This window comes from Rhamphochromis sp. 'chilingali', assembly GCF_963969265.1.
Source record: "Rhamphochromis sp. 'chilingali' genome assembly, chromosome: 16".
NCBI classification, from domain to species: domain Eukaryota; kingdom Metazoa; phylum Chordata; class Actinopteri; order Cichliformes; family Cichlidae; genus Rhamphochromis; species Rhamphochromis sp. 'chilingali'.
The window spans coordinates 11,676,923-11,801,762 of record NC_137943.1 but is presented as its reverse complement, the minus strand read 5'-3'; the positions used below and the strand labels follow the sequence as shown (position 1 = coordinate 11,801,762).

The 124,840-nt window shown below is 41.5% G+C and overlaps 8 protein-coding genes and 1 long non-coding RNA gene across 12 annotated transcripts; 6 read left to right on the top strand and 3 right to left on the bottom strand.

Annotated features, from left to right (window-relative positions):
- Positions 1-3,939: 3,939 nt before the first annotated feature.
- grk7a (G protein-coupled receptor kinase 7a) lies at positions 3,940-9,187 on the top strand (the record flags this gene model as incomplete). The annotated part of the gene is made up of 4 exons (XM_080861152.1): positions 3,940-4,536; positions 5,472-5,927; positions 8,172-8,452; positions 8,607-9,187. 4 exons carry the CDS (start codon positions 3,940-3,942, stop codon positions 8,944-8,946), a joined length of 1,674 nt encoding a protein of 557 aa, XP_080717278.1. The 3' UTR covers positions 8,947-9,187.
- A 3,523-nt stretch (positions 9,188-12,710) lies between these two features.
- On the bottom strand, positions 12,711-23,202 carry atp1b3a (ATPase Na+/K+ transporting subunit beta 3a). Of its 2 annotated transcripts, none has more exons than XM_080861915.1 (8): positions 23,150-23,202; positions 18,900-19,069; positions 17,545-17,673; positions 15,610-15,708; positions 15,261-15,451; positions 15,034-15,084; positions 14,404-14,490; positions 12,711-14,313 (listed from the first exon to the last, which is right to left on the bottom strand). In XM_080861915.1, the coding sequence occupies exons 1-8, from the start codon at positions 23,185-23,187 to the stop codon at positions 14,146-14,148; spliced, it is 933 nt and encodes a 310-aa protein (XP_080718041.1). In that variant the 5' UTR covers positions 23,188-23,202; the 3' UTR covers positions 12,711-14,145. The 2 variants fall into 2 exon arrangements, with proteins under 2 accessions (XP_080718041.1, XP_080718042.1); XM_080861916.1 differs by lacking the exon at positions 23,150-23,202 and adding an exon at positions 22,961-23,070.
- Positions 23,203-24,126: 924 nt separating this feature from the next.
- Positions 24,127-26,323, top strand: LOC308412956. Its single transcript, XR_013974646.1, has 3 exons — positions 24,127-24,484; positions 25,975-26,106; positions 26,224-26,323. It is a non-coding gene; the product is annotated as an uncharacterized lncRNA (long non-coding RNA).
- A 4,762-nt stretch (positions 26,324-31,085) lies between these two features.
- gk5 (glycerol kinase 5) lies at positions 31,086-42,431 on the bottom strand. The gene is made up of 17 exons (XM_080907925.1): positions 42,393-42,431; positions 41,764-42,061; positions 41,578-41,671; positions 40,985-41,060; positions 40,784-40,877; positions 40,458-40,589; positions 38,451-38,526; positions 37,995-38,056; positions 37,831-37,904; positions 36,743-36,803; positions 36,384-36,510; positions 36,209-36,313; positions 35,957-36,051; positions 35,479-35,582; positions 33,976-34,035; positions 33,548-33,681; positions 31,086-32,955 (listed from the first exon to the last, which is right to left on the bottom strand). The coding sequence occupies exons 2-17, from the start codon at positions 41,887-41,889 to the stop codon at positions 32,783-32,785; spliced, it is 1,593 nt and encodes a 530-aa protein (XP_080764051.1). The 5' UTR covers positions 41,890-42,061; positions 42,393-42,431; the 3' UTR covers positions 31,086-32,782.
- An 8-nt stretch (positions 42,432-42,439) lies between these two features.
- LOC308413120 (nucleolin-like) lies at positions 42,440-51,637 on the top strand. Its single transcript, XM_080907926.1, has 14 exons — positions 42,440-42,570; positions 42,976-43,033; positions 45,405-45,557; positions 46,228-46,290; positions 46,378-46,501; positions 47,215-47,372; positions 48,868-48,939; positions 49,026-49,149; positions 49,255-49,412; positions 49,716-49,842; positions 50,360-50,520; positions 50,603-50,692; positions 50,810-50,933; positions 51,028-51,637. The coding sequence occupies exons 1-14, from the start codon at positions 42,556-42,558 to the stop codon at positions 51,161-51,163; spliced, it is 1,563 nt and encodes a 520-aa protein (XP_080764052.1). The 5' UTR covers positions 42,440-42,555; the 3' UTR covers positions 51,164-51,637.
- Positions 51,638-53,727: 2,090 nt separating this feature from the next.
- On the top strand, positions 53,728-92,481 carry LOC308412530 (polyamine-transporting ATPase 13A3-like). 3 transcript variants are annotated; one of them, XM_080906956.1, is made up of 33 exons: positions 53,730-53,946; positions 56,862-56,931; positions 65,020-65,193; positions 65,327-65,506; positions 65,624-65,694; positions 68,069-68,152; positions 68,271-68,340; positions 68,433-68,567; positions 68,664-68,736; positions 68,845-68,976; positions 72,337-72,504; positions 72,620-72,777; positions 72,851-73,039; positions 80,243-80,304; positions 81,648-81,798; positions 81,950-82,072; positions 82,165-82,182; positions 82,424-82,574; positions 82,735-82,855; positions 83,498-83,622; positions 83,717-83,880; positions 86,910-87,038; positions 87,134-87,213; positions 87,290-87,332; positions 87,775-87,884; positions 87,988-88,084; positions 88,420-88,492; positions 88,597-88,774; positions 89,081-89,262; positions 89,433-89,521; positions 89,697-89,777; positions 90,035-90,130; positions 90,746-92,481. In XM_080906956.1, exons 1-33 carry the CDS (start codon positions 53,888-53,890, stop codon positions 90,983-90,985), a joined length of 3,876 nt encoding a protein of 1,291 aa, XP_080763082.1. In that variant the 5' UTR covers positions 53,730-53,887; the 3' UTR covers positions 90,986-92,481. The 3 variants fall into 3 exon arrangements, with proteins under 3 accessions (XP_080763080.1, XP_080763082.1, XP_080763081.1); XM_080906955.1 differs by having other exon boundaries at positions 82,397-82,574; XM_080906954.1 differs by lacking the exon at positions 90,035-90,130 and having other exon boundaries at positions 53,728-53,946; positions 82,397-82,574.
- Positions 92,482-100,637: 8,156 nt separating this feature from the next.
- On the top strand, positions 100,638-102,246 carry LOC308383623 (transcription factor HES-1-B-like). Its single transcript, XM_080861665.1, has 4 exons — positions 100,638-100,946; positions 101,046-101,141; positions 101,237-101,324; positions 101,532-102,246. Exons 1-4 carry the CDS (start codon positions 100,839-100,841, stop codon positions 101,981-101,983), a joined length of 744 nt encoding a protein of 247 aa, XP_080717791.1. The 5' UTR covers positions 100,638-100,838; the 3' UTR covers positions 101,984-102,246.
- Positions 102,247-110,863: 8,617 nt separating this feature from the next.
- Positions 110,864-113,202, bottom strand: LOC308383398 (uncharacterized protein). The gene has a single exon (XM_080861324.1). It carries the CDS (start codon positions 113,112-113,114, stop codon positions 111,555-111,557), a length of 1,560 nt encoding a protein of 519 aa, XP_080717450.1. The 5' UTR covers positions 113,115-113,202; the 3' UTR covers positions 110,864-111,554.
- An 851-nt stretch (positions 113,203-114,053) lies between these two features.
- Positions 114,054-117,483, top strand: cldn1 (claudin 1). Its single transcript, XM_080906795.1, has 4 exons — positions 114,054-114,460; positions 115,701-115,865; positions 116,074-116,158; positions 116,853-117,483. The coding sequence occupies exons 1-4, from the start codon at positions 114,238-114,240 to the stop codon at positions 117,007-117,009; spliced, it is 630 nt and encodes a 209-aa protein (XP_080762921.1). The 5' UTR covers positions 114,054-114,237; the 3' UTR covers positions 117,010-117,483.
- Positions 117,484-124,840: the final 7,357 nt, after the last annotated feature.

Sequence of the window (124,840 nt, the reverse complement as noted above, 5' to 3'; positions counted from 1 at the left end):
TATCCAGCTAGCCAGGAGATGTTTACTTGTTGCTCTCCTATTGGTTGGGGCCTACAACACTGTAAAAGGGAGGAGCTATGAAATCCTTGTCAGGTACTCAAGTATCTGTCCAATCATGCTAGTCCTTTTTTTTCTTTCTTTTTTAATTAAAGGGACACAGGCTGCTAAAGCTAATGGTCCATTCTGGGTTCATTTTGGGCATTGTTCTTCTCTACCTTGTCATGTAAGGTTGACTAGATTAGTCACATGACAAAACAGGACTGTTTCTGCAGCTTTTGGGTCAAGTTGCAAATGAACCAAAAGCAAGAGGGCAATAATTTAGCAACTTTCCCAAATACATCTGTGCAGATGGATGCCTGTAATTGTAACTAAAACTTGAATTGTTTTTGGGCAGGAAACTGTGGGCAGGGATTAGCCAGAAGGAAGTATCAACCACCTGTGCTTCTGACCTGCAATGTGTCTTCTTAAAGGGACACTACTGTGTCTGTTCTCTTGTCTCTGCTGGTGATTTTCCAAGTCTCTGAGTCCTTTTGACTCTGACTTACAGCTTCTAGAAGTCACGTTCATCATCTTATGGGGTTTTTCCAAGTGACTCTACTGTCTGATGGATGCGTGATTACAGAAGGGAATCTATAACTCATTTTGCTACAATCAAGGTTTCAGGTCATAAAAGTTAGAACTCTTATTTAGTAATCTTCCCATTGAGTCTTGAGTTCATGATGTCATTCAGACAGTTTTGTTTTAAAATTCCTCGGTTTGCAGATGAGCGCTCCTCTGATTGTTTTGCTTTCTTTAGTCTTCCTGATAAAATCATGATAAACAATCAGAATCACAAAGTCACCCGTGTGAGCTGACGCGCTGCCAGATGGTAATCTGGTGGTGAACTCATTTCCTCTCTTCACCAGCAAATTCAAACCTTTGGTTCACATGAAGTGAGTGTGCCTGAGTAGGCAAAATTCTTTGTTAGCTGGTGACTGCCAGGGTCTTTGCAGATGTTTGCATGGCTGTCTGTTTTTGTGACTGCACAGACTTGTGTCAGAGACACTCCAATTCAATGCACTAAATATGGATGGTGGGCGCAGACGTTTAATAGGAAAGACACCTCCTCTGTGATTTTTGCACCTGTCTATCTGTGTCTTTGTTCACAACTGATGATGCAGTTTATGCTGCATTTTTGATAGGGTAGTTATTTGTTTCAGTCACACACATATATATCTATATATTTTGACTGGATCACAGTTGATGTTTTCAAATTTCTGTGAAATCAAAAGGCTTAAGCAAACTTCACCACCATCATCCAAAGTCCGTTCCCTCTTCTATAAGAAGTGGTCACTCTTTATAGGGGCTTTCATGTGCCATTACCTCTACATCAGGCTGCCTATAGAGTCTCCATCTAAAGCATCTACACCTCAGCTTTTGGTTTTTGGTCTTGAAGCTTTCTAAGAAGGAACAGAGAGGACAATAGACCATGAAGTCTTAATATTTTAGGGTTTTCTATATACTTCATGTGTAAGCTGTCCCAGAAAACCACATGTAACCACATAATTTCTTTAGGGATTAATAAAGTATTCTGATTCTGAAAATAAATTCCCTCCCCCTGTATAGCATCTTTGTTTTACGGTATTCCAACCTGCTGTTCTGGGAATATTATCTATCCACTTCCTCTTTTTGTGGAGTGGTTTGAAAAGGCGGTAAGAGGATTGAGTCAGACCACGTAAAAACCACATAATGGACCATGTGGGAGACAGGATGAGAATGCTCTGCCTATCTTAACCTTTACTACCTGAGGCCAGGCTAATCATCCTAAGGTTCAAGGAGCAGGCTGCTCAGAGATTAATTATGTAAACCAGAGAATTTCAAAAGTAGAGTAATGAAAATAGTAAAAATTGTATGTTCAATACAATACAAAACATACAAAATAGAAGAATGTATGTTCTTCTGCTTTATTTTTAATCTCACTTGCATACTTGGTTATGGCTGGTGCCATACATATGTTTGTCTAAATGAGTTCATGAACTCCGTGACAGTTGGCTGGATCAGGAGAGCTCGTTTGTAAAGTAAGTGGGAACCTACAGAGTGGCCGTAGATCTTTCAGCTTACCTTACTCTGACTTCTCTGACCTAGTAAAAGATGAAACCTTTGGTCTCTTTTCATCCCCTCAGGAGGCTTAAAGTACTTCAGTGACACTGATCCATTTACAAGATGATTGACTTTTGACTTGCTGAACTTGTCTTCAGCAGGTGGATCCCAATATGATTATTTTTAGTTAGAGTTTAGTGAATTACCAGTGAACAAGATCTAAGTTTAATTAAGGTCTTTCCTCATTGTAACTGCATACAAATTTAGATGGCAAATACAGCAAATTGAAATTTCGCTAAGGAAACTACTGTTTTCGCTGTGAGATTTCCTGCCCTGCCACACTGCTTGCTCTTTTTGAAAAACAAAAGTTTAAAGATTGGAGATTTCAAACACTAAGCAAAGCTCTTGATCTTCTGTGGGGCACTGAGAGCTTGAGGCCATTTGAGAAAGGATTAGCTAATATTATCCAAGGTTTATTGTACTGAATTAGCCTGCATTATCATAGCTGGCTGGTAGGACTCCTGCCAACAGTAACAAAAGGAAAATACAAAACTTTTCTTTAATTTCAAGAAAAAGTTGCAACAATTAAATTAAAATGTTGAATTAATACATTTATTATACCATTTATAACATATGCATATTATTTTATGGTATAAATTATATATTCATCTGTGTTGTATATACATATCTATGTGTGTGCACTGGAATGTACCCTAATATAGCAAATTTATCGCAATTAGAAAAATATCAGTGGTTGGCTAATATACATATTTGGCCTTTCCTTTGTTGTCTCTCTGTTAGGCAGTAGCCAAGTCGCTCACACGATTAAGGTCGTATTTGTCAGGCTTTTATAAAGTGATCACTACCGAGCTACTGGAGCCACACTAATCCAATCCTGTATGTTTCTTTGACACGTGTACACTTCCAAAGATGGGACCACTGCTGATGTATGTTTTTCTCTCTGTTGACTTTTACTCATACAAAAAGTAATTTGCATTTTACATTATATACAGCAAATAATGTACATGCTATAATTTCCAAGATTCAAAACTCTAGCCTTCACATGCAACAGATTAATTTATGATGGTCTGCTCCACATGTCTGTTCAACAGCTCCTCAGATCAGTGAGCTATACAATCGTATTGTGGATAAATGATAACACCCTAAACATGAACTAAGTAAACATTTGGCTGTTGTCTAAGAAAATAGAGTCTTGTGGTAAGCGTTCTCTTGAATGTCCTCAGTAGGTGTCATTGTGACGTGCTGATCAGTGATGAATGAAGTGAATCATGAGAATGAAAGTGTGAGGGCAAAAAAAGAAGCAGACAGATTAGCAGCAAGCTCTCTAATGTATCTGCTCTGTTGAGTCTGGATGAGGGGAAAGAGAAAAAAGTAGGATGCTGATGAACTACATTGCTTGATCGTGACACACTCTTCCCAGAGTACTTTATGCTTATTTCTGATCTTTTACTACCTCAACATTAAATGCATAGTCAACAGAACTCACTGAACTACTCAAAGACTACTGAACACCATGAATAAATATATAGGGCTACAAAGCCTCTTACCACAGAGCCCGCTTACGATTCCCTTTCTGTGCTCAGCATCCTTGAATAGACCACACAAAGATCCTTAAGCCAAAATCCCTCCCTGGTATTTAATTCTAAATGAGTAATTACTGGGTGTGTCAGTGTGTCTTAGGTTTGCAGGTAGACTGGGTAAGGAAGCTCATTTGCACGGTGGCTTTTGAGCAAATTGCGCCATCACACAGACACACATTCTGAAAGTGTCAGGGTATCCATCGGCACCCACTGAAGAACCCAGTTTCTCAGAGGGGACAGACAACATACAGCTGTCAAGATGTGTGACATGGGGGGACTGGATAACCTGGTGGCCAACACGGCCTACCTAAAAGCTCAGGGTGGCGATGACAAGGAGATGAAAAAGCGGCGTCGCAGCTTGTCTCTCCCCAAACCTGAGGCGTGCACGTCAGTACGAGCTACCATTGAAAAGGACTTTACATTGCTTTGTGAAAGGCAGCCTATTGGCAAAAAGTTTTTCCGCGAGTTCCTTGCAAGTAACAATGAGTTTAAGCTTGCCGCAGAGTTCTTGGATGAGTTGTATGACTGGGATCTGGCTGAAGGAGCAACAAAAGACAAGGCACGCCAAAACATCATGACCAAGTATTGTAAGGCTGACTCCAAGAGCTTTCTGACATTTCTTACTGGAGAGGCTGCTGACAAATGCAAATCTGTCACCAATGCCAATTTCGAGGAGGTGATGAAAGGCAAGGTCCAGGACGGTGTAAGAGAATTTCTGAAAGGAAAACCCTTCACAGATTATCAGGCCAGCCCGTTCTTTGACAAATTCCTCCAGTGGAAGGAGTATGAGAAACAGCCCGTCAATGACAAATACTTCTATGAGTTCAGAACTCTAGGAAAAGGAGGCTTTGGAGAGGTAAGCATGCAAATACATCTCAATTAATTTATTTGAGTTGCAAGAGTCATCCCATTATGACCATAGAGTATGGATAAAGCTAAACTAAGCTGTAGAGGTGTGCTCTACACATAATTACACATATAAGTAAATCACATCTTTAAGTTTTAACATGTCTGAGACTGAAGTCATATACCACACAGGCATTACAGCTTAAATTTTGTCTTGCGTTTCACAAGGTATTACTTTGTTTAATTGGTTTAGGGATTGTGTCTTTTCAAAACACCTGAGGATTAAAGAACATATGAAAGCTTTCAACCCAGTAACTGAAAGTGCACTTTAATTTAAAATATTATATTTTTAAAGAAAAAAAACTGCTGTGTAAGCATATTAACTGAGCAGTAATTATATTAGTGGATTAGTGGAGAGCAGTATGAAATTGGCGATAACCTGGTGAAGATTTGCTGTGACTGTTATTGCTTTGTGCTAAATCAGCATACACAGTGGTTGAGAGTTAAGCAATGAGTTCAGTCTTTTCATTTAGCTAGTAAAGTAGAAATCACCTTTGAATTATAAACAATGATAAGTGAAGTGACTTTTCAGATAGTGGGCCTTGACTGCAAGAGAGGTGTCAGATTTGTCAAGGCATCACTGGCAAGGGTCAAGCTAGATTATCATCTTAAACATTAAGTCCTGCACCACTCTCTGGATTAAAAATTATTTATGATCATATTTAGTGTGAAATTCTGAAATAGGAACATTTAAGTTTTAAAGGATAAGTCACATCTATTTTCTTGTGTACATTTTGTTAATACTAAAGTAGAGAGTGGGAGCTATCCGATCAGTCAGTAAGCTACCAAGAGACCAGGCTTTTTTTTTTGTAGTAAAATAAATTAAAATGATTTGATTAACATCTGGAAGCTAACATTCCTAACAAGTAACGTGTTTTCCTCCAGGTATGTGCTATTCAGGTCAAGAACACGGGCCAGATGTATGCCTGCAAGAAGTTGTGTAAAAAGCGTCTGAAGAAGAAGGGAGGTGAGAAGATGGCCCTGTTGGAGAAGAAAATCTTAGAGAAGGTTAACAGCCTGTTCCTGGTCAACTTGGCGTATGCTTATGCCAACAACACCCACCTGTGCCTTGTCATGACCCTGATGAATGGAGGAGACCTCAAGTACCACATTTACAACATAGGCTACGATGGCAAGGGTGTGGACAAGGGCATTGAGATGAAACGCATCATCCACTACACAGCGCAGATCACCACTGGCATTCTACACCTGCACGACATGAATATAATATATCGTGACATGAAACCAGAGAACGTGTTGCTTGATAGCCAAGGCCAGTGCCGACTTTCAGATTTGGGTCTGGCCATAGAACTCATTCCAGAGAAGACTGTCACCCAGATGGTGAGTAGATGTCCCACACGACAGTGATGTTATAAATTTAGATGGCAGGTTTTTCTTTTCCACTTTTAACAAGATGCAGAACAACAAGTACACTGAGTTTCACTCTTAAGCTCTTAGAAATCTGTTAGCTTTAGAGCCACAGCTATATGATGCCAGGACTGATTATAGGATTTCATAGTAGCTCCACAGTGTAGTGGTTTACACATTTCCCTAACAAGCAAAAGACCCCTGGTTTAATTCCAGGAGGATTGCATCAGGAGCAGCATCCGGTGTAAAAACTCAAACATGTGGAACTACCCACTGTGGTGACTCCTTGTGAATGAGTGGGCAGTCAAAGTACGGTAGAAAATATCTACCATAAATGGGCTGTTAGCATAAGGCATATTTTGCTGCTCGCAAAATATCCTGTGCTGACTCACGCTCTTATAGACATATTTTTGTCAACTCATCATAAACCACACATATACATACACAAGCTTTGATTTCCACTACGTCTTTTTAAATTATCCGAAGACAGGTGGAGGTAAGATACTGGGCAGATGTCAGTCCTGGTTTGGCGTTTACTTTAAATCCGGACAGGGATTACTGGATTCCTTAAGGATCTGTGCGATGAGAGTCTCTGAATCGATTATATAAGTCATTTGATCCTTTAGCGGTCAGATTATAGCTGGGCTATTTATAGGCCACCATTTTGTGCTGTGGTTATGTTAGAGATCTTGCAGGTGCAGTGCTTTTAAAAGTACTGCTTGCTAAGTGTAAGAAGGTCTCCCTGAAGAATCTGGTCACAGGGATTTAGTTATTTCTGACACCTTAGCTGTGCTGCACTGTCTTTCAACAGCACATACATAGCATATCAGTCTCTTGCTTTACTCCCAAGAAAAGGAAATAGAGATACAATGTTCTCACTGAGTTCACGATGTCACACCAGTAGTTGCATAATTAATTAAAATGATAATAATAATTGTGATTTCCTGACAAAAACATGTTTTTGACAAACGGTAGGTAATGCTAACACTAAATTATACCCCACTGTACACATCTAAGGACCAGGGTTTCTTTAGGACTTACTTGCTGCAGCAAAGAGTAAGCTCTTGGCTATATGAAAGTCCAGTAAGCTCATTATCATGTACTCTGATGCTCCTCAGCCAGCCAAAGTGACTAGGCTAACCTTTACAGGCAAGGCTGGCTTTGGACCCCTAATCCTCTTAGTGGAATTACACAAGTCTGTCCCAGATTAGATTGACAGATCCAGGTAAAATGTACGCTGAATATGTTTAGATGTGCTAGTTTGCAAACACGTCTGGAATGGTTCTTTAAAAACACTAAAAACACACTAAAACCAGATGAACTTTGATTTCAATTTATGACATGAGTGGTCATATATGTTTTTTTTTTTTTAAGTTGCACAGGGAACAAATTGGAAAATGAATGCACTTTACTAGTTTTGCATGCTTGGTGTCTTGTAATATAAAATACATAAGTAATGTTTAAACAGTATATAGCGTGCCAGTCAGTCACAGGGCCGACATGTAACAGGCAATACTTTAGTTTCCATTCACCTAGTCTTTCTATCTTTGGACTGTAGGTGGAGCACCTGGGTATACGTGGAGGACATCCTAGCTCCACACAGAATACTTTCAGTACATAGTAAATGCATTTTTGGTGTCACTATAGCAGGACAGTGAATCCTGTAGTTCCTACTGTTTGCTTGCAGTAGCTTTTTAAGTTTTATATCAGTTTACTGTATATGTCCATTAGTAATTCATGGCTATGTGCTGTCTGGTATTATTTCTGCTGGTAGCTATAGTATCCAAAAATGGCTGTCCCTTATATAAGAGGCCGGACAGCTCTGTCAGTGCGTAGACATACACAACTCTTGACAGGTAGTAGGCTTAGCAATAGGATTAAGCTCCTGGTCCGAGGCTACATGTGGGGTCATATAGGGAAAGCAAGGATGACATGGGAGCAGAAGGGCAGGAAGAAAGTAGGGAATAGAGTGACAGGTGAAAGTTAGAGACAAGATGTGAAGACTTTATAAAGATTTTTAGCTCTCTTCTTCTGTTGAGGGGTATGGCCACATGCTGTATAATACTATACCTACTTTTTGCTTGGTGTTAAGTGCTTCCTCCTTAAATGGTCTTACAAGTTTCAAGTTTCGTAATAAATATGAAGCACCTTCCATTAGGTCAGAATATCTAATGAAGTGTTTTTTGTATTTGAATCTCATATTCGTCCTTTATCCAGGCTGGTACTGGAGCCTACATGGCCCCTGAGCTCCTGACCAAAACCCCATACAGGACATCAGTGGACTGGTGGGCCCTGGGCTGCAGTATCTATGAGATGGTGGCTGGCTACACACCTTTTAAAGGCCCTGAGAGCAAAAAGGAGAAGGTTGAGAAGGAAGAGGTGCAGAGGCGCATCCAAAATGAGGAGCCAAAGTGGGAGCACAAGTGCTTTGATGCACTAACCAAGGACATCATCCAGCTGTTCCTCAAGAAGAAAATGGATGAGCGTCTGGGCATGAGGTAAGTGGCTCTTTTATCCAAGAAGTTTATTGCCATTTGTGAACTTAATGCTAGTATAATGGATGTCTAAACGCTGCCCTTGAGTTGCCACATGGATCGGACATTGCAATTCACAAACTCTGATGGAGAAGTGTATTTTTTGTCTTTTCATTAGGAACAACATGGAGGATCCCAGGAAACACGAGTGGTTCAAGACCATCAACTTTCCCCGCCTGGAGGCAGGGCTGATTGACCCTCCATGGGTCCCCAAGCCCAACGTTGTCTATGCCAAGGACACTGGTGACATCGCCGAGTTCTCTGAGATCAAGGGCATCGAGTTCGACGCCAATGACGAGAAATTCTTCAAGGAGTTTAGCACAGGCGCTGTACCCATCCCATGGCAGCAGGAGATGATCGACACTGGACTATTTGATGAACTCAATGATCCCAACAGGAAAGAAGGTGGAGGAGGTCTCGATGATGACAAGAAGTCTGGCACGTGTACATTGCTGTGAGCAGCCACATTTGATACGAAACAACCGTGTTAACATTCAGTATTTTGTTTTCTAAACTCGTGTAAAAAAGAAAAAAGGTTTTACGAGAGGCGAACACGAGTGTGTCTCTTGTAAGGATGTCCATGGCATAGGGAAGCAGTAAAGTATGAAGGATTTGACAATGTGTTTCGAGCACTGTCGCTCAGGTTCACAGCTTCTTTTTCTTTTCTAATGTTGTAGCTTTGCAACGACTTTGACCATAAATGACTGCTAGGAGAAAGTGTTACTAAAGTTTTCATTAATGACACACATTAGAGGAGTAAGAGGAGCAAGTTAACGCAATATGTTTGTGCCAGAACTACCTTATAAAGTTCCTGTCTAAGCGGTTCAGTGAGTGTGGTTTTACCAGCTGAAGCAGTGTTGTGTTACAAGCAAACAGGAACAACCACACATGTAGACATTCAACAGAATTGGAGGAGGTTCATTGGTAGCGAACTGTAGAATTTCAGAGCACTTTCCTTGCTGTCATCAGATCACGCTGTTTCTACGACGAAAGTGCTTTTTATCTAACACCATGTGGAGGACATAATTGTGTTTTTTTAGTCACCTGTTGTGATCCTAAATCTGACAATTAGGATTGCATTTACACTGAATGTTTTAGTTTTATAAGATCAACTGTTACAATTGTATGTATTGTATATAAAGAAATATATATATATATATATATCTATGCACAGAGAGAAAGGAAAATATTGTATGTAAGTAATTTATAATATAGAATTAAATGAAAGAGAGTGAAGAATACCAAAAACCTCTTCAGTGAGTCCCTCTGCTGTTGGTGCTGTGAGCCTCTGCTTGTAGTGAGAAATGGAGACTCTTACCTCTGGGATTTTGGGGGAGAGATGAGCGCTGAAAAAGCAGCTCATTGCTGCACATAAAAGATTAAAATTTAGACAGATTGAGCAATAAATTCCTGAACCAGGAATGCACAGGTTGCTTTATACTGGCCCTGAAACGCTAACTCGGGGCTCCTTTCTTAGTTTGAGGTTGTTGGGCTGAGTCTAGAGACTCTAGAGAGTTTTTACATTTCCAGATCTTGCGCAGAGGTCAGTTTATACAGGTAATTTTAATAAGTACACGATGCATGTAAATATAAAATGAGAGGAATTGCTACACTAGATGAAGTACAGCACAGCAGACGTTTCCTTGAATCGTGACTCATTTGAATAAATTAAAATGTCTTTTAAAAAGTGTCTTTCTTCACTCATGAATATTCATGTGTTTGTCATTTGTTGTCACCTTGAAGCCTGAACATTTCCACCACCAGCGTCAGAGAGCGGCCCAAATCGAGTCATGCCGCGCATGTTCTCTGGGCTAAATATAACCACAGGGAAAGTGCTGCGGAGAACTCTGGAGTAAAACCTAAAAATATCAGTCGCATTAATCCCTTTAGGATGCTGACTACATTCAGGCTGTGCTCCAAACTGGCAGGTTTAGCTCATAGCTGATAAGGCGATAACCAGTGTTATCCTTGCGCCTTCTTTGCTCAAATCAGCTTCAAATCCCTTCAAGTTCTGTAGCATCTCAGAACTGTAAAACATTTCACAGCTTCATCACGTTTGGTCTCTCCTTTTTTAGTGAAATATGAATGAAATTAAAAGTCAACCTTTAAATGTATCGGGTGGCTGTGATGGCTAGAAGGGGAAAATATGAAATGATTATGGAAGACACTAACACATGAAACACTCATTTATGTGTGAGTTCTTCATGTCAGAGCGGTTTATTTTACGTTTGCCCACCTCCTTCGTCCATACAGCTGAAGAAGTGTACTTTCTTTTGTCTCCAGTACCAGTTGTTCAGCCCAACTCAAGGACGGTAAGAGCTTAGCAGAACTTAAGGTGGATTCTTGCTGCAGCTAAACCCCGACAGATTATCTCATGTAGCAGGACTTGGGTTCAAACTGCTGTTGACAACGAAAGAACTGAGCTGCTGCAGCCCAGGGGCGCTGCAGGAGCCGGGCAGATGAAGGCGCTGTGAAATTAGAGTGGACAGGTGTGATCCGAATGCCTCTACTGATGTATTCTGACCTCTACAGCCATTTCAGACTCAGTTGCAGGTCTGGCCTTTTGCACAAATACCAGGCTAGACTAGGTTTTTGAGAAATGAGGAAAAGACTGTTGAGGTTATAAAGATGAACAAATCTTTACAGACTAATGATTGTTTAGATTTTATTTAAGCATGTACCTGCTAAGTTCAAATGCCACACCAAGACCTGCTCCCTTGCAGTTCGTCATCCAACAAACAGCACTGTGTTAGTGCCACGCGCACGCCTAAACTATTCTTGCTTCTGGCTCCCTCGTGTGCCAGCAAATATGTGCTGCAACTGCGGTGAGAGTACTTAGAGGCTGAAGATAAACAATCCCAGGCTTCAATAAACAACTGCGGTCCCTCATTAGCTCTCTTTCCAGTCCCAGAGGTATGAAGCAGAATTGGGAATTTAAACAAGTACAATTATGTAATTTTATGATGCATCCAAAAATACAATTAAACATTCCTTTGTTCAGTCACATGATGGGCGAAATCAAGATGTGCCCTAAAAATGAATTGATACATGTATGAAAACATGTTCTTGTTAAAGATTAAATAAGTGTTTCGAGGCCTTTTGGGGGGGTTGTGACCCATTACAACAATGGTGTCTGGGTTTGGCTCTGGGCATCAGGTGTCTGAGTTGTTATCAGTTCCTCCAAACACAGAATCCCCCTCCATCTTTACACATGGCTTCATTTATGTAACTGTCCCTGGACAAAAGAGGTCAGATCATTGTTATTTCACAAGAGGAAGAAAAGCTGCTTCTGTTTTCAAAAATCTCCCGTTTCACTGCATCCCAAAGGTGCTCTGTTGGACTGAGATCTGGTGACTATGGCGGTTTGAGTACAGCGAACTCACTGTCATGTTCAAGAGCCCAGTTTGACATCATTTGTGCTTTGTGACATGGTGCACTATCCTGCTGGGTGCAGTCACAAACACAAACTGTGGTCAGCAACAATGCTCGGGTAGGCTGCGGTGTTTAAACGATACTCAGCTGGTAATTTTGACGATCAAAGTGTGGCATTAAGTGCAGCAAGAAAATGCGGCAGGTGGCTGAACTGTTGATACAAGGAAGGATGGATCCATGATTTCATCTCATTTAAATTCTGGCCCTACCATCTGAATGTGACTCAGCAGATTGGACAGCGTTTATCCAAATCTTCTCTTTCTCCAGTTTTGGTGACTCTGTGCAAATATTAGCTTCCGTCTCCTGTTCTCAGGTCTTCTGCTTCAAGGTTTGACATGTTGCACATTCAGAGATGGTCTTCTGCATACACTGGTTGTAATGAGTTATTTAAATAGCTGTTACCTTCTTATTACCTTTAGGAATCTGACAATTCTCTTCTGTCCTCTGGCATCAAAAAGGCATTTTCTTCCAGAGAACTGCTGTTCTCTTATATTTTCTCTTTTTCAGACTATTCTCTGTAAAGAGATGATTCAGAGTAATCAGCTCAAACGAGCACATCTGCCACCAACAACCATGCCTTTCTTCTCCATTCTGACGCTCCGTAATTAGAACTTCAGCAGGTCATCCTCCATGTCTGCACAGAGTTTACTATATTAGATATTGGTGCAAAAAAGCAAGTTGTTGTAAAGAATCAGAATCAGTGAAGTTTGACTTGGATGCTGACAGACTTTAAGGTAGAATTTGAATGAAGGAAAACAAAACACAACACAGGACTCCATTTTTTCTTCAAAATCACTTATCCCACAATTTATTTCATCAGGTCTTAAGGCACCCTGAAGAGATGTTACAAGTTGTTTGTTCAAATGCGGGTTCCTTTTAAGACTGTGTAAACATAGCTTTGAATAAGATATTTTCCTGTAAATCTTTGTTTAAATTATTTCTTTACAGTGCACAGACATTGTGTTTTTGTGACAAAAATACAGTGTGAATTAAGTAAATATGGTAAGATAGTTTATATATATATACATTGAAGAGTAATAGATCGGCAGACAATCAGATCAACAGGCTGAAGAAGAGAGAAAAACTAACAATCTTTGAGACCCAGATAGATATACAGATCACGTATAGATATACAGTACATAGTTACAGTGAACTTTTGAGTTTTGCAACAACGCTTCTTCCAGCGCCTCTCCGCCTTAAAAGCTAATTTTTACACCGTACCTTCTCGCGAGTGAGTGCGCGCCCGTGTCGCCTTGAACCACAGTCGACACGACGGCACCCCCCGCCCCCTGCCCCGCGAGGTGGTCTCAAGTCCCGGAGGGCTCACCCACGTGTTTGCTATTGCAGTGGAGAGGTGAGTAAACAGGAAGACGGGCAGACAGACAGACGGACATGCAGACAGACGGACACACAGCACAAGACTGGGTTGTGGCTACGCGGACCACAAGACAAAGATCTATCTATAATTCCCCTAAATATGTTATAGCATCACAATGTATTTATAGTAGAAAGGGACTTTGTAATTGGCATTTCATATACAGGGATACAGTGGCTATACTTGATTATCACGGTATGTTTCCATGAAGTCTTTGTGATGTGCGACGAATAATACTCTGGAGATGTTCTACTTTCTCAGTTATACTATACAGCAAGATAAAAATCCTCTCCACACTGATGATAATACTGAATCCATACAGTTTAAGAGATGAAAGCAACACTCTCTTCCCTGGCAGCGGGAAGCTCTAAAAACAAATTTAAACAAAATTGTTTCATCAACAATTACACAACAGCTCCAAATGGCTTGGTTGCAATGGCTATAAGTTATCGAATCACGTCAATACAAATAAAGAAAAAACAAAAACAACAACAAACGTAACTGAGCGGAGGATGAACAGTGCAATAGGTGAATGGGGAAGGGGGGGAAGAGGGGGAAAGGGGAGGGAGGGCGTGTGGATGGACGGACTCACGAGCGGAGCCTGTGCTTTGTTATGAGGGTCTTTGAGGAGGTCAGCGAGGAATCGTTAAGAAAAGAAAAGTCAGAAATGTCATGAAAGCAGCATGTGGTACCACTGTCTCGCTGACTGTGTTGTGCCACATCCCAAAATGCCGCCTTTGTGACGTTTTGACGATTCCTTCTTTTTCTTAAAAAAATAAAATAAAATAAAGATAAATCCTTAGTGGGCAGCTTCAATTAGATTTCCTTTCACAGGCTGTATATTTGCCTTTTACTCCACCACCTTAACCCTGAACGTTACGCGGCCCAGGAATTTATCCCGCTCGTCGTTGTTGCGCAGGTTGGTGCCCTCTACCCTGCACTCCACGGCCAGCTCCTTGTTGTAGTCCTCCTTGGTGAGCAGCAGCTTCACAGCCACCAGGGGCTGCATGTAGTTCTCCTGCATCAGGACCGAGGCGATCATTTATTAGTAACACATCACTTATTGGGCAGGTTAGTGGATACTGTCCGGCTGTAGTTAAATACTTACATGGGCTTTCTTGCCGTAGTAGGGGAAATACATCTTATCAATGCGGCCCTCACTTGGGAAGTAGTGCATTTGGACCGGGTGGTCTTTCTGCAAGGCAGGACACGTCTCAGAGTAAAGATTTTACAATGAAGGAATTCATTTAATGTCGAATTAATGAGACATATTCCGAGACCACATGAAACGGGACGGAACAAGACAGAAAAGTGAGGACTCTCTGCTGTCAGCGAGGAGGTTTAAATGAAGTGGAAAACACGATGCGTTCCGCTCAATCCAAAAAAGTGACATTTCTGGCAGAAAACGTACACCGATTAGATTAAAATAGACTTTAGAATGGCACTAAGACTGGTTTAGAGTCACCTGCATAACGGCATGTTACATAATGAAAATGTGTTAACACCCCTACTGGCCTTATCCTGTAAAATTTACATGTTTATCTTACCCTAAAGCCATCAGTGACAGCATGCAGGAAGATATCAGACACAACACAAACAAAAAGAAGGAAGAAATGAAAGCGAGATCAACAGAAAGAAAACAGTGAAACTGTTATGTTTTTGTATGAAAGAAATAAAAAAGACAAAAAATACACATACAAGCCAGCAGGACAAGTGTAATGTAGAGAAAATGCTTTACTTTGACCGTGCAGTTGATGTAGGGATCCCCAATTGGCTTCAGGCCAATAATCTACGAAAGGAGAGAAACAGGAAGAGAGGTTGAAACTGTGCATGGCTGCTGCTTGCGTGGGTCCAGAATTAGAAATCATTTATTTTTGGGAACAAATAAGTGGAGAATAGAGGCTGTGCGGAAAACAGGAAAAGGACGCGTGTTTCCCTGGATCTGTGAGAAATAGCGAGTGTTACCCTGTTCATCTTCAGCAGCACACAGGGTTTTCCTTCTTGATATCCAAAGTCGGTGTCGGAAAGGCCAGAGCACAAACTCAGGGAGGTCCTCCTGAAGGGACAAACTTTCTTTGTCATCTCACCGCCATCCTGCATGTAATACTCTCCCGGAATGCACTCCTCGTTGTTCTCCTGCATCGAATCGTTGTATCCTGATGCAGAGACAGAGATGGATTGAGGTACAGCGTATTCAGATATTTGGCAAGAGTCAGTGGAAAAAGATCGGAGAGAGGGAGAGTGGTATTCATTTTATTACAGCTCGCTTTCAATCTGTTTAATTTATCTGTGCATTAGAGCAAAGTGCACTTACTTTGCAGGAAGGATTCCAGATGGTTGACATAGTTTTTGTAGTTTTTTGAGTCAGATTTGTTGAAAGTAATGTCCAGTGAATTTGGACGAATCACCAACCCTGTAACGAGACATAAGGTAAACGAAGGAAAGCGGTGAACACATACTCACACACGCCCTGAATGCGTTTCAGGTAGGTGGTGCTGTGGGGATGGCACTGTGACTTGGACAGGCCCTCTCAGCACTTGAGCCAAATAAAAAGCCACTTTCAGCTGCTCCCTTATTCACACGGGGTCGCCACAGCGGGTAGCTCCGCTTATTTGATTTGGCAGATTTTTTTACGCTTGATGCCCTTCCTGACACAACCCCAAAGGGATTTGTGTCCCTCCCGGGATCAAGCTGGGAAGCTTTCACTCGTTAGGCCAATGTGTAAACCACCATACTACGGAGCACTGAAGCCAAAACGACAATAATATTTGCTGCAAAATTGAGATCATTTATGAATGTTTTATAATCTAATATGATTGTGAACTTTTAAATAAAGAATAATGTTGGTCTCTGAAAGCTCTGTTAACTCCTCCAATCCAAGATGAATCACCACAATACAATCAATCATCTAATAAAAATGACTGGAAACACAAACCAGACACAGCCATCAACTCAGAGGAAGCCAGATTTACACATTGAACATCAACACAAAAATCGAAACTATCAACAGCAATCAGCATTGATTACTGTCAGAGATGACACCAAAAACACAGCGCCTGCACCTCAATTTTTATCTTTCAAACACTGTTATGTCCTGCCAAAGCCATCGATGATCTCGTAACAAGTACGCCACATTTTATACAACCACACTGTCCAGCAGCAGGTCTGCATCAGCGGTTATGAATAACAATCACCCTGTTATTAAGTGTCATTTATGCTGACGGTATGTTGGCAGAGCATAAAAAAAAATTGGTTCTGCGTACAGCTGAGAGTTTAAAAAGTACATTTTCAGGATTCGCCCTGAAGCCCTTCATCATGGCATTGATGTCCATCTGGTAATAAATGTTAGCCTTCTGTTTGTCAGCGAAGAAATAGCAAGTAGCATAGTTGGGCTGTCACCATGAGTACTGTAGTAGAACATTGCTGATTCTGATAATCTATTAAAAGGATTCATTTGGAAATCTGAAATTCACTTCTGCATGGCCATCTTCATGCTGCACTCCTGCTTACAGGTGTGGTGACTGCACTGTGGGCAGGCAGATCAACTGAACCCAAGTAACCTTAGATCCATTACATCTGCTGTTAACTCTTTACCCCAAGCCTACCAGGATTAACCTTTAAAGCTCAGAAGTCAGTGAGGGTGGTCTCTTCCTGTCTACCCTTGGAAAAACCTGGAAACTATTCTAATGGTCATCAAACCACGCCTATGCAGAGTTATCAAAACTCGTCATTAAAGGTGGAGGTGAATGATGTCCTAATACGCAGATATAGAAATAATCATGGTGAATTTATGCTACAAGGTTGTGTCTGTTTGGGTTGGTATTCAGTGTGGAACCATGGGTTCCTGCCAAGCAGTCCTCCAAAATCAACAACACCTAGTTCAAAGTAGATGAAGATGCTGATTGGTTGTGGGGGGGAACAGGGCAGGGAGTTCACTGTGAACGAGAAAGGGGGGAAAAACATTGCGACTTTTGGTTATCTTTGATCGTCTGTGGGCTGTAGAACCTCTTTCCCCTCTTTATACGCTCGGAAAGAAAACACTCAGCCAACAGCATCCACTGGTGATATCACACAGGAAGAGTCTTCAAAATAGATCGATGTAAAAAGCAGCTGTTATGCAGCGCTTTATTGTGACAGCACCTTATTGGTGCAGGCATTAATAATGAATGCCTGGATGATTGATGCTGCCAGGAACAGAAAAGGAAAAGTCCAGTTACTCCTGTGTATTTTAATCTTGAGAGATACTAACCTGGCTCTGGAACGCGGTCTCTGTACCTCGGCACATAGTCATCCAGAGTGAGCAGCATCACCCACATGGTCAGAGCGAACATGCCGGCCAAGAAGCAGTAGAAGACCAAGTAGAACAAGAGGATGAGTGCTGGAGGATGTCACGGGAGGAAACACATGAGAGAAAGAGAAAGAAGACGGTGATGAGATAAAAAGGGATTCACTGCGATTAACTGCACATTTTAGCCATAGCCTTACGCTTGATTGCTTTACATTTCCCCTCGTCTTCAGGTCATTTGAATGAACTGTCCCTTCGAGGGAAACCATTTTGAATATGGGAGGAAATTTCACCGGCTGCTAACAAACGTGAGGCCCCATTTCACTTCTTTTCAGCCCAAACGTGATTCAAAGATTGCGGCAGTTTCTCGGGGCATCTGCTGTCTCATTTATATAACTGCGGGGAGAGAAAAAGCTGCATTTATGGGAACATCTGACTCAAAATGGTTCACCATCATCCAGCCTGCACAGCACGGATGCCCTCTAAGTTGCCAAAAACGGGGGGTGGGGGGTGGACCCCTCAGCTTCCCGCTGTACACCCCCCCCCCCTCCCTCATTCCACTCCAACAGTATCCCACAATGCACCTGCCTGGTGCATAAAAGAGAGAGAAAGAGGAGAGAGGGAATCCCATTTGACCTTGACAGGCATGCTAATGTGGGCGGCCATGCAACTGCAATGGAGCATCCCACTGCACAGCAGCACAGGGGCGCAGGCAGCCTGACAATCTGCGCTAGCCTATAGGAGCCGGCTGCTGGAGGGAGGGTACCCCTGTTACTACCTTACTCTGGAAATAACTGGGGGATTATTACATAAAATGTATGGCCTGATCAGATATTGATTGTGCCTGTGGCACATTCCTCAGCTATGATGAGCATCTTTCTCAGCTGGGCTCTGCTGTGTCAGTGCAGGTCCCGGATAACTCTGTTAATGCAGATGCTGATCATTCATTAAATTATATAGATATATATATATATATTTTAAAAATGTACAAGGCTGCTGTGACTGATTATCGCCTGCTTGGCTGTTTTCCCCTATGCAGCAGAGACAGACTGCTGCACACCTCTGATAGCATCATTTATCTTGGCGAGCCTCTTGGTACAGGCTTCTCCTTTAACACCTTCACACAGGCCCGTGATGGCTTCTCAGCCATCTATGTGGCACTCATTTAAATCCATCCACACAAAGACATTTATAGGAGGCTTTATACCGAAGAGACACGTGGCTATAAATGCTTTGAAAATGAATATAAGATTAGGTATAAGCTCCGTGAATGTCAAAGCGCGGCCACTAATTGACTGCTGTGTAACGGGGATCCTTACCCCAGCTGCTGGCAGTACGACCCAACAGCTCCCCGGTTCTCGGGTTGTAGATGGAGTCCTTCCAGCTGGACACGTTCTCCTTGTTGGCCGCTTTATCCTCGGTGCTCGCCATGGTGATGTGTTTTTTCTTTTTCTTTTTTCTTGGTCCCAAAATGTGCCGTTTCTCCTCCCTAAAAAAATGCAGAAAGCGCAGCGGGCGATGTAATGAGGCAAAAGAAGCCGGCGAGGCGGCAGTGAGTGGTCGGATCAATGATTGGGGAAGGAGTGGGCGGTGTAGAAAGAGAGGGAGAGCAGAAGGAGAGAGAGAGAGAGAGAGAGAGAGAGAGAGAGAGAGAGAGAGAGAGATGCTCTGGTGGAACAGGAAAAAAAGGTGAGGAAAGAGGGGAAAAAAATCTGTGACGTCCACACTGGGCCTAACGTGGCAGCTGATGCAGTACGAGCAGATGGATGCAGATTGGCTAATCACGGGGAGACGCACGGAGACGCAGCGTTACGCGCACTAATTATAAATGGAGCACGCGCCATCATGCTTAATCTCTCGTTTTTATTATGCACCTTAATGGCAGTGCCAACTAAAGAAGAGCCTGGGATCTCCATTTATTAAGTGAGAGATCTTTTATTATAATTATTATTATGATTATTATTATTATTATTATAGCTAACACGAGAAAAGCGCAAAAAATGGCGCACTGATTACGGATTGTTGGGCACAAAGTGCGTCTGTGGAAACCCTAAAATCACAGTACTGTTAAAAATAACGTTCATCTTTTGCTTTATTACGAAAGTATTCGGACCTATTATAGATGAATTACCGCTCTTCTGCACACAAGTCGTACGCGGTGAGTCACCAAACCAATAACCAATCGGGATGAGGTGTGTTCGAGCAGCACGGGGCGCGCTGCTAATCACTCAGAAAGCTCTGGACAATCACGCTCGTTCGCATAAATATGTAGGAGCGTGTGAGCGAGTGATCAAAAGACCAGAAGCCGATCGGGATGCGATTTGCGACCAATTCCCCCCTACAGATATTTGCCTCATTTGCTAACCCTTGTTGCTATGGCAAAATAGACTGCGTGTGTGCGTGTATGTGTGAAAAAGCGAAGGAGGAGGACAAGAAGATTCAGAGTGCGTGATTGTAAACAGATGTGCCCTATTTAACAAAGAAACGCTTTTTTCCACCGCAGACTGAGGCAAGGATGCCATCCTATCATAGCTTCAACCATATCTATGGAACGCCAGGACTGCCATAATGAATTAATTAAATACACCATTAAATAATTAATTAAATGTGTCAATAATTAATTAAAATTGGAATTAATTAATTAAATAAATAGTTATGGCACATGTAATTAATTAATTATTGCCACATTTAATTAATTATTTATGTGTTTCACATTTTAATTAATTATTGACACATTTAATTAATTAATTATTGACACATTTAATTAAATATTTATGTATTTCACATTTTAATTAATTATTGACACATTTAATTAATTATTGACACATTTAATTAATTATTTAATGATATATTTATTTATTTCATTTTGGCAGTCCTGGCGCCTGGCTCTCATCATGAAATAATTTTATCTGTCAGCCTCACCCATCAAACTCAGGGGGCGGGGTTAACGCTGATCGAGTCAAAACCATTGCTTTGGCCTGGTGGCCATTGTTTCTAGCACACAACAACCTGCATGTGGAAGCTAACAGAACTGGGGCCCGTTCTTCGTACGTCGCTCACTACATCCAAGATCAAATGACACATCCAAGATCAAACCATCGCGCTAACCGTGAGCTCGCTAATCCGGTTCTCCGAACACACCTTCCGTTGACGATTAGTACAGCTGGACGCAGTAATGTGACATCACTGGGTGTCGTAAAAGGGGCTACGCATCGATAGTAGAAACATTGATCGGCAACCCTCTGATTGGTCGGCGAAAATGTCGAAGGAGTGCGCTCGGCTCGGTATTTTTCGGCAGCAGAGCAAGAACTCCTGAGTGAGGGATTTCAGGAGTTTCAGAGTTTAATCAGAACGCAAGGGAACACTGCAAAGGCTGCAAAAGCAAGGAGAGAGGGCTGGCAGAAAGTTGCTGACAAATTAAACTCGTAAGTAATTTAATAATAATAATAATAATATATTGGATTTATATAGCGCTTTTCAAGGCACCCAAAGCGCTTTACAATGCCACTATTCATTCACTCTCACATTCACACACTGGTGGAGGCAGCTACAGTTGTAGCCACAGCTGCCCTGGGGCAGACTGACAGAAGCGAGGCTGCCATATTGCGCCATCGGCCCCTCTGGCCAACACCAGTAGGCGGTAGGGTAGATTTATTATATTACACTATATTATCCAATATTATATTACATTATATTATATTGTTATATTATATCCTCTTTCACATTAGAGCCACAACAGGACCCACTAGAACATGGGAACAAGTAAAAGTGAAATATAAGAATATTCTATAGAATGGTAATATTTATCACTTATATTGCTTTTAGTCTCTTGGAAAGAGACCCTGAAATAATCTGTTTGTTTGTTTATAACAGCAACCAAGAAAAGGGCAGAGCAAAAAAAGACAGGTGGTGGTCCTGCACCCCCTCATCAACAAGTTGGTTAAGTAAATAATATCCTCACGGGAAAATCGATATCTCTCTATGAGCACACTGTCGCGCTGAGCTAAAGGATCCTGTCTGTCCCGCAATATATGCTGAATTCTGAGGACTCTCCTTATCAATCTTGCACCTTCCGCAATGGGTTGCTCGCGTAAACGGACAGGACATGGCTGCGACAGGCTTCCCAAATCCACCTTGGCTTTTATAGCCGTGGTCTCTCATCTTGATTACACGAAGTAATTTACAATTACTACTCTGAAATATGAATTACATCTGTAATAATCACATACATGTAATAGAATGTTAATAGTATATTTCCCTTTTTTAGGAAATGACCTGTATGTATCTGTGTGACATCAATAAAAGGATCAAGTGCTGCATTATCTTTAGTTACATTGATGTTATTTATTTATCGCTGTTGCTTTCGTATAAATGAAGCGGACATACCTGCGTGGCCGCGATCTAATCCTGTTTACATAAAGTAAACCTGCTCCCGAGCAGGTTTACGCTTACGGCTCTGTTGCTATGACAGCAAGTCCCGGATGAGCTTCGGGGAACCGAACGATCCAAGATCACGCGAAATCGTCAACAATCTAATCCAGCTAACTTACTTAGCGAGGTACGAAGAACAGGCCCCTGAGCTTTGAAAAACCCTGTTTGTGTGTCACCAAATACCGTTTTAATATTTTTTTAGCCGAGAATGTAGTGGTTTAATCTTCATGTGTCTGGTCAGTTTGTCAAGATACAGCCTCTTTGCAAAAGTGCTTCGATGATTTCGGAGATGTCTGCCCAGTCTCACGGCAAAGCGTGGGATAGACCCGCTCGCCTCGCAAGCAATCCCACCGACAAAGCGCAGGCCCCGGTACACAGCTGTAGTAACCCCCGCTGACTTCTTTTACTGGGGTTATATTTATCGGTGTTTTATTTCCTGAAGTTCTTATGTGTCCTACGTGTTTCAGTCGCCAATTCTGAATTATGACTAACATTAAAAACATGTTTAAGGAGGAGAGAGAGCAAAAAAATCTGTTTAACATCTGATCTTTGGGTTTTTGTTCAGTAATCAGCGTGACCTGTGTATAAACGCATAAAAGAGATAACGTTGGTGTTTCCGTCATGTAGTAACTGCTGGCTTTAACTGTACAAAGGTTGTTCGACACTATGAAACACATACAGACTTCATGATGTTCGGCTAATATTTTTATTGTGAATATTAATCATGAGGGTAAACGGCCCTGTACACCACGGAGCGAGGTCAGCATATCCACGATATCCTCAGCTCCATGAGTTAACACAGAGTTTCCCAGCTGACTATCTAACTGCCAACTATTCCAGAGACATGAAAATATACAGCATAAAGAAAAGTGTAAGAGACCCAGCAGCAGATTAGAATAACAGTTATAGATTTAATAAATCACCAAATGAATCCAAGAAACGAGCAAACCTGTTCCGACAATTTGAGTTTGTATTCCCTCAGCTGCAGACTCGCTGCTGTTTAAATGTTTGAAAAGGAAGATTAGATATAAACAAACGTCAAACATAGACTCAGTCTGCCTTCACATTTGATATGAGGCCAGCACGTATAGTGGCTGTGTCCTGTTTTAAGATCATACATGTAAAATTGTTGTCTGACCTCCGTCGATCCAGCCGCTCAGAGTCCGTGGTTACCATGGTTACTGCATAAGCAGCTATAATGTTAACAGCTGGCACTGAGGAAACCTACCGGCAGCATGGGTGTTTATGTTTTTCATTGCAAAAGAACTGTCTGAATGGTTAACTGAAGTTAACTTGGATAAATTATAGTTAAGGAATATCACAGATAACGCCTACACTGTAAAAAAAGTCAGTAAAATATACAGCAAAACACCGTCAAATTCCAACGGTAATGGAGCCTAAAATCAAAAACTTCCTTTTACTGTATTAAATAGATTGAATAACCGTTAATTGTGAGACTGGATAAAACTTTGTTTTTTACTGTAATAAAATGTTGAAATTATAAATATTTTCTGTGAAAACAAATAAATATGCATACATTTTACAATTACATATTGTAATGTTGAAAATGTCTGAAAAACTTAGATTTTACGGTATTATTTGAGTAAAACTACATCTTTTGGGGTTGTGCACATTGGAATTCACAGTATAAAGCTGTAGATTTTTAAGCAAACAAAAACATTCATTTTTACAGAAACAAGATGTTAAAAAATAGGGTCCACCGTAATAATACAACCAGTACATACCATTAAAAAAAAGCAAATATCAGCAGTGAAAGACAATAAAACTGATAGTATTTTTTTATTTTAAAATTCAGATACTGATATACAGATTAAAAGTTAGGCCTGCAGTATATCATTGTTAACCTTCTGATAAAAAAATCAACAGCAAAAGAAGATGTTAAAAATAAAGTTTATGGTTGTGAATAAAATTGATTTCAATAATCTTTTTTAATTATTATTTTAAAACAACTTTATGTTGTTGTGTTTCACGCCATATTATCAGACCACCTTAAGTGGGTCGGCCTTAAATTTTGAATATGTGTGATCGCTGTTGATTGGTAGCTAAACTGCTGGTAAACTGTGTACAGACGTTTTACGTTCGAATTGCAGAGAAAAAAAATCTGGTAGCAACATTGTGCAGTATGAGCGAACCATTTCACCAAAAAAAGGGGAAGCAATGTAAGACGTGGCTGCAGCGGTCTGCAGACGTGACTTCTGATCAAATTCGAACCTCCTAAAGAAACAAAGAGCGACGTTACATTGCGGGATGACGTCACCTGAAAATGACCAATAGCGCGGCGCGCTGCTGAGCTGTGTGCCAACCGCTCTTTTTTTCATGCAGGAGACTCAAGTTGGCTTCGCTAACGGACACAGTTTTGAACTCGTATATTAGCGCCATTTATTGCTGCTTGGACCACAGCATCTTCGGAATTTGTAGACATCCTGGCAGCTTACAATTAGTTCGAGGTGAGGTGAGTACATGCAACTTCAAGTTATCTCTGTTATAAAAATCCACCAGCCCAGCGTTTATAGATAATTTTAGCAGTTCGTTTTTTATGAGTGAGGTTGTGAATTTAGTTAGCATTTGTGAGTTGAGTTAGCATTACTGTTGCGAGGGAAGCATTGCTCTGGATTAGTTTCTGTATATGGCGTGCTTAATTCGCTAGGGAGGAATTACCAAAGTACATGGAGTTATGTTAACGTGTAATTTCTGTGGTAAGGTAGTTCAGTCATCAAGGGGCTGTGCTTCATTGTAAACTGCATCGGAATGAGCCACGTTGTTTCTTTCGGTGTATTGAAGCAGGCTGCAAGCAGACATACACCAGGTGTGGCGCGTTTAAGGCTCATTTTTACCGAAGACACTGCCCCCACCCATGTCACTGGTGTGGTGGTGGTTTCTTCGTTTACATGTGCAATGGCGATGTGTGAACGTCAGTGTCAGAACTCTAAAGAGTTAATAGCTCATCTGAAGAGCCATATTGTGGAAGGACACGTGGTCACTTGTCCAGTAAGAGGATGCACAAATACCTTTAGAGTTAAATCATCTTTTACTGCTCACATGTCACGTAAACACAGAGTTTTCAGACAGCAGCATTGGTGATTTATATAGAGAGTCTGCATGTCAATCATCATCTGTTCCAACCACATCAGATGACTTTGTACCCTTGATTTCCGAGCCTGCTGCACAGTCTATTACAGATGAAGATAACATGGAAATGCCCCCTGAATTCTGTGATCTTTTTCTGAGAAACGTTTCACTATTCTACTTAAAATTGCAGGGTCAGTTTCTACTGCCTGCTTCAACCATACAGAACATTGTAGAGGAAATGCAGAACATGCATGAGTTGGGACAGACATACAGTTTGGGTAAACTTGCATCACTGTTAAAAGATGACACATCATTATCAGAGGAGGACATCAACAAAGTCTGTGAGTCTGTCAAAAGCTATGATCTTTTTTCTGCATGTCATACCGGGCCATTGAGGACAGTGCACTCCAGAGCTCAGATCTTTAAAAAAGCCTTCAACTATGCGGAACCAAAGAAAATATTTTTAGGGAGAGATGAAAACAGAAAAGATAGGTTTGCCTATTATGTGCCTTTAAGAGAGACTTTGAGATGTCTGCTAGAGTCTGATCTGTGGCAGAAATCAGAAGAGCCCTCTACTGAGCCTCCTGCTGATGTTCTGTGTGACATAAGTGATAGTAAGCTGTTTTAAATAAAATGATTTTTTTGGTCAAAACCCATTGACTTAATTGATTTCTATCCATTAACATCTTACATGAAGTATGGGTACCAAATGGTTCCACTGAAACACAGTGTGCTGTCACAATAATGGTGCTGTTAGTTTGGTACTTACGAAACACTGCATAAAAGTGTAGTATCAAGCAAGATCAGCTTCATATTTTAAGACCAAAGGTACCACTTGGTGTAAATTGACCTTTATTCACATTCTTTTATCAGACATCTTGGAAATGGGGGGCAGCATAAGGAGTTCCATTACTAAGGTGCTGCCGGACCTGTCTGCCTCAATCCTTGAAATTGTACTGGAGGCACTACAATCATTAGGAGTGGAGGCATCTGAGAAACAAACCAGTAAGTATTATGATTTCATTGCACAATAGCCATGAAGGACTTTCTGTTTTTTCTATTATGCTTTGGCCAAGGTCCAAAAAGTACAATTAATCTATTGTTTGTGATATTGTTTTACAGCACCAAATATGGAAATTTCAAGCCAGGCCAGCATATCGTCTCCATCTGTTTTAAGGTTTAAGGGTGGTGGCACAGCTAAGACCCAAGAGTCTCTTTCAAGGTTAGTAAAGTAAACAGATTCAAGAAGATATTTTACACATTTCTTTGTCGTCTGTCTCTAAATCTTATTTTGTCTTTATTATGATTAAAAAGGTTTGTTTTGTTCCTTTTGTTACTTTAATTTCTTGTCTCATTATTTTTGTCAGTTATTATTGTTTATGGTGTATGCCCTTCTTGTTTTCCTTCTGAATGCAAAAGGTATCTAGCCAGTCCACAATGAAAGCTTCGTTGCACCCCATGAGTCTTCTGGCAGAAATGATGGCGGCTGTATTCTTTGGTTTCCCTAAACATCACACCCTGCCTGTTTATACGAGGCTCTTCAATTAAGTCTGCACCCAAAGATTCAATAAGAGGTAAGCAGTGGTATTATTCAAGTTTTGCTAAAGAAAGATGGACAGGAGACACTAATCTTAATCAGCCGAGCTCAGGTTCATGTCCAGGTGAGCAGTTTCATACACTATAAAATGTAGATTGAATGATAGGTCTCATCACCATGCATTCAGCCATTAACTTCAAGTTCTATGATAAATCAATACGAAACTTAAATACGTTTTCCAACAAATTATGATTGTGATTAGGGCTGCGTTGTCTATGTATCACTTTTACATAAGTAGATTTAAAGTATAACTATTGCCAAAACGCAACCTGGGCTGTTTTTTTTAATTTTTTTTATTTATTTTTTTTTACTGTATCGATTTTGATGTGCTCAAATTTATGCCCCGGCCCCCTAGTATTCCCATTCACTGGCTATTGACCACAAAACAAAATCACGGTCAATCTCAAAAACGGCTTGTTTGTCGTAATTATGCTTTTAGATATGTTTGTCTCGTTTACAGTAAAAAAAAAAAAAAAAAACTGAAAAAAAACAGCCCAGGTTGCATTTTGACAATAGCTATCCTTTAAGAACTGTATATTTTACACTTAAGAAATCATTTATCATTAGATCTGGTTTTGGCAGCACGTTTTGTTCATTTCTGTGCATTTTGCTCAAGCACTGATCAAACTTTGTCCATTTTTTTTGCTGCAGAGGGGATCCTGCCAGTCCAAAGTGAACTCCTGATGGACATTGAAGTACTCCTGCAGAGCTTGTATCTTCAACACCATGCGCATTAGAAACTCCACCGAGTCCTTTCCTTCACCAAGGCAGGACCCAGTGACTCATTACTGTTGATAGGTCAGGGGCAGGTAATATTTTGTTTCATGTTTATTCATTCCTCCATGGATTACCAGCCATATATATGGACACATGCTGTATTCTCAAGATCTATGCTGTTTTGTAGGAATAGAGAAAATAATATGTTTAGTCTGTTTTCAAATGGTATGTCAAATTTTCTCATTGTTTATCAGTAATATTCTCTACCTTGGTTGTATATGAGCATCTTTAGATTTTTCTATATTTAGCGGTTGCAAATGTAAAATGTACGGTAAACCATTTATGTTCCTCATATTGTACTGTATTTTTAGCGGTAAAATACCGGCAGCTGTGGTTGCCAGGAATTTACCGTAAAATGTATCTGGTCAAAATAAAATGCTGTAATTTGTTATACAATTTCACTGTGTTTTTTACTGTCAAAGGTTTTAATAAGGTTTAACATATTTCTGTTATTTTTACAGTTATTTACAATAATAGGGTCTATCCTATTACTGTTAAATTAACAACAAATTACTGTAAATATTATTATATTATTACTTTTTTTTTTAACTGCAAATATCCGTAAAAAGCTATGGAAAGTTGCATTTTTTTACATTAAATTGCTGTATAATTGACAAATATATTTGGTTTTTTTCTATCATGATTTTGGTAAAATAATACGTTGTCTACCTTAAAAATTAGGGTTACAAAACCAGTATACCGTATTGTCTTTTACAGATTCCACATTTTTTACACGGTATATTCCTGGCAACCACAGCTGCCGGTATTTTACCGTAAATTTGACAGATTTTTTTTTACAGTGTACGTGAGCTGTGCGACTGTTCACCACTACACTGAAATCAGCAGGCTATTACTGAAATACACATGCTATATCATAAACTATGATATAAATAGGGAGGTCCTATTAACATGTTTAGTTTTAAAGGACACCTTCCTGCCTTTAGTCTCATTCATGAGCAGTATTAGTTTTCTTCTAACATCCAGAAGTCTGCACCATGTGTTTCATAGTTTGTAACAAGCCTTTGACAGGTAAACATAACATGACCGAAAAAGCAAAAAAAAAAAAAAAGAGAGAGAGTTGACATAAGAAGAGAAAATGCTCTCAATTATGGAGACAGGCAAATGGTTCATTTATGTTTGATGTGTGTTTATTCCTCCCTAAATATCGTAGGTGAAGTTTGCCATGCACGTCAGATTTTCCTGCGCATTTTTATACCTCTGCCAACAGACAGAAAAAAAATCACATTCTAACAGACAGCTGGTGCTTAGAATACAGTTGAATAACTATTAAAAAACAGATGATATTTAGATGATAGTTCAGTCTAACACATGTGCCAGTGAACCATTAAACGTCTGTGAAACTATGCAGTTATGAAACGTAACTTTAACCTCAGCCAAACCGATTTGCTCAGTTGTAAATAAAACAGCGAAGTAAACGTGACCCGACAGACAGAACCTGAGTGAATGAAGTCCAGCGTTTAACCACTGAGAGCTAAAACTCAGCTGAGGTTTGAAAGCTGTGTGCCGGTGATTGGACATCAGCCGCTGATGAAGCTGGCTCGCCTATAAAGTGCTCTGTAAGGAAACAAGCTCCAGCAGCTCTGCGCTCGGGGAAAACACTATATTTACTTATCTTGTGCAGAAAAATGCGCTGACATTGCGTTATATCGAGCACCGGCTGCCCGGTTAAACTGTGACTATCACCAGGTAACGTAGGCGTGTTTCTTGAATTAGCAGCAGGTGTTAAACAGCTGACAGATGAGGAGGAGGATGCATGCAGGTAAACTGAGGGTCTGTTGAGCTGATCGCTGGTTTCGTGAGAAAAATGTCAGCTCGTTCTTTATGTTACAGAAGCACAGAGACACAAGACCAGGCGGAAAGAGACGATCGTTCGGTGAAAATGAGAATCTGCGAATGCAACATGTGGAACACGGAGAGTGGAATATGTAAACAAACCGGTTAACGTACCCCCTGGGTGCACTCTGCATGCTAATTGTTAGCAGAGCTAGTGAAATCTCTGAAAACATCTGAGCACTTTTGCAAACATGTTCTATGTTGACAACCTGACCAGACATACGGCGCGACATTCGCGGCTAAAACACTGTTAAAAGTGTAGCTGGTGACAGAAAAACGGGGTATTTTAAAACTACACCACCACCATTGCTGCCTGTGATTTGATCTGCATTCGGGGATACCTGGCTGCCCCAAGTCTACACAAGCAATCGATTATCTAGGATCGACCTGTTTTGACTTACTTTGCACTGCAACCAATCAAATGTTAGAGAAGCTGCATGGGCCGCGTTAACCCCGCCCCCTGAGTTTGATGGGTGAGGCTGACAGATAAAATTATTTCATGATGAGAGCCAGGCGCCAGGACTGCCAAAATTAAATAAATAAATATCATTAAATAATTAATTAAATGTGTCAATAATTAATTAAATGTGTCAATAATTAATTAAAATGTGAAATACATAAATAATTAATTTAATGTGTCAACAATTAATTAATTACATGTGTCATAACTATTTAATTAATTAATTCCAATTTTAATTAATTATTGACACATTTAATTAATTATTTAATGGTGTATTTAATTAATTCATTATGGCAGTCCTGGCGTTCCATACTCAACCAGTCTCTGTGTCATTAAAAGGAAAATCCTCGCGCCCTGTGGGAGTCCGTGCTTTGCTAGAAGATGACTGAAAGGAGGTTAGATGCCTGTGCATAAGGGGAGAAGTGGGGCTCAAACAAAAATCCGAAAGCTTAACTTACAGCCCCCCCGACACTCTGCTGAACACTCCCAGTGTGTCACAGGGAGGGAGAGAAAAAGGGAGTTATATAATGACCCTTGATGCAGGGTTCAGTTCACGCGGGGGGAGGGGGACTGGAGTAGTGGTCGCACTACATACAGTTCCTGCTGTCAGCTTGAATTTGTTACAAGGCAAAGGGTGCACCAGGATTTCAGGCACAACACACACACACACACTTTACTGATTAGCGTGAGAGCCACCAGCAGCACTGATTGATGCTAGTCCTCTGTCACACACACACACACATTCGATTGCAAGAAAAGCACAGTGGCAATTAAATTATAAGAATTGAGTGAGAAAGCTGAGCTCGAGTTACAGTAGAAGAAGCATTTGTAGTGCTGTGGTGTTATGCAGACCATGGATCCGCATGATGTACACAAAAACTCACGACTGCTCTTCCTCCTGGCAAACACACACATACACACACAATCCTCCCATTGTTTAGGAAATCCCCCTTGTGCTCACTCAATTAGCACCCCCTTCGCCATACCAGCACCATGAGCACACACACACACACACTCCATTTGTTCTCTCAGTCACTCCATCCCCAAGCTGCCATAGCAACCCTCACAGCGAGGTTGCCCACATCAATGGGACTCAATCCCCAGACTCATCCGGCAGCCTGTGTTTCTGATAAAACCCCCCCCTCCAAATCTCAGGCATGAGGCAGCAGCATTTCCCCAGAGTCCTTGTGGAGGTAAACACTTTCGGGCAGCATCTGCTCACTCACTCACCGTGTGTCACAGACACCTGTGCAGCTTGAGTGCGCAAGGCACCCAAATCACCACGACCACAACAGCTGATAATTCAGGTTTTTAATAGAAGCCCCTCCCCAGCAACAAAAATGCTAGAGCTTCTCATCCAAATCTTTTTACAATTACACACATTGTATTCATCTGCTAGGCCCTAGCATGTTGGAATGACACGTGCCATTCAGAAACTGAATGAAGTACAAGTCATGTCACACACGTGAACTGGTGTTAACTTTAGGGTTAGGCACAGTATTACACTTTGCAAGAGAACAGATCATCACACGGGGGAGCAGAACAAGTCAGGAAAGACATTCACAGTTTAGATCTAGTTAGTCATTTGGGCTTCATCATAATGCGATCAGAATTTTAAACTATGTCATCAGAGTTCATCAAGTCGAGATCAAGACTCGAGTCAAAACATTATCATATGACATCCCCATGGTTGTACTCCACACTAACAAAGAATAATCATGAGACATGGACTGGTTTGAACCCCTTATGACCTCACTCACAGCAACAAAATAACAGATCAAAGCATCAAACAGTACAAAATTAGACATTTTTGTGTTTATTACAGTTAAATCTAATACTTTTTCCAGCTCTTGTTGCCAATCGAGAGGTATATAATCGACTAATTGGAAGCATAGAATTAACATTAAACACTTAACTCCAGTCAAATTCCCACATACAGAAAAACAAACACATACAATTCGTTTTTTGTTCTAGTCATATTTAAATCTCTGAATACAGCCACTGAATATAATTTGTTGATCACACAGTAATTAATTTAAAAATAAAAAATAAAAAAAAGGCATCATGTATGACTTTACGAGGTCAACGTTCAGATTTAAAATTGGGAGGCAGCTGCTGCAAAAGTAAAACATTAAGCTGCACATATCGGATCTGGGCTTCCTTTTGTGCAGTCTGAGGTGTCATGAACAGAGGCTCATGTGTGAATCTGGGATGAACGCTTTTAACTCTATAGCTGCTGATGAACATTTGGCATGCGGTTGCTATGGCGACCTCATGATTTTTAAAAAGCTGTAAAAGGTGGTCGTCAGCACCCCCATGTGGGAAAATGTAAAAATCTTATTTCCGCTGCGGAAAAAAAAAAAAAAATACCGACTGAAATATGAAGCAGCACCAGTGACGTCCATCCTGGAATGAATGAAATGTGCTTGTAAACCAGCTGCTGTGTGCAAGAAGAGGAAATCAAGTCAGGGAACAGCAACTCCTGTTTGTGGACAGCAATTCAAGGCTGTGGCTGGGGAATCCTTTGGCTTGGATCTGACCTGCACTGCTGTGTGAAGTTAGTACAAGCGTGCCTTCAACTGTATTAATCAGTGCTGCAGCATCATGTCAGTGCATTTGTCCTTTAGCTTTACATTAGAGGGGCACTTGGAGAGTGTATCCTATGACAAGATCAATGCCCTGCTGCGGTCCAGAACGGTTTCCTTCCTTAACTGTGCTACACCTCTTCAACAAGTTTCTAAAAACGAAGCTAGGTAGATTATGTGCAAACTTGCAGACAAACAAGTGGCTGTGAAAACAGATCTTGGAAAAATAAAAAAAAATCTGCTGTCATGTTCCCTAGGACGACTAAGTAACTGCTGGCAACGATGTTTTCCTTACATAAAAAAAAAAAAATTAACAAAAATCATCGGTTTACTTTCAAATGTCATCAGATCTGACATCCCCATCCTTCATGGTCACCCCATGGACTCTCCGTGTGTGTGCTTCAAGTGTCAAGGCTTGTTGTACCAATTCATGGAGCGCCGCAGAGCTCTCTCCCAGCTCTGGAGGATGGGGACGTACTCCCCGTTTGGGCTGCCGGTGCACTCCTTGTCTGCACATCGGGGCAAAAACTCATCGTCTGCACTCTGCAGCTTTTTCAGCTCCTCGCGCGTCCTCCAGAAACCTGCGTACAACACCGACACAAATATAAATGCAGAATCTAGCACCGCATAAGGTACGCTGTGGTGCAAAAAGAGCAATAAATGCTGGACAAATGATCTAATTATCTACATCACTGTGGACTGATCCACTTAAAAGCCATGTTCCTCATGATTCATTTTATTTTTCAGTCGTCAGCACCACCTGCTTCTGGCCTGTTATGAAACAGCCACAACAAATCAGCCATATTTTCTGGTTGATTTGATTGAATGCTGACTAATATATAACAATCTAATTACATAATGTGAATAATTAAATGGAAAACAGGTTATGTAACAAACAGCAAGGCTTTTTGCCTCTCCTGCCAGAGTCAGCAGGAATAAAAATAGGACTTTTGATCAAAACTTTTCAAATGGGCCTGTCAGGAGCTGTAATATTTTTAGAGAAAAACCACAGTGAAAGTAAGACCAGAGTGTCAGAGCATGATAGATCACTCCGTTTGTGCTCAACGTCATTTCTAAGACATCTTATCTTCACACGGCCGTGAATCAAATGCTCCTTCAAAACATTCGACTACAGTGCAAATATTTGTTCTGTTTAAATATTTATTTCCATACCGACTTCAAGTCCAGCGACAAAAGCAGCCCCGAGACATGACATCTCATGGTGCTGGGGTCTGGCTATCTTTTTACCAAACAAGTCTGAGGTCAGCTGCATGACAAAGTCATTGGAGGAAACACCACCGTCCACCCTGAGAGAGAAAGGAGCCGAGCACTCAATTAGATTTTCCTTCACTTTACTGTAACAGTATCAGGGAAACATAAAGCCATAATGCAAAGTCAATAAAGAAATGAACTGCATGAGTGGAGGCAGAGAACACAAGAGTCTATTCTGTTACGCCCAGTTTGTTGGCTAAAAGACAAACACTAAAATAAAATATCAAACGGGTGTCTGGTCTCTGTATGAGTTAAATGCCAACACACAGAGTTTTTATTGCATGTACAGTTACTACCTTCAGACTGACGAGTTAAAAGAAGTACTGTACCTTATCTTTGTGATGGGAATACAGGTTTCTCTTAACATTGTCTCATACAGCTGCTTATTTCTGGAACAGAATGTAAATAAGCATGAATGAGAATAAACAGTAAAGCAATAAGGAAACTAGAGTGCTGTGCAATAGTCTTGAGCCACCCTCATTTCACTACGTTGGACTCGAAAACTAGGAAATTGGTGCAATCATACATGAGAATACAGCTCTTAAGGCAAAAGAAGAGTTTGTACAATCCCAGCGTGATTGCAAGTCTGACCACCGTTAATCTTCAACACAATTTTTAATCTCTTTAAACACTCTTCAGGAACAGTTCTCCACAAATAAATAAATGGTAAATGGCCTGTATTTATATAGCACTTTTCTAGTCCCTAAGGACCCCAAAGTGCTTTACATATCCAGTCATTCACCCATTCACACACAGGTGATGGCAAGCTACATTGTAGCCACAGCCACCCTGGGGCGCACTGACAGAGGCGAGGCTGCCGGACGCTGGCGCCACCGAGCCCTCTGACCACCACCAGTAGGCAACGGGTGAAGTGTCTTGCCCAAGGACACAACGACCGAGACTGTCCAAGCCGGGGCTCGAACCGGCAACCTTCCGATTACAAGGCGAACTCCCAAGTGTTAAGGATCATTATCAGGTTAGAAAATGAAGCCACTGAGGCTTTCCAGATTTTTAAAGATCTCTAATTCCACCGTCTGAAATTCAGCCCCAAACCATGACACAGTCTCTCCTGTGTTTTACAGATGGCTGTGGACACTCACCTCTCTCCTGAACTCCTTCATACATTTGGAACCAAAAATGCCAAATTTGCATTCATCACTCCATCGGACCTGTTGTGGCTGATTTTTACTCCAGTACTTGTGTAATTTGGCCTACCTCAGCCTTTCTTCCTTTTTGAAAATACATTTTTTTCTCATGTCTTCAGGACATGACTTTCAGATACACTGTATCTGCTAGATAGTTATTAGGTCGAACATTTCTTATTCTGTCCTCCACTTATCCAGTTTCCTCAACATTTCTAAGGATATACTTGCGCACTCTTCCAAAATATGCCAAGGTTTCAGCTAATAGCTCTTTGGGAGTTATTGTGTGGTGCAAAAATATTTGATGCCAATATAAGAAGTGTGTTATTTAACATTTTCATAGATTCTTCTACAGAAATTGAAAAAGATTACGCGTTTTTGTGACCAGCTGCTACTAACAAAGTTGTCTGCTATGAGTAGACACAACACTGGTTCCTCCCTTGAGTTAGGTGCCTTTTTAATACTTGAATGATTTACAGATCAGTTTTAAGCAGCTTACCAAAAACTCCAAACACGGCTAAAAATGGTCGGGTACAAGGACAGGACTGAGAAGGAGTTAAAAAAAAAACAAAGTTTTTCAATAAAAAAAACTTTGAAACTTGCTCTTTGCTCTTGGAAGCAAAAATATTTACCAAATGAGTGATAGCTCAAGACTTTTGCACAGTATTTAATCTTTTGAAAATACCTCACCTGAAGGCGACTGACTCCAGAATGGCCCGGACCAGGTGGCGTTTAGTAGTAGATGGTTTTAGGCCCATGAAGGAAGCGCATGCTCTTGGATCATTCAGAGGAGCCTTTAATAAAACATTTACACCAACAGTTAATAAACTGCAGTCGTTAAAGAAAGGATGAAAGAAAAAAAAGGTCTCTAAACGGTCTTTGTGTCTTAAAGTCAAGCTCAAAAATTGTTGGTCAGCAGACGTGCTGTTACGCAGCTCCTGCAGGGTTACTGTCGAAAAGTAGCTTTTGCGTGTCTAACTATAAGCATTTAGCATCCAGCATAAACACTTACAAGGGCGAGTTCACAATGGAGGGCAGCAAAAAAAAAAAGAGACACCATGTTACAGAGAGATAAATAAAATAAAGAAATGAATGAGTGTTGAGTTAAAAGAAACTACACGTAATAAGAAACACACGCTTACAGCAGAAAAACAAAAAGTGCACAGACCTGCAGGCCGCTGAAGGAAGGAACAAAACACACTCCATCTGAATCACTGACACTGTAAGCCATGGTGCTGGTCTCTCTGACATCAGAGAAGAGCTCTGAAACAGCACACACACAGGTGTCACACACAATCCCTGGTTCTGTCCGTCACTGCCACGCTCAGTGTTCAGTGTGGAAGAGGAAAACCGACTATGATTTAAAGATGGATGAATTAGTCCTGCGTGGTGTTTTCACACTATACGCCTCACTGCTCACCCAGCTTCTGTGCCCATTTGATGGCGGTCCCTGTGTCGGCTGCATTTCCCTCTGCCAGGTACACCACCTCTGAGCCGATCTTCCACCCCACAAGAGGATACAGACCTGTAAAGAGAGGTCAGAGGTTATGATTAGCCTGAATGGGTGAATATGAATGTATGTGTGGACTCTTTACCTGCTACAGATGTATGTGGTTTGCTCCCAGTGTTTATGTCCATGAAGGTGCCTGTTCCCATGGTGATCTTCACATCACCAACATCAAAGCAGCACTCTCCAAACATGGCTGCCTGTTGGTCTGCCATCTAAGGCACATGGACAGAGGAGATAATTGAAAGTTTTGATGACAATGAATGTTGAAAACTTGCAATTAAGGGAAGTGAAGTAGAGTGCAGGGATGACGTGCAATCAGCTGCTGATTAGCTAACTTTGCAAGACATCTTTGTTACAACATAATGGTGGTGAAATCCCAGGTTTAAGCAGTTAGAGGTTTGCAATGCAGACAAGAGATTGTGTGACGGTCAGATGTTGACTCACCACTGACATGATAGGAATGGGCACGCCAAAGATGGATGGGTCTGTGGAACCAAAGTCATGGCTGTGGTGTCAAGACAAGAAACCGGAGAAATCAGACACAATGCATCACGATGCTTCCTTCTCTCACCCCAAGCGGTCGTGGCTGGGGCCGCCCCTCCCTGAGCCTGGCTCTGCTGGAGGTTTCTTCTCGTTAGAAAGGAGTTTTCCCTTCCCACTGTCTCTAAAATGCTTGCTCATGGGGGGAGGGGTCATATGATTGCTGGGGTTTTCTCTCTATGTACTATTGTAGGGTCTACCTTACAATATAAATCACCCTGAGGTGACTGTTGTTGTGATTTAAATCAAATTGAATTGAATCGTCTCACAGTCTCTTTCAGAGCTTTACTCTAAAGGCAAACTGAAGGCAAAGGACATAACGAGATGCTCCGCTTTATGCTTACTGTATATTGCAAAGGTTGGGTTTAATTGAATCTTTAATTATAACTCTCTAACTAACATATTGAAGTGACTGTTGACAGTGTACATTTTCAGTCAGTGCATTTGAACTTTAATGTATACATTTTTCTTATGCACACACATGTTTGCTTCCACCAGCTGCAAGAAAGCAAACATGTGAGTCACATTAAATGTGATCATGTGGGATTGTGGCACACACTCAGTGTTTCTCAAGAAAAATCTTTTAGAGAAAAAACAGAAACAAAATGAACACAATCTCTTTTCCCCCACTTCCTTGCATATTATAACACTGTGCATGGATAAAAGTTGGGACCCATTGATCTATATATAAATAGGTATAAAAAGAAGGACTCTTGGATTCTCTGCCAAAGTCAGCGTCTCATATGGAACCGCATTAAACATTGATAGGTTCTTCCTTTATTGATACTCACTGTCTCCACAAAGTTTCATTAAATTTAGACAGATAGACTTTGAATCAAACAAAAAGACAAACAATAACAAAAACAAGCATGTCTCAGACTCAGCAGGGACATAAAAAAAACATAGAATACAAAGACAAATGTGATCATGTTTATTAATATGAGCGACTTTTGCTAAAACATGAACAAACTGGAAGCGAATGGTCCACTCACCCTGTATTTTCTACTTTGGGGAAAATAGAGAGCGGCAGGGACACAAGAGAGGAAAGAAACCCACTCCAGCACATCTATGAAGCAAGTCACATTACAGGGATATAAAAAGACAAACTCAAACCAACCACAGAATAAACAGTAAATAATTATGACTGACACCAGACCTGATAAGAGTCGAAAATCCCTGTTGAACTGGCATTAGAGTAATCGGTGGCATGCAGGTGTCCTGAAACAGATTAGGAGATGCATATAATCATTCTCTAAAAGAAAGGTTAATTAACAAAAAACTCGAGCTGCTTGTCACTTTTCCAAATCTCCTCCCCAGGAGTGAGCCGAAACATTCCTGAGGAATTTCAGCCAATCAGTGACTCAGTAGGATTGATAAGACAAAGGACATTCTGTCTGGGGATTATTATCCTGTTAGGAACTGTACAAAAATCACAGTTCACTGCACAAATCTTATATTACTGAACTTGTTTTAGATGTCACTGAGTTCAAGAGACTAAACGAGAATAGCTAGAAAAAAAACTCTCCCCTGAAAGGAAAGAAAAAAAGAAAAAGTGTTTTTAGTCTAGGCTTACTCGATGTCTGGGAAACCAAGCTAAACAATGCAAACCCACCTTTTGTGAGTTTAAACAGGAGCCAGCTGTCTATTGTCCCAAAGCAGCAGTAACCTTCATCTATTGCTTGACAAACCTGAAAGAAGAAAGAAACACGACGAGGCTGAAAACAGAAGAATGCTGTGGGCCATCTAATACTGAGGCTTCTCCTTTCCTTTTTTATTAATCAACTCTTTGGTTCATAAGGGCATCAACACAAGTTTATTTTTACATAAATAAAAACCTCCCTCCTGGGGCGTAGCATGTTTGTGTTTCTTAAGAGGGACAAGCTGGGAGCGAGGGTTCTGCGCAGCATCTCAAGCGTAATTTATGTTCCTGTGAATGTGTCAGTCTGCGTACACGTTTCTGTTCGGACAGCGAGACCTGAAGGCTTTTCTCCCATCACAGCCGTGCTCCCATGCAGTCCTCCAAAATCCTAACTGCATGTCGCTGGATGCTGAATGCTGATTGGTTGATAAGTGGGCCAGAGCAGGAAAGCGGAGTACACCGGGAACGGGAGAAGCATAAAAAAAACAACCAAACGAACAAACACACAAAAAAACGTAAAAAAAATAATAATACAGAAGCTTTGAGAGTGGCTGCAGTGGACTCTTTGTTTGACTTCAGCGCTTTGTATATTTGAACCTTGCTCTTCCCTGCAGGTGGCTGACGGACCACAAACAGCACACAGCAATCAGCCCACAAACCAGTTATACCACATACTTTGTATTCTGCCTCCATTAACAACAGAGTTCTCTGTAGGTAGACGGGCCATCCCCTGATTGGCGGTGGACTGTGAACATGCAAAGCATAAATTCCGCTTTAGCCGAGCTGTCCTCGGACTTTACTCTTCTGGACAGAAATCTCTGATGTGTCCTCAATCTGCTGGAGCCACTCATCCACTTTTAGGGTTATAGCTCCTGATGCTGGTGTTACCACTGGGACCATTTTGAACTGTATCTTCCACATCTGGTCCAGTTGTTCCTTCAGCCACTGGCACTTCTCTGTTTATCTCAGAATCTGGTGCTTAGGGTTTGCTCTTCTGCCACCATTATCAGAGCTTCTGTGCTGTCCTTAAAGCCAACATTTTTCTAGCCCCTGCTGGGATTTCTTGATGTCAGCCACTTCCTCTACCTGTCGATGGTACATCCCAATGCAGGCTTTTGGTCTTTTACAATGCTTCCTCCTCCTTTCCCTCACCATCATCTTTCTTCAACTGCCTGAAGTATTCTTCATCTCAAGTGGAACCATCTTCCTAACCTACTCATGCATCCTCCGTCACCGTCTAATCCTTGCCTCACCTCTTTCCGCTACTTGCACAGCCTCAGGGTGTCAGATTTTGGGTGGAGACCTCCGTCCATTGTGAGCAGGTTTTTTGTGTCTTGACATATCAGTGTATCTCCTCCTGTTTAATATTACAGTTGAGTATTAAATGACTTGTCTTATATCTTCATTGTGGAACCCAAAGGACTGTGGGTACTTGTAGCTGTTCTATGTGCTTGTCATCCTGCATTCTCGAAAACCTTTTGGTGTGGATCACCTTCCCACATTCTGACACCACTGAGTCACACTTATTCAGGCTGAGGATCAATGAGTCAATGTCTCACTCATGCCGGTTGTACAGCTTGATGTTATCCATGCACAGGAGATAGCTGATTATTACTCCACAAATCTACTTTGAATATGTATTAAAAATACATACAGACTAGTGGTTGGAAAATCCTTTACAAATGGTAAATAGTTATTTATTCTCTTATACTGATGGTAACAACTGTAAGAGTCTAACCCTAACCCTTAATAGTAATGAATGATTTGTTATATTCCGTCAAATATGAGGGAACTTCAACTTTTCAGTGCATTCACTGTTCCTGAATTCATCGTTTAGTTGTGATTTTTCACACATAAACGAATTGTTTGATTGCAATTAAACAGTGGCCCACATTGTTCCCAGTTGTTATGCATGCAAATGTGTGCAACTGTGTTACTCTACTTTTGAGCACAAGCCCGTTAGTTAACCCTTCCACGCACCTGTTTGTAATGTGTCAAGACCCAGACGAGGCGAAAAGTGACATGCTGAGTGGAGAAGACGATGAGACTTGCTGCAAGCAACCGTTTTTGCCTGGTAACAAAGTAGAGGACCTTCATTGCACCATGGATTGCCTGAGATTTTTGTAAAAACAAACAAACAAACAAATAAGATGGATAAACAAAAAGCACATCCAGCACTGGTTGAAAAGAATTTTGAGTTTACATGGGAACATCATATTTATTTGAAATTTTTTCCTGCCTTTGCCTTTTAAAGTCCAATCTATTGACTAAAGATCATGAAAGATAGAAATGGGGAGCAGCCTCACTTTCATGGTGCAGGATCTGTTCCAGGACTTCACCAGGTCTGCAGCTCTCTGATCCTGCCAGCTGATGAAGTTGTGGAAAGGAACCCCAGTTCTCCTGTCAAAGCGGAGGAGGAGATGAGAAACAAGCTAGAGGAAAAGCCAGCGTAGGGCATGAATTATTCAAAGATGTGCTAAAGTAGGTATGTGAGCAAAGCTATTCACCTGTCCCATGTTGTGAAGGTACTGCGCTGAGTGGAGATCCCAAGGGCCTCTACCTGGTGCATTTGTATTCCTGCATCTATATGATCAGGACAGCAACACGAGCACAAAACGGTTAGGCAGAGAAAAAGAAGGACAAGGATCGTTTTTCTAAAAAAATTCCAACATAAGACATTCACATTGCAGTAAATGATTAAAAAAAAAGAACAATTAAAAAAAATCTAAAAGCCAAGTGTGCTTAACTGGAATATCAGTATATGATCTTTCGCACGCAATTTTCTCTTTGACAACAAAACTAAATGAACTATGGGAAACTTCGGTAGTGTTTTATCTATTATGCTTGTATTACAACATGCCTAGAAATGGTTACAAAGCCATTTCTAAGGCTTTGGGACTCACTGAACCACAGTGATAGCCATTATCCACGAGATTTCCAAGGTACCCTGACCTAGTGCAACAATGGCAAATAAAAGAGTTTATCTTTAGATTCAAGTGTGACCAATATACAAAAAACCTTAGAAATCAGGAAGGGGACAAACACTTTTTCATGGCACATCTCCGGATTGACATAAAAGTAGGAATTGGAGCAGATGTACCTTGCACGGCTCCTTTAACCACAGAGATAAACCCTTTCCACAGGTCATCTGGGTCCATCTCCACATGTCCTACCTCTGGATAGAGGAGCACAACCTGGGGAAAGATCAAGTTTGTGTGGATGCTGCATTTAATTTACCAAGTAGGTGGTTTATGTGAGGAATTAAAAAGGCAGAACAGATGAATACCTTTGTAGAGCATGATCCTCGGATCTTTGCCTCCTTGTCATAGACGTGGCATCTGATTGACGTTGTGCCCACGTCCACCGACAAAATGTAGCTTTCCTTCTTGAAACCGTTCCTGTGGCTCCCCATTGTGGGAAAGTGTGTCCTATTTTGTCTCAGTGCTGTCCCACGCCATTTGTGATCAACTCATTGTGGTCTTGTGTACAACCTGAATTGCTCGTTTAATCCGATAGTAGCTTATCTGCACCGGGTTTCGTGTTGGGACTGTAACTCCACCTTTGGACTCGGGTTCCAGTTCAGCCTGTTTGAGTCAACAGATTGCTACAGCATGATTTTCCAGCAGAGCAAACATTCGCATCACAAATTTTTGTAGCTAAAAGTGAAAATGGGTCCAAAGTTTGGCTGGAGCCGAAATGCTTTTCACAAGTTCACCAAACTCAAAAGTTAAGCTAGGGCTAACTGGCTAGAAGACATTTAAATAGTAATTAGCTTCCCCAAATCTGTCTAACCGCTTTATTCTAACCTTCTCTGTTTCCGGGATCTACTCCCCTCACCGTGCGGTAGCGCAAACGGTAGTCTAATTATCAGCAAGGAATAACGAAAGTAGTAGTCGTAAAACCGCGTAAACTTACCCGAAAGCGTGTTTCTGTGCGGGCATCCGTAGAGTACATCGTACGCATGCGCAGTACTCAAGTCCGGTAGCATGTGGATGTTTTCATCCTAGCACGCGTGTATGGTTCTGACTGACGCTACAATTGTTTCAGCCTGTGATTTTGTGCTATTTAAAGGTTTAATATGGCAAAAACAGACGTAAGAGTTATACCGCATTTGTGCAACTTACACAAACAGGCTTTGATGTGATAATAATGCATTGTGTTAAGCGTTTATATCACGTTGTTTTTTGGGGTCAGTGCGAACTCAGGAGCTAGCAGTCGGTTAACTTGTGAATTATCATAATTAAAATTGTACAAAACATGAGTCTGATTATAGTCGAGTACTCGGATATAATACCGTTATTACATTAGAAAGGCCAGCTATTTAGGGAAGAGTTAATTTTTCTGTCTTTAATGATAAAAATGCTAAAAGTAACACGAACATCTCTGCTGTTAGCACAGTGTTTTGTCAGACATCGCAAAGGAATTTACAGACTTCAAGTTGGGTTTTTGGTAAACGTAAATGGTAAATCGTTCACTGAAACTGTTGTGTTTGTTTCAGGCTACGAGACGGAGAAAAAAACAGAGCAAAGTTGTACAAGAGGACACAGCTGACACTGGCAAGTAAATCCCTATTAATATGTAGAAATTCACAGTAAACATAACTGTTTGAGCTGAATAATGTTAGTAACTATAAGTCCTTCAATCTTTATGATCTCAGCGGACACTTTATAAGGTACAACTGGCGTATAGTTTTGCCTGCACAACTAACTTACTGTTTTGTGGCACAGATCCAACAAGGCGATAGATACATTGCTCAGAGATTTTAGTCCATATTGATATGACAGCATCACGCAGTTGCTGCAGATTTGTTAGTTGCACAGTTGATGTGAATCTCCTGTTCTACAACATCCCAAAGATGCTCTTTTGGATTGAGATCTGGTGACTGTGGAGGCCATTTGGGGAGTGCAATGAAATTACTGTCATGTTTAAGAAAGCAGTTTGAGATGATTTGAGCTTTGTGACATGGTTTGTTATGCTGCTGACAGCAGCCATCAAAAGATGGATACACTGTGGTCATAAAGAGATGGACATGACCAGAACAATATTCAAGTAGGCTGTGGTGTTTAAACAGTCCTCTGGTACTGGTACCAAAGTGTGCCAAGAAATTATCCCCAACAACATTAAACTACCACCCGCAGCCGGAAATTGTTGATACAAGGGAGGATGGAGCCATGCTTTCATGTTGTTTATGTCAAACTCCGTCCTTTCCACCTAACTGTTGCTGCAGAAATAGAGATTCATCAGACCAGGCAATGTTTTTCTTACTTCTATTTTTCATTTTTGGTGAGCTTGTAGCCTCAGTTTCCTGTTGTTAGCTGACAGGAGTGATACCCAGTGTGGTCTTCTGCTGTTGTAGTCCATCTGCTCCAAGTGTCAAGATGTTGTGCTTTCAGAGGTGCTCGTCGGCATTTTCCTGGTTATAACAACTGACTATTTGTGTTAATGTTGCCATCTTATTATCTTAAATCAGTCTGGCCATTTTCCTCTGACCTCTGACCCCAACAAGGAATTTTGACGCAGAGAACTGCCGCCTACAGATATTTTCTTTTTCAGACCATTTTCTGTAATCATAGTGATGATTATGTGGGAAATTAATAATTAATCAGCAGTTTCCACTCAGATCCACCCATCTGGCATGAGCAATCATGCGACATTCAAAGTCACTTAAACTTCAAGTTAAGATGACTTTACGTTTCCCAATTCTGGTGCTCGGTTTGAATTTGAGGGGCGATCGTGGCTCAAGAGCTGGGAGTTCGCCTTGTAATCGGAAGGTTGCCGGTTTGAGCCCCGGCTTGGACAGTCTCGGTCGTTGTGTCCTTGGGCAAGACACTTCACCCATTGCCTACTGGTGGTGGTCAGAGGGCCCGGTGGCACCAGTGTCCGGCAGCCTCGCCTCTGTCAGTGCGCCCCAGTGTGGCTGTGGCTACAATGTAGCTGCCATCACCAGTGTGTGAATGTGTGTGTGGATGGTTCAAGGTTCAAGGTTCTTTATTTGTCACATGCATAGTTATACAAGTATAACACACAGTGAAATGTAACCGGAGCGGAGCGGTCAGGAAGGCGTCTGGACGTGGCCGCGCCATCTTGTTATCATGGGTGGATGACTGGATATTGTTACGGATTCAATATATTGGGGATGGATACAAGAGGAAAAGCCAAAAGAACAACACTGGTCCAGCCGGGTTGAGTCAAACGATGATTTTAATGATCACACGCGTGGGAGATGGACACCGTACGCAGACAGCATCAGATCTCAAAATGGTGGAGCATTGATCAAACTCTTATAGCCTCTAGTGGCCCCCACCTAATCATAAAAGCCTAAACATTCACATTCTTTCTCTCACACAGCGCCTAAGCTACGACCTTGGCTCCCTGTTTATCTGCTCCTGCTGAGATGGGGCAGAAAACTCCAGTATGTTCTGTTCTCTTCTAATCAGACAAATAAGGCGATGACTTTCTGCGAACAGTATTTCTTATAACTCAGCAGTATAATGCATCATAAAACAATATCATTCATTCACAATAAATCAGCAGTCTAATGTAATGCAAATCAGTTTAACAAATGCAATAGTTATCACCTTCTTCTAATTCAGGAGAATAATGCAAACTAAAACTACATAATAATTCACAATCTTTAATTAGGGGTCTAACATGGCATAAAATAATATTATAATCCCACAATATGTAAAGCGCTTTGGGGTCCTTAGGGACTAGTAAAGCGCTATATAAATACAGGCCATTTACCATTTCAGCAGGACATCTGGATCATGTCCACCTGCCTAAATTCAACAGCGGTGCTGCCATGTAATATTTGATTAGATATTTAGTGGACAGTTGGGCAGGTGTACCCACTGAGGTGGCCGGTGAGTTACTGTCACACAGGGTGTCTGCACTTGAGCTGTGTGAGTAATTAAAATATCTTTTCAGATCGTCAGACGGACACTGTGATAAAAGTTAAAGGAAATGCCCCCACAGTAACTGTATCCTGGAAGAAGAAGAATGAGGAAGGAGAGGATGATGACACACAAACGACACTTGATGCAAGCGATCAGATGACTGCCGAAAAGATGACTGGTTGTGGTAAGGATGTTCACTGGATGTTACTGCTGCATGACCAAAATCTTTCAATATCCTTTCTCCTCTGAAGTGTGCATGTGTAATAATATAAAATAATAAAGTCTATCTGTTGCATTTCATACAAGATTTTTAGAGCGCTGCTTCCGATATGAAACACGAACCCCTTCCACTGATGTCACAAAAGATCCAGTCACAACAGTTAATTTACAGCATCTTTAAATGATGGCAGGTCTGCTTTTACTAGATGAAGAGACCCCAATCGACCCCAGCCTTTGTCAAAGTATTTTCAAAGACATAAATATTATTCTTCAAATGATAAAAGCTATTGCATGCTATAAAATTGTGATAACAGGCGTTTAAGACCAAACCCTCCAGAGACCATGAAGCCTTAGCTGGCAGAAGTAGTTGTGTTTTATTGGCTGTGGCTCAGGAGGTAAAGCGGGTCGTCTGCTAATCATAAAGTTGGCGGTTCACTGCCTGCCTCCTCTGGTTTTCATGTCGGAAGTGTCCTTGGGTTGGATACTGAACCCTAAGTAGCCCACACTGCATCCATTCACCCAGTAACCGTGTGTGTGTTACTGGGTGAATGAGGCTTTTGGTAAAAAATGTTCTTAGAGTGCAGTTAAAGTAGAAAAGTCCATTTAACATCTGTAATACTTTCTGTCCTGTGCAGTAAATGGGAAACAAAAAGCAGTTAAGAATCGCCCATCCAAGAAATCTAAGGTGAACAACGATGGTGAGGACTCATCTTTATCTTGTACATTACCTCGTATTCCTGGAGAGGCTTCGCCTTCACATGTTTCATCCCTTTATTCTTCTTTAGGATTTCGTATTTGTGTTGGCAACCTGAACAAAACTAAAACCTATCAAGAAGTCAACGTGTCACTAGAAAAATACTTCATGTCGCAAAGCCTTCTGTTTCAAGATATTCAATTAGCCCAATCCAGGTGAGTGTTTCTGTTTGTTTCTTTGTTTATGTGATTTGTTTTTTTCATGTTAAGTCCTCTAAAAGGTGTGATGAAAAACCTCTTTGCCTGTGAAAGCAACAAATGTGCCTGATCTGAATTTAACGGTCTTCTCCTGCACTGTGGGACAAATTCCAGTGTTATTTTTAGGTTGCTGTGAAAGTCCTGTGTGACTTCTTGGAAACGTATTTGCATTCTCAAAACTGACCTAAAATTTGCACAATATTCATCTTTTGTGTTAACGTAACTTAACAGTTTTGCTGACGGTCATTGCTCATAAAGGGAGCCGACTTTTTGGTTAAATCACAAAGACAAAAATGTTCAGCATGTAGCTGCTGTGTTAAATCTAAGCTGTAAGTTCATGGATAAGGAGATAGGCGGTTCGTCCTGAGCTGTGTCAAGGAGAGCGGTGATGATCAGTGAGCAGCAGTATGGCTTCATGCTGAGAAAGAGCACTACAGATGTGGTGTTTGCTTTGACAGGCTGACAGTTGAGAGTGCATTATAACTTGTCAGGTTAACAAGTTGCATATTTAACACTTCATAAAAGCCCCCAAAAATTAGCAATGTGGAAAATGAAAGTATGCACAAGAAAAACATCAAAACCTTTTCTTTGCCCCTCCTAAAAAATATTTTCTGTGTTTTGTAAATTTTGCTGCTAGATGAAATAACTGATATGAATGTGTGCTGTTGTAGGAAACATGCTTTTCTAGATTTGGCCACCGAAATGGACTTGACGAAAGCGTTGGCGTTAAATGGAGAGATCCTTCTCGATAAGCCAATGAAAATCACCAAAGTAAAGATCACAAGTGAGGACAAGGCGAAGGTGAACGCACGCTCACTGGACAAAAAAGGTAAAATAGTACTGTTAATTGATATCAGACATGACGTTTCAGACATGAGTTTTTCATGGTTGTTTATTCTTAAATAATCTTCATTTGGTTCTTATTTAGTTTATTTAATTTTTCTTGCAACATTTCCTTAGTTGTTGGTTTAATTTGCTGTTTTTATTAAGAGTTTTATTGTCTCATAATTTCCTCTTTGCCTGACTTCTGCATCTTTCCTTTATGTCAAGTTTACTGTCTTTGTTTTGCTGTTTAGTTACAGTTCTCACTTCCTGTTTCTTTTTGATAGTCACTTCTTTTGTTTAGCATCTACGTCCTTTGAAAAATTCCTGATAATTTGCAGCTGTGTTTAGTTGCCTTCCTGTTCCCCTTTCCCTCATTACTGTCTGTGTTTTTATAGTTTCTCTCTGTCATTATATTAATGCTGCTATCCTGTATATATTGTACATACTATTGTTTGAGTACTTACGATTGTTTTTTTTGTACTTTTTATATTTTACATTTATATTTATTATTGAAACTTGCACCAAGGGAGTGGCACTCCAATTTCGTTGTACTCTGTACAATGACAATAAAGGCTATTCTATTCTATTCTATTCTATTCTATTCTATTCTATTCTATTCTCTCCTCTTGGTTGCTTGTTGTCTCATTGTGCCATATAGCGTTAAATGAGAGGACTCAAATACACTCTCTGCAGACAGACTTAGGCTACGTCCACACGTACCCGGCTATTTTTGAAAACGCAGATTTTTCTATGCGTTTGCGCCTTCTGTCCACATGTAAACGGCGTTTTCGGTCACTGAAAACTGAGATTTTTAAAAACTCCTGCCAGGGTGGATATTTTCGAAACCCAGTTTTTGCATTTACGTGTGGACGAGGTAAATGGAGAAAATGCAGCGTCAAAGGTGTGCGCATTTTTTGACGTCACACTGTGCGTCACGTTATTGTTTCGGTGAAATGAATATATACAATGGCGGACGTAGACAAAATACAGTTAATTTTACTCTCTGCAGTGTTTAAATGCTTACATATGCATACACATTCTGCTTCTATGCGCCATCTTTGTTTACGCTTTCCCACCCAGGCTTATTGACTTCTGATTGGCCAACATTTCTACACGGATAGGAATATAGCGCCACCTGCTGCTTTGGCATGTTCCTAGCAGCGTTTTCCTTCATTTCTGCGTTTACGTGTGGACAGGATTATTTTTTAAAACGAAAACAGAAAATCTCCATTTTCAAAAATACCCGTGTACGTGTGGACGTAGCCTTAGTAAAAAGAAAGCACCGCTGTATTGGTGAGGTGGGTTGTCCAAAGAAAATGACAACATCCTCACAAATTCCATCAAAGAAAAAAGTAAACTTAATCCAAAAATCAGGACTCAAATTACTAAAGGAATAGAAGATGAAAAAATAAATAAACAAGAATACAAAGTCCATAAGCTGAAAAACCTTGACCAAAACCCAGGACGATGGCGGTTACCACATTTTCTATCTCTTGCAGTAAATGGTAAAAGGAAGGCAGAAACCGTCATTGAGGATTCCCCATCAAAGAAAGCAAAGCGCATCAATGATGGTATGAACTCATTACTGCTTGTCTTGTAAGATATCCAGTGATCCTGAAGACGCCTTTACACATCTCGCTGCTTTATTCCTCTTTAGGATTTTGTCTTTTCGTTGGAAACCTCAACAGCTCTAAAAATTCTGAAGAACTGAAAGAGTCACTAGAAAAATATCTCATGTCACAAAATCTTCTGTTCAAAGACATCAGATTGGACCAATCCAGGTGAGTATGTTTTCTTAATTTATGCTTTATTTTTTTTATTTTCATTTTATTTATTTATTTATTGCTGCTACATAAAGTACATAAAGTGATTTTCTGCTGTTACAGGAAACATGCATTTGTAGATTTGCTCTCAGAAATGGACCTGACTAAAGCCTTGACATCAAATGGGGAGGTGCTGCTCGATAAACCAATGAAGATCGCCAAAGCAAAGATCAAAAGTGCAAAAAAAGTGAAGGTGAAATCTCCTGAACTAAAAAAGCAAGGTAAAAATGACCAAATAGATTTGTTTAATGTGCGTTGATTAAATTAATGAACTTCTTATCGAACTTTAAGAATGTGCATTTGTCACATAGTATAAGAGATGGATCTGGCCTCTGGTAGTGAAAAACCAATGTGGAAGTTCCTTGAGCCTTCCAGTCCTATAGGAATCTGTGGCAATGGTCATTAGCAGGAACCTTTGTAAACACTTTCTTAGTGAGTTTAAAATATAAAACATTGTGAGGATCAAAATAGTAATATAAGCTTTATATATTTAAAAAAAGTGGAACTTTCCTGTATTTTTGCAGCCAGAGATGCCAGATGTTTGTTTGTAAAGAACTTGCCTTACAACGTAACGAAGGAAGACATTCTGAAGGTCTTCCACAAGGCCATCGCCATCCGGTTTCCTGGTGGAACTGAAGGCCCAACCCAAGGGTGAGAGTTTTGAACAGGAAGTTGTCAGATGAGGAAGTCATTCATTACTTGTTTATGCTTTGAAAGGGGGACCTATTATGCTTTCATGTTAGAATGGTGGAAGTTTATATTAAAGCTGAGATTCTAATGATGAGGTCATAATGTGTACAAGTAATCCCTGTGAGCTAAAAGTTGAAGCTTGAATCTGCTTTAAACTCGTAGTATGATGACGCCACCAAGAGGGGATATCCTTATATGGTCCTCTTGCAATGGCTATGGCAAAAGCCCCACCCACCTGCTGTTTAATCCTTTTGTTTATGACGAAGAGCCAATCAGAACCAGGTTAGCATAAAGGCTGTTAGTGAATGCGCTAAGGCTTAGTATTAGATCATTAATGGTATTTTTAAAAGGGAATCAGGCAAAGCTTTCTACGAGAGTTCAAAGAGATAACATTAAAGATATTAAGCTGAAAATTAATATAATAGGTGCATTTTTAAAGATTGTTTATAACAAGTGAAATGTCTTTATTTTTCAACAGAATTGCCTTTTTGGAGTTCAAAAACACAAGCATTGCTAGGAAGGTACAGAAGCAAAAACAAGGAGTGACGATCCAAAAGAGGGTTTTGATTTTGAACTGTGTAGGAGAAAAAGGTGCTTGTAGAGTCACTAAAGCTGATGTGGAAAACAAAAGGAAAAAAGGTAAGTGAAATCAGTGAAGCTGTTTGAATATTCTTTTTTAGTAAATTTAATGTGGACTTTGCATGTTCTGACCTCCTTACAGATAAAAAGGCCTTGCAGTCATCCCAAAATATTGAGGCCGGCAAAAAAGAAGCCAAAGAAGAATCGTGTGAAAAGCCAGAGAAAGCAAAGGGTATCATCTCATTATCTTGATGTTTTCAGATTGGCTGCTTGATTACAGAAGTGTGGCGTTTGTGATGTCAGTTTGAGTAAAACAGCGGCGTTAAATTATTAAATGTTTCTTTTCTAGTCCTGTCAAAAACACTGATCGTCATGGGCCTCGCTGAGAAGACGAGTCCAGAGATGCTCAAAAGTGTCTTTGAAGGAGCCGTCAACGCAAGAGTCACTGTAAATAAGAAAGACGTTTCAAAGAGGTCTGTAGTGCGAAGCTGTCTCTTTACTGTGTTAACTGCTTAAACTGAGTTCACGATTCTCACTTGGATGCATTTTACATTTCATTTTCGTCAGGTTCGGCTTTGTGAACTTTGGCAGCGATGAAAGTTGCAAAGCTGCTAAAGAGGCTATGGAGGACTGCGAGCTAGATGGCTGCAAAGTGACTATCGCTTATGCATATCCCAAGGGTAAAAAAAGTCGGCGAGCCTAAGGAGGCTTGGAGGGGGATCCCGATGGAAAGTCTGCAGGTCTGTAAGCTGGCAAAGAAGGAAGAAAGTTGACAGGTGGAAGAGCGAGGACAGGAGGAAAGACGTAACCTACTGCCTCATAAAATGCTCATTATGGAGAGGTCAGCAGACTATAGTGTAGACTGTGTGATCACACACAGAGGGATGAAGTCCCCTTTAGCTTCACTGTAGCGCTTTACTGTCTTTTACTTCATTGTTTTGTTTTTGTTTTGCTTCTTTGCTCAAACCCTGAATTAAATCCACTGTAGTCCACAGAGTTTTTCTTCTTGTTTGTTAGTGAGTACAACTTGATGATGCTATTTTCACTTTGGGTTAGATTTTCTACACCGACATGAAAAGTATGTAAAGAATAATGTACCTAATTCAATTCCAGTACCAAAAAAGTTGGGCCACTGTGTAAAATGTAAGCAAAAAAATAAAATCCAGTGATTTTCAAATCTCGTAAATCTATATTTTATTCAGAGTAGAACAATTCAGTTCATTTTTATTTTTATATATCGCCAAATAACAACACAGAAAAAGAACATAGAAAACCTGTCAAATATTTAAACTGAAGACATTTATCATTTTAAGAAAGAAAAATCTGTTTGAGTTTGACGGCAGCAACGTGACATGCTCGTGTTTACCACTGTGTAGCATCCCGTCTTCTTTAAGCAACAGCGCATAAACATCTGGGAACTGAGGAGACCAGCTGCTGAATTTGGGAGAAGAATGTCGTCCTATTGTTGTCTCGGTGATTGTAGCTGCTCAACAGGCCAGTCCAGATCGTCACTATGGAGCTGCGCTGCTGTAATAGATGCAGCACGCGCTTTAACATTATCCTGCTTAAGTATGCAAGACTTTCCCTGAAAAACACGTCTTCTGGATTGGAGCATATGTTGCTCTAATACCTGTATATAGCTTTCAGCATTGATGGTGCTTTTCCTGATGTGCAATCTGGCAGTTCCAGAGCACTAATGCACCCCCATACCATCAGAGCTGAACTTAGCTGAGAGAAGACGACAGTAGTGCCGCCTGAGGTCCATTCGCAGATGGTGTATTATAGTTTGCACACACACAGATTTCTCCAGATTATTTTGAAGATATTATGTACTGTAGATGATGAGATATTTAAAGAATAGAGAATTTCAGAATGGTGAACCTCTGCCCGTCTTTACGTCTGAGAACTTCTGCCTCTCTAAGATACTCTTTTTAAACCAAATCACGTTACTGACCTGCTGCTGATTAACACAATTCATTTTAAATTGTTCCTCCAGGTGTTTCTTTTTAGTACCGCTTAATCTTTTAGCCTCTTGTTGCCCTGTTCCAACGCTTTTAAAACATAAAACTCCCATAAAATTCAAAATGACATCATTTTGCACTTGGTGCTCACTATGGACCGACTTTGTTTTAGACAATCATTCTGTGCGTCCTTCTGATGATCTGATGACTTTTGCAGGTTTTAACAAGCGCTGTGCTCGCTGCTGGGTTCGGCATTCTGAGGGAAGAATAGAGCAAAGCAGGCAGAGCTTTAGTAGATCTGCAGAGCTTTTTGGAGTAACACTAACAAATTTAAGCTGTTTACACACATTGCTGACCCGCAACAAGCTACATGACTGAGCTGTGCCTAGCTTGCACTTTGCTTGGTGCTGGGACAGACTGCTGTGGCACAGTGAAAAATGACATTGCACAACATGTGCCAGACTACAAATGGAAAGCTTGCAGTACTACAAATCTGCAGAATCATATGTAGATATATTCAAGACAACAGACTAAGACTGTTCAGCTATTATTAAACTAAAACCTGTCCAGATAAGGATTTAATTTGGAGTTTACTTTTTTATCATTTTGTGCTTTGACCTAAATTTTAATTGGCTATTTAGCTTTGATTCAGATCAAATGGAAACTAAGTTAATGTATATGTTTGTTTCAGGAAAAGGACGCAGAGGTGGATCGCAGGATGCTGAACTTTGCATATATGACTTCTTTTCTCTTGATTTAATGTGAAGCCTGTGTGTTTCTGTAAAATGGTCAATACTCGTGCATCTGACAGCTTTAAATTCAGTTGTCATATTTTGCACTTTAAACCGTTCATCTTATAAATATATAAAAACTCATGAAAGAAGCCCGCCTTGTTGGCACTCATGTAACGTCATTTCATGTCAAAACGTCTGTGAAGGTTCTCAGTCATCCAGGTCATCGTAGTCAAAGGAGCTATTTCCAAGCAAAGGAGCTTCTTTCCAAGCTCCTTTGACTTCATGTCAAAACGTTTATTACGATTTGATAAGATGATGAAATAGATTTTTGAAACAAAACCAAGTTTTTTTTGTGTGTGTTTTATTTTTAACATCTGCAATAAAGAGATAAAAGGTTAACTTGGTGAAACTTCTTAGCGGCCTCCGTCCTGAAACAACACCACCCTCACGGCTAAACGTGCCCCAATATCAAACCACGAATAACCAGTCTGAATACTGCGAGTCAGCCTTGCACACGATTCGTTGCAACTTGCAGAAATTCGCCCCAAAAGCGGTGTCCTTCAGTGACCTCACATCCTGTTTTCCCCACTTCCTTGTAAATGGACCGGTTTGGGACGGTCCGGGTCGCCTCGCAGCGTGGATCTCTTGCTGTGTCCACCGCGCGTTTCTCCAGACACTCGCTGCACGATCCGCAGTGTTTGCGGGCTGCAGAGGGCATCCAAGCAAACTTTAATGCAGCAGCTCCACCATGCAGGGGCTGATCTGATCCAGCAGAGAGAGTGGAGGCATCGGTAAGTCGGCAGCTCGCATGAATCCACGCTCGTTTACGCGATGGTTGTAACGTTTTTGGACGCTTTCAGCAAAAAATGCGCCAAAATCTCAGTTTAGCGACAGCTTGCGAAACTTTTTGACGACTTTGAGCCATGTTGGTGAAAGTTAGAGAGACTGGAAAGTGCTTTGCGTCCACTGATCATGCCCGATAGGCTGTGATTAAAACCGTGGAAATCTGTGTTTTTTCTGCTCTTACACTCAAACATCAACAGTTGAAATTTTCGCATTTAAAGCAGCGCGTTTATCGCTTTGGTTGTCGGATTTGTTAAATATGGCTCAAGTGGGGCTGGCATGTGGTGGAGACACCTTTTAGAGGATTCACACACCTGGGTCTGTGTGGGCTGCATGTGCTGAAGGGTTTAAGCTGTCATGTTGCACATGTGTACTTGAACAGCTCGGCTAAATCCCTGCTACACATTCAGGACTGGCTTTGATTTGATTTGGACACTCCAATATATTTAAGATCAAGCTGTTGGGAAGCCATTGCTTACATAGAGTGTCAGATTCTTGCAGAGTGCAGCAGTGTTTCAGTTTTATTTATTTCATATCTGCCCCTACAAGTTTTCCTGGCACAGAGAAGCACCGTGTGTTCACTTTTAGTGACTTTTTAATGGTGATAAAGTGGTTTTATATACAGATAAAGGGAAAGTTAAAGGAAAAGCCAATATAAAGGCTGTTGGTAAGGTGTTTGGACAGAACTGCTTTTATGCACATCTGCTGGTTGTCCACAAGCTCCACTGGAGGAATTAACAACTTTAGCTAAAAGATATTGTCTCATATCAGATCTGATAACTATGAAGGGTGTAGTTTATGATTTCTATCCTTATCAAATCTGGAAGAGACCAATCTCATCTCTTATCGTCTTCATTTATGCACTCTACTTGGTTTCTGCTCCTTTACCATGAATTTGTGCATGTGTGAGTTCAGTCTGTGGCAGTGCTGAGGTGTTACTGAAGCCCAGGTTGCTTTGATAGTGGGCTCCAGCTCCCCTTGTTTTTGGGTTGTCTCACCTTCTTCTATAGATTCTTTGTGGTGTTTGAATCAGGTGAGTTGGCTGGCCAATCAAGCTCTAATAGTAGATGGCTGTGTTGACCTTGAATCTGATAAAAAATAAAGTGGACCAACCACCACCGATGCCAGCAGATCACAGACTGCAGAAACTTTACACTGGATTACAAACACCTCGGGTTCTTTGCCTCTCTGCTCTTCATCCAGACTCTATGCCAAATTTATTTCTGTTTTAAAAGAGGATTTTGGACCGCTGAGCAGTTCGTTTTCTCGTTAGCTCAGGTAAGACATTTCTGAATCCCTGGTTCAGGTGTGGCTTCCTATTATGACTCTCGTCGCTCCTTTCCTGAGGACCTCTGTTCCCGGTGGCTGTAGATGCAGACACCAGTCTAAGTTCACTCCTCTTGAAGCTCTCCCAAGTTCTTGAATTAACTTTTCTTCACAGTCACCTTAAGGCTGAAGGTGCTTGTGCGCCTTTTCCCTTCCAGTCAGCTTTCTGTTGATGTGCTTCTATACCGCACTCTGAGAACAGCCAGCCTTTTCAGCTGTGACCTCCTGTGGTTCACCCTGCTCGTGGAGGATGTCGATGATCATCATCTGGGCAACTGTGAAGTCAGCCGGCTTCCCCATGATTGTGGTTGCGTGTACTGAAGTAGACCAAGAGGTACACAGTATTTACACTGTTTAAATAATAATTCACCCAAACCCCAAATGAAATCTTTGAATACTTTTCATTCAATAATTCTTTGAGCTGTAAACTCTGAGTTATCACATTGCAGTTTCTGTATAGCGAGTCTAGAATACGTAACAATTTCACTTTCTTAAATAACTGAGAGAAAACTTTGAATTTTTCCAAAGATATTGTGAGTTTTTGAGATGCATCTGATCAGAGCTGATCAAAGCTGAGGTCTATTTGTTTTCTTTTTTTTTTTTTTTTTTTTTTTTTTTAATTAAAATTTTCCGTGGAATAAAAAATGCACTTTAATGTTAAACCTTTAAATCAAAATTGCAAAGAGTGCTAAATGAAAAAGTACATTTTAAATATTAAGTACTGTATTACAGACATGGAGCTCTTGATGGGCCAGGTCAGGCGGATGACGCACACAAAACTGCAGCTGTGACTGTTTTTGAACTTAACAATAGTGCAAAGGTTTCTGTGTATATTGCGGCCTATCATGCACTGATTGTTGCTTAATACTATTCTTATATTTATTATAAGTAATTAACAGATGTGTTTGGACTGGGGTCATGCAGAGTGAGTAGGATTATGATGTGCAGATTACACACTGTCTGTTTTTATTACATTCCTGATTATTGATTTGATAGATAAATAAAGCAAGTGTATAAAGTGCTTCGAGTCATACTGAGTGCATCAACAATACTGTTCCGGCAAACTTGAAAATCGGCAACATTAAGAATGAACTGTCAGGACTTAATGAAGGTAGATGTTTGCAGAAGAATCACAAGAGGCTTGGAATACGTTGGAGCATTTTTCAGTTCAGGCGGGTTCGGTGACAGATCTTTCTTCCACACAGACACCTCATCGGTTATCTCACGGATAAGATTTTTGTCCTTGTTGTGATGTTGTTTGACTTGTATCTAACTTTATTTTCATCTCCAATGATGAAAAGCCAAATAGGAAAAAATAAATAAATAATAAATGGCTGACTTCATTATTAGTTTAGGTTGCTATCTCTTGAGAGACTATAAAATGAAGTCATTTTATGCCCTTGACTGCTATTGAAGGACCTTTATCGACTACACAGAGTTGAAGAGATCCTTGATAGCTGAAGAGCTTCCACTAGTGATGACACACCTGCGGGGTATACAGTGGTGACAAGTTATACTTTTTTGCATTTCTTCGTAGTTTCGGGACTTCTGAGAAAATGAAGGCGAACGAGGTGAAGCTCATCAGCCCAGGCCTGGAGGATGAGATGGTGAGTATCATTTCAGTTATTTCACTTTTTGGTTTTCTCATATCATCTACTTTTGGCATGTAAATGCACCAGTGTGTGTAAGTATTGTGTAAAAGAAGAGTGAGTTTCAGTCAGATGGGTACAACTGTTTTTTGTTTTTTGTTGTTGTTGTTGTTCTAAAGGAAGCAGGTTGTGTTTACTACAGATGGACATCAGCCAATGGTCTGTGGACTTGGCGTGTTAAAGCCTCAACTGTGTTACTGTTGGCCCGTTGGTTTACTAGATCCAGAAGTTATAATATTTAGACATGTGGGTGGAGAGCTAAGTTATCACCTAACACTAGGAAGCCATAAACTATGGGCAAAACGCATGGACATGGCTAACTGGCGTTCAGTAACAGACCAATAAATACTTGGATGGTCTGAACCACTAAGCAGACAGTATTATTTGGCAGGCCATTGCATTAATCCAATATACTGATAGTTGTAACTCGCTACAAAGTAACATGTTTTTTGGTAATGCACTAACTGAATGCAATGTGATTACTGTATTAAAGTTGCAATTATGCCGGTACTTAAATTACAAAGGCTCTCCAGTTATCTGCACGTCAGGCAGGTAGAACTAAAACGGCATATTTTGTGTATCATTTTTGTCTGCTGGGCTACAGTCAGCTGATTTCAGTTAATGTGCAGAGAGCAGGAAAACCGGAGTGGTGTACAACATTTAAAGAGTGGAAATTTGGGCATTACCTTTTTTCTTTGCATGAGGGAACAAGAACACGATGCAGAAACAGTCGCATTATACTGACATCATCAGCTCCTTGCAAACATTAGACAGCATGCTAACACAGAGCTAGCTAAGAACCCAGAGTGTTAACGCTGAATGTTTGCCTACGCCAAAACCAGCAGCCGCCTGAACCTCAACAGGTAACAAAAGCAGTGATTATCGCTATTTTTGAAATATAAATGTAGCATCCATTCCTACCTGTACGTGTTTCTGAGGTAGAATCACCATAGTGATCGCTTTCAAGATTCTTTGGGCTGGTTTACATTATTGCTTTGTGTTCAAGGATCGTGTGCGCGTGTGCGCGTGTGTGCGTGTGTGTGTGTGTGTGTGTGTGTGTGACTGGAAACTAGAGATGGCACGATACCACTTTTTTTATGTCCGATACCGATACCGATATCATAAGTTTGGATATCTGCCGATATCGATATGAATCCAATATAGTGTTTTTTAATCAACAAAACTGTTTTTTAAATATCTTGCTGCAAGTTCATACTCAAGTTTAAAACAACAACTACACTAAAGCTATTCTGTTATACCTGTATGCAAAAAAAAAATAATTTCATAGTTCAGCAATACTGATCAATCTAATAAACTTAAACCTGCACCATCCTCCCTATTCTGGTATTTTAAAGAGTACTTAGCATAAATATTAAGCAACCTAACTAATAGGGTTCCAACTCCCAGCAACAACAAAAATAAATAAATAAAAAATAGGGAACCACCCCTCACGCTCCACCTCATGATGCTTAATCGACATAATCAACCTTAATTTGATGCAGTGTGAAAAAAAAATGCACAGAAATCAATTATTTTTCAAGAAATATTAAATAGATTCAACATCTTTCTTCAACAAAATTGCAGACTGCACAGATGGTACCTTCCCAAAGGAAAAAGTACTATAGCTTACTAGGGTATATTAGACTTAACAGTTACTATATACAATAATGGACTTCTATACATTTTACATCAGATTAAAACTTTGGGTGTAAGATTCAGATAAATATTAAATAATTAAAAGCTCGACATTTTAAATGAGAATAAGAAAGAAAAGTATGTCTTTGTGCCCCCTTTTCCCTGTTAATGCCCTATCGGCCCCCCTGGCTAAACTTTGCTAGATGCGCCCCTGCACAGTTACCAGCGTCAGCTACGTAGAAAAAGATCCTCGAGTAGAAAGTAATATTAAATACATTCTAACAACAGCTGATCAAGCTTAAACGTGCTGCTGTTGTTCAGCCGCTGGTTTCCTCTTTCTGGTGCAAAGTGGGCCAAAAGCAAACAAGAGAGACGAACTCGCGACAGAAAAGCCGATCAGCTGATAGTTAAGCAGTTTCATGATTGAAGTAGCAGCGAGAAGAGGCAGTCGCTCCATATATCGCTTGTTAAGCTTAACGCAGGAATGCTTTACAAACATTCAGAGATGGACTTACACACTTGCTTTACTTCTCTCGGGGATAACTTTGTCGGAGATGAAATGCCGGGTTGCTAGCGAAGCTCCAAATGCTATCCAGACCACCGACAGGTCCCGCATGCCACAGCCGCTCTATCACGTGATGCATACTGCTCCGACGTGCTAACGTTCTGAGGTGAGTTACGGCGTGTTGCAAGTTTTGTGAGGTGCTTTCGTGATATTTAATGGATCGGATTACATTTTTTATTTTTCTCCGATATCCGATCCAGTAATTTAGGTCAGTATCGGACCGATACCGATACGTAATATCGGATCGGTCCATCTCTACTGGAAACTAAAGCTTATGTTGTTAACTGGTAATTATGTGAGAGTGCGAGTAATGCAAAAGGAATGTAGTGATTAGCAGAGGTGGCAAAAGTACAGAGATTTTGTATTTAAGTAGAAGTACAGATACTGTTTAAAAATACTCTAGTAAAAGTTGAAGTACTGATTCAACTTCTTTACTCAAGTATAAGTGAAAAAGTACAGGCTCTGAAATGTACTCGGAGTAAGAAAGTAGCTCTTTGAAGAACCTTTCTGCCAGCTGTTTCATGCAAAGTTTTCAGTTTAATTTTTATTTTTTGCCCATTTCTTCCACATTATCAGTGTGGTCACTGATTTTCCTTGCCGGTTTAAGCTGTGTTTTAGCTCAGTGAGATGAGCAGCCGTTCTCAGACTGCGAGGCCCGGGTTCAAATCCCGCTTATGGCAACATTTCTTTCAGTTAACAGTTAAACTTTTTTTTTTAACACTTTTCAGCAGAAATTCTGCTCATTCACCTCTTTTCAGCGCAACGTTCTGCTTCTTTCCATCTTTTCTGCAGAAATTCTGCTCATTAAACTCTTTTCAGCAAAATTTTTAGCCTTTTCACCTCTTATCAGCACAAATCTCAGCAGCTTCTGCTCATTTCAGCAGAATTGTCAGTCTCTCCACCTCTTCTTTGTGAGAATGAGTTTGGCTCAGTGAGCTGAGTAGCTGCCGTGAGACCAGAAGGGCCAGGTTCGAATCCTGCTCACGGCAAAAAAAAAATTTCAACACTTTTCAGAAAAAATTTCTCCGTCTTTACCCCTTTCAGTAGAATTTTTTGATTTTCACCACTTTTCAGCAAAACATTTCTGCTTCTTCACCTGTTTTCAGCAGAATTTTCAGTTTCTTCACCGCCATGCAACTTTTTGCAACTTTTCAACCTTTTCAGCTTTTTTTCAGCATTAAGGCATCCACACAGCATTTTCGCAGGAAATGCAAATTTTTGTAGTTCTAATTGTAGTCAGCCTGAATCTGTTTAATAGAATATGAATTTAACCACAACCACAATAAATTCAAAATACACAACTTTATTCAACCAGATGTCAGCAGATGTTACTGATTTCCATCCTCGATACAGTACACAGTTTATGCTGTCTTTATATTAGACACTATAAAGTTGGTATGAAGGTGAATTCAGTGAATGGATCTCAGCATCATCATCTCTGCCACCCTTCATGTAACCTAACTCTGACCATGAAACCTTAGCCACTGTGCACCGGTCACACACTGTTCTTTACTTTAAACTCATCACAGTGCAGCAAACAAACCTGTTTATCCTGTGCTAACTTGCAGAGGATTTTCGTGTATCCTTTAAATAGCACAGTTAGTCTACCTCAGTTTGTTTTTCATATTGTGCAACCTGCTGCAAAACATCATAATGTGACATGTACAGACCCAGTATCTGATTTAAAAAAGGGGACTTACATGTAAGATTTACATTTCCAGTTAGTCAAACACCAATGAGCCATCCTTACCTTTAAATCTAACCTCTCTTCCTTTCCTGTCTTTGTCATCTTTCTCCATCTCTGAGTGAAGTTGGCTCTCTTTCTTTTCTCTCCTTGTGAAAACCAGCAGCTCGACCTTTAGTTAGCAGATAAACTGCACACAAACTGTTTGTGTGTTTGCTGATAGAAATGCTGTATTTGAAATTAGCTGCCATTTACAAAACATTACTGCCTTTATGCTCGCTCATCTTTCGTGGGGCTAGCTAGATGCTGAAGTACTGCAACTTCTGGACACCTGCAGTCATTCTGGTACTGTACCAAAAAAAAAAAGAAAACACGCCTCACTTTAATCCCTTTAACTTTACCAGGCAGTTTTTTTTACATCTTTAATCTCTTTTTATGGCACATCACTTGCCGAATAGTACTGGAACAGGATGGCCTTTCATGTGTTACTGTTTAGGCTCAAGTCGGTTTGATATCTGAAAGTCATGAAATAATAACTCTCCTCAAATGCCTTAAACCTAAGGTAATGAGTCTGTTTTGAAAATATAAGGATTAGAAAGTACAGATATTTGTTTAAAAACGTAGAGCGTAAAAATAAAAAGTTGTTTAAAAAAAAAAAAAAAAACTCAAGTAAAGTACAGATACCTATGGAAGCCCGTTTCCGCCACTAAACCCCCCCCCCCCCCCCCCCCCCAAAAAAAAAACAAGTATCCATAGGTCAAAATTTCGAGTTATTTTCTCGAAATTTCGTGTTAGCTCTGCCAATCAGTAATCTAGGTGAATGAGGTCACTTTCTTGTTACCTGGAAGCATATGGCGCAGAGTAACGCGCACTATAACCGGATCGCAACAAATTGGCTCTTTCGCGAGTACGTTTGCTGATAGCAACGCCATGTGATTCAGCTAATAACACAAGGATTTCATCATTTTTGAAGCCACGCTGAAAATACTCAGCAATCTGTGGATTCATGACTGGATGTAATACTGGTAGCTTAGCTGTAGCATTTGTAGCTGAAGGTTTCAGCTTCCGGGTAACAAGGAAATGACATCATTCACATAGATTACTGATTGGCAGAGCTAACTTGAAATTTCGAGTTACTTTTCTCAAAATTTTGAGTTAATAAGTTGAAATTTTAAAAAATAACTCAAAATTTCAAGTTATGGATTTATTTATTTATTTATTTATTTATTTATTTTTTTACTTGCGGAAATGGGCTTCCATAGATACCTGAAATTTCTACTTAAGTACACTTAAAAAGTATTTGTACTTCGTTACTTCCCACCCCTATGATTAGTATTAACAATTTCTTTATACTGGGAGCAATTAAGTATGCATCCTTCTTAAAAAAGGTAACTAGTAATGGGGTGGGGGGTAATTGATACAGCATAGCTGCATTTTGTGTTGCGATATTGTATCGATATAGACACCAAAAAATTTTTTTTTTGTTAAATTAATTAAAATACGATGGAAAAACTACAAACTTAAACTCTGATAATTAAATACACTCAACAAAAATATAAACGCAACACCTTTGTTACTGCTCCCATTCCCCATGGGATGGACGTAGAGACCTAAAATTCATTCCAGATACACAATATAACCATCCCTCCCAAACAGTGGTCACAAATCAGTCCAAATGTGTGGTAGTGGGCACATCTGCTATATTGAGATAATCCATCCCACCTCACAGGTGTGCCACATCAGGATGCTGATCTGACATCTGTTGAATTCTCCCAATTCTTTGAATCTTTGGGCTGAAGGAAGGACAATACTCGGTGTATAAATGCTCAATCAACAATCATTTATTTCCATACAATTCAACAATAAGAGCATTACAACGTCCGGACGGGAGAGATGCTACCAGAGGGTCAGGCACATGTCTCAAAATGGTGACGGGTTGCTCAGCTTTTTATAGTCTCTAGTGGCCCCCAGCTAGTCGTAAAAGCCAAAACATCACATTTTTTCTCTGTTACAGCGCCTAAGTTATGACCTCGGCAGTTGTTTCTCTGCTTTCTGTAAGGTGGGGGTGTGGAATGTGGTCTATCTATCTCCCCTGTCTTTAGACACAGAGTCTCCTGCTTACAACCTTCTCTTCATGATTCAACAATTAAGCATGTCAAGAAAACAGTGTAACACATTCCCAGCAGATCAAGGATACAGAGTGATGCACATTTATCTAATGAACTAATATGTGAATATGTTCTGTTAACTCAAAAGTATAATGAGAACTAAACTACATACAGCTCACACACTCTATATTAAAGGGTATAATGTGATCTACAGCAGTATTCTAATTCAACTACTTTGATTACATATATAAGGTAACATATAATAACAGAATAATCTAATACATCATGAGTAGTGCACAGGTGTACCTCAGACTGCCCACAACAAAAGGCCACCCTGGAATGTGCAGTTTTTTTGCGCTATTGGGGGTCTGGGGACCCAGAACCGGTCAGTATCTGGTGTGACCACCATTTGCCTCATGCAGTGCAACACATCGTCGCATGGAGTCTATCAGATTGTCAATTGTGGCCTGTGGACGCCATCGAATGTGAGCATTTGCCCACACAAGTCTGTTACGGCGACGAGCTGGAGTCAGGTCAAGACCCCGATGAGGACGACGGGCATGCAGTTGAGCGTCCCTGAGACGGTTTCTGACAGTTTGTGCAGAAATTGTTTGGTTGTGCAAACCAATTGTTCCAGCAGCTGTCTGGGTGGCTGGTCTCAGACGATCTTGGAGGTGAACCTGCTGGATGTGGAGGTCCTGGGCTGGTGTGGTTACACGAGGTCTGCGGTTGTGAGGCCGGTTGGATGTGCTGCCATATTCTCTGAAACGCCTGTGGAGACGGCTTATGGTTGAGAAATGAACATTCAATGCACGGGCGACAGATCTGGTTGACATTCCTGCTGTCAGCATGCCAATTGCACGCTCCCTCATTGCTTGTGGCATCTGTGGCATTTTGCTGTGAGACAAAACTGCACATTCCAGGGTGGCCTATTGTTGTGGGCAGTCTGAGGTACACCTGTGCACTACTCATGATGTCAGATCAGCATCCTGATGTGGCACACCTGTGAGGTGGGATGGATTATCTCAATATAGCAGATGTGCCCACTACCACACATTTGGACTGATTTGTGACCACTGTTTGGGAGGGATGGTTATATTGTGTATCTGGAATGAATTTTAGGTCTCTACGTCCATCCCATGGGGAATGGGAGCAGTAACAAAGGTGTTGCGTTTATATTTTTGTTGAGTGTATGAATTACTGTTAAATGTGAATTTCTTTTTATGTAGACAGCATTGATGTTCTTTTTTTTTTTTTTTTTTTTCAGTGATTTGTCGCAGTTAATTGGTGTATTATCAGAAACAGATTGCACGTAATTACCATTCATTCACAGACTGATAGCAGACTGTCTTACATTTAAAGCAGGTTTTAAGGACAGTGTTGGTACGCTTGATGATCTCATTTTGCAGCCAAAAAATAACTGACGTGAGATAACTTTATCGTATTGCAACAAAACAGATACTGATAAAGTTTAACTTTGAGGACATAATTTGTAGTTGAACAACATATGTCACTGCAGTGCTCAGCAGGTCACACAATGTTAATAATCACAGTAATTTTGTATTGTGGGTTGTCTACTGAGTCCCACCTCTAACTAGCTGTGCATTAACATATAAGATGTAAATCGGTGTTAGACTCCAGATTAGGATAAGTCACTAATATGTTTTTCCAATTCTCTTAGTATTTATTACACATTGAATATCTTTGATTTCAAATTCAGTTTCAGTTAGATGAAATAATGCAGGTTTTGTCCGTCCATCCCTGGTTTGAGACTGGGGGGAGGCACCAGCTTCGGGGGGGGGGGGGTCACAAGCTAGCGAGCTCCTTGTGCCGGTCCCAATCACAGATAAAAGGGTGGATTGCAAGAAGGATGCCATTCCTGATGCATTCCAGTGCACACCATCCACCTGCTTTGGGAAATACTTACTAGAGAATCACTTGTCTATTAATTAATCTGTGGCTGAAATAAGTCCTTGAATCCAGCATATTACCAGGTGTTTTACAGACAAGAGACAACTACGCAGCCATGTTAACATGTTAGCGTATCTGTGCAGGAGGTGTCGGGTTACAGACCCTGTCTGTGGAAGATGATCCTGGTGGGCGCAGGTGTTATTTGCTCTGGTGGTCTCCTGCTGCTGCTCCTCTACTGGTTACCTGAGTGGGGTGTGAAGAGCACCTGTACTCACAGCACGCTGAAGGACGCACACACAGTGCTGCTCAGGACAACGGTATGTGCTGTAGTTTAATATTGAAATGAAGCATTTTATTTCTGTGGCACACATACTGTTCCATACTGTGTCTGATAAATTTGGTGTGGCCTCACGAACAGGAAAACTGTGCTGCTTTATATTGTTACCTCAGGATGAGTTCAGACAGTGGTTTCGAGCCAAAGTGCATGTGATGTTGGCTCCTGGGAAGAAGCCCTTTGACAGTTTGGCTTCCCAGCCTGAAAGCCAGGTAACAAATGGAGACGGAGACCTTGGTGTCAGCGCTGTACACGAAGACTGCTACGGACAGTTTTCTCACAGGCAGCTGGTTCAGGTACTTTAGTATGAAGCCGTGTCTCCTGTTACCATTTGATAGTTTTCTAACTAACCCATTTTAAACAAATCTGTTTCACAGACTAAGTGTTTGGATTCTCCCCTCTCCCCCTCTCAGGTTCACTATTTCGTCCACCACAGCGCTCGATACTACTGGAATGATGTGATGCAGAACTTTGAATTATACAAGTAAGCATCCCACTGAGTATGTGTGCTGTAGTCTTGTGTTCAGAATATTTGATGTGCTACATGTATTACAGCTTTTTTTTTTTTTTACAAATTCAGTTAAATTATATGAATATATAAATTTATATATATATAAATTATATATGCTATATATATTATATATGCTTTAAACGTAAAAGCGTGAGGAGGTGTAACAGAATAGTTTTTTTGTTGATTGCATAGTTTTTGCCAGGTTCTGCATGATCAGATACACACCGATAAGGCATAACATTATGACCACCTGCCTAATATTGTGTTGGTCCCCCTTTTGCTGCCAAAACAGCCCCCACCAAACAATGGATCCTTTAGGTCATGTAAGTTAGGAGGTGGGGTGTCCATGGATCAGACTTGTTTCTCCTGCACATCCTGCATACATGAAGCAGTGACCCCTGCAGACCGAGAACGCCCCACGATAGCTGCAGCTTTGGAGATGCTCTGACTCAGTTGCCCAGCCATCACAATTTGGCCCTCGTCAGACTCTTAAATCTTCACACTTCCCAGATTTTCCAGCTTGTAACACATCACCTTTGAGGACAAAATGTTCACTTGCTTCCTAATACATCCCACCCACTCACAGCTGCCACGATGAAGAGATAATCAGTGTTATTCACTTCACCTGTCAGTGCTCATAATGTTATGCCCAGTCGGTGTGTGTGTTGCTCTGCTCAGCTGCAGTTGACATCAGAGGTGTGGACTCGAGTCACATGACTTGGACTCGAGTCATTAATTTTATGACTTTAGACTTGACTTGAAAAAATGTTCTCAGACTTGTGACTTGACTTGGACTTTTACACCAATGACTTGGGACTTGAATTGGACTTGAACCTGTTTACTTGAAAAGACTTGATATTTTACCCCAAATATAAAATTTAACATGCATATTATATAGAGATTGAAAATGTGACGTCATTCACGGGTAGAACCGCAAAGGATTCTGGGAACTCGTGGCAAGCGGTACTAGCGCACGCAGGCTTTCAATTAAAATCAGTTATACAGCGATAAAAAGAAAAACAAAAATGTCAAGAAGCTGTTGTATTATTAACTGCAATAGCCGGTCGCATGACAGCCACGGGAAGCCGACGGGTAAAGAGATCGGTTGTTATCGGATTATGTCGTTGAAGAGAAATTGTTCAAGCCATGTTTCCGAAGTAACAAAGACGCGACGGATGGCCTGGATTGCAGCCATTCAAAGACCAAATATAACGTCCCAGAACACTCCAGCTCACAGGTTAGTCTGCTCCAAGCATTTACACGAAGGTCAGTGTTTTTTAGTAGTTAATACCTCATTTTCATAACATAATTAGTGATATAGGTTACAAGCAAGTCTGGCGCTGAACAGAAATGGTCGCGCTATGCTCCTTTATTTATTGTGCATAAATAGTGAATTGTCCTGACACAATATTGCGTTTCGCTTCTGTTATTATGGTACATTGACAAGAACATATACTTTTATTCACAGGATAAAACAGTTGTTTTGTATCACTAATTGCCCAGTACGATTACAGCATACAGTATTATTGTCACTGCTACATTTCTGTGATGGGTACCAGAAATTATTTCCACTACTAATTAATTACCGTTGAGCTCAAAGGTCCTATTAATAAACGGTTAAGGAATGTGTATTTATGATGACGATTTGTGAGACTGGTAAACTTATGATACGTACGATGGTCTTTCGTTCTACACGGTGCATTTCAAGGTCCTGTACCCATCCGTCGGTAAACTGTACCTGGGCTTGTTGCAGTGACCTGAAGTTACTAAACTTCATGAGTGTATGCGCTCACTCCAAGAACCGTATGCATATAAATATGCTAAGATGAGATAGCTGACTTCATCTAACTAGCAAATGTTGTCCAGGCTACGTTGGTGATACAGTTTTTTTAATGTGTATGATATTTTTGTCATGCGATTTTAAAGCCGGTCCTACAACCGCATCCAAGAATAACATGCAGCTTATCTCAGAACTGTCGGTGAAAATTATTCTTGGAGCTAGGTTTAATTGAGCTGCATTTTAAAGAGGTGCAATTTCACAATTTGTGTATATTTTCTAAGTTCACTATTTTGTCATGTGTTGAGAAAAACACAGATTTTAAAATTACATGGTCTAATATTTACATTTAGCATATAACTGCAACATTATTTTTTCGTTTTGTTTTTTTTAAAGACTCGAAAGGACTTGAAATTCAAAGTTTCAGACTTGTGACTTGACTCGGACTTTTACACCAGTGACTTGAGACTCGACTCTGACTTGCCTGACATTACTTGAGACTTACTTGAGACTTGCAAAACAATGACTTGGTCCCACCTCTGGTTGACATGAATTGTATTCATTTTCTAGAGGCCTGGAGGATGTGAATGTGAGCTGTGCAAGCCTTCACTCTGAGCACAGCTCTGGGCTTTCTAAAACATTACAAGACTACAGGTACATGCTGGGCTTTCTTACAGGCTGTTTTCTTAAGTTATTTGCTCATTTAAAAAAAAAAATGAAGAAGCAGCAGATGGATTTTTCATGATGGACAAATTGGATTCTTCTTTATCAGGAGGCTGTTTTTTGGGGAGAATGAGATTGCAGTGAGAGTGCCCTCTCTGTTAAAGCTTCTGGTAAAGGAGGTGAGTTTCAAGCTCTTGCATAACATATTTTCTTACAGCACATCTATCATTTCTTCTAATTCCCCCTGTTTGCATGTTTTTTTTTTTTTCAGGTCTTGAACCCATTTTACATCTTCCAGCTCTTCAGCATTATTCTCTGGAGCTTTGAAGATTATTATTATTATGCCTCGGCCATTGTTTTAATGTCCATCATTTCTATCGCTACCTCACTGTACACCATTAAAAAGGTGGGTCATGCCTGAGACGGCTCTGCTCTCGGTCACCCGTTTTCAACGCAGTTGTGTTCTGGTGCCTTTCAAGAGCTGTTTTTCTTCTCCTTTCAGCAATACGTCATGCTGCACGACATGGTGGCAGCCCACAGCGTGGTTCGTGTTTCTGTGTGCAGAGGGAATAAAGGCATGTTTTCATCTCTGATCATGACACACAGCTAATAGCTGCTTTGCCTTGTGACTGGCTACAGAGACAGTGTGTATCCAAAGTCTTCTTTCATGATCTTGACCACAGATATTGAACAGGCCATGTCAACGGAGCTCGTGCCCGGCGATGTCATCGCCATTCCAGCGAATGGGATGATAATGCCGTGCGACGCAGTGCTCGTCTGCGGAACCTGCATTGTGAACGAGAGCATGCTGACAGGTGAGACTGCTCTTTGCCGCGCTCGCCGTGGAGAAAAGTTACTACCGTTCTTCCAGGAATCAGTGGTTATCTCTCGTCACTTATCTCTTTACACTTTATGACTGTTCGTGAGAGGCAGCTGGTACTTCCGTCACTGCTACAATATATCAAAGATTAAGCTGGCTTTGACTTTTAGCTCGTCTAGCTGAAGGACTGATTAGCTTATGCCACGGCGAGGCGTTCTTTGCCCGTCCACAGTTCAGAAGAACTTAGGTCACATTTGTCATTTTACAGGGAATAACCTGATGAGCTATTATGTCATCATTACATTTTTTTTTTCTTCTTTTTTTTTTTTTGCCCACATTGTCATACATTACTTTATTGTATCATCACTGGTCCTTTAAAACAAGTTCAGCAGGCTCTAACTTATGCAAAGTTCATCTGCTTTCCTTGAATGAATCCATAGATTTGGACATCATATCCTTCTCTGACCTTTTGCTCTCAGTTAGAAAGCTGTTAAGGCACCTCACACTTTGCTCAGTTTAAGATAATTTTACTCTGATTGGCTGGCGTTCACAAACAGGAGGTTTTTAAGAGCATGTGGGCGGGGCTTTGCAGTAGTCACATTAGAACGTAGAAGCTCGTCCTGAAAACATGGACCCAGATGTACCTGGATCCAAGGCAAGCATCTTCTAACATTTGCACATTATTGTTTACCAACTAAAGGAAAACACGCTAATATACTTTGAAATTGGACTTTTTCCACCCCAACCAGTGAGTAAACTAAAAGCATCGTCCAGTCTTTAATTAGCGCTACGATTCATGGTTTGGAAAAATTACAAAAGTTCAAAATGCCTTCCTTCTTCACATTTTCCAAAGCTGTCCAGCGAGGTGACTTGAAGCCAGGTGGACGCTGAAGCCTGCCTATATGTGAATGGGAATGATGCGAGCTCTGAGATGTTTTATTTTCTGCATCTCTAGTGTTCTCATTTTAAAAGTCAAGTCAAGTTTATTTATAGAGCACATTTAAAAACAACCAAGGCTGACCAAAGTGCTGTACAGTAAATACAGATAAAAATACAATAGAACACAATTTCGTAATAACACCTCGCTGATAAAAATAAAATAAAAATATATAAAACAAATAAATTAAACCTTTCTAAAAGCCAATGAAAAGAGGTGAGTTTTAAGAGCGGTTTTAAAAGTTTCTAGGCTTTTGGAGAATCTGACGTGAGGAGGTAAACTGTTCCACAGTCTGGGTGCAGCCACAGCAAACGCCCTCTCTCCCTTTGTCTTTAATTTATACCTGGGAACATCTAAAAGCATCAGGTCGGCTGACCTCAAAGATCTCCTGGGGCGATAAGTTCTAAGGAGTTCTGACAGGTAAGAAGGTGCAGTGCCATTTAAAACCTTAAAAGCCAGCAATAAGATTTTAAAATCAATCCTAAAGGCAACTGGGAGCCAGTGGAGAGAGCAGAGAACCGGAGTGATGTGGTCTCTTTTTTTTGAACCGGTCAACAGGCGAGCGGCAGCGTTCTGCACCAGTTGAAGGCGATGTAGACAGGAACGATCTAGGCCAGCATAGAGGGAATTGCAGTAGTCTAGCCGTGAAGTAATAAAAGCATGGACCACTCTTTCTAGATCGTTCCTGCAAAGGTAAGACTTGACTTTGGCTAAAATCCGCAAATGATAAAAAGATCCCTTAACTACAGAGCTGATTTGTTTATCAAGTTTAAAAGCATTGTCAAAAATAACACCAAGACTCTTAATGGAAGAAGTGCAATCGGAGGTTAGGGGTCCCAAAAAGTCAAGAGAGAAGTTGGGATCTTTAGGAAGCCCAAACACAATGACTTCAGTTTTGCTTTCATTAAGGTGTAAGAAGTTAAGAGTCATCCAAGTCTTAATGTCAGACAAGCAGGAGAGTAGCGGCTGCAAAGAAACATTGCAGTTCAACCTCAGAGGGAGGTAGATCTGAATATCATCGGCAAAGATGTGGAAGGACACATTATGTTTACGGAGCACATCGCCCAGAGGGAGCAAGTACAGAATAAACAACAGGGGGCCTAGTATGGACCCCTGAGGTACGCCACAGGTTAAAGGAGCTCTGGGAGATGACAGTTCACCAAGGTGAACAGAAAAACTCCTATTATTCAAATAGGACTGGAAAAACTTTAAGACAGTGCCCTTTAAACCGACACAATGTTGAAGGCGGGATAGCAGTATGTTGTGATCAACAGTGTCGAAGGCTGCTGTCAGGTCCAGGGTTACTAAGACAGCAGCACAACCAGAGTCAACAGTTAAAAGCAAATCATTAAAAACTCTCAGAAGGGCGGTTTCTGTGCTATGCCGAGCTCTAAAACCAGACTGGAACTTCTCATAGAGATTGTTATTGTCAAGAAATAGCTGGAGCTGCGTGAGGGCAGTCATCTGTTTGCCTATCATCTGATAATAACATTTTTTACATCATAGAATTTTTATATTTGACGTTTGTTCCTTTTATTTATGTCTGCCTCGTTGTATTGCTAGGTGTTGTTTTTGTTTTATGACTATTTGTCATAAGTAAATATCCCATGTAATTAAGTACAGTCATGTGAAGAACGTTTTTCACATGACTGTAAACGGTCCTTTGAAAAACTAAGAATACACTATGATTCATTAGCCTGTAGAACCACTTTTGGCAGCAATAACTTATGTATGACACGTGTGTCTTACATCATTATGGGGGATTTTGGGCCACTTATTTCACAGTGTTTAGCTTTTTAACGTTTTTGGGCATCGAGATATGCACAGTTCTCCTGTTAAAGTCCTGCCGCAGCATTTCAGTAAGTTTGCGGTCTGGACTTTGCCAAGGCATTCGCAACACCCCAATTCTCTTCTTTTTAAGACATCTTGATGCAGATTTGCTGCTGTGTTTGGGATCGTTGTCCTGTTCAATGACTAGTTGTTAGACAGATGACATCACATTTGACTTATCACGAGTTTATGGTCGACTCAATAACTGCAGGGTGCCAGGTCGTGTGGATGTAAAACAAACCCGAATCATCACGCCTCTACCGCCGTGGTTGACAGTTTGTTTGAGCTCTCTGTGCTGATATGCACCAGACAAGGTGAAATGCAGACTTTGTTTTTCACGTGACTGTATGTTGAAAGCTGGATCCTGTCCACATATTGTGATGTCCTGGTAGCCATGGTTTTTGGCACCATTTGTTTTTTCCCCTCCTGTAGGTCACAATATGTGATGCCCTGGTGGTTAATTGAATAAATATTTTGCTGGGATTCTTCTGCAATATTTCAGTAAAAGCCATTCTGGTGTTCTGGTCTTCATTTCTGCATCTGTTCTTTTTGATATTTTCTTTTGATTATAAAAAAAATCTCTTTTAGGAGAGTGTGTGCCAGTCACCAAGACCAGTCTGCCCAGTGCTGGCGAGGAAGGAGCCAGGAGCTACAATATAGATGAGCATAAAAAACACACCCTCTACTGTGGTACCCACGTCATCCAGACCCGCTTCTACACCGGAGAACTGGTGAAAGCTGTTGTGGTGAGAACAGGTAAACTGGAGAGAGACGGACTGGGACCCACTGTGGTGGTTTAGCTTCTGCTTTAGACTGAGCACCCTCAAAAGGAAGAAAATAATCAGAGAGTATTACTTGTGTGTCTCCACAGGCTTTAGCACAGAGAAAGGCCAACTTGTGCGTTCTATTCTTTACCCTAAACCCACTGACTTCAAGCTGTACCACGACGCATACCTGTTCCTGTTGTGTCTTGTTGGGGTGGCAGGCATCGGCTTCATCTATACCATCGTCCTGAGCATCATGAACAAGGTATTACTGCTCTTTAAGAGGCTTATGAAGGTCTTCAGTGAGCTGAATCACAGTTGCTGTCTGTTCTCTCCAGGTCCCAGCTAAAACCATCATTATTGAATCTCTGGACATCGTGACCATTACCGTGCCCCCGGCCTTACCGGCCGCCATGACGGCCGGCATCGTTTACGCACAGCGGCGTCTGAAGCGCGTCGGCATCTTCTGCATCAGTCCACAGAGGATCAACATGTGCGGTCAGCTTAATGTGGTTTGCTTTGACAAGGTGAGTTAGAAAATGTAGAAGCTGAGGATCTGAAGTAGCTCAGAAATCAGTCCTCAGACAAAATGCATGGAAATTGGTTTTCAACACATTCAAACCCACTTCCAGTTCAAGCACAAGTTCTTTTTTTGAGAGTGAGTGCATGATTTAATGACCGTAAATGTCTCGAGGCAGAGCTGTGGTCGTGCAAATATGCTGTTTGTTCATAGCACCGAGCTTTATGCACTCAAAAGAGTGATGCTGTACAAGTTTATAAGGACTTAGACGTATCTAAGCAGGCTGTGCTTGACATGTAATTTTCCTTTTGTTATCACGAGCACCCAGTGAGCACAATGAGAAACGGGTTGTAATGTTGTTAGTTTGAGAAAAGCATTCAAAGTTGATAAATTTGATTCATTATTCAGTGAAGTCTGTTTTTCCAGGCATTTTCCAACATTTTCTAGATTGTATAATTCATTAAGAGAAGGAACAAATTCATCTGATGGGTTTGTAGCATAAACCTATTCGCTGGAACGTTGAAGGCAATATAATTACACCGCAAAGCAAGACACGAAGTAGGCAAGCTTCATGTTACTCGTGCACGGGAGAGAACCGGACAAACGCCGTTCCTTCGCTTGGCCCCAGTTGCTCTCGTCCGTTCTCCCGTATCACTGTCCTTTTATTGAGGTTACATGAATATGCATAGGTTCATTAACATATGACGTCTACATACACAAAGAGTACCGTGTGTGTGTGTGTGTGTGTGTGTGTGTGTGTGTGTGTGTGTGTGTGTGTGTGTGCTACTGCTGATCAAAGGGTCATAAAAGCACACAAGCAAACATCCTTGGTCAGGAAGAGGGTAGACCCCCCCTCATCCTAGATAACACAGTAAGGAAGTCTAGCAGTTCATTTATACACAAAAAGCACTTAAACTAAAACAAATGTAACTACGTTAATCCTACCATAACAATTAAACAAGGTACGAACTTTCCCATGCTCCCAGTGTGGAATGCACACCAGGCCTCTGTAGCCTGTTAAAGATCACACAACTTATCACTACACAATTGATTATACACTTCTAAGCATCTATGGTTAAATATTTCTAAGCATAAATGAGTAAATGTTTCTAAGCATGAATGACAATCAACAATACAAATCTAACATTTCCCCCCTTTTCGACATTTATGCTAGAAAAGTTCCCAGTTATGAATACCTCATGTCTGACAGCTTTAAGGCAAACATTGTTATATTCAGCATATGTCAAATCACCCTAAATTACTGAAAAAAGTACACAGTTTAACAAATGTATTAGCAGTTATCCCATTCCTCATTGATCTCATCTCATGGCAACTGCATCCTATAAGCAACCAAAGAAATTGTTGATTTAATAGTGAAAATAAAAAAGTAACATTTTCAAAAACATCTCAGCTTGGTAATGCTTCCTCCAGGTGTGCAAATCACATGTCTCTCTGCAGAGTTGTTTGAGTTCTGCAAGGCGTCATGAATGTCTCTTCCAGTTGTTTCCATCACTGTCCATAGGACCAGAGTCCAAATGTATGTAGAATAAACATTCAAACATACCAGTTGGTTTTGTTGTTTGTCAACATGGGTCTCAGCTATTTCCAAAGCTGCAGACTTCTCAGCACTCTAGTTTTATGGCCTCCACCAACCCCCATCACCTCATTCAAGCCTTCGTCCTGTGAAGGGGATATTTATGACTCCTTCATTGTCCACGCTCTGCAGAGAAACATCTCTGTGGAAAGGGTGCTGGGTTGTCTTACTGCTGTTATGATCCCAGCAGTTCATAGGAAACTGCTGTCATCACCACCATAGCTTCTGGTTCCTGTGCTTTCACAGAATCATGATGTCATCCTCGAACTCCTTCTGCGCTGTCGATGGAGCTTGGCACGCTCCTCATCCCTCGAGTTTTCATGTTCCAACGCTGCTGAAGGTTTAAGGCAGAGCACGTCGTACACCTTAGTTGTCTTCCTCAGCGTCAATATTGAATCTTTCATTTTATTTAAATCTTGCTGTGGGAAGTCTCCTCTTGATCTCCTGGAAGCTTAGTAGCACAGCTCTCTGTGTCCTGTCTGCTGTGCTGAAGATGATCTCTGATCCTCCTGAAGTCTCTCTCCCATCTTGTGGACGATCCTCTCCTCTATTTTGCAGGCAGTTTCATGGTCCTTGCTGTGGCTCCAAGGTCTGATTTCATGATGGGCCCCAACCAGCTTGATCTTTGACCTCAACCACTGCCTGGGCTATGCCTGGAATGTTTCTGCTTCTCACTGCTGCACCTATATTTCAGAAAGACTTCTATTTGGAGAGCATGTCAACAACCATCAAACCACATTCTTTAGTTCAGTGAACTTATAGACCATCAAAGCCTCATCTGAACATGGATGCACCACTTGCATAGATTTAATACTTGTAAATACAGCTAATCACACAAATCACTCCAACAATAATAGTAAACATTGTTTAATATTAATTCTGGACTCCACCTCTTGACGCATGGACACGCTCATGCGTCAACTCACCAAACCTGGATCCCTGTCTTAAAAACTGGCTCCACCAGGAGCCTGCATACACAAGATCTGGAAATAAAATCAAACTTCACACGTATAAACAATTATATCAAAAGAGTAACAAGCATTCAGCACGGGCAAGACAAGTGTCATGTGCAAGTTTTCTCAAATCATTAAATCACTATTATTACCATAATTCGCCTCAAACATGGATCATCCCATGTGCTCAGTTAACATTAACGTAATCGGTGACTTCTCTTAAGCAAAGTCACTCCACTCACATATTATTATTATGGGCTCAAAGTGGCCAGCAAAGAGCCCACAATAAACTATTCCATAAACACGCAATCTCTTATTTGTTTTACTCATGTCACTTGTCCGTTTCAGCTGAATCTTCCACATGCAGTCCCAGAAAAAACAAACATAAGCAATACACATTGACTGTGGTCAGACGGAGGTCAGACACAGGTCAACAGGTTCCAGAGGTGCCATAAAAACACCATAAAGTCAACCCTAGCTGTGGAAAGAATGTCAGTCACATGTAAACCCAAAAATCCTATAGTAAAAAAAAACATTAACTAATCCTCTTATAAACCACATAATCAAACATATAAAAAACTGTAATGCTGTAGAAAAGAAAATACAAATGTTAGCGCTGCGCAGATGTATACAATTTCTCACAGTGACCTCTGAGCAACACAAAATAGGGAATAGCACCCTTAGTAAATGCACAGACACAGAAAGTGGCATTTCACAGGTTAAATCATCATGCACCCTCGAATGATGCTGTCATCTTACTGCTCCTGTAACAAAAAACACATATAGATTCATCCACCCTTTGTCCTGTCTAGGTGGAGATTAACTTTGAGTCGTGATGAAGTCTTGTCAGCTTTCACCAGTCGGTCAGTCAGTTTGTTTGTTTTTATTTCCATTCATTCATTCACTCATTCATTCTTTCTTTGTTTGTTTCTTTGTTTGCTGATAGTGGAACCTGTCGTCGCATTTTAGTTTCCACTTCCAGCAAAATGACGTCATCTCAAAAAAGAAAAAAGAACTTTAGATAGGATTACATCGCTGAATCCAGTTTTAGGCTGGGACACTTATAAGTGGCCTTCTCCAAAACCCAATTTAATGTGGAGAAGACTCACTTGTCACAATTTTCTCGACGACGTGTAGCACTTTTAATTCCCGACGTGCGGATCTGCTTAAAGAAAAGAAAATAGACAAACAAAATCAGTGCCTGTTTAAAAGATAAAAATGGAAAATAACAAATTATCAAACCAAACTTTCAGTGCACTGTAAAAGTATCAAAATAAAAAGGCCTTGTTAAGTTATGACACAAACTCCTCATCAGCTTCACACAGAAGAAGAATCATCAGCTAGATTCACTCCAAGCCAACCATCAGCTGCACAACACACACATAAGCCTAATGTGTCTTATTAGCTATGAGTTTAATCACCAGGTCTGTGCTCTTCACTCATCTAAATCACAGATCTATTTTATTCAATTTTCCTTTTTCCTTCATCATTTCCTTCATCCTTCACACACAGTGAGGTTGCAGCTGGCTGGAAACGCATCTCCATCCATCCAATCTAGATGGTGGTTCTTCTCTTTCTGATGCCGTTTGCCCACAGTGCTGCTGGACCTCTCTGCTCAGATTGTCTCTTGGACTCCTGTCCACTGTTAAATGTTCATGCTCGTGCTTCTGAAACTGCACTCGGTGTCTTCAGGGAGAGATTCGTTTCCTTGGAGCTTGCTTGTTCAGGATGAGGACGGGAAGCTGCAAAACAATTCAGCCAAAAATTCTGGCTGAGTGTTTCTAATTTTTCTAATGATTTCAACCTATAATTTTCTTACGACTGCTACCCGTGTAGGATTGATCCAGGTCCGTTCCCCACCTGTAAACAACAGACTGAGAGACTTTCATTATTATCATCACTGCTTAATATCACACATCTCTCTCTGTGTGTGTTTGTGTGAACAATCCTTTCTTAAAAGCAGAAAATGACATTGTAGTTGTTTTTCGGCTGATCAACACAAAACCTTTTTCCTATGATTATTTTTCTTCGTCTACAATGTAATTTGTCTCTCTTTCACTCTTTTTTTTTTTTTTTTTTTCTCTTCACAATAGCTTGTGATCCGCAAAATCACCGCTCTCACTCACAATCAGAGGCAATCACTTTTGCACAGTGCACAAAAACACTGTGATGTCAGACACATTCACACTCACTTTTTCATCTGCATAAATAAACCATATGGCTGGAGATATGTGCCATGGTGATCCATAGGCATGATCACACGTTTATTTAATTATTTTTAATCCAACAAAACAAATAAACAAAAACATGATGCTGATGCTACACACACACACGAGTCAAGGTGCAGAAAAACTGCTCATGGAAACGCTGCACACTCTCTGTTTCCCTCTCTTTGAGTAGTTCTCAGACAGCTCTTGATCTGATAATGTGTAGCTTGCTCATCAGCTCAAAAAACAAAACTGCAACGCAACATCACACAGTAGTTGCATGCTCTGCCCACAGTGGCAAAGTCTTACACTTACATATTCAACACAGCTTCTCCATCATGTATTTTTAGATGTTTCATACAGGGTTGAGCATATTAGTTGTTTTCACAGATGTGCTCTATATCTCAACAATGGCTCATAATAAGACGACCGTCTTCCACACAGGTCAAGTGCCTCTATGCACTTCATGAGTTTAAATATTTACCTATATCACTTCACCTCACATGTCATCGTACTGAATCTAAGCAACCACAAGTTTAATGTAGGTTACTTTTAACAACTATCCACCTCAATGGTTTGGCACACAGGCTGTTAACATTTTGTGTCAGGAAGGGGTGGGGGGAAAGCCACCCACCAGAGCACAGCTGCTGATGTGGGCTGGCCTTTTCCACACACTCTTGAAGGCTGGTGTGTTTTCTGAAAACTTCTAACATTTGAATCTCTTCCATTTATAAGCCTGCGATTAACCGCACGGCTCAGGTCCGCGTGAAACCCGCGCGACCGCATTCGCGTGCACCCACGCAGCTGTGGAGCCTTCGCTCTCTCTCTTTTATACATAAATACTTTGTGCTGCCAGGAGCAAAGTCCAGCACAAACGTCTTTCTCCCTCTAACTCACTCTTGGTTGCTTAGAAACCCATAATAACAACAACTGCTGACGTCACACACCACGCGTTCTGCTCCGCACACACTCACACACAACAACAACAACGAGACGACGACGAAAATGACAATAACACAAAATAGGCCTACTCCGGACTCACACCGGACCGCTCGGGACCTTGACCCAGCTGTGGGACGCTCACCCACTCGCGCGACAAAACCCAATGAAGGGACGCTCGGGACACACACCCAGGGCGATTTCAAAACCGGACACACACCGGACGCTTGGGACCCTTGGGCGATTTAACCAAAACTTCTTTTTCGGGACACTAACCCAGTTATCGCTCCACAAAGCAGCGAACTTCTCAACGCCTCACAAAATGGCGGAGACTGCACAACGACACGGTTATAGAGTCGGCCTCTTTAAACTTACTTGGCGTTGCTTAGCGTGTAATATCAGCCTGAATCCCGCCGATCGCCATTCATCGAGGAGAAGGACAGACAGCGAATCCACAGGAACTTCCTGGCTGACGTCAGTCTTTCAGCGTGTCCCTCCTCCCCTCGGTGAATGCGATTCCAGGGCTCCGGCATCGAAGGACCAATTAATGATGGGTTTGTAGCATAAACCTATTCGCTGGAACGTTGAAGGCAATATAATTACACCGCAAAGCAAGACACGAAGTAGGCAAGCTTCATGTTACTCGTGCACGGGAGAGAACCGGACAAACGCCGTTCCTTCGCTTGGCCCCAGTTGCTCTCGTCCGTTCTCCCGTATCACTGTCCTTTTATTGAGGTTACATGAATATGCATAGGTTCATTAACATATGACGTCTACATACACAAAGAGTACCGTGTGTGTGTGTGTGTGTGTGTGCGCTACTGCTGATCAAAGGGTCATAAAAGCACACAAGCAAACATCCTTGGTCAGGAAGAGGGTAGACCCCCCCTCATCCTAGATAACACAGTAAGGAAGTCTAGCAGTTCATTTATACACAAAAAGCACTTAAACTAAAACAAATGTAACTACGTTAATCCTACCATAACAATTAAACAAGGTACGAACTTTCCCATGCTCCCAGTGTGGAATGCACACCAGGCCTCTGTAGCCTGTTAAAGATCACACAACTTATCACTACACAATTGATTATACACTTCTAAGCATCTATGGTTAAATATTTCTAAGCATAAATGAGTAAATGTTTCTAAGCATGAATGACAATCAACAATACAACTCTATCATCATCAGTTCTGAAAATAAAAAGACACAGACTTTATTCATAGTTTGTTTGGTTGTAAAGGAGCTAAAGGTTGTTGTTGTTGGTTTTATTTATTTATTTTTAACACTGACCTCAGTTGGTAGAAAGATTATGTACTAAACAGCTAAATGCTTCCACACAGACATGCTGGGTCACATCTTTGTCCTTGTTTTGTCCTTTGAGGAAGCTGCTTAGTCTTGTTCCGTTCCACTGTCTAGAATTATGGGCTGTTCAGATTGATTTCCTGCTCTTGCTGATGAGATGTACGAGGCCTGAGTTGGTAGCTTCGTAATAATGTGCAGTTTTTGTTTTCCCTCAGACTGGTACTCTGACCGAGGACGGTTTGGACCTGTGGGCCATTCACAGGGCTGAGGATGGCAGGTAGGAAGTGGCAACTTTGGGTTTATTGCCATTCGTGTGCATATTAAGATCAGATCTCCGAGTATAACCAGAAACAAATAGGAACTGCTATAGCTCACCTCTTTGTGCAAGTAGCAAATATGCCAAAGGCAACTGCAGGTGCCTCAGTTCAACTTGCCCCTCAGTCATTTCCTGCATATTGCTCCCCCCCACTCCATCCATGCTTTACTGTCTAGTCTCTGTAAAGTTCTCTCAAAATAAAGACGGCACATACAAAACGGTATTGCATCACTGCATCATAGCTTTAAAATGCTTCATTTAGCGGCTTGTTGATTTATTGAATAACAAAGAATGCATCTGTATTTTACTGCTGTCCGCTAACAGTTTCTCTAATAATTTTGTCCTGACACATCTGAAGGAAAAGTAATTGTGTCTTCTTTGGTCATAGACTGTAAAATGGTAAATGGCCTGTATTTATATAGCGCTTTACTAGTCCCTAAGGACCCCAAAGTGCTTTACACATCCAGTCACCCACCCATTCACACACTGGTGATGGCAAGCTACATTGTAGCCACAGCTGCCCTGGGGCGCACTGACAGAGGCGAGGCTGCCGGACACTGGCGCCACCGGGCCCTCTGACCACCACCAGTAGGCAACGGGTGAAGTGTCTTGCCCAAGGACACAACGACCGAGACTGTCCAAGCCGGGGCTCAAACCGGCAACCTTTCAATTACAAGGCGAACGCCCAACTCTTGAGCCACGATCACCCCAAACTGTACATAGTAGATGGCAAGCAGAGGGCGTATCTGATCGTGAAAGTCTGAGGCTTTCGTACTCACAGTCGTGACAGTCGTACTCACTTTTGATTTTGACCTTGCTAAATCTTTTGTTGATGAGTTTATGGGCAAAGTCAATTATTTTAAATCTTGTTAAATATATAAAAAGTCTGTTTTTTGGTTTTTGGTTTTTTTTTTAGAAAATCTTTCTTTGGAGTAAAGCCGCGTATGCTTTAGGGTGTGGCTAACATGTTGCTACAGTAAACATCCTGAGGACTGTTTCTCGGTTGAATCCACTCGATGCTAATTTCTTCTGATTTCAGAAAACCAACCAAACAACGTCCGCGCTTACATTAGTAGCCTGTGAACCAATAGTTCCATCTTTTATGTACAGTCTTTAACTTTGCCTCTATGAAACACTGGACAGAGAAATTTAGACCTTTACTATCAGGGCTTCTATTAACAGATTTGGAAATGTCACAGAAACTTTGTGTTGTTTTCTCACACAGTTATATAGAGTCACGATTTGCTTCTTTCGCACCTACAAAGAATCGAGTCGTTGAGTCAGACCTTCTCTCTTCACTGCAGCTTTTGTTCACCTGAGTCTGAGGCTGCTAAAGTCAGTCTTGTAAACACTACATTCGTGGCCTGCATGGCAACCTGCCACTCACTGACCAAAATAGAAGGAGAGCTCTCTGGAGACCCTTTGGACCTCAAGATGTTCAGCGCTACAGGCTGGGTAAGCAGAGATTTTGAGTGTTTAGCGTGGTTAGTTACTGATAGCCTGTAAGTGAAATCTCCAGCTCCAAGCTCCAGGAAAAAAAAATACCTTTATTTACAGCAGCCTTGACTCAGTGATTCAAGGCAGAAAGGTGATGTTTTTGTTTTAGATCCTAGAAGAACCCACAGAGGAAGAAACCGCGCTCCACAATCCCATAATGCCCACAGTTGTACGCCCTCCAAAGCACATCGCCCCTGAAGCCCATCAGAGCAATCCACTACCTCAGAGCATGGTACCGTGACCTCCGTATGTTCATTGATGACTATAAATCAATGCCGGATTTTCCTAATATGACACATTTTGTTTTTGTTTTTTCTTTTTCAGGAGCTTTCTGAATTATCTGTAAGTTGCCACTTCATGAAAACATCAATGTTTTTGTATTCACTTTGTTACTCAGTGTTAAATCTTGTAAATCTGACGTAGCTAACTGAAAATTATAGCCTAGCATGAAGCCTGGAAGCAGCTGTCAAACTGTCTTTGAATCACTTGTTATGAAGAGAATAAATCAACACATTTTTAGAATCGGAGCAATTTTTTTTTTTTTTTCCCCCCCCAGTTCAAACATGTGACTTTTGCTCCTCAGGCCTGTGAGATGGGCATTGTGCGTCAGTTCCCCTTCTCCTCGGCGCTGCAGAGGATGAGCGTGGTGGTCAGGAGGCTTGGGGCAAAACACATGGACGCCTTCTTAAAAGGGGCACCGGAGGTGGTGGCCAGCCTCTGCAGACAGCACACAAGTCAGACATGGGATGGTTATTTCCTCCCTTTTAATTTGACTTTGCTGTAAAGAAATACAAATGAATAAAATATGTCCTCCCTGTCCCACAAAATCATTTCTTATCTTGTCTCATGTTATATAATAAGGTCACACCAACATAGCTCTGACCTTCTGTTTAGTCCCACAGACGTTCACAGAGACTCTGGAGGCCTACACCAGGCAGGGCTTCAGGGTTATTGCCCTGGCACATCGTCAGCTAGAGTCCAAACTCTCCTGGCACAAAGTCCAGAGCCTCAGCAGGTACTGTACGCCCGTATCCTCAGATAATACTGCCCACAGTGCATGTGGATACTCCCACCCTGAAGAAAATGCTTGTAATGTGGTTTCTCATCTTGCTGATGACGCTTTTAGAAGCTCGAAGCTGCTCTTAGAGTAACTTAGCTCAAAGTCCTTCTATTGCAGGGCAGAAAATGTCCTTGCTAAGTGAAACATGAGGAGGAAGGCTTGTTTGAGAGCTTTTATATTGGAAGTATTTGAAATGACTAGCAGTTTTGTCATCTGCCACAATGTCGTGCTGCTAAAAGGCACAAAACTGTTTGAGGCGACTGCAATATGAATGATTTATTAAGTGACTCTATGCTCAAAGATGTGCTCGCTGTACAGCAGCATATTAGTGTTTGTTTCCGGGTGTTTGGGGTCAGTGTGATAAAAGTAGGAAATCATTAACTAAACTTAAAAACAGGAAGAATGTTATGTAAGTGAGCTGAGCTCTTAAACTGCTTTGATGCAGCGATAACCTCAGATTTATGATGTCTAAAAGTCAGAAGTCACCGTGTGTCCCAGATTCATCCTGATATCTGTTTTTCTCTAAATGTGACTTTTTGTGGATTCCTTAAAAAATGGCAGCACAATTTATAGAAGTCTATGATTTTTCTCTCATAGGGACGTAATAGAGACCAACATGGAGTTCCTCGGTCTGATCATTATGCAGAACAAAATCAAACCAGAGACTGCTGGTGTTTTATGTGAATTACAGCGAGCCAACATACGCACATTGATGGTCACGGGTAATGCAGCTCAGTCAATTTGTCTTTTATTTGCGACGCAAATTCAAATGTTTGTGCCTCTCATTTCCCTCCTCTCCTCTGTATCTTCTGATAGGCGACAATATGTTGACGGCCATATCGGTGGCTCGAGACTGTGGAATGGTCCGTCCATGCGAGAAGGTCATAATAGCAGATGCTGGGCCTCCCAAAGATTTCCAGCCTGCGAGTATCACGTGGCATTACACTGAAAACCAAGCTCAGGCTGTTAAGGACAACGAGGTAAGAACCACCGAGTAATCCCCGGTTAGTGGACGGTACTGGGAAGAAGGTTTGATCGTGGGCGATCGTGGCTCAAGAGTTGGGAGTTCGCCTTGTAATCGGAAGGTTGCCGGTTCGAGCCCCGGCTTGGACAGTATCGGTTGTTGTGTCCTTGGGCAAGACACTTGACCCGTTTCCTACTGGTGGTGGTCAGAGGGCCCGGTGGCACCAGTGTTCGGCAGCCTCGCCTCTGTCAGTGCGCCCCAGGGTGGCTGTGGCTACAATGTAGCTTGCCATCACCAGTGTGTGTGAATGGGTGGATGACTGGATGTGTAAAGCGCCTTAGGGACTAGTAAAGCGCTATACAAATACAGGCCATTTACCATAAATAGGTATAGAATAATTAAATAAAACCATGCTTTCTTAAATTCCGAATCTTAAACAAGGTATATAATTATCCTTCATCTTCAAACCCCTAAAGGAAAACAAAGGAAGAAGGTTTGAGCCAGCCCTTGTAGTTCTCCAGACTTCTTGAAGGATGTTCCAGAGCTCTTCGTTGGATGTTGACTGCCTTTTGTTCCTTTCTCTGCTTCATTAAAGTTTGAATGATCTCTCCATCAGATATGTTGACACTGATTTTCAGTCCAGTTCTTGTGTAATTTTCATACCTCAGCCTTTTCTCTTTGTTTCCCTTAAGAATGGCTTCTTGACAGTCACCCTTCCACTGAGACCATTTCTGATGAGGCTTCAGTGAACAGTGGATGGATCAACTGAAGGCCCATATTTATCTCTCAGATTCTGTGTCAGCTCTGTGCTGTTGTTTCTCAGACATGACTTTCAGATACTGTTTATTTTTAATGGTCTGCTATTTCTTCTTCTCTTTCCTCAAATCTTAAGGCAGGAATATCAAACTCATTTACATACAGCCCATCTTATGTGGTCTAGACCAGTAAAACTGCCCTTTCTGTCTGTGTAAAGACAGCTGCTTGCAAAAGTATTCGGCCCCCTTGAACTTTTCCACATTTTGTCACATTACAGCCACAAACATGAATCAGTTTTATTGGAATTCCACGTGAAAGACCAACACAAAGTGGTGTACATGTGAGAAGTGGAGCGAAAATCATACATGATACCAAACATTTTTTACAAATAAATAACTGAAAAGTGGGGTGTGCGTAATTATTCAGCCCCCTGAGTCAATACTTTGTAGAACCACCTTTTGCTGCAATTACAGCTGCCAGTCTTCTTTTAGGGTATGTCTCTACCAGCTTTGCACATCTAGAGACTGAAGTCCTTGCCCATTCTTCAGCGTTTGTGAACAGTAGTTTTCAGATCTTGCCACAGATTCTCAATTGGATTTAGACACCAGACAGGTCAGGGATAAAGTTATTGAGAAATTTAAAGCAGGCTTAGGCTACAAAGAGATTTCCCAAGCCTTGAACATCCCACGGAGCACTGTTCAAGCGATCATTCAGAAATGGAAGGAGTATGGCACAACTGTAAACCTACCAAGACAAGGCCGTCCACCTAAACTCACAGGCCGAACAAGGAGAGCGCTGATCAGAAATGCAGCCAAGAGGCCCATGGTGACTCTGGACGAGCTGCAGAGATCTACAGCTCAGGTGGGGGAATCTGTCCATAGGACAACTATTAGCCGTGCACTGCACAAAGTTGGCCTTTATGGAAGATTGGCAAGAAGAAAGCCATTGTTAACAGAAACCCATAAGAAGTCCTGTTTGCAGTTTGCCACAAGCCATGTGGGGGACACAGCAAACATGTGGAAGAAGGTGCTCTGGTCAGATGAGACCAAAATGGAACTTTTTGGCCAAAATGCTATGTGTGGCGGAAAACTAACACTGCACATCACTCTGAACACACCATCCCCACTGTCAAATATGGTGGTGGCAGCATCATGCTCTGGGGGTTCTTCTCTTCAGCAGGGACAGGGAAGTTGATGGGAAGATGGATGGAGCCAAATACAGGGCAATCTTGGAAGAAAACCTCTTGGAGTCTGCAAAAGACTTGAGACTGGGGTGGAGGTTCACCTTCCAGCAGGACAACGACCCTAAACATAAAGTCAGGGCAACAATGGTTTGTTTTAAAACAAAACATATCCATGTGTTAGAATGGCCGAGTCAAAGCTGGTAGAGACCGACCCTAAAAGACAGGCAGCTGTAATTGCAGCAAAAGGTGGTTCTACAAAGCATTGACTCAGGGGGCTGAATAATTACGCACACCCCACTTTTCAGTTATTTATTTGTAAAAAATGTTTGGTATCATGTATGATTTTGGTTCTACTTCTACTTCCAAAGCCTTCCAGAGGGCCGGCTGAAGGCTTTGCTGGGCTGATTCTGGCCCCCAGGCCTTATGTTGACACCCCTGTTTTAGGGACACACTGCACACCATTCTGAGACATTAAAAGCTTTCAGCTATTAGCTCTTTGGCATTCATTTTTGGTTAGTGCAAAAATACAATTTTACACCTGTCAAACTGTGTTTTCGTTGGCATTTTTCATAGATTGAACACAAGAAATGGGAACAAATGTGTTTTTGTGACAGGCTGTTGGTAACAAAGTGCCTCAAGATACGAATATTACAGGAAGGTCTGGCTCCTTGGAAGCAACCATTAAAAGCATTGACGTGTGTGTCGAGACACTTTCATGGTACTGTAATTCAAGGAAAACAACACATGCCTGGACAGATGATTTACCTTCTCTTGTTAAGGCTGGTTTTTAAATACTGTTCCAAATCCTGTTCAACCACTCTGCTGTTTGCAGTAGGTTTGACACCTACATGTTGAGGCATCTCTTTACTTTTACAGTATTTTTGCCTTTGAGTTCATATAGAATGCAAGAACTGAAGCATTTGTCAGTGCAGAGCTCGTTTTATACATTTATATATTTTTCAGTCGTTCAGTTGCATGAATCACTTTAGGTAAAAAAAAAAAAAAAAAAAAGGGGGAGTAAAAAGGTTTGTTTGGCTTAAATCTGATATTTTATTCTCCACATAAAATAGTACCATGGTATGACTGGCTCATCTTTACTCCTTCAGATTGTGGAGATCAAGCTGGATGAAGGGACCTGGGATGGGGAGGTTTCTCAGGAGCAAAGTTATCACTTCGCTGTAAGCGGCAAGGCCTTCGCTGTCATTATTGAATACTTTCCCCAGCTGGTCAAGAAGGTACACGTACTCTTTGTCTGTTACTTGGTCCACGTTAGCTTTGAACATGTGTAAAGCTGTGTAATTCTCCTTTTCCCCTCATGGTGGCACTGCAGCTTGTGCTGAGAGCCACCGTGTTTGCTCGCATGGCTCCAGACCAGAAGACTCAGCTGGTGGAAGTCCTGCAGAGCATGGAGTGAGTCGCTCCTCTGTTTTGTGGTTTTGCGTTTAATCCGTTTCATGTGTCTTCACGTGTTTTATTTATCTTCCAGTTACACCGTTGGGATGTGTGGTGATGGTGCTAATGACTGTGGAGTAAGTCTGAGTCAGCTTTATAATAAAAATGATATTTTTCATCGTCTCTTATGCTTTTTTGCAAAGGAAACTGAAACACTGTAGCCTCTTAAAGCTGAACAAGAGGCTACAGGTGGTATAAAGCAACCTGCATATCACATACTTGGACTAAGTGTAAAGTAAACCACATGTATGCATGCTTTAAAAGCATTCATGTAGGTTTACGTTTTACTTGCAGTCATGGTTCCTTTTGACTTTGTGGTGTTTTTGTTTTTTTTCTCTGTTCCCTCGGTGCCCACAGCTGTAGTTTCCTTAAATATTTTATGTGCTGACACACAGTAATTGATCTATTTGATGTATTGATGAATAAGTTACTCTTATCAAATAGTTTTTTACCTCTGGGTTTGAGTAACGCTGCAAAACCAAAGTGAGTTATATTAATTTAGTCCTCTCTCCCTCTCAGGCGCTGAAGAGAGCTCACAGCGGGATTTCTCTGTCAGAGCTGGAGGCGTCAGTTGCGTCACCCTTCACCTCCTCTACCTCAAACATCTCCTGCGTCCCCAACCTAATCAGGTAAAGGAGTAAATGTATCTCACAGCTTTATTCACACTCCGAGAGCATCTTCAGCTGAGAACAGCTTTGATTTGAACTCTAAATCCTGTGTTTCCTTCTAAAGGGAGGGACGGGCCGCCCTCATAACATCGTTCTGCGTGTTTAAGTTCATGGCTCTCTACAGCATCATCCAGTTCATCAGTGTCATCCTGCTCTACTCGGTGAATAGATATTTGTCCTTCCAAATTTTTTCTCTTTGTCACCTGCTGGGAAAACATTGTGTCATTTGAGACACCATGAATAAAATGGGGGGGAAGGGTCCCAAATAGGAATGTATACCATATCAAACTTTGATACGGTTCCCACAAGTTGCGTCTTTAAAAAGAAGTTTAGGTGAAACAAAGGAACGTGACAGCAAAGTGACGCGCCGCTGCTGGGAAAAGGATGACAATGACACAGTGTGACACAGGAATGTAGGTTAGCTCTAAAGTCAGCGAGTGTCAGCTGAGATTATAGAGCCATTAATTTGTCGCTGTGTGATCTTTTGATATTTTAGGTTCTCAGCAACTTGGGAGACTTCCAGTTTCTCTTCATTGACCTCATCATCATTCTCACCATTGCCTTTACAAGTGAGCAGCGTGGCGACGAGCACCAATTTAAAAAATAAAAATAAAAAATTTCCAGTCGGTGTTTAAAAAAAACAGCTCTCTAATGACTATATCCTCTCTGTCAGTGAGTCTGAACCCAGCCTGGAAGGAGCTGGTGTGGCGTCGCCCGCCGTCCAGTCTGATCTCAGGCCAGCTCCTCTGCTCAGTCCTGACCCAGATCCTCACCTGCCTGGTCTTCCAGGTCCTGGCTTTTCTCCTGGTACGACAGCAGAGCTGGTACGAGACATGGACGCCTGAGTCAGAGTGAGTGATGTAGATTTATTTATTTTTTAACATATCTGTGGTCTGTTAGGATTATTAATGTGGTGAAAAATCTGCCCAATATTTCTTTCAGACACACTAAACATAAACCGATTTCTCTAACAGTTGTTATGTGAAGCTCTTTATTTACTGCTCAAGTTGGCGGCGTGCTGTTTAATATCAGTAAAAGAACAGAGACGTTTGAAACGTTTGCTTTTCACTTGCCTTTATCGTGTTTGATTTTTGCATTCTTTGTTTGTAAAAGGAGACATTTGTCCTCATTTTCTGCATTTTTCTCTTTTCCTGCAGCGCTTGTAATGTTTCCAGGTCCATCTTCTCTCTCAGAGTTAACGTAACTGATCCTCAAAACCATAAAAACATCAGGAACTATGAGAACACGTCCCTCTTCTACATCTCCACCTTCCAGTATTTAGCTGTGGCGATCGTTTTTTCCAAGGGAAAACCCTTCAGACAACCAAGCTACAAGAACTGTAAGGCTAAGACTGTTTTGTCAGCGATGCGTGTTTCAAATTTTAAGGAAACACAAATACACTTTTAAGCTTTAAAAAGACAGAAAAGGAGTGTAAAAACAGTCACAACTTAGGAATTTCCTCGTATCCCACATATAAATTGATAAAGATTGTAACTTTTCTTCCACGAGGGCTGTTCATGCTGACCTGCATCGGTCTGTACACTTTTCTCCTCCTCATCATGCTGCATCCCTTCCCTGCTGTTGACAACTTCCTGCAGGTAAACGTTGTTTCTCTCATTTTCTCCGCGTGTTACTGTCACACCACAGGCTTTAAGTTGCCTCGTGTTGGGACCGAAAAAGAGAAACATCTGCGCAAAAGCGTGAATATCTGAGATGTTGCATTGGCTCAGAGGTGCCGCACTCACCGCTCTCCATCCTCTCCTGCCTCCCCAGATCGTGTGTGTTCCCCATGACTGGCGTGTCACTCTGGTGATCATTATGATCGGGAATGCGGCTGCTTCTTTCTTGTTGGAGGTACGGCTCAGAAACCACCACACCCTGCCTGCTTGCTGTGATTGAGCTCCTTTTAAAATTGCAAACTGTGATTTGCATGCTTTAATTTAGTTTATTTTGCATGTGATTTCTTGCTTTCTTTCTTACCGAGTAAGTGTCGGTGGTGCATCACTGCTAAGTAATGAAATCAGTGAATCATTTTTTTCTCCATTTAAGATGTTTTCGACTTTCTGATTTTCATAATCAGCTGATTCTCAAGTTCCTGAAATCTTCCATAGATTTTGATCCTTGACATCATCTTGTGGAGGCTAGTTTTCAGAGGCAATCACAGGGCAAGTCGCCCCGCAGAGTCCTCCTCTGCTCACACGCCGCAGGTTGGGAAGCTTTTCACTACACTTTCTGTTCTTTCACTGTGTAGACAGTAGCATGTTATCCTTAACCTCGATTCTCCTGCTTTTTTTCTTCTCATTTTACAACAATAACACGGATTACATAGCCAAAAAAAAGTTAACATTTACACCATTGAGCAGGTCATGAATGACCAAGTCTAGCTCATTCTATGAACCCATCAGCTTCAAGCTCTTTTTTTCAGTCACCAATGGTTATAATGTCTTATTGGGGCCATTGTAGGCTTAGATACATAAATATGGGGCTGGGAGTGTTGGTAATATTCAAACAGCCAAAAACAACAATTTTAATCCATGATTAAATCCATAAATTCACAAAAAAGTGACAGAAAATGACGCATTGGAGATGGTGGTGGTCAGAGGGCCCGGTGGCGCCAGTGTCCGGCAGCCTCGCCTCTGTCAGTGTGCCCCAGGGCAGCTGTGGCTACAATGTAGCTTGCCATCACCAGTGTGTGAATGTGTGTGTGAATGGGTGAATGACTGAATGTAGTGTAAAGCGCTTTGGGGTCCTATGGACTAGAAAAGCGCTATACAAATGCAGGCCATTTACCATTTACCATATTTTCCACCTTACATGTTCAGGTGGCCAATGACCGCTGGGCTTCGTCCGTCCTCTCCTGGTTGTTCTGTCGGAGACACAAGGCACCAAGGGCGCTGTATATGCAGCTGGCTCTGGAGCTGCAGGAAGGCAGTGAGTGGCCCCCCCAACCCTCCGCTGTCACCTATGCCAGTGACCTAAAATCCAGCATCTCTGACCTCAATGTGACTGCCAACCAAAACTCAACACAGGCTAAACCTGAAGCTTCCCTAAAGCTTGTATGATGGTTTAATTCACCTCCTCAAAATGGGCAAACACCCTGTACTTCTATCGTAGCCGTACTGTCGTATCTCGCTACTGAAACTTGAGCCAGAGGATTATTAAAGGAAAAGCTTGGCATTATTTGTTTTCTCGGTCAATGTTCAATGTCTCATTAAATTTAGCCTAGCACCAAGCCTGGAAACTGGGGGGAATAGCTACCTTAGCAAACATGCTACCTTGGGCCCCATGAGGGGTTACTGTGGGCAGTCACATGGGCCACAGTGTCTGAGAACCAGTATGAAATGTAGGACGCATCGGGGCCCCGAACTGTAGAGCAGAGTGTGGGCTTACTCACTGCAGGCCTGTAATGGGCCACACAGTTGGTTCCTCTCTGCACATAGTACTGGCTGCCCCACTGGGGCCTAACTGTACCTGACAGTGCAGGTTTAAGCCATGCATTTCGTGTGAGTCCCAAGGTAGGCTGCAAAACTGGGCCCCTATGTGCTCTATCAGATACTGAGATATGATATAATTATAGCTCATTGAGTACATATTTTCCACCTCACATGCATCAAACTGGAGTGAAGAGTGGACCAGAATGTCACTCAAACAAAAAACAACAAACTACTTAGGGGGTCACCACAACAGGCAGCTGCTCATATTTAATTTGGCAGATTTTTACACGACTTTCCTGAAGTCCATTCCATATCAACAACATCCAGCCATTGCAATTTTGCCTTTGAACTACCAGAGTTTTATATGGGCTATGTGTTACCAGAGAAGACCCTTATGGAGACCCAAAAGGGAAAACTGCTATGGGCTGCACTTAGGCTTTCTTTAAGGAAGCTCAAAACATGCATGTGTGGTTTTTCCTGCCCACACAGCACAGTTCACTCAAATCTGCCCACTATGGACTCACATGGTGGCATTTTTTTGTTGGGCATCCTGTCTCTGTGCAAAGCTAGGCTCTAATAGGCATTCCCTCTTGTTGCTACACTTGGTGTTAAGCTAATATTAATTGCTGGTTGCTGTGCAGGCATGGTACTGGTATTGTCTTGTAGTGCCAACCGTTAGTAGCTTAAAAGAAAATCAAGTACTGCTCTGGACACTAGACACTGGGAATGGTCAGATTAATCTTTCCATTGTTTTGAGTTTTTTCATTATGCCCCACTCTTTGAAATATCTGAAAGTCTGACACTGAACAAAAGATCAGCTCTATCACATGGATACACTGCCCTCCTGCTGTTTTTACCATTCAGTTACATTGCTGCTGGTAGAACTTCAAAGCTGTACAAATTCAAAGAAACTTTCAAAGAAACGTGAGAGATTTAACGCCTGTTCATGGGCGTAAATGGTACTTTCCGATTTCTGAGGCAGAAAACATTCCCCTGTTGGATTTTTAGTCTTTTTTTTTTTTTTTTTTTTTTTTTAAGTTGCTTTGCCTGAATTTCTTCCTGTGGAAGTGAAAAGCAGAAAAATATCAGTTGAAATTCTTTTTATTGCGCATTTCACCATTTAACATCACAAAGGTACTGAAGAGTAATAATGTTTTGATTAATTAATCAAACCCAATCATTAAAACACTTGCTGCTATAAAATGTTTTAACAGCTAATTTTAATGTCTAATTTTGTAAACAAATATATATATTTTAAGCAGTTTTAAAATGTAATTTTAAATTATGTGATGAAATGTTCTTTCTTAATGCAAAACAGAACATTTTTAACAGAAACTGTAACATGTTTGTGCTTTCTTTCTTATCTGGATCATGCAAAAAAAAAAAAAATGTTTTGTGTTTGCTCTGCAGAACTTCCATTTCAATTTGCAATAAATCTGTATCTGAAGCCACTCTTGCGTGCTTCGTGGGGGGCTGACCTTGGTCACACTTTTTCAGCCTAGACTTACTGATCAATTATGGGCTTTCCCAGCCTCCTCGCTGCCTGGCATATGGGTGCTTAAAGGCGCCAGAGTGGAGGAGAAAGAGGGGTATCATTTCATGTGGAGATCAGGGCCTATAGGCAGTGAATGGGTGGATTTAGAGGAGACTGTGAATGAGAGAAGGGGGTCCTCGCTTGTACCAAAAAAAAAGAGAAAAGAATCTCCCACAGATCAGGGGAAGAGCCTTTTTGGGAATATTCATGATGAGGATGAGGAGGCATCATGAATTCATGTGTGTCTGTGAATCCCGCGGATCATCTTTTCGGTAAACACGATGTCCACAGAGCCAGGATGTCGTGCTTTCTGTCTGTGTTTGCGATGTAGTTTCGTGGATAGTGTTGCCTCTCCACAAAGCAATATGGGTTTTTGTGTACTCTCTGCTGTATTCCTTTTGTATCAGTAGAGGAACAGATGGAGAGTGGTAGAAGGACATAAAGAAGCTAAAACACACAGTCTTTCTTCCTCACAGCTAGCTACTCGCTGAAAAAGGTTTTCTCAAGCTTGCACTCAGACGTGCGCTATTTCAAGCATTTTAGACTTTTTCTCCCCCCCCCCGCCCACATGTTTTGTTTTGTTTTTTTTTCTTTTTCTTTTGGTGTTGTGTATTTCCAAGACGTGGGCCCGTGGTGCACAGTCTGTCTGCTGATTGTAACAGTGTCTGCTCAGGATATTTTGCATAGTAACGGCCCCCAAAGGCACACTTTTCTCCACCATACGTTGTTCTTTTAGGTGTTACGCATGTTTTTGCACATCACTGTCCTGCAGCTTCTTCAACGTTGTTGGACCCCCCTTAAGACCCTTGATTAATACTCGGGACACAAGGCCAACCTGATGCTCGCTTACTTACGCCTGGCCTCATTTTACAGATGACACAAAGGCTCCCATGTTCGGTAAAAGGTCCGTGACCCACCAGACGGTCACAAAGCCCTTCTCCTCCCTCATGTCACCTAAGCATGGGTTCCCTCACTGGGCCTTGGTGGCGTTCCTGTCCCCCCTTCCTTTATCAGTCCTTCCAGGCCTGAATGGGCTCTGTGGTTGGTCAATAAATTCAGTGATTCAGGGGGTGGACAGTTGCAGCCGTGTTAACGTTTGTTCACAGGCTTGTCGGAGGGAAGGGCCCCGCCCCACGGCCCTTTGTCTCCTGTGGTCTCTCATCAGGTTAGAAGTCAATGGAGGGCCTTGTGCGGAGGTGGCAGGGGCATGGATGGAGCCGCCTCTCACATGGCCTTCACACAGGGGGAGGACCGGTTCGGATCACTGCGACACTTGTTAGAGTGAGGCCGCACAACATTTGCCGGGGTTGCTCTCCCTGAGGGCGCTTTAAACAAACTAATGGTTAGAGGCTGCAGAGTTGCACTGGGGTAAGATGATCTGCACTCGGAGGCCTGCGGTGGCCAAACTGAAAAGGAGCGCACAAGTGTATCTTACAATCTCCATTTACAGATCTGACTGAGAGCAAAAAGAGGTCAGGCCTTCATTTACGGTGACACTATTTAAATTTGGACTAGAATGGAACCAATGCATTTCAGTGGCCCCTGAAGGTGCCACAGTGTTGCTGAGTTATGGCCGTTTTCTCAGGCTCAGCTGGGCCGAAGCATGGGAACAGACACAAACGGGAGAAAAGGGAGACAGAGAGCCATAGATGGAGCAAGACACAAACAGTGGAGGGCTTTAGGAGACAGAAAACAGTGGACAGAAAAAGACGCACTGTGACTGAAGAGGGACTTAGAGGCATGACTGAGGCCTAACTGTCATGAGAAGATGAGAGTTGCCATGGCCACCCAGGAGCCACCCAGCAAGCATGTGAGCAGGGGAGACTCGGGGGCCAGGGGCCTGGGCCTGGGCTGGTGGATCACATGCACTAACCAGGGATTATGTGCATAAGTGATGAGTGCTAAGCCGGCAGGTGAAGAAGGGAGGCCCGGGGACAAGGAGCGGGCCATCCCTCAGGACGGCTCCCTCTGTAAAGAGCAGGGACTTTTTTTTTGCCAAGTGAGGCTGATCTGCTGTGTGAAGGGGACTCAGCCAGAGGTCCTCGAGTGCTGAAAGGGCATCCCCCAGGCTGCTTTCACAGCATAAGTGGCCAAAACGCTGGTCTTGTGAGTCATCTTGAGTGGCAAGAATGGGGCATCTTCACATTCATAAATCCCAACACAAACACACTCATGGATATAGACTAAGCTTGGGTGAGGATAAGCGCCACATGGTGGGACATCATCAGGGCTCTTCTTGAGGGACGCTTTTTGATTGCTGCAAATATTAAAAGAACAGATCACTCAACACACAAACAGAACAAAAAAAGATCCAGTTTAACCCCTAGCTAAGTTTATTTTACGGTATATTTATAGACAAGACGCTCTTTTTCTAGGCAGGATCAGAAAGTTCACAAGTTGCTTTACTGCAGCGAATCAGCGCTCATCATATCAATGGCCTTACAGGAATGTGTTTGAACCATGATGGCACAAAGAAATCACATTCCCAAAGATTCCACGGAGAGAAAACAGTTCACCAATCTACCCCCAGTACCTTTTCAAGACGGTGGTATCCCTGAACATATTAACATGTAAATACACTTAGATACTTTGACAATGCACTGAAATGCATATAATCTACATGCTAACTAGCGCTTTAAAGAGTTTCCACTGCTGAATGTGGTTTAGGCAACACTTTCATGTCTGGGTTTTAAAAATTAAATGTGAGGCCTCTCTTAGAATTTCTCAAAGCGGTTTTCAATTTGATGAGGGATAAGGCGATGACTGGGTTTCCCTTTCAAAGGGGGAGACCCAGATTTCAATAAGACTTCAGTCTCCTTGCCTTTGGCTTCAAGTTGAAGATCTAAATGATGCCTTTTTCTTTTATGAGAAGAAGAAGAAACCCTATGTTAGGTAACAGATGGCAGGTTGTTGTGCTGAAATACCAGTTGCTATGCTCCCCCTTTTCCTCCGCAGCTTCACTTGCCATAGCTAAGCATCCCATCAGAAGCTGGTGTACTGACTTGGAATAAGCTGACTTGAAACTGCTCAGGTTGTTGTTGACAAACATGAGCCTAGATGAGTCTGCTAATCTCCTGGTCCTTTATCTGCTCTTTATTGCCGTATAAACAGGGCTGAATACACCAAAAAAACTAAACCTCTGTTTGCAGCCTTCTCTTATCTCACGCAGGGTTTAATCTGATGCCCTCTCCCTCTTTTTACATCGCTGCCTCTGCTAAATTCAGCCATATTTTTGATTCATCACATCACCATGACAACCGGTTATTTCCCATCCCGGAGAAGCCGCCCCCCACCTCACTCCCATGCTCCTCTTCTCCATTGATACTGCTACCTCCCCCCTACCCCTTCTTTTTTTTGTCCAAATAAAACAAAGCAAAGAGTGAATGCTCTCTGAGGTAGGTAAATGTATTCAGTGACATCAGCCAGGACTAGTCTATTCTGCTGGATTCCTGTACCACTTGTTTCCAGCCTTGTCTGGGGGCTGGACACTCTGTTGGCCCCATTGTCCCACGTGTATTCCTCACAGGCCTGCAATTAATGGAAGCCTTGTCTAAGGCCTCTGGAGCAGAAACTGCTGTTGGGGAGGGGGACAATAGGCGGGCCGAGCTGGGGCTGGGAGTCGCAAAGGGTGGGAGGGCCTCCCCCTCCTTCTTCTTTAAGGGGGAATTCAAAGGCCGAAGACGGGACGGAGAGTAAGCTGAGCACTGGATGAGATGTTTAAGCGATCCCTTCTGTCTGTGCCCTCCCCTCCTGGCTTGAGATGTTTTCATGCCAGTAGTTGAAAGGGAATCTTTGCAGTATTTGATGATGAGGATGGTCATTTCACTGCCCACACAGAGGTGGCGGCTGGGTGGAGGAGGAATCACGGCCGCAGCCTTCAGGTGAAGATGGGAGAGGAGTGTGACTGCTGCCCGCTTTCTAACCTCTACCTACAAAGACATTTCATCCATACGTGACTTTTAATCACTTTTACTGTTGTTATTTTAATGCTTTACATGTGCCGAGAAAAGAATCGCTGCTATGTTTTGTGCTGATCGTGGTATAAATCTCTGGACAGGGAACAGCTTCACATGCCAGAGCTATATCTTTATAGAGAGGTTAAACTGCTGGACTTAAAGCATGTTTGAAATTATGTTGTGAATGAAACAATGTTTTAAGGAAACATGGGAGGGAAAAAATTTGTTTGTGCAGGTAAAGATAACTCTATACTTGTGTCATAGGGTGTAATTAGCTACATCCTCTAATTGAAAAGGAGGCAAATCTTCCTGAAGGCAAAGGCTATTGATCATAAGTAGTATTTCATTATATTCATTCTTCTTGTATGATATGTATTAAGTGTTATATTATCCGCTTTCCAAAGAAATCTCATAAAGTTTGAACATTTCTTAATGTTGAACACTGACCAAACTCCCAAACTCCCCCTTGATAAACACCTGACTGTATGATCGCTGGCATCGACATGCTGTGTGTTTGCAAATGTAAGCCAAATGTGGTCAAAGTATATAAGAATCAAGAATAATTCATACATTTAAGGCCCTGTTTTCCTCAGCTTGTCACTATCTGTCACGCGTTACACCCAGATAGCTCGGACCGCCCCACCCTAGAGTTCCCACACTGATACAGATCAGGATTGTGCTGTAAACCTAATTTCTACATCGCCATCTGCACAACCGGGGCCTGTTTATGTCCCCCAACAGAGCTGGTAGGATGTAATTTAGTGCTGCACCAAGTGTCTCATCTGCTGCATGCAGAACCTCTTTGTAATTTAGCAGCTTTGAAAGCATTCAGCTTCAAGATTAACAGAGCATTTAATGCAAGCAGCCACTGAATCTGATGCTCTGATGTGAGTGTTTGTGTGTCACGGATCAAAAGGTTTTGTGTTTGAGAGCATCTGAACTGTGTGTTGTGGAACAAAAATAATCTTCAATAATGTTTCCATAAGGACAAACATGCAACAGCACTCTGCTGACAGCTTGACAGTGACTTTATTACTGACAATGAAAGACTGGTTCTACTTCAGGTTTCATCCTGTTATAAGGGAGTTTTTCCTTCCCACTGTTGCCAAGTGCTTGCTCGCAGGATTTTGTCTGATTGTTGACATTTTCTCTGTATTATTGTGGTGTTAGGGAGTTTTTATTGTTTTATTTGCTTATGCTGCAAAAGTTGTTACACATATTCCACCAGACACAGTTTTCCGTAGAAACAGGAAGCTGACCCTGTGACACTGGGATTTACCATTAGAGACCAGCACAGAAATACATATCCGCAGAAGTTGACTTGCATTATATTATTCTTAGAAATTGACTTGCAACACACATACTTTGTGACACACACACACACACACACAGCTTGCATGCAGACAGCATCAGGACCTGCGTAACAGAAAATGTGATTATATTTGCATATTGACGATGTAACCTATAAAAATAAACGAATACTGCAGTTCGGTGTGATTTGCTCTGAGCTTTTCACCCGTGCCGCACGTTGTCAATCTTAAGTGTCTCAGTGTTGTTTACTCACCTGACTGTTTGTTAACTGTAAATCTCTGACATGTGGGTTCTTTCAAAAATAATCAATAAATATGAAGCATATTTTATATAGATTTTATATAAATAAAATTGAATTTAACTGAGCGAACTTTCTTTTAATTCTGAGGAATGGGTATAATTAGGTTTATATGAGGTGATCCCAGTCTTGGCTGCAGGTTTGACAATTTCATTTGACTTCACTTGATACCAGCTCGTGTCAGGAAGCCAGTGGTGCTTGAAGTTTGTCTGGCTCACACAGACAGGAAGTCTTGGATGCAAACGATGACCTGCTTCTGGGGTCATTTCACCTCTGAGGACTCTATCTGAAAGGATCGAGCTAACTCCCGATAGAAACCTGGACTAGATGGAGATGTCTCTCAACATATATGTTAATGAAACACGTTACAGATGGCATGTGCACTGACACCAGGAGATGAGTGGTTTATCACAGAGATATTGAGTGTGCTTGCAGGTAAACAATTGCAAATTCAAGACAACAAGCGCTTACAGGTACCAGAAAATTACAGAAGCTACTTAAATGCCACACAAAATGATAACTGATAAAAATCTGCATAAAATCTCTTGTGTTTTTATACGTGCAGAAGTATGATTTATCACAGATATAAGCTTTGAAGGAAAAGATGAGAATATAACATATTTAAAGATGAATAACAGTCAGTAATAGGTATAAATTAGGATTAAGAAAATCAGGACAGAAGGGTAAAAATATCAATTCAGGTGTTTGTTTGTCATAAAACACAAAAGATTGTATTGTTTTTCATCTTCAGAAGGATTTTAAATACGTCTTTACTTTCTGCTTTAAACTCTCTGATAGTAGACACGAGATGTCAGAGGTCAAGCCAGTGAAGACAGCTCAGTGCTTCAGAGATTTTCTTCACTGGACATCAGGCCTGGAGTGTGTCAGAAACTCTTTACTTCAAATTCAGAAGCACTCAGTGAACAACCCCGTCCCACCCCTCCCCAACGAAACTGGGAGTGTGAATGCGAGTGAGATATTCCTCTCAGTACACAAAAACACACAAAAACACATGTACAGTCACGCAAATACACATCAAAGTCCGGAACATTGAAACTCCACTTTCTGTCAGTGTTAGGAAGTTTAACAATAGACTGAATCCCGGAGATATCTTAATATAAGAAAGCAAGTGCCATTTCAACAGCACATGTCAGTTCTTCAGCATGACAAACACACAGACAAACAGATATTTGTATAGTAGACAGTAAATAGGGGCCATCCATAGGAAATGCCGTAAAACCTGAAAATCCAGCTAAAAGTTCAACATTTATGCCATAATATTTTTCACATTTTCCTTTGCTGACTGATTCTGGCTTCTGGGCCTTACGGTTAACACCCCTGATCTAGACACATTTTAAAGTAACTAATTTAAATACAAGACGGGAAAACGTAACCTCCTCTCCAATATTTGTTTTAAATGTCAATAATAATGGACACAATCAACGCTCACCTTCCAAACGAAAAGGTGTAGAGCAAAGACAGTTTAGGCTCAGGAGAAAAGTGCTGACTGATCGCAAATAAATGAAATTAATGATTGCTCTTTTTTTTTTTTATAGTTAAACGCACAGACAAACGCCAAGTAAAGAAACATCTTTGAAACCTTTTCTTTTAAAAAAAAATATGAAGAGAATAATTAACAGGAAGAAAAGTAAGAGACGCTTGACACAGGAGAGGTCTTATATTAATCTTAAAATTATTATTATTAGATTAGTCTAAAGCAAAAAACAAACAAACACTGAATTAATTCGAGGAGAAACGAAATTAAGACAATCAAACTGAAATTTAATGACTACATATTTTAGCTGTAAGTTTTTATCCAGCACAAGAGAGACACAAACAAAGCGGAAAAGCAGCTTTAATTTATGTTTTACAGTCTCGTTTAAAAACAGATAAAACAGCGTGCTGTTTGTTTTACCCCGAGAGCACATCAGTGGCGTCTTTAGTGGAGCGGGACGCCTCATTTGCAGCAGGAGAACTGGTGCTCAGACATTTCTCTCCTCACTCACTCTGCCTTTGTAAAACACTCTTTCAGCATCCTGACAGGTAGCCAATGAGAGCGTCCTGTCGCACGAGCCCGCCGCCTCCCCGGCGCCGTGTCCCGCGCGCTCATTGGACAGACGGCTGAAACCCAGGGAACCCGCACACGAGCCGCTCGCGTGCAGGCCCCAGCTGTATAAAAGAAACCCGAGGAGCCCGTAACAGGAGCGGTCTGGATGTCAGCTTGGCGAGTGGACAGAAGTCGCTTTTGAGCGGTGGTGTTGTCATCGACGAGGATCTCCGAGGTCTGCCAGGAGAAGGCGGGACACACTGAACTGGACTTTTTACTGCTGGGTATTCGCAGACCGCTTCTGCTGGTTTTCTTTTACTGATACTGAACTGAAGATGCCAGCCGGTACTTTAGAGAGAGCATCTCCGTCCGCTGTGGCTGCCACCCCTACAAGTGGCGACTCCACGCCCGAGAAACCCCGGGCTTTGACAGAGAGCAGAAAGGTCGGTTAAATGAGCTCTTTACACCGGTGTTTAATTGTTTGATATTTCTACGAAAAACTGTCTAAACTGCGTTCCCCCCCCCCCCCCCCCTCTTCCAAGTCTTCCAAACCAATCATGGAAAAGCGAAGACGCGCGCGCATCAATGAGAGCCTGGGTCAGCTGAAGACCCTCATCCTGGACGCACTCAAGAAAGACGTAAGGAGACGCACAGGCTAACAATCCAGTTAGATGTAAACATCTGTGAATTAAAAAAGCAAATTTAAAATTTTCAATATTTTTTTTCTATTTAGAGCTCCAGACACTCTAAACTGGAGAAGGCTGACATCCTTGAGATGACTGTGAAGCACCTCAGGAACCTGCAGCGACTTCAGATGACTGGTATGTAACTGCCATTTCTGGATGTTTACTGGAGAGCACTGAGTCTTGGAGGAGTAACTTTAGATGGCACACATGGCCTATCTTTCTCCAAGATTTATTGCCCAACCCGCATGTATGTTTGCCCTGTAGTATTCATTTCACATGCATCTCTCCATCTATCTATTTATCTGTCTGTCTGTATTTATGCATTTTTCTTTTCTTTTCCAGCTGCTGCAAACACAGACCCCTTCGTTCTGGGTAAATACAGAGCCGGATTCAGTGAGTGTGTAGGAGAAGTCACCCGTTTCCTGTCCACGTGCGAAGGGGTGAACACAGAGGTGAGGACTCGCCTCCTCAGCCACCTGGCAGCCTGCGTGGCCCAAATCAATACTCTGAACTTCTATGGACCTCACCTCGGTGCGGTTGGACTCGGACAGACCGGCACACAGATTCCAGTCGCTTCAGTCCCACAGATACCCTGCAAAAGCAATTCGCTCATGCACGCTCCCCCAGAATCGATGAAACTCTATGGAGGCTTCCAAGTGGTGCCCACGCCCGATGGACAGTTTGCGTTTCTCGTGCCCAGTGCAGCCCTCGGACCTCTGACCGCACAGAATGGTCACCACGTGTCACCTGTTGCACCGGCTGTCACCTCAGACTCTGTGTGGAGGCCGTGGTAGGAAGGAGTAGATTTTGAGGAGAAGAGTACTTTCACACTGTAAATCCTATTTTTGTACATTTTGTACATTTTGTTATTACACTGAGGAAACTTTAGACACAGTTATGTTTTTTATATGGACTATAAAAGTTATTCTGGGCCTCTTTTCTTACTGTGGGGTTTCTATTTTTGATACTGCACAGTTTATTTTGCCTCTGGGCTGAGAAGCTCCCGAAAAGCACTGTATTTTCTGAAATAAATAAAATGGTTTTATGTTTACAGCAATACTTGCAGGATTGGTGACTTTTTCTTTTTCTCCAAAAAAATACTTTTACATTACCCATCACACTTGAATGGCTTATGATATCAGTGTTACTGCATTCCCCTAGTTTAGGGTCCAGTTCAGTCTATGTTGCTTACAGAAAATGCTGTTAATTGCTATACTTATAACTATAAACCATCTCAAAGCAGTCCTCTAAAAATAGACCCCCTCCTGTGTGTCGTGTTATCACTTGTCATCCCTTCTGCAGTTAGGAGAAATCTGTTTTCTGCTGGAACTAAATACCTCTCTAAGAAGGTGTGGAACCTGAGAGGCTGTGTTGAATCTAAAAGGCGTGCTGCCAGCCCAGAGAGGAGGGCGTGTTGGCTTCTGCAGACACGCGCAGCCCTGCTTGTGCTGCTGCCAGATGGGAAATCATGTTAAAATAAACTGGAAGACCAGTCATGATAAGATCCCGGTATTACTCAAGGATTAAATGCGGATTAAATTTCGAAAAATTTGATGCTGTTATTTAAACTTTTTGACAAAGCAGGCTGTAAATGTGTCTGAAACAATTTGATGATGTGAGTACGATGATGTAAAACACCCTCTCTGCAGCAGCCCTGCAGAGACGCTCCAACCCCTGTGGTGGACAGTTGAAGGCCTGACTGTCCCAGCGTGTGTCCTGAGCGTGGTGCTCGCACAGCGGGCTGCAAGCAGAGCGTGACCAGAGGTCACAGGTGCCCCTCATTCACACTCCCAACACAACGCAGCTCCATCAGCATGTTGCCTTAAATCTGGCAACCCATCAACTGACCTGGGAGCCTGTCACCAAAAGACGGGGCCTCTCTTTGACAGCGTCACACAGTGGCACCTCTGAAGGCAAACACTCACACCATCCATAGTCATTTGACGGCTTCTGATTTCAAATCCATGGAATTTAAAGGGATTTGATCCTAACAGAGAAGCATTTAGATTAACTAAATTTAAGGAACTGAATTTAAATCTGAATTTCTTACTAAATGAACCAAATTAACACGTCTGCCACCCTGTCAAAAACATTAAACTCAACTTGTGCAAACGACTCAGTCGTGTTAAGTTCACGTCTCTGTTTTGGCAGAGCTGCAAGAAGATCGACGCTAAGGAGGACTAAAAGACAAAAATAGAGCTGCCCCCTCCTATCAGAGCATCCTTTGAGAACACCCTCGGAAAGACAAAAACAAAGACGGGCCCCTCGGTGGCTCAATGGCTCCTCTCTTTGTGACCCTCTCCATCTTCATAAAGGGCCTTTCCCCTTGTTTATCCAGGAAGAGGTTTTATGGCTGGGAGCGGGGGAGGACCATGCTGTCACTTTCACCGTGCTAAAGAAGGCTTATTGTTGGCTGTTCCCAAAGGTCCTGGTTTTAAAGGCTTTCTGACAACTCTTCAGGCAAAGCTGTGCCATTCAGATAAGACGAGCTCTGAGGTGCTGACAGGTTATCGCTGTGTATATGAGACAGACTCTGTGAAGGGGCTTTGGACAGAGCGGCTTCAATAGATCATGACTCCTGCTGGTGTCTGTGCCTTCATCTCATGTCTCGTCTTATTGTTGCTTATCTGCCGCCCCCCTCCCGAATCAAAACCCCACGTTGTTGCAGTTTCTCCAAAACGCCGTAAAGCATAGACTGGTAAACATGAAGACGGGTAGACCCTGCCCCTATTACTTAGCTCCATGATTGATGGCCTCCCCTCAAAATCAGAGTGGCAAAAGTGACAGGTTCCCTGCTTCTCACAACCGTCTCCCTCTGACACACACCGGAAACCTCCAGCGCCTCCACCTCTGTGGGTGAATCGCCTTACTATTGTTCTTAAGGTTGTTATGGTGTTGATGGGGGTCGAAGTAGTCACCAGTGGTTCACATCAAGGCTAATGAATAGATTATGCGCTCAATATCAATGGTGAATGAACAATACTCTTTGTCGCCACGCTCCAATTCATCACTTTTTGATTTAGCTGGTTGTTTTTGAAAATCTTAACAACCCAGAGGGGGGGAATTTAGGAAGAACGTCATGCAATAATAGTCCTTTAAAGTCAAATATCAGCTACATCAGATCAAAAGCAACAAAAACCCGACAGAACAAGCTTATAAAAGCCCACCATAAGTCACATGTTTTTAATTTTGTCTATCTCTCTAATGTAACAAGAGCCTTTAATAAGAGTAACTTTCAGTTTACCCCCGAAGTTTGTGCTATTACACAGGAGTTTGCTGTTTCACCATGAGTTTGAGCAGAGCCAGAAATACAAATGCAACGTTGAAAAACAAGGACTTTATAGCAAATGGGTATACTGTTAGATTTAGCATATAATGAGCCACGCTGTTAGAGAGAACTCTCAGTAATCCAAGTGCCAAAGAGACCTGAAACAAAATACATGAGCGATGAATTCCACAGCCAGATATCATAGCCAGCACCAAAAAATGAAGCTCTTAAAGTGGAGGATGTGGTGCTAGAATGGTGTAAGAAACAGTTGTAAAAGTGATTGCAAAGTGTCTAAATTTGAAGGTATTAGGCAGAAATGTAATAAAGGTGAAATTCTGCTCGGCCCCGTAGTTACTGCGAGTCTTCAGTGAGACCGTCGTTTATGAGACTTTATTTGGTCACCTGAAGGCCTCAGGTTCCCCCCTGTGATGTGATCCCATCTGTCGTGAGGTTATTAACAGCAGCCTGTCCTCAGGTGTTGTTCCTAAAATTTTTAAGGATGCAAACAGTGCAACCACTAATAAAAAAAAAAAAACAACCTTGCCTTGATCCTACCCTGTTATCTAACTTTAGGTCTATTTCCAAGCTTCCTTTTCTTTAAAAAATTATGGAGAAAATTGTTCACAGTGTATTTGTGGCATTTTTAGTGAAACATGATGTTCTTGACGGTTTTCAATCTGGTTTTAAGTCTCTTCATAGCACGGGCAGCATGGTGGCACAGTGGTAAGCACTGTTGCCTCACAGAAAGAAGGTCCACCATCACGCCAGGGTTTTTCTGTGTGGAGTTTGCATCTCCCAGTGTTTGCGTGGGTTCTCTCCGGGTACACTGGCTTCCTCCCACAGTCCAAAGACATGCATTTAGTGGGGTTAGGTTAATTGGTAATTCAAAAATTTTCACAGGTGTGAACGTAAAATGGTTGTCTGTTTCTATGTGTTAGCCCTGCAACAGACTGGCGACCTGTCCAGAGTGTACCGCACGTCTCGCCCAGAGACAGCTGGGATAGGCGCCAGCCTCCCCGTGACCCTGACAAGGATAAGTGGAAGAGAATGGACGGATGGATGGATGGATGATGGATGATCCATGGAATCTGCACTGCTGGTGGTTTTTACTGACATCCTCCTGGCTACAGATGCAGGGGACTATCTGATGCTAGTTCTTCTAGACTTAACTGTCACTTCTGACACAGCGAATCTTAATATTTTAATGTCTTGTTTAGAGCTCAGGGTAGGCATTTGTGGCACTGTTCTGGAGTGGTTCCAATCCTTCCTTTCCAAGAGAACCTTAGACTACGTGATTTCAGATGTTCCTCTGCTCCTTTGTCTTGTGGGGTTCCGCAGGGCTCGATACTTGGGCCTCTGCTATTTTGTATATCTGCTGCCTCTTGCTTCTAATTTTAACAAGTACAAAATTGCTCTCCATTGTTATGCAGATGATACTCAGGTTTATGTTCCCTAAAACAGAAGGATGCCTACTCCATGGAAACTTTAGCTGAGTGCCTTGAGGAATTAAAAACCTAAATGGTGCTAAACGTCCTAAATTTTGATCAAAAGAAGGCAGAGGTTATTGTGTTTGGGCCTAGCGTCACTGGTGAGGCTTGTTCTGTCGACATAGGCCCAGTGGCTCAGTATGTAAAGCTTATTGTCAGAAGCATGATTTTTAGGATGGACAAGAATTTTAGATTGGACAGTCAAATCAGCGCATTGGTAAAATCTAGCTTCTTTCAGCTGAGACAGCTGGCTAAAATAAAAAAAACATTCTATCAAAAGATCATTTTGAAACAGTAATCCATGCCGTCATTATAACTCACTTGGATTACTGTAACTCTATATGTTGATTTTAGCCAGTCTTCCTTGTCTTGTCTGCAGATGGTGCAAGTACTCTTGGATGTGGAGGACACAGAGGAGCTGCTCAGAGGAGAAAGGGCTTTTGCTGTAGCGGCTCCCAAATCTTGTATCGTGCTGATGCTCTTATTTTGTGTAGTAATTTTAATTCAAATTATTTTTATATTTATTTACTTTTACTTATTTAAACTTTATTTAAGTTGTATTTCAGTGCTTTGTCCAGCACTTTGGTCAGTGGTTGCTGTTTTTAAAACGCTTTCTAAAAAAAGTTGGCTTGGTTTGGCAACAGCCTCAGGCCTCGATCTACTTATTCCATCTGCCATCCTAGTCCAAGGGACACTGTTGAACAACTGACGACAATAAGTGTCCTTAGTGGGTAGGTACGTACATCTGATTGTTTTCTCTGTTGTTTGGTGTTCACTTCTAATAAAAACATCTTTGAAAGGGTTTAAATGCAGTTACTAATTACATTGCATGATGCAGCATGACTGATTTATAGGTGGTTAAAAATGATAACTGCATTACATTTTCTTAACGCTTTTAGGATTCTCTTTCTCCTGTCACTCCCAACCAGTCCTGACAGATGCCTGTTCATCCCTGAACCTTGTCCTGCAGAAGGCTTCTTCCTGTTAAAATTGAATTTTTCCTTCCCACTGTCACCAGGTGCTTGCTCAAAGTGGATCCTTTGATTGTTGGGGTTTTCCCTGTATTGCTATTGGGTCTTTACCTTGTGGTCTTGAGGTGACTGCTGTTGTGATTTGGTGCTATGCAAATAAAACGGAATTGAACTGATAGGAATTGATGTGGCCTGCAACACAAGCAGTGGCCTGCAATCTGTGAAATCCACATTACATGTACAACTGCAAGTGAAAGTAGGTTTTTAATCAAAACCTGGAAACATGACTTGTCTGCATTGAATTCATAAAATAAACCAGGGAAAATAAACTGGCAATGTTTTAACAAACCCAAATGTGTGAAACACATATTGTTTTATAGGATCTTTGCTGCTGGAGGATGGAGCATAGAAGGTATTTCAGTGTCCGACCAAAAGTATAGAATGAAGTGCTGCTTGCAGGCATAATAAAACCAGCTGGGCACAAAACAAGGATAGCTATTTTTGAGGATGGGGGTCCAGAGGGCCATAGTTCCCGATTCATCCTTCATAAATGTAATGTGATGATAAGGAGCTTATAGCCTCTTGTTATCCTCCAATAGGGACTGACAAAACAAAGGGCAGTGTACCAGCATGCTAAAAGATTTCCATTCTAGTAACATCTCCCCGTCCACTTAACACCCACATCAGGTCAGCTGTTCTTAATTTGGTCAGCACCACCAATTAAGCTTCCATCCAGGGGTCTGGGTGCACTGAGGGGTAAATATTGACCCTTGTTTGTAAGCAAGGTTCACAGTTTGAGAGTGCAAAATGGCCCATTTGTGTTCGCGAGATGCTTAGGTCATCGCATTCACCCTTCTCGGCTGTGTGAGAGAGAGGACCTAATAGACACCTGCCCACATGATAGCAACTGGTGTTGGTTATCATTTCATGACAGACTAAACTCATTTAAATAAGGCTGAGAGACAAAAACCATAATCATGGTGTTTGAAGTACAAGTAAAAAAATTTTGTCCTCAACATTGAGTTCAGTGTTTCAGATCAGTTATAAAATTTTATTCAGCGACTCAGTGTGAAATTAGTTAACATTTTCCCATCAAAAAAAGTAAAGTCCCAAATTCTCGCCACAAGCACTGAGCCTCAGATGACCTCTGGTCTTTGTCCTGAGGACCCTGCCCTGCCCTCGCCACCTCCCTTCTCACTGACCAGTCTAAACTCTGTGGGAAACCATCTTCCCCAGTGCTTTGTGTTGTTTTGGACATTGTGCGCCTCACCGGATAATGTCTCCCTCCCCTCTGTTTCTCTTCTCTTCGATCTGAAGAGCTGCTGTGTGGAGTGTGGTGTCCGGTGCTAAATGCCCACTAAGCTGGATACAGAGATGAGATGTGACCATGGGTGGGGGAAAAGCAGCTTTTCATTCCTACTCATTGGGTTGCTCTCAAACACTGCTGCTGTAACTCTGCTGAGCAATTACCAGTGATGGATGCTGGCAGGTGATTTAGTGTTGATAACTACATTAACCTCTTCATTTCTTGTGGCAAAACTTAAACTCTACCAAAACTTCCCAGTATCCCAATAATAATTTTTAGGAGACCTGAATTCCAGGAAGTTTAAAAAAAAAAAAAAAAAAAAAAAAAAGGATTTTCTTTTATAGTAGCCTAAAAATGTGATCACTTGAATGATAAACTGAGGAGATCTTTAATCTCATCTCTGTGCACAAAGCTTCAGAGTATCAGTTCATTGTTTTAGTTTTTGTAAATTGCAGTTAATTTATCCTGCTCTCATTTTTAGGCTGCTTTCAGCTGTTTTATTTCAAGCATCCAGTTTTCAGTGCTGGGTTTCGTTATGTAGACACAACTCTGACCCACTAGTTCTTCATCAAGTCTTCATCTGTTAGTTTAGCCGCTAAACTCCAACATCTAGTGTCTACCTGTTGATTGGCAACATTTTGCTTTCAAAAGGCCACATCAATACCATGAAATGAATCAGTTAGATTTGACTTGATTTACTTCACAATATAATTCCTGCATAACTCTAAGTAACCTTAATTCCAAAGGAAACAGCCTCAAAAACATTCTTCAGCAACTGCACTGCTAACTGTGACACATCCTATTAGTTTCTTTTCTATTCATTTAAATGCCAGCACGCTCACTGAACAGAGATATGCATTTAACGACTTCCATATCTCTTTCTGCTCATTAGCTGTACTTTTAACATTAAATGTTCTGTTTTCAGACTTTGAGTCAAGTGAGGATTACCTCCAGCTTAAGGACAACCCTCCAAACTCTGGAAATAAGTATGCCACCACTTGAATTGGGATGTCAGTCACCTCAAAACGAGGACCCAATTGACCCCTTGGCATTTGACCCTTATTAACCACGGGTGAAAGTGCTGTATTCAAGGTGTAGCCATCTGTGTGCCTTGTTGCGCTGGGGCTCTCCTCCTCCCTCAATCTTTATTATCCCTCCCAGTGTGCAGCAGCAGTGAGATTGATCAGAGGATGGCTGCTTGATACCGACATACTTTTGAAGAACTGCAATGAATAGTCCACCCACTCCACAGCCAAGTAAAAACCTCAATATATGTGCGTGCCAAAGGCAGTGGTGAGATGTAATGCACACTGCAGCTTAAATGGTTGGGGTCACTTTGAAATATTCCTGTTTTTAAAAGAAAGAGAAGGAAATTTTTTTTGAAAAATAAATAATAATATTAAAGAAATGCTTTAAGTGAAAATGAATAATTACTCAAATCATACATCATAAATTCAGTACATAGTTTATGTACATAGACACAAAGAGGCCTGTTTTCAGTAAGATCGCCCCTGTGATCCAGTGGTATATTGCGTAACCTAAAGCAAGTTTATCAAGTTCATCTGGTGACTGATCTTTGGCTATTCTTTGGACAGTCTGTGGGCGTTTTGTGGGTGTGATCACTGTCTCTTCTAAGAAATGAAACCCGTTCTATGTGGGAAATTTCTGAAAACAGTGTAATATTTTGTCACTTCATCTCCACTGAATAGGCTGCACTTCTCTGAGCAATCAGATCACACAGAAATGCTGTAAATAGATCAGTTGGAACACTTGTAATCATTTTTTGTTATTGCAAATGAAAATAAATTGTCTTTTTCTTTTGAATATAAAAACATTTTTCAAGACTTTTGAGCAATAGTGTAAGTATATTCATTTAGCTGCTTTGCCCTTCTGCTCCACTGCAGAAAATTACTGCACTACTTACTGCCGGCTGCTATGATCATATTCTGATGATGATATTAGGTAAACAAGCCACAGTTAGCTTATGACATACACCGATCAGGCATAACATTATGAGCACTGACAGGTGAAGTGAATAACACTGATTATCTCTTCATCGTGGCAGCTGTTAGTGGGTGGGATATATTAAAGAGAAAGTGAACATTTTGTCCTCAAAGTTTATGTGTTAGAAGCAAAAAAAATGAGCAAGTGTGAGGATTTGAGTGACAGAGTCATAGGTGCCCAAGGCTCAGTGATACACATGGGGAGCAACGGCTGTCATGTGTGGTCAGATCTACATACAAGCTAGTGTAGTCAAATTTCCCAAAAGTTCACTGTGTTAGCCCTGTGACAGCCCGGTGACCAGCTCATGGTGTAGCCTGCTGCGTGATCTGATATTTCTGGGTTGGTGTTGTTCTGACATTATCATAGCAATGTCAGTCCAGGATCAGCATTACAACTGACCATCAGTCATGTTGTCTGAGAATTGAGTTAGCATTAGCCAAAAAGTTAGCTACCGCTATTAAAAGCTATCCCTAGCAAACCAACATTGAGAAAGCTAAATTTGGCTGACAGCAAACCTAGCTTGATAATACATACCAGTATATGATATTGTATAAATTAATAAAGAACACACCTAGAATTGTTTCCATTTGTTCTAGAAGACAGTTTTATATAAACAAAGACATTCCCCCCCCCTTTTTTATTCCACATTTCAAGCTGACAGACAACAATTGTTAGTTAGCTGCAAAGTCAGTCCTGGAGAAACTTATGATGATGATGATGCAGGAACAACACCGATACAGGGATATCAGATGGCCCTCACTTCATGGTAGTTCGTATGGTGATTTTTACACCACATGCCTTTCAAGACTCTTCATACAATTTCTATCCCTGATTTAAGGATTAATACATTTTCCTGCCTTGAAAATTCAATCCAGTAATTTCATGAAGCAAATATTACGTTTTACTCAATTATTTGTTCACAGGAAACTAACCTCAAACTTGCTGAAAACAAAAACATATTCATAACTACTCTGCACTGTGTCAGTGATGACTGTTCTGTTTGAGGGGACTAGCATTGGCAGTTTACACAGAGGAGAGAAGCACTGACGTCTACTGGAGTTTTAATCACAGGAAAAGCATGTGTTAGCAGATGACTGACAGCTCACTCATTGCTTCTTTGAGCAGTGACAGGATCTTTGGAAATTGAGTTGAACTTTGAACTTTTTTAAAAAAAAAGGTTCATCCACCTTTCTTATCATTCAGTCACATTTATGTATACTAGTCAGCTGGTGAGTTAGAGGTTTGTTTAGAGTATTGACTCTGGCAGTCACTGAACATATAACGTGACTCTGAGTGTGAAACAATTTGCACCCAGAAAAAGTCTGAAAACTACTGAATGGGGCTCTCGATCAGTGTCTCGTTGCTACATTGTGAGGGTTCATGCTCATTTTTCACAATATGTTCCTTAATGTTGCCATCTTCCTTCTGAAACTGTACCTTCACTGTCAGTGGAGAACATATATCTACTTTACACTTTATGATCATGATGCCATTTGATGCTTGTAGGCTACAGGTGCTGAGATCTGGCATCTCATCTCTGGACAAATGACAGACCAGCTGATCCTTGTTGATGGACATGACCGCCCGTTTTTTCAAAACGTTTGGGCTCTCACATACCACCCTGTCCAGCATCTCCATGGTTTTGCTGTTTTCCAACACCCAGTCATGCAGGTACCATATGTGGCAGTCACATTTCCAAGGGTTTCCATGCAGCCTCACGGTGTACTGCAGGATAAAATGGTCGAAAAGGTCCTCTGGGAGACTCTCCAGTTGGTTGTCAGACAGGTAGAGCTGCTGAATGAATTCCTGGCTCTTGAACAGTTTGGCATCCAAAGTGCTGAGATTGTTCTTTTGCAGGTAGATTGTCCTAATCTCAGACAGATCATTAAAGATTGTTTCGGGCAGTGAAGTGATCTGGTTTTCAGACAGGTCCAGGATCATCAAGGCTGTAACATTTCTAAAAATGTCTCCAGTAAGGTTGGAGAGCTGGTTAGAGGACAGGATGAGGTTGGTAAGTAAAGTCAGACTGCTTAGAGAGGACAGCTCAGTTAGTCTGTTGCCTTTTAGGTTCAGTTCCGACAAATTTGAGCCCTCAAATCCAAACACTTTATCGCTAAAGGTTGTAAGAAGGTTCCCACGGAGATTCAGCACCTGCAATTCAGTTAACACAGCAAAGATGCCATCATCAAGTTTTGTTATCATGTTCCCTTCCAGATGAAGCTCTGTCAGCTGAGAAACATTGTGAAATGTGTCAGATGTAAAATTGCTGAGGAGGTTGTTGTTCATTTTCAAGATCTCTAACTTTTCCAGACCACAAAAAGTTTCTTTTTTTACTCCCTCAAGCTTATTTTGGGACAAATCCAGGACACGCAGCTTTTGAAGGTTCAGGAAAAGAAACGGAGGTAGATCTGATATGACGTTGCCCTTCATTTGCAGAGTTTCTAGCTGTTTCAAGGAGTCAAACATACCAGGAAGCACCGTCTGGAACCTGTTGAAGTTGAGCAGCAGTTTAGTCAAATTTCCTTGCTTTGAAAAAGTTCCTAGAAATAAATGATCCAAGGGGTTCCCGCTGATCTCCAGTTCCTGAAGCTCAGTCAGATGTTCGAATGCCCGACAGTGAATACTTTTCAGTTGATTATCCAGGAAAATAAGCTTGGTGAGTTGAGGACTGCCCTCCAAAGTGTGAGAGAACAGGTACTGCACAGCCGTAGTCATTACAATAAAGTCCTTGACCTCCCTGGAAATATTCTTTGGTAAAGACGTCATTGTTGCATCAGCACATAGCACCTGGACCAGAGTGAAACACTGACATCGGTATGGACAAAACTCTCCGCTGCCTTTGTGGCAGAGAAGCAGCAGGAGCAGGATCAGACCCAAATTTCTGTCCATTTTTTACTGAAAAAAACAAACAAACCCAACAACAAAGAAAGAGGAAATTCAAAAAAGCTCAGACTCATGCACTGCAAACAAAAACCTCTGTGTTACAGCGATCGAGGAACACTGTGACAAGTTTCTCTGTGGGCTTGGAAGTCAGCTGACAAAAAGTGCAAACAACAACACAAGTATGGGTTAGGCAAGAAAAACCTTTGCCCGCTGGTCAGCTCCGGCCACAAAAAAAAAAGATTATCATGCAATTCAGCAAACCAGCAAAAGCAAATGTTTCTTCACGGAACAAGTAAATCAGAGAGAAGTCGCACTGAGAAGATCATTCATGTGTGAAATAATGTAAGGAATCATACAATCAACTATGCTACTTCCTTCTTATTAAGATTTTAGGGTTAACGTTCCAAAGCTGGAGTACTCGGCTTTGATCTGCGGATAATTTGATAATAATTTGTATTTTATGGCATGTAAATATTCTGTTATTAGAATTAATGTTTGTATTGATAAGAAAAATGAATAAAAATCAACAGATAACTTATGGAGATTAGTGGTTTAATAAATGTGCACTTTGTCCCTTTTTTCATGTGTAAGCTGAATCAGAATAGGTAGAGTGCCAGTGGAGTGTATTTTGCTTTATTTTTTACAGTATTTCTATTTTTTTCACTAAATGAATTTCTGTATATTGCTTCAATTATAAAAATAAAGTGAAAACAAACAAACAAACAATGGGACAGATGATCACTGCTGCTCACAGTGCTCTTACTGACTGTTGTTACTTACTTTAGAAAAGATTTTATTGGAGTTCACTGCGTATGTGTGGGTTCATTTGGTTTTATTATTTGCAGAAGACCTTCACAGCCAGAAGGTGTCACCCTGCACCTCCTGACTTTAGCAGGAGTTGATGGCATTCGGGGATCCTCCCTCTCCTCCAGGTCATTCCTTAAAGATGCACAGGTGATTAGGCGCCTTTATTTGGGAGCAGGTCGCCAACACAAACCCACTGGGAACATCATTGAGCAACATTTTTTCACCTTTATATCTTTAAAAAACAACAACAACAACAACCAAAAAACTCCCCCAAAGAACTTTTGCCATTTTCATTTAAATTCTTATTTTAATTCATCAAACAATGGCAAACGCTGGAGTGCAGCTTCTCGGATTCATACTGGCCCTCATTGGCTGCTTTGGCGTCATCGCGGCCACAATCATGGTGCAGTGGAAAGCTTCAGCCTACGTTGGGGACAACATCATCACGGCTCAGGCGATGTATGAAGGGCTTTGGCAGACCTGTGCGAGTCAGAGCACCGGACAAGTTCAGTGTAAAGTGTATGACTCCCTCCTCCAGCTGCCAGGTACTGCTTTATATACATCGTGTTTTTACCTTTTGTGATATTTCTTCATTATTATTAAATGCTGATGACGGTCATAGCCAGAGAATAAGGGGTTTATGAGTAACACAGTGTCCAAAATCAAATACTTGTTCTATTTTTTGGGTGTGGAAGGGGGTAGTTAGCTGGGTGGGGAGCATGTCATGAGATAGTGAATGGTGCACATTCAAATAATACCCGAACAGTTACTTTCAATACCAATGCTAGAAGTTTAAGTAGAACTGTGGTTGTTCTATGAACAAAAAATATGTTTAAGTCTGTGGTCTTTCAAAGCCTCGAGGTCACTAAAGGGAGAGTGCACCTTTTTCCTTCTCCTTCTTAGACCTCCTGCATGCAAAGACATGTTGGTCAAATACCATAACCTACGTCATGAAAGAGACATGAAAGACAAAGTTTAAACTTCATGCTGTTAGTGTTGCAAATCAGTCAAGTGTAAACATTTTTACAAAAAAACACAACTATCAGATTAAAAATAATCCCTTCGATGAACGTGTTTCTTTTCCTTTTTTTTTTTTTACACTTTTACCCTTTTTTTCTGAAACACATTCATTCAGTGGAAGTTAAACAAGGATTGAGACAATGTGAGGAACACTGCACTACAAGCCCCGCAACAGAGAACTACACAGCAACACACAAAAGAATAGAACAAATAAAAACAAAAACATGAAAAACAAAAACTAAAGGATCAAATAGGCTGTGAGTGAGCTCTTCTATTCAGAATCATATTTATTTGTTAGAAGTACAATTTTTCTGGTGTGCACTTAAATGATTTATATGTTTTTGTGATAGGACAGTCTGCAATGTTTCTTGGGAGACGGGATTAGAAATCTGAAGGTAACACTTGATGGGGAGTCTTCATCCAGATGAGGAAGATGCAGTTTTGATCAGTTAAATTTAGATTCTCAGTAAGTTTGTAGCGTGACGCAAAAAAGACGCAATCTGGCTTAAAGGGTTGCCCTCGATTAGAAGAGAAAGGTAACAGAGGTGATGTGTGGTCTGTTGAGGATTGATTGTTAAAGAAAGAACAGTTAAACATGGACTAATAAAATGGCACTCGTGTAAAATTTTGTTTTCTGTGCTACTGCTGTGAAGTATCTCCCTGTTTGGAGGGATTTCAACTGTCTCTAACCACCCAGTTACTTCTTAGTGAAGTAAGCCTTGAGTGAAACCTGCTCTGACTAACGTACCCTCTCTGTGTCTGCAGGAAACGTACAGGGCACACGAGGGCTGATGGTGTCGTCCATCGTGCTGTGCTTCATTTCCATCCTGGTGGCAGTGATGGGTATGAAGTGCACTACGGTCATGAGCGACTCTCCAGAGCTGAAGGATAAGGTGGCCCTGAGTGGAGGGATTATCTTTATTCTTGCTGGTGAGAGTTAAATCATCTTTTTATGGGTTTTTTAAAAAAGTGTAACATAGTACTTCTTTGTTTTTACCTGCATTCACAGCTACATTGGAACATCGTTTTAGAATGTGAGGTTTTGCATTCGAGATATGTCAAAGATAACACAACTGCGCAAGTAGTTACCTCTAAAATCCAACAATATAGAGAAGCTTTTGTGCTCGCAATTTTCCAGGTCTGCTTGCCCTGGCGGGAACTTCCTGGTTTGGCAGCAACATAGCAAAGGAATTCTACAATCCATTCACTCCGACTAACTCCAGGTGAGCATCTCCTCTGTCACACGAAACCCTCCACAATCCTTATCAGGTATCACTGAAGGTTTCTTTGGTGAATCCACAGACAGACATCAGATTAAAAAAAGTCTGTCTCTGTGACAGAGACCAAAAAAAGCTCAAGATTCAGCATTACAGCACACACAAAGGGAAATGAAAGAGTCCGGTCCCCGACAAAAATTCAGGCGTGTGAGCCGTGCAAACCCACAACATTTTCACACTTGGCACCAAAGAAATAGGTCTATTTCCTGAAATGTTTACCTGCTCCTTTGAGTTAGTGCCACATCGGCTCAAAGACAACACGTGTTGTTCTGACATTTTTTATGCATTTTTAAAAACACGTTCTGTTAAAATTCACAAAAAACATGCTACACACATAACAGCGTATTTACTTTGTGTTATTTCTTAAGAAATCCTTCTTTAAGAGTGGGTACTCTGACATGTAGCACCGACTAAGTTTAGTGGGGCAGACTTAACCTTTTTAGTACCCAAATTTAAATGCTATGGTGTATATATATGTGTATATATATATATATATATATATATATATATATATATATATATATATATATATATATATATATATATATATATACACAGAAAGACACAAACATCTTGTATTGAGCTGGCCATGCGAGTCCTCAAACACTCAAGCACAATGCGTGTTGTGTTTCATCCACAGGTATGAGTTTGGAAGTGCCCTGTACGTCGGCTGGGCATCTGCCATTCTCGTCATCATCGGAGGGGCCTTCCTCAGCTGCCACTGCCCCAAGCAGGATGCTGGGCCGGCTCAACGCTACCCCCAGTCCCACCCTGCGGGAGGCAAAAACTACGTGTAGGAGTAGTCTTCCCACTTCTCCTGGCCTGGTCTCATTTAAGAGCGCTGGCTTTAAAGGGGCATATTTCAGACCTGTTTACTGTTTTCAGCATGTTTATTTGCAGGTGGGGTCAAAGTAGCGTAGTGGGATGGGATGCTTCTTTATTAATAAACTGACAATTAATGTGACAACCTATGCAAATGTTAGAATTGAATGTTAGAAATAAGGTCCAATAGCATGTATTTAGATTTAAACTGGGATTATTGTAAAGCTTAAAATACTTTTTCTTTTAGTTTAAAGAAAGTTTTCAGAATATGTTGGAGACATTCAGTTTTTGTGTCACTTTCTTTGCAACTAATTTCCATTTTTGTATAAACTCCCATGGTACCGTTTGTTATGATTTTTGTGTTGTTGTTGTTTTTATTTCTTCCCATTTATTTCTTATTTTACTGCATATGAAATAAATCCACTGCCACTTTTCCATGTGACAACCAGTGTTTGGATTCACTTCATGTTTTGGTTTAATAATAATCACTGCACACTCACACCGGGTGAAAGACCAAGACACCATTTCAAAGTGAAAGGATCTGAATGTTCTTTTCAGAGCTCCACCCTAACCACGCAAAATCTCTTTTGATTACTCGATAAGGTCATTTATAAGAATCTGGACGTAAAATAGAGAAGGGTGTTTCTCTTTAAAGAGGTGGCACAATTTTTCAAATCATAAAAAAAACTTTCATTGTGTTGTACGCGTTAAAAATCCTGTACAACACAGAGCTAAACATATAGAAATGTGTGGCCTCAGGCAGGAAAAAACACATCCAAACAGAGAGATAGGCAGAGGGTGGGGAGCGGGCATACCTACGGTCTCCTGCTCCTGTCCCAGCACGCCTGTGAAGTCGCATTTCACATAAACACGGTCGGTACCGCTTGAATGCTACGTTGGGAAGATGCGTCAGCCTGTCTGTGACTTTACAGGAAAGAATTTCAAAGGTTGTCAGCCCATCGTTCGTTCAGTCATGAAGGTGTAACTGATTTTATAACTAAATTAAATAACAACAAAGAAACCAAACCCCTCCAGAATAAGCTGACGTTTGTTTCCACCCAACACCGTTCAGCAGGAGAGGGCGCCACCTTCTGGTGATCCTTGAGGATGCTGCTCAAACACCAAAGAACTGTTCCCCTGTTCTAAAATACAAGACAACAGCTGCTAATATTTGCTTTTATGCTCTTATAAAGTTGTAAGCGTATGATCTGGATGCTTTTGGATATTTGGGCAGAATTGGTGAAGTTCATTTAAATTGTTTGGTTTTCTGGGAAGAGGCCCTAGGCCCTAGGACAAACCCAGGCCGGGGAGAGGGGGGTCTGGGCTTCTCTTCATAAGCTGCTACCTCATGACCAAGCTGTGGATAAGTGGAAGAAGATGGATGAATGGATGGTTTTCTCTCACTGGCCTGGCTTTTAAAATGGCCTGTATTTATATTTTTAAGTGCAGTACACACTTTTTTTTAATAGGGTAGAGGTCTGGGCTTTGGGAAGGCCTTTCCAGCAGCTTAAGTGTCCAAGTTTAATATCATCCAGCTGTTGATTTGAGGTGAAGTTGAAGAATTTGAAGGTAGTCTTCATTATTCCATCCACTTTGTGCAGTGTATCAGTAACACTGGTAACAAAACAGCTCCAGAGCATGATGCTACTATGATTTGTTTCACAGCACTTATCGGATTGACCAATAAGTGCTGTGAAACAAATCCTTTTTATGCTTGCAAAGGGAAACTACCAGTTGTAGTCAATCACGATTACTAACAAGACATTATTAGATCCTGGCCTCGTCAGGTTGAAAGACATTGGCAAACCACTGTGTAAAATCCACCCATGATCAGTTTTAGCATGAGCATGTGGTATTGAATGGACTTTATGCCGCAGACAACCATTTTCAAACTTCAGACTCCCCAGTTTGAAATGACAATTTGTGTCACACCCGAACCTTCAGTCGCTGAATATTTCCTTTGTGTTTTTATTCATTAATCTTGATCTTCTGCTGTTTTACTTGTTAAAACTGATTTGCCATCAACAGATTTCCAGTTCTTTACAGCTAATTTTGAGATTTAAATGAGTTCAGGCTCATAAATAAGTCAGAAAAAGTAAAGTAATTTAAAACCTTGTGGCTTTGTTTCATTAGTTTCTGCTCTATTTAAAAAGGCCAAATAATGTATTTGAGTTTTAAACCAAATTACAAAACTATACTCAAAATTCCTTTAAGATAAAAAAAACAAAACAAAATACTAACATACAGTTTTTGGAACCAAAGCACGAGTGTAATGATTGTGTAATATGTGCAAGATCCCCGCCAGGAGGATGTAAAACTCTGCGCCAAATCAAATATGTGGATCCATCCGCTGTGGCGACCCCTTGCGAATAATAAGCCAAACCAGTCCGCCTGTAAAAATGCATCTTATTCTAAGTTCATCCTCTCTGGTGTTAAACTTTGCAAAAGTTTTAAAGACAAAAAACTATTTATCTATAACTATTTTGACTTTTGTAAAATCTTTTAAGAATTAAGAATCTAGCTAATCGATTAAAAATAGAAGCTGCTTATTGTAAATGACATCTCGAAGCCCACCTGTAGTACCTTCTAGGTCCAGTGGAGGGCGGGAGCCTACACCTATTTTGACTAGAAGATTGGGGGGGGGGGGGGGGGGTACTCTGTAAAAGCCCCCAAGCAAACCTCAAAAACAGACGCTGCAGCAGAGTCCAGCTCCTTAAAAACAAGACACAAAAAAGACTTAAACGCAGTCCTGTGGTTAGTGATAGTAAGATTATATGTTTTTTTTCATGCCATGCTGTGCTTAAAAGAAAAAAAAAAGAAATAGACCATGAACCACATGCTTCACATGCTTTATAGCTCTTTACTTTTTTCTTTTGAATTTTATCTTACCTTTTTTTTTGGGGGGGGGGGGGGGGGGGGGGGACGACGACAAACTCTTGCACGTTTGACAGAAAACAAAAAATACCCTTTTTTCCTACATTGCGTAAAGAAACAACAGGCGCTCAGGTGGATGTCAGACTTTGGCCACTAGAGGGAAACAGACGCCACGTATGGGCTGACACCTCCGGCTCTTTAACTCAGTAACTGCAGAAATAGGGGTCAGAAAACAAGTTAGTATGAAGACTCATGTGTTAGTATCAGCTGTTGGAGAGGAGTCAGACTGTGGGAGGTGACACAGGAGATGATGAATAATGAGCTTTAAGGGTTACATGAGTTATTCGGAGAAGGTTAAGTCTAAAGTGCCTCAAATAACCTGCAGCATTACATAACCCAAAACACTATATATAATAGCTACTTTATGAGTATTAGAATGTGAGTAGTACTATATGATGGTAGTATGAGATTAAAGGATACACCAAATGAAGCCATCTATTTTCTTAACTTGGGGCCACGGCAGCCTACCCGAACCTCATCAGGCTGAGAGGCAGGATACGTTCAGGACAGGCCACCAGTCCAGCACATAGAGACAGATAAACAAACACCTACAGCAGATTTAGAATCACCGATTAGCCTAAATTGTCCGTCTTTGGATGCCAGAGTCAAACCAGTGCAGTCACAGGGGGCAGCACAGGAGAATCACCACGAGATTTGAACCACAAACCTGTGAGTCAGCAGTGACAGCACTGCTCCGCCGTGCCGTAATACCGTAATGTAATTATCGTCATTAATGGGCAAACGTGGCACCTCCACTCACTCGGCGTAACACATATGCCGTTAAGCTCTTTAAAGTCTTGTTTTACTCACCAGTGTTTCACTCATTCTGCCCGATGTGTTGATCGATTCATGGTGATGGAGCTGAAAGACGTCTCTGCTTCATGCTTTTATATCTTTATATGTGTTTGTGCAGAAAATAAGACTGTTGTTGCTCAGTTACGGGCGAATGAGAAAGTCAAATCATTGTAAACATTAATGTTTGGAGTACTTTAATGAGGAGAGCTAATAGGTCAACGGGTTATAGAAGCAACAACACACAGTGATCTAAAATATGCTCCTAGTTTTGCCCTTTGACCTTTTGTGCAGTTTATCTTTAGCTTTAAGAACCATCTCAGATGAATGCAGGCTTAACCCGAATCCTATTTTCACAAAGTTTCCAATTGGACAGCTGCCGCATGCCGAAAAAGGGAAGGCACATTTGGATAATAGACCTCAACAGCAATTATTTTGTCTGCATTTCAGCAAAGAATCCATCATATATGAGGATCCCCGGTAATGAAATTCATTCAGAATGACGTTTTTTTTTTAATGTTTTTTTGCATGACAACTCGACATTTAGACTGATGAAGCACACTGAAAGAGCAGCACTTAGCTTGAGGGCTTCCCCTCTTTTTAGTCCAGTATTGGATCGGGAGGAGATCCAAACTCAGGCTCAAAGTGCTGTGATCAGCAGAGCGCAGCTGCCAGACATCACAGAAAAATAAATGAGAAAGTGCAGAATCAATACTGGAAGCTAAACTGCTGTTAAAATAATTTCTGTCCCTGTGGCTTCTTGAATATGATAAACTGTCGTCTGGCTTCTCTTTATCGTCTTATAAACAACAGAAATCAGATCCCGAATTACCAAAGATTACAATAACCCTGTACTTCTGGTAGGACACCACATGAACCGAAGCTGAACTGTGTCAGATCAAGTCTTTAATCATTAACAGAGCATATAATGATATGTTACTAGAAAGAACTCAGCACTGTGGTTGAAGGATCATAACGGTGTTTTTGCACCATTAAATGGATTAACTTACTGAAATGTTAATACTCCCGTCTTTTTCAGGGCTCCTCTGAGTGTTGTGGATTTGTAGATTTGCACATTTTTTGGTCCTTCCTGTCTAAAATAATGTATTTAGTTCACAGTGTGTTTATTCTGTAAATCAACGTGTTTTTTTTAAACAAAAGTAAATAAAAAAGGCATTTATGAAGTCTAAGCAATCATCACCTGACTGCAACTATTTTTAATTTAAACAGGCTTCTCCTTGGACACTTGACTTTTATGATAAGGTAACATTTTCACCTTTTTATCATTTGACGTGTCACATGAAAAGTGTACCAGCATGCACATGAGTCTAATTCAGCTATTATTTTTTTAAATCCACATTTAAGAGAGCTACAAACCTTTTAATCTGCTCTAGAGACTCCAAAGGGTCCTCTTTATGATGAAAGAGCTCTTCACTGTTATTTTACTTAATAATCAAAGTCTCGTGTTTATGGTTCTTCCAATGTTCTCAGCAAGTGTTCCTCTGACTGTGAGGTGTCCACACTTGAAAAAGACCAGACTTTGAATTTCACTCAACTTTATTTAGACCAACTAGTTTGATAGCTGGTAGGTAGCAGCAGGTAAAAAAACTGATAGCCCGTCTTGTTCAAAAGTCTTCCTCACAGTGGAAAAGTGCTTTGTTTGCCGTCCTCTCAGTATGTTGCTCACGGGTCAAATGACTGCTGCATGCATTTTAAGGTCTACTAGGCACGCCCACCCTTGATTGCTCTAATGTGGCTCACCTGGCAGGGCGGCGCACACCAGGCCGTGCTTAGTTGTTGATTGCACCCAAGGTCTAATCAGCGGCCATGCACAAACAGCAGCACCGAACAGGTAGTGGGCAGGAGGAGGAAGAGAGGAATAACAGCCACACCTACTAGGTCAGCGCGACACCTCCCACTCGATCTTTGCTCAGCACTGTCTGGAAAGATCGCACTCAGATGGGCTGGTCCCTTACTTGATCTTCCACCGGTAAAAGGACCACAAGACGCCGGATGTCCCGATGTAAAATGGTGCCCAGCTCAGGACTTGTGGTAGCAGATCTTGGACTCTTGATCGCAATGCTGGAACTTGGAGAGACCCTCACATGCACATCTCGAACGATCCCTTTGGAATCAGGATTCACGCTAATGACTTTTGCGAGTCTGAACTGCCCTCTAAGGGCATTTTGGTCGCAGAGCCAAACTATGTCTCCAACAGCAATGTTTCTCTCTGCAGTATGCCACTTACTGCGGATGAACAGGTTCGGTCCAGCGAGTTGGCTCCAGGACCTCCAGAAGTTGTTGACTATGGTTTGTATTTCCTTCAGCCTTTTGAAAGGATAATTTGTGAAGTCGACAGTTTTGAAGTCCCCACTTTGTGTGGCTCGACCAAGCAACAGATTATTCGGCGTGATGTAGTCAATGCGATCTTCTCGGCTCTGAATTCTGGCATCAATGGGTCTCTCATTTGCAAGGTTGGCGGCTAGCTGGAGTGCTGTCAGAAACTCACTAAAGGTAAGAGCCTCAGTATTGCCGAGAGTATGGAGGGCTCTCTTGGTAACTCTGACACCAGCTTCGGCGGCCCCATTTCGGTGAGGTGAGTCAGCGGGAAGAATCTTCCATGCCCAGGTGGTCTCATTTTTGGCAGAGTATTCTTCAAGCGACTCCTTGTTTTGTTGTCTCAGGTAAGCATACATTTCTTCCAACACAGGTTTGGCGCCGACAAAGTTTGTGCCAGGATCTGACCAGATTTTCCGGGGATGGCCTCGGACAGAAGTGAACCTCTGGTAGGCAAGCAGGAAGCTCTCTGTTGATAGTGTGCTCACTAGTTCGACATGAATGGCTCGGCTTGCCATACAGCAAAACACAACTCCCCAAACTTTCATGGTCACTCTTCTCTTGACATCATCCCTCACATGATAGGGTCCAAACAGGTCAACAGATGTAAATTCGAATGGTGCAGCAGGATTTGACCTCTCTTCAGGTAAGTCTCCCATTACTTGCTTGCAGGTTCTTGCCTTTGCCTTCTTGCAGATGATGCACTGGTCAACGACCTTTTGGGCAATAATTCTTCCTCTGACAACCCAAGCCTTCATTCTCATCCGCAGTAAGGTTTCTGCCACTCCGCCATGTCCCTTGCTGTGTGCTTCTCTGGCAAGGAGGGTGGATAACCAGGCTTGGAATGGTAGAAGGGGAACGGCTTTGCGGTCTTTTTTGAAGGTCTGGATTCTGCCACCACAAACTAGAAGTCCACTTGTTTGGTCTCTGTAAACAACTAGTCTGTCTGTTGTGGTGCTTGGGAAGTTGACGCCCTCTTGTGCTGCTAGGCAAAGGTCTCGAAAAGCATCTCGTCTCTCGCAGACTGTGAGGACACCCGAAGATGGTACTGCCTCCCACTTTTCTTGGTCTCTGGTCTTGGATCTCATGAACTTTTTGGCAACCCTCCAGACCCACGCCACGGTCCCAATCAGCCTTCTCAGGTTGCTGAATCGCCTTTCGTCGATTAGCTGTTGGGTTGCTACTCCTTGTGGTCTTCTCGACTCTACGTGTGCTGAGTCCTGAGCTGCCTTGATGTGGACTCTGGTAAGGACCGCAACAAAAGTCTTTTTCTGTAGCTTTGTGACCTTTTCTCGAGCTTGGGCAGCGACTTCTCCGGCGGATTTCTTCAGCCACTCATCTTCAGGAAGTTGGAGAAACTTTGGACCCGACTGCCACTCGGAGTCCTCGGTTAGGGCATCTGGACTGGCCCCTCTGGTGAGAATGTCTGCAATGTTTGCTGACCCAGGAGTCCACCACCAATCTTGGACATCAGTGCTACTCTGGATTTCACCAACGCGGTTTGCGAAGAAGGTCTGGAAACCATAGCTCTCACGCTGGATTGCACCCAAGACGGTCTGGCTGTCGATGAGGTGGTACCATTTTTTGACCTGGATTCTGCAGTGTCTCTGGAAGTAGGTCTTCAGACGGGCAGCAAAGACTGCGCCACACATCTCTGCTTTAACAGGATCGCCTTTGTGGTTGAGAGGCGTCAGTTTGGCTTTGGACTCTACTAGTCTTACAATGACACCATGGCTGCAGCTC

Excerpts from the sequence above, each read along its gene's own strand:
- atp1b3a (XM_080861915.1), bottom strand. The coding sequence starts at position 23,187 with ATGGTAACCACGGACTCTGAGCGGCTGGATCGACGGAG. Across the intron at positions 15,452-15,609 it reads TCTGGAATCCTTCCTGCAAA|GATACAACGATTCGATGCAG; the intron begins GTAAGTGCACTT and ends TCTCTGCATCAG. Across the intron at positions 15,085-15,260 it reads TGCTGCTGAAGATGAACAGG|ATTATTGGCCTGAAGCCAAT; the intron begins GTAACACTCGCT and ends CTCCTTTCGTAG.
- gk5 (XM_080907925.1), bottom strand. The coding sequence starts at position 41,889 with ATGGGGAGCCACAGGAACGGTTTCAAGAAGGAAAGCTACATTTTGTCG. Across the intron at positions 40,878-40,984 it reads ACCTTCACAACATGGGACAG|GAGAACTGGGGTTCCTTTCC; the intron begins GTGAATAGCTTT and ends CCGCTTTGACAG. Across the intron at positions 34,036-35,478 it reads CTGGAGTCAGTCGCCTTCAG|AAATAAGCAGCTGTATGAGA; the intron begins GTGAGGTATTTT and ends ATTCTGTTCCAG.
- LOC308413120 (XM_080907926.1), top strand. Across the intron at positions 46,291-46,377 it reads ATCTAAGGTGAACAACGATG|GATTTCGTATTTGTGTTGGC; the intron begins GTGAGGACTCAT and ends ATTCTTCTTTAG. Across the intron at positions 46,502-47,214 it reads ATTCAATTAGCCCAATCCAG|GAAACATGCTTTTCTAGATT; the intron begins GTGAGTGTTTCT and ends GTGCTGTTGTAG.
- LOC308412530 (XM_080906955.1), top strand. The coding sequence starts at position 53,888 with ATGCAGCAGCTCCACCATGCAGGGGCTGATCTGATCCAGCAGAGAGAG. Across the intron at positions 83,623-83,716 it reads ACGCACATTGATGGTCACGG|GCGACAATATGTTGACGGCC; the intron begins GTAATGCAGCTC and ends ATCTTCTGATAG. Across the intron at positions 89,263-89,432 it reads ACAACCAAGCTACAAGAACT|GGCTGTTCATGCTGACCTGC; the intron begins GTAAGGCTAAGA and ends TTCTTCCACGAG.
- LOC308383623 (XM_080861665.1), top strand. The coding sequence starts at position 100,839 with ATGCCAGCCGGTACTTTAGAGAGAGCATCTCCGTCCGCTGTGGCTGCC. Across the intron at positions 100,947-101,045 it reads CTTTGACAGAGAGCAGAAAG|TCTTCCAAACCAATCATGGA; the intron begins GTCGGTTAAATG and ends CCCTCTTCCAAG. Across the intron at positions 101,142-101,236 it reads TGGACGCACTCAAGAAAGAC|AGCTCCAGACACTCTAAACT; the intron begins GTAAGGAGACGC and ends TTTTCTATTTAG.
- LOC308383398 (XM_080861324.1), bottom strand. The coding sequence starts at position 113,114 with ATGGACAGAAATTTGGGTCTGATCCTGCTCCTGCTGCTTCTCTGCCAC.
- cldn1 (XM_080906795.1), top strand. The coding sequence starts at position 114,238 with ATGGCAAACGCTGGAGTGCAGCTTCTCGGATTCATACTGGCCCTCATT. Across the intron at positions 114,461-115,700 it reads CTCCCTCCTCCAGCTGCCAG|GAAACGTACAGGGCACACGA; the intron begins GTACTGCTTTAT and ends CTGTGTCTGCAG. Across the intron at positions 115,866-116,073 it reads GATTATCTTTATTCTTGCTG|GTCTGCTTGCCCTGGCGGGA; the intron begins GTGAGAGTTAAA and ends GCAATTTTCCAG.